Raw genomic sequence first — 144,179 nt, forward strand, 5'->3', positions numbered from 1 at the left:
ACGTTTATTTGACCAAGCTTACAATAGTTTACATGGGTTAAATGAATAGACATGTCATACAAAAGAAGGTGTCAAATATGATTAAATTATATGAAGTGTCTCATATAAAGTAACAAGAGTAATACATAAACATATCATTTGGTGACTTAAATACAGAATTTGGTGACTTTGTAGAAAGTAGAAAGCTAAAACAGTAATACTAACACAGTAACACTGGAGTTAATACACCCTCCAAATTGAGTATGTATTCATTTGTTATTTTAATTGAGATATTGTTTTGACTGAATCAGACAGAAAGTAAGACATATTTCTGTTATGTGAGGACACTTCCTGGTTTAAACACATAGATGACAGGAGACAATTTGTGAGGTGGGTGTGACTAAATTGAGAAATTGATTTTTTTTCTGACTGCAGATAACTGCTAGAGTCAGACTGGGGCACAATGAATGGATAGGCTAGGAAAGAGAGATACAGCAGGGTAAAGGGATCAAGCTGAGTAAAATTTAGATATTTTAATTACAAAGAGTAGAGATGCATTCAATAGAAATAATCCCTTAATACTGATGTGGTAATGCACTTGATTCTTGCATCCTTCAGTGGCCAAGGCTTTCCATTCTATAGCCTATTTTGCAGGTATTGTCCATTTTCCTCAGCAAAGTCAGTCATAACTCTTCAGAGCGTTCCAAACAAGGGTCACAATTCATCCACCCTGTTGCTTTCTAAATGTCATATGCTTAGTTGTTCATCATCTAGGCTATCTCTGAGGCAATTCAAATAAAGACGCAAGAAGAGACACCTTAAAGAGGGCATCTCTCCTCACTCTATGAAAGCTGTCTATAGATAGTTTGATGAATCGAACATTGGAGATGTTGCCTTTGCAGCACTGGCTTCTTAAAGACTAGATTAATCCAGACATCTCAGTTTTAGCCTGTGAATGTATGTCAAACAAGCAACCCTAAATGTCTGGTTTACAGTACGGAGCCTATAAAGCTTCCAAATCAATTCAGTATGTTCATTGATTTCAATGAATGTATATTCACTCTCCACACAAGAAAACTGATGTATAAGTACCCAATGATTAATAAAATTCAATCATTATTCATGCATAATAAATTAAGAATCATAGAGTCATAGCACGTCCCAAGTTGGAAGGGACCTCAAAAGATCATGGGGTCCAACCTTTTGTGGGAAAGGGAGCATAGATGAGATTATCTAGCAACCTATCCAATCACATCTTGAAAACCTCCAGCAATGGGGCCTCTACCATGTCCCTGGGGAGGTTGTTTCAGTGAATGATTGCTCTCACTGTGAAAAATCTCTTTCTTATATTGAGATTAAACCTATTCTGCTTTAACTTTTATCCACTGACCTTTATCTTCTCCATGTCACTCCTTGTGAAGAAAGAGCCTCCATCCTCTTTGTAGCTGCCCTTTAAGTACTAGAATACTGTGAGGAGGCCTTCTCTTCTCCACGGAGAAAAGATTTAACTCCTTCAGTCATTTCTCAAAGGGCAGGTTTTCCAGCCCTTTGTTCATCTTCACCATCCTCCTTTGGACTCTCTCCAGTCTGTCTGCATCTTTTTTAATTGTGGGGATCAGAACTGGACACAGTACTCCAGCTGAGGTCTGATAAGCACAGAGCAGCGTGGGATGATCATGTCTCTATCTCTTTTAGCAATGACCCTGTGGATGCAGCCCACAACTTGATTTGCCTTTATTACTGCAGTGGTTTGCCACTGACTCATGTTCTGCCTGTTTTCCACCAAGCCCCCCAGATTGCATTCAGAAAGGCTGTTCTCAGCCACAGAGATCCAAGCCTGTTCTGGGCTCTTTGCTTATTTCACCCCAGGTGCAGGACTTTACACTTGTTAAACTTCATACTGTTCTTGCTAGTCCACTCTTCCAACCTGTCCAGGTCTCCCTGGGAGATGACTCACCCATCTGACATGTCCACCTCATTACCTGTTTTGCTGTCATCAGCAAATGTGATGAGGCTGTTTTGAATCTCATCATCCAGATCAGTTATGAAGATGTTGAATAGTATGGGGCCTGGTATTGATCCCTGGGAGATATCACTTGTGACAGAGTGCCAGTCTGAATAAAAAACATTGATCATCACCCTGTGAGTGCAACCTTTAGCCAATTTCCCAGACATCTCACAGACCACACATCCAATCTGCATCTTGGCAGTCTTAAACCAAACTTATTAAAATGTCTACCTGCATACACATAGAATATGGTCTCTTTAACCTCTTGCAACTTTCAGAGTTTCCAAAAATATTTTTTTAATGAAACTGTTTATGTCTAGATTTCTTTGGTTGTATTTTAACTGACTATTTCTCAGTAAAAAAAAATCCCATGCTAATATTTTTCTTTGAATATTAAATTCAGTTGGCACTCATTAGGTGAGATAAAGTATTCTCAGGGAATGTGTACTATTTTCCATCAACAATAGAAAGTTCCTCAGTGACTCATTGTTGGAAGTGTGAGAAAAGCAAAACAGTGAAAAAACTGCAAAGCACACATTTCCTTAACTCATGGTGCCCAGAACAAACACAGGACAGGATGGAGATCCAGTGATTTGTGTTGCCATGGCACCAAGGAAGAATGCAAAGCGAGGTGGAGGACACGTGGTACCGTTCTTCCATTTTTCTGAAGAAATATTTGACACGACTATTCAGATTTATCTCCTGCTCTTCCTCTTCTCTCAAGGACTGTTTTGCACAACTCTGTATACCTTTCTCTTTTCTCACACAAACAGCACACACCTTGCACCAAGGAATGTGCTGTGTCGTTACTCAAGAAACAATGACTTAACCACAGTCTCACCCACTCACACATACACAGTTAGATAAATACTACCCCAAGTTTGTATCTAACTCAGAGGGATGATAACCTTGATCCCAGATTGGAGGGACAGATTGATGGTCTTGTGCTCCTCACAGCCCCCCTGCAGAAGAGACACCTTCTTGTAAGATTTAGGCCCTTGGCTATGATGAGTGATTACCCAGGAATTAAGTGTGTGTGATTGCAATCATTTCTTGTGTATAGTGCTATATAGACAACCTGCAGTTTCTGCATTTATCGTAGGCAATCTCAAAGAATCTGTAGATGTTGCATAAGAATAAACTGTAGTATTCGTGAACCTGACTGCTCTTGAATGCAACAGGACCTACAGCACATGGGCTGTTCATGCATCTGGTGTCAGGCCTATAGTTATGGCCATAATTGGCCTACCTTTTAAGAGATAAATCTAGCTGCCCCTAGCCCCTCTAATCTCTGAGGACAGGCTAGAATGCAAGGGGATTTATCTCTTACCAAATTAATTAATTACCTTAAGTGCAACACTAATGTATAAGGAGTGTCAATGTTTGTTAGTTAAAGGTGGGTTCTATGAATGCTTCCAAAAGCTTCACAAGTACATTTCCGAAAATGCCTCCCTGTTCCTACCATAATTCATACATCCACAGCTAGTTCTCTAGCTAGAAGCATCACAGTGATGGCTCACGGGCATATTGCTCGCTCTCTCTCCTTTAAAAGAATAGAATAGAATAGAATAGAATAGAATAGAATAGAATAGAATAGAATAGAATAGAATAGAATAGAATAGAATAGAATAGAATAGAATAGAATAGAATAGAATAGAATAGAATAGAAATGTTTCAGTTGGAAGAGACTTAAAATAATCATCTAGCCCAACTGCCTGACCAATTCAGGGCTGATCAACAGTTAAAGCATGTTCTTAAGGGCATTGTTCAAATGCCTCTTAAACACTGACAGGCTTGAGGCATCAACCACCTCTTGGTAAAGAAATGCCTCCTAAGGTCCAGTCTAAACCTCTCCTGTGCAGCTTTGAACCGTTCCTGTATATGCTATCAATGCATACCAGGGAGAAGAGATCACCACCTTTCTCTCCCCTTCTCCTCCTCAGGAAGCTGTAGAGAGCAATGAGGTCACCCCTCAGCCTCCTTTTCTTCAAACTAGACAAGACCAAAGTCCTTAGCTGCTCCTCATAGGACATTCCTTCCAGCCCTTCCACCAGCTATGTTGCCCTCATCTGGATGCATTCATGTACCTTCAGATCCTTCTTAAATTGTGGGGCCCAGAACTGAACACAAGATTCAAGGTGAGGCCACACCACTGCTGAATACAGTGGGATAATCACCTCTTTTGACCAGCTGGTTATGCTATGTCTGATGAACCCCAGGATGCAGTTTGCCCTCTTGGCTGCCAGGACACACTGCTGACTCATGTTGAGCCTGCTGTCGACCAGCACTCCCAGATCCCTTTCTGTAGGGCTGCTCTCCAGACACTCCTCTCCCAGTTTATATTTGTGCCTGGTGTTACTGTGTCTCAGGTGCAGAATCTAACATTTTGACTTGTTAAATTTCACAGAACCACAGAATCGTCTAGGTTGGAAAAGACCTTGAAGATCATCCAGTCCAACCATTAAGCTAACTCTGACAGTTCCCAACTACACCATATCCCTAAGCGCTATGCCAAACCAACTCTTAAACACCTCCAGGGATTGAGACTTCACCACCTCCCTGAGCAGCCTATTCCAAAGCCTAACAACTCATTATGTAAAGAAATACTTCCTAATATCTAGTCTAAACCTTCCCTGGCACAACTTGAGGCCATTCCCTCTTGTCCTATCGCTTGTTACTTGGTTAAAGATACTCACCCCCACCTTTCTGCAACCTCCTTTCAGGTAGTTGTAGAGGACGATGAGGTCTCCCCTCAGCCTCCTCTTCTCCAGACTAAACAACCACAGTTCCCTCAGCCGCTCCTCATAAGACCCTTCACCAGCTTTGTTGCCCTTCTTTGGACACACTCGAGTAATTCAATGTCCCTTTTATAGTGAAGGGCCCAAAAATGAACACAGTAATCGAGGTGCGGCCTCACCACTGCCAAGTACAGGGGTAAGATCACTTCCCTGTCCCTGCTGGCCACGCTATTTCTGATGCAAGCCAGGATACCATTGGCCTTCTTAGCCACCTGGGCACATGCTGGCTCATGTTCAGCTGGCTATCAGCAACACCCCCAGGTCCCTCTCTGACTGGCAGCTCTCCAGCCACTCCTCCCCAAGCCTGTAGCGCTGCTGGGGGTTGTTGTGGCTGAAGAGCAGCACCCGGCATTTGGCCTTATTGAAGCTCATACAGCTGGCCTTAGCCCATCGCTCCAGCCTGTCCAGATCTCTCTGTAGAGCCACCTTACCCTTGAGCAGATCAACACTCCCACCCAACTTGGTGTCGTCTGCAAACTTACTGAGGGTGCACTCGATCCCCTTGTCTAGATCATTAATGAAGATGTTAAACAGGAGTGGCCCCAAAACCGAGCCCTGGGGGACACCACTCGTGACGGGCCACCAACTAGATTTAACTCCAGTCACTACAACTATTTGGGCCCGGCCATCCAGCTAGTTTTTTACCCAGTGAAGCATGCGATCATCCAACCCTCGAGCAGCCAGTTTCGCCAGGAGAATGCTGTGGGAAATGGTGTCAAAGGCCTTTTTAAAGTCAAAGTAAACAACATCCACAGCCTTTCCCTCAAAATCCCATTTAACTGGAAACTGGTTGTTCAGCCAGTTCTTCACCCAGCACAACATGAACCCACTCATCCCACAGTTGGACAACTTGTCCAGAAGGATGGTGTGAGGAACAGTATCGAAAACCTTACTAAAATCCAGAAAACCTACATCCACTGCATTCCCTTCATTCACTATTTTCAGTTGATGAATCACCTTATTTGTAACAAACCAAGAATACCTCACTGAGTCCCTGACTGAATCACTTTGCAACTTCAACTATTAAATTTCATGGCTTTTCTATTATTTTTGCCCTGAAGATCATCCAGTCCTCTGTTTATGATACTCCAATATTTCTCTGTGCTGATGATGCGTTTACATGTGTGATTACCTGAAAATCTTACCATCTCTTGCCTACTTTTCCTTCCAAGCTTGTTAATGAAAATATTAAATATAATCAGTCCCAAGAACAGACCTCAGAGATCTATATTAGTAATCTCACTACAAAATAATAGATGCGCCTTAAGAAGTACTTCTTGGTTTTAGTTTAGTTGGTTCTTTATCTGTTCTACAATTCTTTTTATTAAATTCCATTCCCTGCAGTTGAACTGTGTCATCTGAGTGAACCATATCAACCATTTCACTGAATCTTAGATAAAGTGAATCTGCTGCACTTCTTTTGTCTATAAAGTCAGTTATTTTATCAAAGAGCAATACCATGGCTTTATTACTAATCTGGAAGTAGGAATAAATACTAGGTTTATGAAAACTAGTTAAAATATAAAATTAAACATATGAGTAGAATAAGGAAAATGATAAATGTCTGGAAAAGTGATTTGTAAATTCTGTGTTCAGAAGAAGGGAGAAATAAAGGAGCTAATATCGTTAAGTCAAGCCTGAGATTAAGGTGATGGAAAATTAAAGACAGGATTCCAATGGGGCTTCAAGGTGAGACATGATGATGAATTGGTAATGATAAGAACATTTTCTGTATGCAGACATACCTGAACGTCTAGAAAGATATTGACAAACTGAAGAGAGTTAAAATAGGAAAATTAATAAGATGCAGGAACTAGAGGCATGGACTGAGAAATAAATAAATAAATTTTAAAAAGTCTAGGTAATTAAAATAATAAATATTAATAACTAAAATGTACTCACACAAAAGCATCAGAAGAATTACCAAAAAAAAAAAAAAAAAAGTAGTATGATGGAAGCAAGCCAAATAAATCTTATTGACATCACAGCATATTTTCCAGGAACAAAGTCTATTTGACTGAGAAATCTCACAGTAAAATATATCAGAAGCCACATATATGTGATTTCTAAAATGAGATTCTACAAAACTGAAGAAAATCAGTTCTGTATTAATGGTGAAAAAGAAAATCTAATGTCTTAAATGAATTCTGACTCTTTTCCATTGTTCTGATATCTTGTTAAGTAGCATGTAAGGGGGAAGGTATACAAGGTTTCACTATATGTAGTGAGAGGAAATTGTACTGAAAAGCCCAGATTAGTTCCTCTAGGTTCCTAGATCTTTCAAAAGTGAATTTGTGATTCTGTATTTGTGATTCAGTGAACAGATTTCCCTCTGTCTGAGGCTCCATGTGTTTCTTGTGTTCTGATCAAACCTGGTTTGCTCAGGTTGCAAAGGATAAAGTCACCTATATTCTATGTAATTGTCTACCCGCTGTGTAGAACATTTCCTCAAGAACTGGGAGCTTCAGGTTTTAATCCTTTTCTGCCTAAATGTGTTTTGGGAGTCAAGATCTGCATGCTGGAAGACTTACCTGGAAGTTAGACTAAGGAAGGTTTGGGAAAGACATTTGTCAACCAGTTGTTGGTAACCCAAATCCCAAACTGACTCCATGTTAGTTTCAGTTAATTACCAGGCTCTACACATATCTCCTTTTTATGGACGTGCCTGGGCTCATGCAAGAGGAAGAATTTGAGACAAACTTCTGTACAGGCATTTTATTTGCTGTCTCAAGAATCTAGACAAGTAAGTATTAACACTGATATGACTCTACATATGAACATATGCTCCATCATTGTGCATAGAGTTAATTGTTTCATGCTACTTTTTTAAGCATTTCAAGTTGGAGTGTCTCAACCTTAATGTCTCTGATAAATGTCTGTGCTCTTGCACATTGAACATAATAGACAATCACAAAAAAATGTGTATCTGCATCATTCAGTTTATACTTAAGATATTCAGAATAACACAAAATTCACTTTATGTGTCTCTAAAGTAAAATATCCTTATATTTTAATTAAATACTGTTTCTAGTGTGTTATTAGGGCTCTGAGCATCTGGAATAATCTATAAGCAGTCTTAATGCAGTGAAATAATTAGCATTGTCTTGTCAGTCAACAAACAGGCAGTTATGCCTTTTGGCTACTGTTAGGATCGATACTTGATTTGTACTTCATTTTAATTACTAATAAATTAATACAAGCCTACCAGAGCATATGTAATTAGAATTTTTTTGATTGATTTGGCACCAAGAAATGACCCTGATTATGTTGTTAATAATCAGTTTACTCTTAATTGGCTTTTTTTTATTAAAGCATAAGGAGCTGGTGTGGTGGGTTATTCTTGGCTGGCTGCCAGATGCTCACCAAAGCTGCTCTCTCACTTCCCTCCTCAACAGGACAGGGGGAGAAAACAAGATTAAAATGCTTGTGGGTTGAGATAAAGTCAGGGAGATTGTTTACCAATTACCATCACAGGCAAAACAGGCTTAACTTGAGGAAATTAATTTAATTTATTGCCCATTAAAAATAGAGTAGGATGGTGAGAAACAAAGACAAAACTAAAAACACCTTCCCTCCACCCCTCCATTCTTCCTGGGCTCAGCTTCAGTCCTGACTGCTCTACCTCCTCCCCACAAGCAGTGCAGGGGAATGGGGAAGGGGAATTGTAGTCAATTCATAGCACTTCATCTCTGCCATTCAGTCCTCACACTTTTCTCCTGCTCCCTCCCACAAGATATAGCTCTTCATAAACTTCTCCAGTGTGAGTCATTCCCACCAGCTGCAGTTCTTCATGAACTACTCCAGCATGGCTACTTTCCATGGGGTACAGACCTTCAAGAATGGACTGTTCCAGCGTGGCTCCCCACACTCTGCAGTTCCTACTAGGAAACCTGTTCCTGTGGGGGCTCCTCTCCACAGCACACAGTTCCTGCCAGAAAACTTGCTCCTTAGTGGCCTGTCCATGGGCTGCAGCTTCCTTCAGGGCATATTCACCTGCTCCAGCATGAAGTCCTCCACAGGCTGCAGTGTGGATACCTGCTCCACTGTAGTCCTCCATGGGCTGTATTGAGAGCAAGCTGCTCACCATGGTCTTCTCCATGGGCTGTAGGGAAAGCTCTGCTCTGGTGTCTGGAGCACCTTCTTCCCCTCCTTCTTCTCTGGCTTTGGTGTCTGCAGGGCTGTTTCTCTCACATTTTCTCACTTCTCTCTCACAGTTGTGCAGCGTTTTTTATTCTTTCTTAAACACGTTTTCATAGAGCCACCAGCAACTTGGCCAGTGGTCTCAGATTTGACCAGTGATGGGTCCATTTTGGAGCTGGCTGGAACTGGCTGTCTGTCACGGAGACAGCCCCTGGCCTCTTCTTACAGAGGTCACACCTGTAGCCCATCCCACCAAAAACTTGCCAGGTATAAAGTATAATGCAGTTATACATACTTATAAAAGTACCTATAACTGCATTATAGTAACAATCTTTTTTTCTGTTCATGGTCATCTTTTGATTTTTTCAAAATCCGATTAATCAGTAAAATTGAGAGGTTTGACCTTAAGGCTAATTACTAAGTTCTTATGCCAGTGAATAGTAATCAAAGCACAAGAGGCATTATGGCAAGGATATTACACTTAATATGAATATTAAATTCATGAATATTAAATGCATTAAGTTATTAATTTTAATACAGTGAATATGAAATACATATGACAGTACTTGGTTTTGATATTAAAAAAAGAGATGGGCATTGTTTAACAAAGGCATTTTATTTATCTAGTGTAGCAGCATGGCTGTAATGAGACATAGGTATTCAATGGACCCATGACAATGAAAAAATAGTACACTTCACACAGAAGGAAAACTAAAACAGAGAATATTTTAACAAAAAGCCAAAGCCTTGACATGACTATAGATAATCTGCAAAGGATTCAAAAATGATGAAGCGAAAATGTTTTCTGTAGCTGTATTTCTGGCTACTGAGAAGAGCTTTGAAAACAAAATAAAATATTCCCTGGCCTCAAATGTTCATTATTAGTTTTCTTATCTTTCTAGAGAAATAATCATCTTGATTTGAATGTCAGATTGCAGATTATTAAAACAGAAAGATACAAGAAACAAATATTAATAAACCTATTTATTTTTACAATTAATTAATAAAATTAATATTTTGTCAAATATATTAACATTTGCAGAGTACAGCCTTCCAGTGAATGATGATAGCCTCAATAACTGGTTTTTTGCTGTGTAAGGCTCACTGAGCCACATGCTGAGTGTACTTAACCCTGAGTGAAGTTCTTAGGGGGTTTTAGGTACTTAACCCTTCACTAAGTACTTAATCAGTGCAGAACCACTGCAGTGCCAAGATGGCATGCTTTTTCCTTCTTCTCTCTTCAAAATCGAATGCTGGTCTGTCAGCACTCTCAGTGGAATTCTAATCTATCTGCACTAATTATGTCTCTGTTCAGCCCTGCCACATTGTTCTTAACCTCTTTTCCATTTCCTTTTACAATATGGTATGATGGGACTTCAATTTATTCAGGACCTTACAGTAAAAATGCTGCTCTCTTTTCCTGCCTTTTTAAAAACAATTAAACAATAGACCCAAAATGATTTAGTCTCTGCACTTATGCTGCAATATCCCTCCTTGCTGCCTCTCTTCCAGGTTGCTTCTGAAGTTTCTTCAAAGATGACCATTCACAGTTGTTTTCTGGGAAAGAAGTGACCTGCTCCCATCAGAGTGGAGTAATGCCCTAAAGTAAACTGTAGACAAAAAATCAAACTGTTCTACCATCTGTCACAGAGGATGACTGACTCTCCTGGCTTTTTTTCTTCCGTACCCTTAGTTCTTTGTCCTATTCTCTTACTTCAGAGTTCATCCACATGGTCACATCATTAATACTGTTTTCTCTATCCCTTGGGGGGATATGTACTAGAATATGCATGACCAATTTCATTTCCTCCACTGAATTCTTATGTTTTTAATCCTAGCTTTTATTTCAATCCTTTCTCTCCTTCAAGTCATCCTCATTCCCCTCATCCAGTATCCTTCCCTTGCTATGCAAGAACTACCTAATTTCCTCTGAGAAAAAAAAAAGAGTAATATTATGTGACCTCACCTTTCCTTCTCTCCTTCCCTCTGCTTTCCACTGTCTTTATTTCCCTGTCACTTAAGTAGTTTCTCAACTTCTTTTTTCTCTAACATGCACAATGGCCCTATAGGGACTGTTTTCTAACATCAAGCAATAAAATATATTTGTAAAACCACAGCACTGTGGATTTTAACCCCATTATGTATGTATGAATTCTTTCCACAGCTGATTTGACTTTGGGGTTAGTGTCTCAATAAATCTTTGCTGAACACTGAATCATTTTTCATTTTTTAATAGCAAGGGGAAAGCAGATTGTTTGAAGTTAAAGGGTTTTACTCCTGCATGTTCAGCATTGTAACAAAACCAAGAATGGGACAAGTTACTCTACCTCATCAGCTTTTCACTATTCCATGCTGATATTAGTGATTTCAGCAGTCTTCAACAAAATGATTGATTAGCAACAAAATATTCATCACCTTTATAAATCACAAAACCCCCCTGTGATTTTCACCACTGTTTTGTCTCTTCAGGATTTTCTAGGCATGTAAATCAGATAAGAAGGAATTAACTTGTCTGAACACAGATATGCCATTTCAAAATGGTCTATGTTATCACGTGACATCTGTTGACATATGTAAAACAGTCTTCATGGGAGACCTGTGCCCTTCTGAAGCTGCAGCCTTGGCAAGATATTCAACAGAGCCTAAAGAAACACTAGATGTCTATATTTAGACAGCTAAAAGCTGTTTAGCTTTATTTTAAGTTACTTTTTTAGTTAAGATCTTTGATGATTTTGTTGCTGTATTAAAGCCAAAGTACACTAACTTAAGTATATGCTTATGCTTAAAATATGATTACAGCAATATATGTATGCTAAGAACAGGAAAAACTCACAACAAATTAGAGTTAACTACAAGAAATCTGTGCTTACACTTAAGATTTCTTTTCCAAGCCAGAACAGGCTGATTGAATTTCTTGAAGTTACAGCATAGAAAGGAGAAAAAATATGAACCTGATTAAATGTCAGTTCAAGGTGCTCCAAGTCCTTCATCAGCATTGCTCTTTATCTGACAGAATCTCCCTCTGCCTCAATTTCTTTCCCAATAGCTTGTTGGAATTCAGTTCTCATCTAGCCCGTGATCCTTCTATATTTCTGATGACAGTTTCCATTACCATAATGGACATCCATTTTGGGATTATATGCTGGACATATGCATTTGCCCACAACACACATGCTAAAGTGTTCTGCTACTGACATATATTTAGTTCTGATCACTCTAACTCTTTTTCCAGTTTTATACTGCCAATTTAATTTTTTTATGAAATGTAGTTTGATTGTAGATAATAAGATGAGCTTGACTATATTTGTCACTTACTGTGTGCTGAAATTAACGTTATATTCCTGTAATTTATTGCCTAGGGATCTTTCCTGGTCAACCTTCTTTTGAAACATCAATAAGGATCTCAACAATTTGGTTTTAATTATTATGCAAGGTAATAATTTTCTTCTCCTTGTGTGTATCTCTTCCTTTTCCCCATTCCACTGTCCCAGTTTCCAATTTTAAAGATTTCAGGACACTTTTCATACCCAGTATATATCAAAACTGTTCTGTATATCCTGCTAAATCCTTGGGTTTGGGAACTACTTGACCTTAATTAGCTAAATCATATTTTGAGTGAGAACTAACGTTTGTTGATTTATAAATTTTGCACCTTTTAAATACATCTATGATCTCACGAATGCCAATGAAATTAAAAGGTATGAAATGCAATACTATTTACATAAAGATTTTGAATTTGAAATAAAAAAATTGGAAAAGAACAATCACAGTTCTTCAGAACTTTTATCTATTTCTCTTTCTGTGTCCACACTCTAGCAGCATATCCCTACCTCATAACTATTATTTCATTTACTTATACAATATAAAATCCTTCTGCCCATGATTATGTATGTTCTAAGCTCTTGTATTCCTATATGATTGAGTAAATTGGCTTATTCTTTCTTATGGGATCTGGATTTTTATGTTTCTTTCCTGTTTTGGTTTTCTAGGGTTGCAGTTTGCCTACTGCCCAATGTTAAGATTGCCTACTCAAATAATTTATTTCTTCCATCAGACTCATCCAACTATCTTTATCACAGACTCAGAAAAAATGAACTTTATCGCTTATGTTTTTTATTCACATCTCCAAAATCCAAGCCATTGCTCTCTCTATATATGTTTAAACTGTATCTTTAATTTTCCTACTGCTTGTTTTAGTCTTTGAGGAATTGTTTTGCACCAGGAAGTCCTGGTCCATTATGATTCTTGTAAGAAAGACACTTGGATTCCATAAAGTATTGTTTAAAATGCCACTATTGACTTTGTTAACACAATAATTAATATAGTTATTATATATTATAACCATAGAAATCAGCTATAGTTGATAGTATAAAGAAACAGAAGATGATATAGTCTTATGTCCCTTCAGATGCTGAGAAGCCCAAGTTGTGAGGTGTTGAATGGGCCTCTGATAAAGTGTTGCATGCTGTGCAGATCTCATCCATAGAAAAGTTACCTAGTCTTGGTCTTTTGAACTCTTAAAAGATTTTCTTAAAATAAAACATAATTTCTACTGTGAAACAAAAAAGATGTTCATGTGAGAATTTGTTGCCACACTTTTAGATAAAGGTAAAGTCATACAGGTGGTGTCATTTCCAGAAATGAGTGGGAGCTGCTTACTGGCTCCTGTGTTAGCATGGGTGGGCTAAGCTTATTCTGCAGGCAAGGGGTACGCACAGCCCAGCACAGGCCTGATGGAAGCTGGATGTGTAACACAGCACAGGCATGAACGTACTGAGGTTAACGGTTCTCTGGATCATTAGCTCCTTGCTCAATGTACATTGATCAGGTTCAGCACAGGCAGCTAACATGTATTTTAACCAGCTATTTACTTCATTTACTGTACATAGTCAAATGCCAGTCATTATCGGTAACATATGTTCAGTCCGTGCTATATATCTTTTGATACCATACTTGCATCTAATCTACATATTCTTATCATAAACTACTAGGTGTGTCTTGAAGGACTACAGGCATTCTACTTATTGTCTTAATAGCAAAGTACTAATCACTTGTACTCCTAAGAACATCACTTCAAGCTACATACATACAATAACTAAGATTCCCGCGTTCTCAATCTCAACCTTGTAACTATTTGCCTGAGAGTTGTATAGATATTGTGAATCATAGAACAGCAAAGCTTGATCTCTGTACAATGAATGTTCTTGTTACTCTAAAGTGTACATTCAGTAGTGCCAGGAATTTTATCTTTTTCTTCCTCGTAAATAGCTTCATTGTTATTTGCTAGTGTATTCCTGATGCATGTACTGGTAGACCAGATTTGTCTGTAGGTGAATTCATAGTGTATTCACCTTTTTACCTATTTTGGCAGTATTGAACAGAGACTCTAAAGATCTGTCCCAGGAGTTGTAGCTTTCAGTTTCTGTACTTTGTGTGAAATTATTAGGGAGTAAGAGGGAAAGGCAGACATACATATGTGAAGACTCTGACGGTCTCTATAATCACAGTGAGCACATCCACACATGCATGAAAGAGTATTGCCAAAGGTATTGCTAAAGGAAATGGTGTTTAACAAGAGTTTACTAGATTATAATAATAAAGCCTATGAAAAGTCAGGTTTAGATTCGTGTTACTCTTCATGCTGTCTGAAATCTGTTTTACAGTGAAGTAAGTACCTTTGTATTGTGCTACAACACCTAAGAGAGAAGGTACCATTCACATACTTTGCAAAACAGTTGACTTGCAATATCACCAGTCCAGCACAATGACAAAAGAATATTAAATGATTTTATTGTTCATCCTCCTACTCAAGGGAATCATAAAAAAACATTATTACAATTATACTATATTTCAGTATGTATACTATTGCAGATATTGGTCATTCCATTTAGAAACTGTTTCCCTGCTTTTCAAAGATGCAATTCATACAGTCACAAAACTCAAATAACATTGGATTTATCTCCTAGGACCTTTTCATAAAATACAGTAATAATAATTAATCAGTTGTACAGTGGATTGGAATGTTCCAACCAGGTTCCAAAGATTAAACCTATCACATTTAGCAAGAACCTGGCTATGAACACACACTCACATAGTGGCTCAGCTGTATCTGGGACTATTTCACAAGTGATACTTCACATTTATAATAACTATTCACAACCTCCCATACTTTTTTTTTTTTTTGTAATTAATAGTATTTAGGAGAATAGCTATCAATTTTCTAGAAAATCCAAGTGTACTCACAAGGCAGAAGAGACTTTATCAGGTGTTAAGTTGAAGAAAGATAGGGACAAACAGTGGAAACAGCTTGGCAAGACATTCTATTTCTACCCTAAATGCACAGCCAGCCGACAGCACTAATTCTCTGTCCTTGGTCACCATTTTTGTGGTATCTTTACTTGCATTCCTCATCTGACTAAGAGTTTTTGGCCCTTCTTCACAAAGATTCTGTTAAAGTCTGGCTGTTTTTACCGAATACTCACTGTGCTTTACTGTCATGGTGTAAGAAGCCATGAAACTCATTTTACATGTAATCTTTACCTCTCAAGGTACACTGTAGATGATAGAGTTCAAGGTAGTGAAAAGGAGATTTGATACATATGGAATTCTGTCGCTAAATCTCTATAGTCCTCTCTGGCCTTAACTAAGTGGAAAATACATAAAAGGAAAATAATCTGTTCTAGTGGTCAGGTGGTGCATCTTCTCGTATTACAGATTACATATCATTATTTTTCAAAATAGACAGAGTAGCAGTCTAAATTGCTTTTCTAGGTACATTATAACTTCTATCAGTACTTTTTGATAAATAACTACATTTCTCTATAAATAAGGCTTTTAATAATTATTGCTGAATGACAGCTGTGAATATGTGTCAACATGTACCATTACTACTACATGTATAAAAAGTGATTTTTTTTGAAGAGTAGGTTGCTGTTATTGATCTGTGTGAACTGCTTCATTTTTAGATACCAATATTAAAGATTGTGAATACATTCTATGTATTTATCAATAAAATATAGGATGTTCTTTTTAAGATAAGGTTTGGTTTGGGAAAACTGATGTATACCACAGGAAAATATTGTTCTTTAACTCAGGATAATGTGCAGTCTCAGAAGATCTCTAAGTTCTGCTTTTTGTACACAAGTGTTCATACTGAAGCAGGTATGGCAGTAAACTTATTTTCCTTTTTAACTTTAAAAAAAGGGAGAAAATTTGCCTTCCTTGAATGAATCAAAAAAAGTATTAATCTGTGAGTAATGTGGATGCATATGAGAACTTCTCATACTAGGAACAAAACCAAATAAACCCTTTTTTAAGATTATTCAATGGTAACCATTTTGCCTCCATTTTTTCCTGTTCTAGTTTTTAAATGAAAATGGCATTAAAAGATTACTTCAAAAAATAAAGAAAAAAATAAAGAAAAAATCTTTACAAGTCTTCTCTCAATAAAAACTATATGTATTATAATTTCTGTGACTATGTTATATCTTATAACTAATTAGTTGAAACTTGGCAAAAAAAATCAATAGATGTTTTCTGGTTTTGAAATTTTCAGTCATTCTTGTAGAAATATCTATTTAACAGAAAATCAGTACTATTTGCTATTTGTTCATTATTGGTTCTGTGTTATTCTGTAATTTAGAATATTTCATTCACCCAGCCATGCAGAGGAAATAATACCCTGTGACAAGGATTGCCAGTGTCTCAACATAAGCAGTAAACAGTCCAAGCAAACTGCTTATCATGAATTCTGTAGCAGAAAAATAGCAGATCTGCTAAAAAGAAATTGGGATTGACTGACAAATAATTTGCTAACCAAGAAAAGAGCTATATATCAGCTTGTTTTCTCTTACAAATAAGTCTTTTTAGACCTCATTCAGTGAAATTTATTAATATATGGAGATTTAGCACAAGGCCTATTCACTACTTGCTGATATATTTTGGGCTGAACTGTATCCCACTGTTGCTTAAACTGAATGGGTGATATTTCCAGCTGGATCATGAACAGAATTTTGGGAAAACTTACAAGAAAATCTGTTCTAAAGATGTCTTGCTAGTAAGGTTTTGGTACATCTCACATATCTCTATTAAAATGGCCTGTGCATCATGCTAAAATTATAACAACCTAGGGACAGTTGGAGAAGGTTCAGTGAGTTGTTGACTCCACCTGAAGCCACACATGTAGCCTTGCAGTATTGAAAATTTACCCTGAAGTCTGCCTCAGGGTTGCCTTGAGCAAAACACTATAGGCATATCCACTAGAGTGTTTAAACAAATGAAACCTGAATTACTATGTTCTGAGAGTCATTTGTCATCCTATAATCATTAATCAATACAGAACTTATGGTGGCAAATAATAGCCTCCATGGTCCAAAACACAAATGAGTTTGAAATCTGTAACTTGAGATTTTTTTTTCTCTTCAGCACACTAGGATGTCTCCCTGAAAAATGGCACACTTTCAAGAATTCCTGCTGTGACTTAAAAATATGGCAGACAACCTTTGAAGATTTAGTAAACTGAAAGCAAAGGTAGAAAGTGTGCATATATGAGAATTTACAGCACCGAAAGCTGTTATAACAGACAATTTATATTCTGATACTATGCAGAGAGAATAGTTTGGGTACTAAACATTCTGTACTAACCCAGTTACTGTTCAGCCTCTTTTTTTTTTTTTTTTGTCATATCAGAAATATACGATTCCATCTTTGAATGAATATAGCAAAAATGGAGATTGACTTTTGAAATATTTATGTTTTAACTTTGTAGCCAAAGTCCTTTCTGATGAAATCTTTTAGTTATTACCATTTGTCAAAGAATCTGAAGCCGAAACACTTCCCTTCCATAGGGAGGTGATGATACTAATTTCTATATTAGGGGTGGCATTAGCCAAAAAGCACAGGTATTAGTTTCAGTTCATGTTCTGCTGACCGAGGATACCAATTAAATTCAAACACCAGGGTGAAAAGAGTAGGTTTATTTTACTGTTAATAATTAAAGGATACAACCAAGTGATACAGAAAATAAGCAATAAGAAAAACACAGAATAGTACACTTGATTATTACTACATAGAGTTAATTATAAAAAATAAGAACAAGCAAGGTAATGCACCTAATCATTACTACACCATGGGGAGAATAGTGATTAAGATACATCACGACTTGCATATGTTACCATCATCCAGATCCACAGACACTGGGGAGTCCCGGTTGTAGCGAGGATTTGGAGAACCTTTCCCTGCAAGTGGGAAGTCCTACGCGATACATCCATCTGTAGGTGAGGCATACCAAGTTGTGGCAAGAGTGTCTAGTCTTATATACCAAAAAATAGCAATCAAAATGACTTGCACTTTTCTTTGAGCGTAAACATCTGGTTTCATCCTCGTGTTGGATTCCATCCAAAGCCTGGCCAGGGCTTGGGGGGGAGAACCAAGGGAGTTTCTAACAAGGCCAAACACTTGGGTTCTCAGCCTTGAACAAGGCTAAACAAGGGAAGCTGGATACACATTCTCACAACATTTCATCCTCACTACTAATTACATTTTGTCTAAATTACATCTTTCATTAGTGAGCATATATATTTCATTAATGATCAGATAGTAATTAATAAATGCTAATGATAATACAGATTTTACTAATTAACAGATACCAATAATGGATAATGTTTGGTTGTGAGGTTCATCTAAAGGTCAACTTTGTTTCAGGGCCTGTTATTCAGGCCCTAGCACTACGGTTCACTAACATTCTTTCCATCTCAATGTAGTTTACTAACTCCAGTCTCCCTGCAAGGGAGACGGTGATAGTTTTGGGTACAGTTGAGTATAATGTAGTATCTGTAATACTTTCTGCTTAACATAAGTTTTTTTTGGAATTCCCTTCTGCTTCCTTTCCCATCCCTCCATCTCTTTCCAATTCCTATTCCTTCTTTTCTTCAGATCAATTGATTCATTTGATGCCCTGCTTCTTGTTTTGTACCGAGAACTCAAATATTCTTCCTTAGAGTTTCTTCTTTGTTTTGATTCTTCACTTTACAGTTTCCCTGACTTGGCTATAGTATATTGCACAAAAATGTTTTTTCTCATCTGAGTCTGGAATGTGACCTCTTGCTTGCTTCTCTTTTGTCTTTGCTATGATGAAGCAAATGTCAGCTCAAAATCTAATTCCAGAAAAAGTAACAGGTTCAAAGCATCTAAAAACAGTTCAATATACAAGCTAACAACACTAAGTATATCCTATCAAAAGGGATTCACTTTCAAAATCAGTCTTGGATGGACAACAATAGTACAGTCAGGTTTTATTTCACAACCATTTTTCTTATTAGTTTTGAGATAGACTATGGGTTATCTCTTTGACTATCTGGTTCTAACAGCCTGCATATCAGTTACCAGCTGACTTTTAATATATGATTTAAAAATCCTTCAAGGGATGCCCAAGAATTCTGGTGAAGCATACCGAAACCAATCTCTATGACCTTATTTGTGTCCTTTGTTTTAGAAGTCGTGTATGGATAGACTCACTTTCAACATACTCTGTTAACTAAAGATATAACAGAAATAACAGAAATACACTACCTATTTTATCTAAAGCTATTCTTTCTTGAAATCAGTGAAAATATGTGATTGTGAGAACAAATAATTTCTATTATTTGATGATGCCTTTAATGAAAAGTTAATCAAATATGCATCTGGAAGGAAAATTCTTCTACCATTTACATCACCTTTTTATCAAAAGCTAAACGATTTGCATTTGACTGTTGGCTTACATGCACCACATTCTAAAATTTAAAGTGTCCTAACTGTTTTGAAAACAGGATACATTTCATGATTTAGTTCAGCAACAGAATTTTAAGCACATCAGGCACGGATGTTGACACTTAGAACTACTCTAGCAGTGTATTAGTTTTTTAGATATTTCTTCTTTCTCTATCAGGAAATATTGTCACAGCTGACTTAGAATTTTTTACACTTGTTATTAATTTCTAGAACTATTTTAAATTATCTGGAGCAACTGGTAAGGAAGCATTAATCACACACCTATAGGAGGGATCTGATAATCCATACAGTGTACAGACTATCCATATTGCCTCTGTAAAGAAGTTCTAATGCTTCTGAGAAGATTAAAAATTGATACAGTACAACTAACCACAATTTTTCCTTCAGTAATGAGAAACAAGACAATGTCTTGCCATTATGATGCTTGAGTGACTTGGTATACTGTTTGAAGAAAGTGACCTTTGGAAAGCTAATAATATATTTTTTTACCCTAAATAAATAAATAGGTAGATAGATAAATAAATAAAATTTTAAAGTGAAATTGATGCATTGAATTGATCAATAGGCATTAGGATGGCAGGTGACAGAAACTGAAAAACACTGTTGTGCTCTATCTCTTTAGAAACACACACATACACTATGTGCTTCTTAAGTACACTGTGTACTTTAAGGAAGACTGGTGAATAAAATGGGTTGCTCAAAAAAGTAAGAATTCTGAAAGATTAGAAAACAATTCCATTCAATACAAAAATAGATTCTATCTGGGGTTTGCCAACACTGGAAAGAAATACAAATATGTACCACTGCCAATTTGCCTTGACCATGTTAATAATTTGGAGAAAGATCCAATCAGAACTCTAATATATGTGAGATTATACAGGTCTTGGTTATTAAAAAGAACCCAACCAAAACTAGAAAAGGGGATTCATGAACATAAAAATGTGGGCTTCAGTGGGTGACTAGAAAAGCAGATCATTTGTTATTGCTCATGTCATATGTTTCTCGTCTCTGCTGCTGACATTCTGTTACTCAGGTTACCTAGTTTCTCTGACCTAAAAATCATCATTATGTGTAGAAAATACTACTAATCAGCTTATACTTTGCATTTAATAATGAATGACTGCTTGGGAAGTGCTTTAGGATAATCAGAAAAGAAAAGATTATGTACAGTAAACGTGATTCTTATATTAAAGATTTTCTCTAGGATGACAGTGCTTTAGTTCCTTCTTTATCTTTGATGAAATCAAAGTAATATGAGCCAAGAGAAAAGTAAATTGTGCTCTATTAGAAAAAAAAGATAAAAAAAGATATAAAAAGCCCCTCCCAATAAATGAGAAGTCACTGACAAAAAAATAAAGGTTTTAATTGAAAATGATAAAAGAAAGACATTAACTAAAATGAAAAAGAAAATATCTAAAAGTGAAATGCACAGTTAAAGAGAAAAAAATTTCATTTAACCTAAACAAAGACCAATTTTTCAAAACATAGTGTCAGCATAAGCTAAGCAGAATGTGTAATTTTCTGAATACTATTATTTATTTATCTATTTTTTCGTGTAACCAATGATGCATGCAGTGGTAGTGTGTACAAAGGCAAAACATTATTTGTGCCTAGGCATGCCAATTTAAATTACATTATTTACATACACACCAAAACAGTGTTTGACAATGCAGTCCCTCCCCATTAGTGAATGATTTCGAAGTCTGATTAGAAAATTACTTTGACAAAAAAGATTTAAAGGATCTATGTGGACATGAATATAGTCAGACACCTTTTTCTGATACTGATCTTTATTTTTAAATGGGTCTTATGGGTTACTTGGAAAGCTGGAACATTGGTCTGTGTTTATCCTACTGTTGATTTTCATCAATATGCAAATTCAATAACCACTTTGTTACAATTAGTAAGCCTGAGATTTAATTTATAAATACACATATTAAGCTAGCAATTGTTTCAAGAATCCTCCAGAAATGCAATGTTTCTGTCTCAGTAAGTCTATCAAGTAACTATACAGAGAAAAGAGAGAAAACCTCTTTTATATGTGCATGGTAATTAGTGATTCCTGGGCAGTAAATTCAGGGTGAAGCAATATGTATTTCTCAATTTCCTTCATCAAACCTCTACCAAGACTTAACAGATGTGTTTGCAATTAGTTGGTGTGCTGGTTTTGGCTGGGTATCACGGGGACTTGCACAATTAAATTAGACAGGTGTTGAACTCAACGAAATTTATTCTTCAATCAAAATAATTTAGAAATCTGACAACATGACGACAACATGATGTCATCTACCTGGACTTGTGCAAAGCATTTGGCACTGTTCCACATGACATCCTTGTCTCTAAATTGGAGAGACATAGATTTGACAGATGGACCACTTGGTGGATAAGGAATTGGATGGATGGATGGATGTTCACACTCAAAGAATTGTGGTCAATGGCTCAATGTCCAAGCAGAGAGTAGTGATGAGTGGTGCTCCTCAGGGGTCAGTAATGGGACAAGTGCTGTGTTGGTGACACAGCAGTGGGATTGAGTGCACCCTCAGCAAGTTTGCTGATGACACCAAGCTCTGTGGTGCTGTCAACACACTGGAGGGAAGGGATGTGCCATCCAAAGGGACCTTGACAGGCTTGAGAGCTGGGCCCGTGTAAAACTCATGAAGTTCAAGGCCAAGTGGAAGGACCTGCTCCTGGGTTGGGGCAATTCCAATCAAAAATACAGGCTGAGCAAAGAGTAGATTGAGAGCAGCCCTGTGGAGAAGGACTTGAGGATACTGGTGGATGAAATACTGACTGTGAGCGAGCAATGTGCACTTGCAGCCCAGAAAGCCAGCCATATCCTGGACTGCATCAAGAGAAGTGTGGTCAGCAGGTCAAGGGGGTGATTCTGCCCGTCTACTCTGCTCTCATGAGACCCCACCTGGAGTACTGAATTCAGCTCTGAGGCCCCTAGTATAAGAAGGACATGGGCCTGTTGGATACAGTCCAGAGGAGGACAACAAAGATGATCAGGGGGCTGGAACACCTCCCTTATGAGGACAGAGTGAAAGAGTTGGGATTGTTCAGTCTAGAGAAAAGGCTCCAGGGAGACCTTATAAAGTCCTTCTAGTACTTAAAGGGGGCCTACAGGAAAGATGGGGAGGGACTGTTTATCAGGGAGTGTAGCGATAAGAAAAGGGGTAAAAGTTTTAAACTGACAGCAAGTAGATTCAGATTAGATGTAAGGAATAAATTCTTTACTGTTAGGGTTGTGAGGCACTGGAGCAGGTTGCCCAGAGAAGTTGTGGATGCCTCCTCCCTGGAAGTGTTCAAGGCCAGGTTGGATGGGACTTTGAGAAACCTGATCTAGTGGAAAGTGTCCCTGCCCATGGCAGGTGAGTTGGAACTAGGTGATCTTTAAGGTCCCTTCCAACACAAACCATTCTATAGTCCTATGATTCTATGATTACATTAGCAAATCAGAGGTTCAGGATGTAACAGGAGATTAATATGCACAACTGACTTAAGAATTCTTAGGCTTCAGAAATGATGTCCCAAAATGCAAAAATCACCTATAAAAAGAGAGGTTTTCAACCTTGAGGAGTTTCCTTAGGCAGCGTTCCAACCCAAGGGGAGAGTCTCCAACTGCAGATCTGCTGCTCTGAGGACTGGTTCAAAATGTCCCTCCGGCAGGGCTGCATTTATATCCTGGTCAAATCTGATCTGTGGTCATATATGGTTAAGAGTCTAGAAGTTTCTTTTGACTGAAATATTTCAATTTTTGACCCTAGCACTATACAACTTCGTCCTACTGATTGGGTGGCCTGAGCTCCAAGTCCCAACTACTAGTTTTCCAACAGTCGAGAAGTTTCTAGTGATGTCAGGGGAGGTGCACCTGACAGAAAATTCACTGAGTGAACACAGTCACTATACAACTGGTCTCTTTGAAGTGGTGGTACAGTCACCTCTTGCCTCCAAAGTTAAAAGGCAGCGCAGTCTTGGTGAGCCTCAATGTTCACTGTGGGTCATCATTCCTTAATTATTTTCAGGCTATTAAAAACTACTCTCAACAATCAATAATACTGTATCAACCAACAGCATGACATCAATCAATGGCAGAAACAATCAGTCGTGTACGACAATCAACATCAAAATAACAATCAGCAACAGCAACAAATAAATAGATAAACACTATCCTATGGCTGTTTTGGGATGTCTAATACACAAACAAGTTTTAAGGGAGTACACTACATGGTTAACACCGATTTTGTCATCACACACTTACTACAGCTTATGATAATACAAATCACAATAATCATAATCATTAAAGATTGAAGGAGACTGGTTACTGATACTGACATAGAAAACACAAACATATCAAAAACTTTCCCCAACCAGCTAGTCCATAACGCAGCAACAATTGCCTTCTGAGTCTTTTGCTACTTTCTTCATTTTGTTGATTTGGTTCTGAAGCGACATCAATATATTTGGGATGTAGATACAGCACTCATCTGACAATAGATTCAGGACTTCGCATCCACCTTTCTCCTTTGGTAGCATCAAATTCAATATACCTTGGTTTTGGATAGTCATTTTACTCGTATGTTGCAACTGATTGCTTAAGAGCCTCAGACTATCAGACGTAGCATTGGCTAAGGCGGATAGTTGTAGAGGTAGTTCTAGAATGCCTTGTTGGTTTTGTACTGGAGCAATTCCTGACCTAGATACTAATTCCATCCACCATCCAACTTGTGTCGAGGATCTCTGCCATCCCTTCCATAAGTGCCTTGGTCTACGATCCTACCACTAGTGTGGTATGGGTCCTTCCCAATAAATAGGACAGAGAGAAAGCACAGCTAGTGTACACACTAGTCCTGGAATAGTTGGATATAATTGTGAATACAGGTGGCCACATTAAGTTAGAGTGTGCAGAGACAGTGGGTGTTTGAGATGAACCTGGCAGGGTAGTAAGGGGGCAACAATTCTTGTTGTCATAAGTAGAGCGCCATAAGTGACTGGTATTACTACATCTGTGTCTTTGCACCTGATCTCCACCTGGCAGTTCCAGAGGGGAGATTTCCCTACAGGGAATACCTTATCCTTTTTTCTGTCCCAGCTGGGTTCATAGGTATATCTAGCCCATGTGCAGTTAAGAGGGCAGTCGAATGGGTTTCGGTTACATGCACTACAACATTCATTGTTCTCCTTTTCAGGGTGTTTGATGCACCATAAAGCATTTAATGGTTTTGTATATATTGTCAAGAATGATCGTCAATACTCCATAGAGCACTGTATTTTGTAGTTCTCCATGGAATTTTCGACATGGTGTAGTGCCATTCCAGCTCCACCCCATGACCTCATGGGTGGGTTGGACAATATAGTTACATCTGGCTTCCCATACAGAACTAGCATTTACCATGACTGGTGACCAACTATAGACAATATAAGTATAGCTAAATCCCTCAATCTCCCTAAATTTCCAGCTATAGTTATTATATTACTCCCATGTGAGCTCAAGGGCTAGAGATATATTAATGTCCTACACAAAAATTGGTAAAGGATCTTCTGTTGATTTGGGGGTAGGTAGGCAAATCTTTACCGAGGTTAGATTCATCATTCAAGTGAATCATTTGATAATACCACTATCATTCTTGCCACCACATTGTCATCCAAGTCTGCGTTGCCTGAATTGGCCACTATCACCACTGCCAGTAGGAGCAACAGGGTGGTCCATTTCTCCATTGTCCTCCAAGATAACAAAGCAAGGCCTCAGTCCTTTGAGGCCATGTCTCAGGGTTAGAAGTCAGGAACTATCCACCAGACACTAATATGGTGGGTCTTTCTGCTCCTATCTAGGACTTGCTTCCCAGGCACATAAGTCTCTGCGTTCTGCCAGGGTCATGAGTAAAATGCCAGTGGAGACCAGTTTCACCATTACAGGCTGGCCCATGTACACCCTTACTGGGAACTGGACCCTTTTATCATCTGATATACAGTTGTTGCCCATTAAAGGTCCCGTAGGACAAAATGCTCGAATTTTAGGATTTCGATAATTTCCCTATTAGTTAGTAACAGCAAAAACCACCTGTGGTAACCATATGTCCCAGTCATAGCATGAGATGTCAGCATGTTCTTTAATCAAACCATTGATTTGTTCAGCTATGCTATTTGACTGAGGACAATATGGTGTATGAAATACCCATTTGATGCCATCCTCTCATGCCCAGTCTTTCACTGCTGTGGCGATCCATTGAATACATTCAGGAATGGGAAAAACACTAAACCATTTTTTGCAGAGCTTGAACCGTCTGATCTCCAGTGGCTGTACTAATAGCTGTCGCCATAGTCAGTCCTGACACCACCTCTACTCCTCCAAAATGTATGTCTTCCCATGGGATGTCTTCAAAGGACCAATATAATCAATTCGACACATGCTCCAAAAAGCCTTGCCTTTCCTGATATTCTGGGCCGGGGCTTGATTTGGGTGGTTGGCCTTAGGCCTCATCTGACACTGTAGACAAGCTGTAAGAACTTCTTCACATATTTTCATGGACATTGGCCATCCTTGGGACCAACACTCATAATAGAGGTCTGTTTTCCCTGAGTGACCTCTTTTAATGTGCAACCACTCAGGCAGCTGCCCCCAATCTTACTTTTCACTATCATCTACCTTAATTTGGTCTAGGTGATCTGCCTGTTGATTCAATTTCATTTCAGGGGTCCCATTTCTTGCATGTGCCTTTACCCATACCAACTTTAATGGTCATGATTAGCCTATTTCTAATAATCGTTGCCAGTCCTCAATTCTTCAGACTTTTCTACGGCCCATTGGCATATCCACTCTGAGGCACCCTTGTAGGTTGCATAGGAATCAGTGTAAATAACCAAGGATTATCCAGCAATCAAGGATAACAAGAAATTTTTCTACAAGTATGTCAACAGCAAAAGAATGACCAGGGAGAGTATCCATCCCCTGCTAGATGCAGGAGGAAACATGGTAACAAGTAGTGAGGAAAAGGCTGAGGTACTTAATGCCTTCTTTGCCTCAGTCTTTAATAGCAAGACTAGTTGTACTGAGGGAATCCAGCCTCCTCAGCCAGAAGACAGAGACTGGGAGAACGACTTCCCCGCAGTCCAGGAGGAGATAGTCAGTGACTTACTGCATCACATAAACACATACGAGTCTATGGGACCGGATGGAATACACCCGAGGGTGCTGAAGGAGCTGGCTGGGGTGCTCACCAATCCACTTTCCATCATTTACCAGAAGTCCTGCATGACCGGGGAGATCCCGACAGATTGGAAATTGGCCAATGTGATGCCCATGTATAAGAAGGGTCAGAAGGATGATCTGGGAAATTACAAGTCTGTCAGCTTGACTTTGGTGCCCGGGAAACTGATGGAGCAGATCATCCTGAGTACCATCACACAACACATGCGGGACAACCAGATGATCAGGCCCAGTCAGCATGGCTTTATGAAAGGCAGGTCCTGCTTGACAAACCTGACCTCCTTCTACAACAGGGCAACCTGCTTACTGGATGAGGGAAAGGCTGTGGATGTTGTTTACTTTGACTTTAAAAAGGCCTTTGACACTGTTTCCCACAGCATTGCCCTGATGAAACTGGCTGCCCATGGCTTGGATGATCGCATGCTTCGCTGGGTAAAAAATTGGCTGGATGGCTGGGCCCAAAAAGTTGTGGTGAATGGAGTTAAATCCAGTTGGTGGCTGGCCACAAGTGGTGTCCCCCAGGGCTCAGTTTTGGGGCCACTCCTGTTTAACATCTTTATTGATGATCTAGACGAGGGGATCGAGTGCACCCTCAGTAAGTTTGCAGATGACACCAAGTTGGGTGGGAGTGTTGATCTGCTCGAGGGTAGGGAGGCTCTGCAGAGAGACCTGGACAGGCTGGAGCAATGGTCCAAGGCCAACTGTATGAGCATCAATAAGGCCAAATGCCGGGTGCTGCTCTTCAGCCACAACAACCCCCAGCAGCCCTACAGGCTTGGGGAGGAGTGGCTGGAGAGCTGCCAGTCAGAGAGGGACCTGGGGGTGTTGATTGACAGCCGGCTGAACATGAGCCAGCAGTGTGCCCAGGTGGCCAGGAAGGCCAATGGTATCCTGGCTTGCATCAGAAATAGCGTGGCCAGCAGGGACAGGGAAGTGATCTTACCCCTGTACTCGGCACTGGTGAGGCTGCACCTTGATTACTGTGTTCAGTTTTGGGCCCCTCACTACAAAAAGGACATTGAATTACTCAAGCGTGTCCAAAGAAGGGCAATGAAGCTGGTGAAGGGTCTGGAGCACAGGTCTTATGAGGAGCGGCTGAGGGAACTGGGGTTGTTTAGTCTGGAGAAGAGGAGGCTGAGGGGAGACCTCATCGTCCTCTACAACTACCTGAAAGGAGGTTGCAGAGAGCTGGGGATGAGTCTCTTTAACCACGTAACAAGTGATAGGACAAGAGGAAATAGCCTCGAGTTGTGCCAGGGAAGGTTTAGACTAGATATTAGGAAGTATTTCTTTACAGAATGGGTTGTTAGGTGTTGGAATGGACTGCCCAGGGCAGTGGTGGAGTCCCCATCCCTGGAGGTGTTTAAAAGTTGCGTTGATATAGCACTTAGGGATATGGTGTATCTGGGAACTGTCAGTGTTAGGTTAATGATTGGGTTGGTGATGATCTTCAAGGTCTTTTCCAACCTAGATGATTCTGTGATTCTGTAATGGTGGCACCATTCTCTGCTGCTAGCGGGAGGGCACTCAATTCCGCCACTTGTGTGCTACCTTCTCCCTCCTCTGTAGTTGTTTTTCTGTCACTGATTTCCAATGCTGCTGATTTATATTGCCACCTTGATCCCACTCAGCAGGCAGATACAACAATGAACCACAGCCATGTATCCGAACCTGTGGTCAGTTCGGGCACCTCTGTGATCAGGGAAGGTTTATAGGGTTGGCCTAACAAAAGTGGATCTGAATTCACAGGTGGTTTGAGCTTATAGATTTTGATTGGGCTCTCTCTTATTTGCAGTAAGTGACTGACTCCCCCTAAGTAGGTATATCACTTCTATACCATGGCTTTCTGGGCTAATCCCTCAGAGGAGGTGACCCCTTAAGGATCAAGTTTAGAAGAGTGAAAGGGTCTTGCACTATATCTTGCTAAGTAGATAACCTCTCTGCTTCCTTAACTGCCATGGTAAGTGAGAGGCATCTCTTCTCCAACTCTGAGTACTGTTCAGCAGCGGTTGGCAGTGCATATTAAGAGACATGGGTTACTCTAGGTTACAGTAACGCAGGAGAAACCTGCAAAGTACTCACAGGGGTAGCTTTTGTCCCTCTCCCTCTGAAACTCCACACCTTGCCATCAGGTTGCCACCTGCCAGCACATCAAAACTCAATATATTTCCCTTATAAGGGTGCAAAGCCACTTCCACGGCCATCATCCTTTTTCCCCCAGGTAACCAATGTTGAGTTCAAGCTACAGGACATTTTTCTGCTGCACTAGTCATACCAGTTATGTTTATAGTCTTTCTCCAAGGTTTAATTCCTAACTTGTTGTCTTTTAGAAAGCTGATTTGGGTCTCTTTATCAATTAAGAACTCTAAATTTATTCATCTCAGATCCACAGATTTAAGTATATAAGGTTCCTTGACCATTCGCAGGAATGTACCATGCAGAGTGCGTGGCCTGAACCCCAAACCACGACTTCTAGTTTTTTAACCCTTTCAGTTCCTCTTACAGTGTCACAAAAGGGTTAAGCTTCCCTTCCTGAGGGGTTATGGTTGCCAGCTTTTCTTTTGGTCCTTAGTTTTCCCCTCTACCCTTCCAGCTGTAGTCGGTGGATTGCCTGTGCAACATCGTTCAGGGTGTCCCTAGTGTTAATGCATTTTGTCAGGGGTCGTTCCTTCCTGGGACATAGGTCCAACCTGATCTACCTCAAGGAGGTTCAGACTCCCAGCAAGGAGGCCATGTGGGGGGCCTTCAGCTGGCTTGCCAGACCTTTCTATTACCATACATGCCGCTGTCCAGATCAGTTCATCCTATCTCATACCTGTAATCAACTATATGATGTAACACTTCCTCCCAGGTTAATACATGTGAGAGGGCATTCTGAGGGTCATGCTGATTGCATTTGATGGTCCTCTGAACCCTTTCTCTGAAGGACTGAACATGTATCTTTAAAGTATCTAGTAGTCCTCTAATAAGAGGTCTGAGGTGATAGGGGTCTGCTGGTGCAGCTATCAGTATCCCTTGCTGCCCCCTTTCATACCTCACCTGAACACACACAGATTTTTTCACTCCCTCTGTTACCTCCAACAACCCCTTTACCCAAATAGTAAAAGGTTATCCTCTCTCCTTTGGGTCCACGCTCCTGGACCAATAAGCTACTCAAGACATTATCAGCTGATATCCTGTCAGACCATCACTGAGAAACACTCCTGGTCCCCAGAAACCCCTTGCTTCATCATCACTTAATAGTATCTGATGCCATCGTTGTTAAAGAAACTCTCCACAAATGCTCAGTCTCTATTTTGCCCGGCTTGTGTGAAAACTTATCTTGTAGTTCACTGAGTTTAGGTCTTATCCAAGAGGTTGTGTGGATAGTGGATCAGGGGTTCCCACCTTGCGGATCTGTATGCCTTTCCATTATAATAAGAGGTCGCACGTCCCTTTCCTTTAATTCCTCTACTTCTTCAGAGCCATTCTCATCAGGGTCTCCCCAGATGTCCCCATCTCACTCCTTGGGATCTGTGCCTGTGATTAACTTTCAGATTTGGACAGTACTGGGGGGATTTTTTGCTTGTGCTAGCATAATTTCAATTTTTGTTTCTAGTAGACAGGTCCACTTTTTACCTTTACAGTTCTGCTTTTAAACAGTCTATTTCCAATTATTTCTTTAAATTATCTTTTGCCAATCTGTCAGAATCATTATTTTGTTTTTGTACTTGAATCAAGCAGGTGCCTAGAATAGCACACATAGTTCCTTTGTCTTTGCCATCTCAACTATTTCTGTGGCATCATTCTATTCTCTCCACAAAAACTGCTGGGTCAGACCACTTCTCCTTCTCCCATTTTATACCCAGGGGAGAAGGGCTACAGCCATGCCTCCGTAATAATTCCTGTACTGACATCATTCTGCCAACTACAATTTAATGTCATGGAGGCTCACACAATCAAATTAGACAGGTGTTAAATACAACAAAATGTATACTTCAATCAAAATTGTTTAGAACTCCAACAATATTAGCAAACCAGAGGTTCACAATGTAAGGGGAAGTTAATGCTAGACAACTGACTTAAGAATTCTTAAGCTTCAGAAATGATGACTCAAAATGTGCAAATCACTCACCTAAAAGATGAGGGCTCTCAACCTCCAGGAGTTTCTATAGTCAGTGTCCCAACCCAGGGGGAGAGTCCCCAACTACAGACCTGCTGCTCCAAGGAGAATTGGCTCAAAACGTTCCTCCAGCAGGACTACATTTATATCCTAGTCAAATCTTATCTGTGGTCGCATATGGTTAAGAGTCTAGAAGTTTCTTTTGACTGAAGTATTTCATTTTTGGGGGGCCTATCTTCTGACCATAGTCATTATACAACTTCACCCTGCTGATGAGGTGGCCTGACCCCTAGAAACTAAGGTTCTAGTGTTGTCAGGTGGGATGCATCTGCCATGCTGGGATGGAGTTAAATTCCTCCACAGTAGTTAGTATGGGGCTATGTTTTGTATTTGTGCTGGAAACACTGTTGATAATTCAGGGATGTTTTCCTTATTGCTGAGCACTACTTACACAGTCAAGGCCTTTTCTGTTTCTCACACCATCCCACCAGCAAGCAGGATGCGAGTGCACAGGAAGTTGTGAGGGGACACAGCTGGGACAGCTGACCTCAACTGACTAAAGTGATATCCCACACCATATGATGTCATGCTCAGCATATAAAGCTGGGGGAAGAAGGAAGAGGGGAACATTCGGAGTTATGGCATTTGTCTTCCCAAGTAGCTGTTGCGTGTGATGGAGCCCTGCTTTCCTGGAGATGGCTGAACACCTGCCTGCCAATGGGAAGTGGTGAATGAATTCCTTGTTTTGCTTTGCTTGTGTGTGGCTTTTGCTTTACCTATTAAACTGTCTTTATTTCAACTCACAAGCTTTCTCAGTTTTACCTTTCTGAATCAAAGAGTGAGTGAAATAACAGTAATGGAGGATGTAAACTATACTCTCTAGAAGTTCCTTTTAGTGCACTTATATTGTTCAAGTCTAAGTAGATGCTTTGGTCTATAGTGGCAGTCTTAATGAAAATTAAGAAAATGTTCACCTTGAACATGTGCTAACACATCTTTTGTATACTTGCAAGGTGTGTTGACATAAACTAAAGTATGCTTCATATAGCAATAGAAGTGATAAACAACTTGTGGGATCGGGAGAAAGAATAGATGTACTTTAACATTTTTAAGAGTGCTACTAGTAATCAGAAAAAAGTGTCAGCTCTTCTAATTTCTGAAAAGATATGAAAACTGCTGGCTGGAAGTAACTGGGAACAGAAATGTTTAAAAATCTTTTACATACTATATCATAGTTTCTGTTTCCAGGGAAACCACTTTCTTTATATCTGCTCACAACAGCTCCACCATTAGGAGATGAGCTGTCAGGGAGGTCAGATATTAAGAATGGGATCAGGGGTGACCCGAGGGAGAAATAAGAAATTAATTAAGACTGAAAATGTATATGGTATTGGAAATAGTACACTGCGTATATTTATGGAAAGAGGTGATTTTGGACTACTTTTATCCTAGCTTTCATCTTTAGGAGACTTTCTGTATCCTGTCTATCTTTGAAGTATGACACACTGTGTACTCTTGTAGGAAAGTAAATAATATAAATATTAAAGCAAAATATGACTCAGATGGCTGAAGCAAATACTGAAGAGTTCCCTTAGGGTGTTATAAAACCTGGTACAGACATATTCAGGAGAACTGGATGAATTTAAGAGGGGTTTTCTTTGGAGTCAGTAGCTCATATCCCTTTTTATTTGTGGCCGTTATTCTTCATGCATCAATAATGAATGAACAAAAAAAGAAATAATAAAGTTGACTGAAATCCTTGACAGCTCCTGGTAGTATTTCATATCTTCAGAATTCCTCCATACTGACAACTGTACCAGATCACTGAGATTGATTTTACAAGATGACCTTCCACAAAGTGTTATTTTGGAGATGTTATGGAGCCCAACATTTAATATTTGTCATTTATAAGTTATTCTTGGAGGTGATGTGTTTCCAGGCATTAGAAACAAAGTTTTTGAAAAAAAAGAAGGACTTCTTTTCATGTGAAAAATATAGAAATAGATATACACAAAGCATAGATGATAAATAATACAGGGTGGGATGAGCTAGGAGATGTGGAAGGAGATAAAAATGGAGATAGAGAAACTATTCCCCTATCTCTTTCTGTTAAATGTAGAGGAAAGCTCAGCTTCTCTCATACACTAGTTACTGTAACAGGAGTTCCCCCTTCCTGTTTCGATTTTTTTGTTGTTTGTTTGTTTCTGTGTCTGCTTTGGGGTTTTTTTGTGTGTTTGTGGGTGGATTGTTTTTTTTTTTTTTTTAATAAGTGGGTGACTACAACTGGGATGATTCCAGTGTTTAATAATATGGATGCTTTTCACTGTGATTTCCATATGGATGACTGAACTAGCTCCAGTTTGATTGTATATATTCAAAATAGTTTGGCTTCATCCTTCTGTGAAAGGAATTAATTCAAATTCACAGTATGTTTTGAAATAATTTTGGATATACTGATATTATCCTGAATTATATCAGTTAACTAAAGAAAAGTTGAGATATTTAAATTAATTTAGACTGTATTACCATATGAGTCTCTTGTTTGGCATTTATCCATCCTTGAAATTTAAGGAATTCTTAACACATGAAACATGCAATAAACAGCCATAATTTCTATGTATTTTTAAATTTTGTTTCTCTTGAACTAAACCCTTCAATGGACTCTCAGTTCTTCTGAACAACTCTGAATGCATTTTAACCACACAGTGCAGCAACTTTATATCAGGTCTCAAGACAGAACAAAACTTTGAGGGCAGAGGACATATAAAGGAACTATTTCTTCTTCACACAATTTATGAAAAAATAATAATTATTTGTCAAAAGACAAATGTTTAAAGTTTGTAGAAGTTCAGAAACAGCTGAACATATTGATAGAAAAAAATCCATCAAAGACTTCTAGAAAGCAAAGTCATCAACTCTAGCTGAGGTATGTACACCACGTCATAAACTGCTGGAGTCTTGGAAAATATTCTGGGAAAGTATCACTGTATGCTTTACTCATTCATAACTCCATATCCACTAATAGCTGCACTGAAGGCAACATGCTGGACAATACAGATACTCTTTTTGTCATTGCAAACTTTTATACATTCTTCTGTGTTAATGTATGCTTTCTTATGATAAATTTACATATGTGCTTTGGACCATGTAAAGAAGGAGCTTCTTCTGGAGACTGCTCATAGTGAAAGAACATGGGATTACATAGCAGTTATGTTTGATGTCTGTCCCTTCTGTTCTAGGACCTCATACCCTATATAGAGCTAATTAGTACACAGGCAGACTGTTTCTGGAATATGTGGTTCTGGAACAAAGGACTGGAGCATCTTGTTGATAGCATGGGATTTGCAGATGTTATGGTGAGGGAACACTGGAAATAAATCTGTATGCCTCTGAGGAGAAAGAAAAAAAAAAAAAAAAAGAATACTTTTCTTCCAAACATGAACATTTTGACTTACTAGCCTATTCAAGATTGGAAGGTATTATAAATCACACTCTCCCTCAATGGCAGGGAGAAGACAGGAGAAAATGACTGTGCTTTTCTACATTATGTACAACACGGTTTCAGGGATTCGTTCAGAAAATTGTATGTACTTCCTTGATGATAGTTTAGACAAATATCTCAAATTGACCAATAGGACATTAGGAAACTAATAGGAAATATTTTGGACCTGTAATACAATACTGAAAATGCAAAACAGGACAAAGAAAGTACTTTTTATAAGAAAAAACCCAACTTTTTTATATAAAGTAATGACAGATTTTTCTTCTTTTTCTGATAAATATCAATATCATAGTTTCACTTAAGGAAGATAAAAATGCTTGCATTTTCAAATTTATTGGAAGTCTCATATTTCTGTTTACAGAATAGCCTCAAAAAATACAAGCCATCAAGGCCAAACACCTAAGGTGTAATAAAGCCCTGTCTAGAATCAATTCAGTAAATGACACAAAACTGAAAGCAAGTTCTGTTTTTTCACAAAACCCAGAGCATAACAGACTTTAAAGAATAAAATAAGATTATGAACCTCACTCTACCCCTAAATATGTTGCAGCCTATAAGAATTACACAGCTCTCACAATGGAACATAAACCCCACAACTCTCTTGGAGTCTATACCTCATCACACTGAGTATTGAGACAGTACCTGTAAACCAGGTGTACTGCTGCTCACACTGCTGTGGGTTACTCATGCTCAGACTGGTCACTGAGGTAGTATTTTTCCAGACAGAAAAGTTTCTTGAAATTAAGAAACTGAATGTTTGACTCTTTGTACATGAATCTTGAACACAGAAAACCACAAACTATTTCTCAGCAATACCAAAATCAGCTGGAGAGACAGGAGTAGGGGTCCAAAGAAATATTTAAGAGAAAAACACTCTGTCATGTACATATCCTAACCTGAGTTATCAGGTTCCTGTATCAAGTCAATGGCATTGTGCTGTTTTGTGTATAGCACAGAATCTTAAAAGTAACTTGTTCACGTAGAAACATGAATTTCTTAACTGTTGCTGTGACTAAGTCAGGTCATTTTGTTTCTGCGCTGTTAAATTCAGCACCATTAAATTCAGGTTTCAGAAAAAGACTAGGTTTTTACACAGATGCTCTTTATGGAAGGTTGGAGTAGTTTTGTGGTGAATATATATGACTCATCTCCATTTGAACCTGGATTTAGGACAGGATAAGAAGTTATGGAATTTAAATGGGAAAGTACATAGAGAAAGAAAAATAAATCACGAATTTGATTGTTGGGTCACAGAAAATACAACAGAAGTCAGTGCTTAATTTATACAAATTTACACTGAAGCAATGGAAGGAGTAGAATTAAATATATTTAACATATATATATCTCCACTGTGTCCAATCAAAAATAATAGATGATAATACCTGTCACATATCAGCTGGCTTCACACACTAGTTGAAAAAGTCTTTCTACTGGTGCATCCAGGATAACTATCACCATAAGCACAGAAATGTTTCAATGTTTATCCCAGAGAGCATGTGTATAGCATCTGTTTATGTCTTATTAGTCACATTGCCTCAACTGTGAAAGTTTATAGAGATACAGCTTTGCTCATAGAGTAAGATAAACACATTTTGCCTTCACTGTTTTCTTTAAGTCTTAGGTGCTTTGTAAATGTATTATGTAAAAATCTTAATACTGTTGACAAAAAGGTCAGTTTAACAGTCATAGTCTGTACTGGTGTGATAACTCTCACTAAAAATCTCATACTCCAACAGCTGCTGCTCAGATCAGTGAAGTGGGATTTGCAGAGGAACACTGAACTTTGCTCTTAAGGAAGAGGGGAAACCAAGTGTTGTTATCTTGTAACCTCAGAGTAAAAAAATAAGAGGAAATAAGAAGCTCCAAAGAGCTTTGCAAACCCTTGTAAAATTATTTAAAAAGTCATAGTAATACTAGGCTTGTTTTAAAACAAACAAAAGCATATAGATACAATAAATGACTCAAAAAGTGCCTTCATAAATCACATACCCTGAATTTTCTCTCAGCACTGTTTCTCAAAACTATGGATACTGGGGTAAAACCACCAGTCTTCTCTGTGAATACTGTATGTTACAGGGAGATTTATAAAGAGCTTAATTCAGGGTAACAAATTCTTGATGTTTTGAATAAGACAATTTTCAGAATGTCCCAGTATTTTAAAACAGAAGGAATGACAGAAAGGTTCCTTTTTGTAACTGAGCTTATTCAGCCTGCTTTGATCTTTTTCTCAGATATCTGAAGCCATATTTCCAGCACCTGTTCATTTGTAGCATCTGATTATGTTGATTCAATCACTTTTGAGCACATGAAGAAAATTATTGATAATTCACCAGCTGCTTTTTGAGAACAAATTTGATCTTTTAAAAGAGGAGAGGAAGAGAGACATTACACTTCAAGGTCCTTAACAAACTAGAACTGTATCAAGCTGTGGATATTTTGAATGGATGGTAAAGCAATTAGAAATCCCAAACTGAAAAATAGTATGGCTTTGTTTTACTTGTGACAATATTACCAAGAAATCTTTCAAAAGTAACACAAAAGATTGAAATTTCTAGTAAGTTATATTCTTTGTTTGAGAAGTACTGACTCTTCATTTTTTACATTACATGTTTCAAAAGCTACCTGACTTTTTTGTCATTGTTTTAATTTGGTATATATACTATGAAAAAGAAATTAACATGGTCAGGATAGCTGTTTAGAATACGTAATATCTCACCCACCTAGGCCTCAACTCTCACCTAGGTAAAATGGTTTAGAAACACAAGAGTAATGAGTAGCCACCATCTTCTGGCTTCAGATTTACATTAGTGTCATGATAAACTGCAAAATATTGTGTCCCAGCCATCCCTTGTGAGTCACCTTGAAATATGCAATTGCTTTTATCACATACCTCTGAAAATTCACAAATAATTTCTGGCAATAAATAAACAATTACACATACACATATGAAGCTCATACTTGGGTCTATGTTTTGCAATACTCTGTAGTTAGATCATAGTGTAAAAATGTAGCTGAAGTGGCAGAAGAAACTTATTTTCTAAATTATGAGTTTTTAACCAAACATATTCTTTTTTTTTTTTTTTTTTCAGATATGAAGAAAGGAAGAGCTGTTTCTTTCAAGTTTCTGTATATAATGAGCTTTGAATAATGTCTTCTAACTATCAGCCATGCAGTGTAGCAGGTACTAATTAACTTCTCTTAATAGAACCTTGAGTGAGATTCTAAGATTAAAGAAAGATCAACAAATAATTTTGAAAAACAAAATAAAAATACCGGAAGTCTGTTTGCAATGTCCATATCCTGTGAGGTGGCAATCCCTACATATTACTACACAGTATAATCTGCTATTTATATGAGCTTTTCCTACATTGGGATTTGATTGTCAATGTACAAAATACAGTATGATTATTCATCTTCTTTAAATCATCCTATTTTAGAGAGAGATTAGTTGGTAGCCAAACAGCTCGAATAACTTTTCTGCCTTGCAGTCCTTATACCTGTCTGTATTCAGAGGATGTTAGCAGCAGCAGAGATTACTCATCTCTGAAGGCAGTAATCCTCCATTTAATAACTACATGCTTGTATAACTAAAGTGATATGTGAATTTCCAAACTAACACACCCATGTTAAAAATCATCTTCTGTACACCATGAGAATACAAAATATACAATTAAAAGAATACAGTATATATATTTTTATTCACATAGTTTTATGAAGTGTTACACAGTCTTAGTGTGTGTAGTGAAAATGTTAAATTAATTCTATCAAACAGACATACCTAGAACAAAATAAAAGATGTTTTCCACTTGAGTTTGGTATATTAGTTCGTTTCTCTGTGGACTAACCATTCAATAGTGCATGCATAAAACATAGTAAAACAATGACTTTTTGTAAAGAAACCAAACAAACCATAAGCATTTATGATCCTCAAAGCACTTGCCAGGTTGGACAGAAGTTGATCAGGATTTTGAAAGATTTTAAATTTTACTAGAATCAGAGGTCTTTAATACTACCTAGGTGACTTCAAACTGCTTAACAGGACAGTCAGCAACCTTTCAATCAACCTCTGGAAATGTGTCATATCATAGTTTCTCAAAGGTACAGGCTACACCCACCAAATGTTATGTATTTTAAATCAGCAGTATTCCTGGTGAATAACTAAATCCATTAAATGAACAAGAATTAAATAAGAAAGTATTTTTATAGATTTTTTTAAATTAAACAGAATCTTGTCTCATATGGGGATGAACTCTTGGAGTCTATAGTCTATGCTATTTATCCAATTACTCAAATATGTGGTTGCTATGACTATTTAATATATACAACATGCATATACACATTTAGTATATATAATTAATAGAACAGCCCTGAGGATAATTTTGTCTATAATTGCACACACACAAAAATGGTCCTACAGTTTAGACTGATCCTGGAAACATTCCATATATTAAGTTGGTATTAATTTTCTTTCAAAGTAAGAGCTTTGTACTCAGTCCATCAAGGACTGTGGCTAAACAGTCAGGCTTTTAGCAGATCTCAGTGTCTTCATTTTAATGAAAGCAAAAGAATTAGCAAGTATCTCTCATTGCATTTTCAAAAGTGATGTTTCTTACTATGAGCTCTGACAGGCATCTTCCCTTTAGCAAAACTAGCTTCTTAGCTTAATTGAATTGAAAGAAAACTAACAACAGTTCTGTCAAAAAAAGTGTCCCCATTTTGAGGGACAAAATATCTCAGAATGAGATATTGAGATACAAGCAAAACTGACTGAACAGTCAGTCTATATATATAATTAGGAATTAGATTTTGAAGTCCGTTGCAGTCATACTGGTTTTGTGGCACACATTATTGATTTTGATATTTTCAGTTATATTTCTGAAAGTGCAATTTTCTTTGTTTAATTAAATAATGGAGACTACATGAGCTTTGTATGTTTAGTGCTTCCAGAATAAGTCCTAACTTTACAGCCAAAAGAATTAATTTTTTTAGTGTTAGCCAGAAGTATCTACTCTGAGACAAATGCAGATCCAGAATTTTCTCTAGTGGCCTTTATGGCAGAATCTGCTCCCAGGAAAAGGAGTTCTAAATTCTAGTCTGGTTATCACAGGAAAATTTCACCAGTCCTTAGTGCCCAGTGAAATAACCCTCAGTACAGGTTATCTTAGTCTTGTTTACAAGTCAGTGACTTGTTTCCTGTTGACATGAACAAGAAGGTGCTTCACTGTAAGATGCTACATACTGTGAAACTTTTTTTTTTAAATCACAGTTTGAACATTTACATTCTTTGTCCCAAATTCCTTCTAAAGTTAATTACAAATGTTTTATACCAGTATTTTTCTTTTTCAAAGACTTACCACTTCAGAAAATATATTTCTTTCCCAACACACCTTTAGTGAAAGATCTCTGCAAATTCTTCTGAGGACTTTCTTCCCCTCTGCCAATCCCTGTGGTCTGTGATTATATCAAAGTATTACCTAAAAGTAAGAAGAGCTTTGGGGTTTTTTTTAAGAGGTTTTGCATGTTTTTCATGGGGCTTTTCCCCCCTCCTGTCTCTGCATAGAAATATTTCCCTTGGTGAACTTTGTTTTTTAGGATTACTAAATATTAGGAGTCATGCACATGTAAATCCTAACATATGACTATAACTCACATCCTCCCTCTGAAGAAAAGAAATAATACTTTTTCAGGAGTTGTTTTGTCCATAAGTTTTGTTTTATAGTTAAAAGTTACATTTACAAAATTATCACTTTGCCTAATCAAAAAGTTGATGAACTGCAAAATGAGGCACACAGAATCTGGGGGGAGAAAAACCTTACTGGAAGAGGAAAATAAAAAGAATTTATATCCTGTGTGTTTTGTGTGCCTTGTATGGAGATTTTTGAATCTGTTTTTTCTCTCACTGACATCCATAAACTTTGCTCATGCACTACTGACATTCTGTATCAATACCAACTCACAACAATGTAATCCATCAAAGGCTGCCAGATTAAATCAATCATCTAATTGCCACAGTCAGTTAAAAGTGAAATTAAATGGAATCTGGACATTAATAACAAACTGTAATAAGACGAGCTATCTCTTAATGATTCATAGAACTCTGATGAAAATAAATTTTCCTTTTTTTTCCCTATTGGTGATCACATAAAAGAAATTTTATCTCATGAATTTAGAATTAATATTGACCAAATGTCTGATAGATTGTTATAACACTTTTTATTAGAGAGTTAATTTGGTGAATATTTGAACAATAATATACATAAGAGACTCAGAGATAAAATATACTTACTGTAAATATTTTCAGTGCTTATTTAGAGATCATGACTGTTGAAATCTTGGAATAAAAAATAAAAAGATTATTTAGTCTGTTGCAAAAGTTACTTTCCTTTTAAATACAAACCCTAAAGATGCTGTTCCACAATATAGTTGAGAAGATCTGAAAGTTCACTACTCCCAAAAATAGCAATCTTACTTCCCAGTCCTGCGTGTTTGTCCCTTTCTTTACGATGACTATGGCACTCATTGAGACAGGTCAGCTCATTAACCAGAAAAAGCCTTCCTAGCCAGAAATGTACCTACTTTTTGCCAGCTCCCTGGTCTGATCCATGCAGATGGAGATTCAGAGATCCTCCAGAGCCAGTGATTCTGAGAAGTTCCTTTTGATAGTGCCAATTAATGCATTCATATTATCCAACTTCACCCTAACTAAAATCTTCATGGAGAGTTTCCATCATAGCACCACAGAAGAGAACTGGTCCAAATCAGCAGTCTATACATAAGATTTTTTTGACATGTCACTTTGCTTACTCTACTTTCCAGCCTCATTAATCTCTAAGATTGGTTCTTAACAGGAACAAGACAATTCCAGAGGTTCTGTCAAGCACTGTGAAAATATGAGAGTTATTCTAATTTAGTAGGAATCCAGGCCTTGTGGTAACAGAAGCAGCACTTTAAATGACTCTGCTTAGAGGGGAAAAAACTTGAAGTCAGTTAAATAAAAGCTAACATTCCAAAAAATATGTTCTCTAGGAAAGGATTTTTTTATTATTAATTGAAACTTTTTTTTTTTTAAGAAATCTGTATTGATGTTCCGATAGAATTCAGGGGAAAGAATTATTTAAATTTTAAATGAAAAATTGGTCTTTGTCCAGTAAGTTTAGTCTCCTTTTTGTCTTTCAGAGTCAGAACACTCCTCACATTATCATGTTTGTATCTTTACAACTCAAGAAAACACTTTTGTCTGTTAATGACTGAGGGAAAACCATTTTAACATTTTCTTTTCCCATTAAGGGTATGTTCTAAAAAGATGTGTGTCTTTCTTTAGACAATATATTTTAAGTCATGAAAAATAAAATCATTTGAAACCTAACAAAAATATAGATTCAGTAAAGACACATACTTTGTTTTATAGTGGTTATTTAGCATCGATTTACCTATAATATATTTGCTATTAAAATCTGTAATTAGATTGTTTTCCTTACATTAATAAGAATGGATATTGTTTAACATTGGCATTGTTTCTACTACTTAAAAAAAACCCCAACATAACAGTATTCCACCTGATAACTTCAGTATTTTTAAACATCCATGTGTATGAAACCCTGTGATGGCCTTAATCTCTCTAACTCTGTTAGTAATCTCCATCTAACTAGAGCAAGATATACCTGCTAAAATCTAAATTATTCTGATTATTTACGAATCTTTACCCAGCTGCCTGGGTCTACTTTTAACAGAGAATCAAGGAACAACTTTCTGAAAAAAATGCCTAGACTAACGTAAGGAATATATGTGAGGCTGATAAGAGGTGATGGGATTTGTCTTCATCATAAGCATTATTGGGAGAAAAAAATATAAGACTGGAAAATAGAATACAATACACCCTTCATATTGAAGATTACATCCTTTATTTATAAAATGTAAATCAAAAGATAGCTAAGTAGGCCACCTTGCTGTGTATGACTTGCATATAATTTAACACTAGAAAAATTAACAGAATAACAATTAAAAAAATAAAAAAATAAGAGGAATTGTGAAATATAAATAACATTTCTTTAAAACCTTCAACTGCATCAGCACTCCTTGAGAATGACAATACTTTCAGTATGACCCAAGTTCTTCCATTTGCAACTCTGTATAATGCTGCTAGCTCTGCTGACACTCACCTTTGTTGATTCTTCTGTAGTCTCTGCCACTGATACAATCATATAAAATATTCCTCAAGAACATCAGGTTTTCAATGAATGCTGCAGAAAACCTCCTGCTGATAAAGTAATCTCACTTCCTGCAGAGTGAAAAAACACTACAGCAGCTGAACAGCGATGGATATGTTGGTCTTTTGGGTATGATTATGTCTGACTCAAATACTGAAGAAGAGACTAATATTTTAGAAGAGGCAGAAGATACTCAGACTATAGTGAGAAAAGGGCTGAAAGAACAAGATACTTGTATCATTTATTTATTTTTTTTTAGTTAAAATCAACCTACTGAGACAGATTTTGGTGTAGAATAGTGAAAAAATCAAGGTGACTACTCTAGGTGTATCCTAATCTACTATTAGAAACTGTCTCACTACTCTCAGCTTTACCTATTATGTTTTGATTGCAGTCACAAACTGAGATAGTTCTTCACCCATTCTTCCAAGCTATTAAAACAGCTTTAAAACACACAGAATAAGCCTAGGAAAGCTGGTTTCTGTGTTACATATAGTACAAGGAGCTGCAAAAAATAGGTTTGTTTTGGTGAATTCCATTAGTTGTTTTACTCTTAGCTGTTAGGACCATGTAAGTTAAACTGGGATGCAGCTGATACAGTCTAAATGTATTATTTTTTTCTCTAGAGAAGTGAGTGGGAGTGCACTCACTATTCAACTGTCTCTACACTGTACTTCATTGTCCTTTGTAAGACCTCAGAATCATGTGAGGGCTTGATGGGTCTGAAATTAATTAGTGTCATTGCTTTTCAAAATGACAATAAAATGTTTCCCACATTATTTTTTACATATGAGACAATTAAATAGATGATAATTATTTTACAGTTTTTTTAACTGAAGATCCTTCAATTAGATTTAGAATAAAATAGAATAGAATAGTTCAGTTGGAAGGGATCTACAATGACCATCTAGTCCAACTGCCTGACCACTTTAGGGCTGACCAAAAGTTAAAACGTGTTATTAAGTGTGTTGTCCAAATGCCTCCTCAACACTGACAGGCATCAACCTCCTCTCTAACAAGCCAGTGTTTAACTACCCTCTCAATAAAGAAATGTTTCCTGTTGTCACATCTAAACCTCCCCTGGTGTAGCTTTAAACCATTCCCACACTTTCTGTCACTGGATACCAGGGAGAAGAGATCAGCACCTCCCTCTCTACTTCCCCTCCTCTGGAAGAATCATGAAGAATTTATGCACTTCACTGATCTAATTGCAAGAATGGGATATTGACCAAATCAAGGTATGTCTGACACTGGTCAAGAAATTAATTAACAGAATATGATGCTGATGGTATTAAATCAGACCAAAAGTACACACTCAGTATCTTTTCCCTAGTAGTGGGAAAAAGTGGACACTACAGAAAGAAGAATGGAGCAAGCATATACTCTCTATGACATTCATAATTTTGTGGATGTTTATCATAACCTACCACTTAATTTCTTCCATTAAGGGTCCCTGTTCAGTTCCACCTTGTTAAATCATTACTTGTATGGAAACATTTACACACTTTTGATCAGATGTTTTACTCTTTCCTGAACTTTTTTGAATTCTACTATATCTTTTTGAGGTGCAGGGACTAGAGTTGCATAGAGTATTCAAAATGTAAGAGAAACATGAACATACACAGTGGCATAATGAAATTTCCTGTTTCATTTTCAATTGCTTTATTTCTTTCTGACACTTGATTTCTTTTTTCCACAGTTACTGAGCATTAGAACTGTCTGTCATAAAACCAGGATCATCCCCTAGGTAATATGGTCAGCTCAGTGCCCTTCATTTATTTCCCCATGTAGATTATTTTACATTTATCAACATTACATTTCATCTGCCATTTCATTACATAATCATTCGCATTCTTACAGACTTCCTCAAATTTTTCATAGTCAAACCCTGTCCTCACTGCACTGAATAACTTCATACTGTTGAAGACTTTGTCACTTGACTGTTGATCTCTTTTCTCAGGTTATTTGCAAATGAATGTAAAAAAACCTTCTGCCAACACAAATCTATGCTAAACTCACTCCTCTGCAAGAGAAAGCTGCTTATTTCTACCCCCTCTTTCCAATTATTTATTGAGTTGTAAATTCAGGTGTAATGAGTGTCCATACCAAGGTGCTGGAAATGGGAGGTTGTGAGAAGACACCAGAAGCTGCCCCCATGACAGAGCCAGTTTCAGCAAGTTCCAAGATGGACCCACCACTGGCCAAATCTGAGCCCATCAGTTATGTTGGTAGCCCATCTGTGATAAGCTGTTTAAGAAGCAGTAAAAATGCTGAGAGAGAGAGGAGTGAGGATATGTGTGAGAAAAAAACCCTTCAGACACCAACACCAGTGAAGAAGGAGGGGGAGTGTCATATCCCACTCAGATGAGGAAAACAATTGACTTAGATTTGTAAATCCCCAACGGAGTGGACAACAGGGAGACAAGTCTCAATGTTCAAACTATTAACTTCCCACAATGTACTAATTGGATACACAATAATTGGCTAAGTATGTAACGAGTTGTGGCAAGCAATACAGTATGTCTTGCATTTCTTAATGGTAGTGAAGGAAAAAGGGAAAAAAGAAAGGAGGGAGATAGAGAGAATAGAGAAATAGAGATCACCAGTCTGGGTTCCTGCGTCCATCCTGCCAGTGAGGGTTCTTCGTTTCATTTCACTCTCCGGGCCCCCCCCCACCTTCGCACCCCTTGATTTATACACACTTTCCTTGGCTCTGTCCCTTAGGTTGATCCACACCTACATATCCCATGTATGGGGAGGGGTAAGGTGCTTCATGGGATGATGTAATTAGCATGATCTTGTTAGTTTTCGTTACCATATTCAGGGGTGCTATCTTTAATATGCATTTCGTGGATAATGAAGCAAAGGTCATTCACTGGACAGATGCCCCTTGAAATTTGACCAGGTACACCAGAGCAGAACCGTCCTGTCTCCACAGGGCTCCCCCCTCCAGCTGCATCCTGTGTTATTCGGGCAGCCTCATCAGCTTCGACCTCCACGCTATCCAGCCCGTGACTACAGTTACTAGACTAGAGTATAGTTACTTGCGAGTGTTTGAGACATTCCTCAGCTCGAAGGGCCTCCACTTCCCCCGCTAACCTTTATCTCTTTCTCAGGCTGTTTTTCTCAGTCCTTGTTTCTTGCAGGCCTGTTTCTTTCAGGACCTGTTTTTACAAGTCATCTCTCACATCCCACCCCATGGCTCAAACACTCCAAGTTCTTCTTTGACCATTGCGATCCATATGTAGCAAATAGTTACAGGGAAAAAGAAGACAGAAGGTGAGAGAGCATACATGTAACTGCTGCAAGGCATACCACTAAAAGCAAGAATCTGCATAATATTGTAAGACTGAAATTTACAAGCCATCTTCCCCACCCCATGAGTCCCGAGGATCCCAGTGATGTGACTCAGGGTTCCATCCATCAAAACAATCCGTTGGTCACATTGCTTGAAAAAATTCTCCGGTCCTGTTGGTGATCTCCTTCATCTTGGCACAGGTCTCCTCTACAGAGGTGGTGTCATTGTGGATGGTGATGCAGCATTCTCCCTCAGTTAGACTCGGCATACCACACACTCTGTGTTCCTTCAGCAATGCTAGCCAATTCTGCAATGCCATCTTAGATGCTTGTTGGGTCTGCACCTTTAATTCCCTAAAGGCATATCTTGTTCAGTTACTTAGTACATATAATTGTTAAGTTAAATTTTCCAAAACTATTTGAGTTTATGCAATCACATTAGCAGGTAACATGGCAGCTTCTAAGCCCAGGGTCAACTGTTGTTCCCAGGTATAGTAATCTGGATGTAGTACCCCACTGATTATGTGCCTGGCATCACTAGGTCCATTAAGCCCTCTTTGTTTTCAGTGTGAGGTAATGGTGTAAGTAAATAAACTCTTGAAGGGAACCTTGTTGGAAAACCGATAGAACATCTTAATCCAGCCATACTATAAGGATTCAAGTGGGAATACAATTTAATATTCAGGTACAATTCATTAACACTTGATTTGTGGAATCAGACCCCTCCAGACAGTCTTTGATTACTTCATCTTGCTGTTGGTGGGTGTGATGTTGTAAGGACCACATCCAGTTATATGAGCTAGCACTGTAACTGGTTAGATCCCTGAACCTGTTTAGTATTTGCAAGTACCAGTGTGCAGTCCATGCAATATTATATAGCTGACTCACAGGCTTTTTTAATTTTGGAAGCAATTCCCAATAAGGTAACTTAAGGCACAGCTCCGGGTTAGCCTTCCAATAAGTGGACTCATTAAAAGTACCTGTAAAATTTCCTGGATATGGATACCATTGTTGATTGTAATTGATTGGCAATGATTTATTCCACACCCAGCAGGTATGATTCCACAATTTCTCCCATAAGACATTTGATGGACCCTGATTTGGGCCTTGCCATATTCCTTTGACAGTGTTAATTTCTGTAGCATCATCAATTCCTGAGACACTTTGGAACACCTGGGTTAAATTTGCAGAACCAGTGCAGTGAGATTGACTGGGCTCATGGTGAATTTAAAGCCATCTCTGGCAGAGGTCAGTAATGTTATACATATGCCCTGATAAGTTTGGTTCCAAATGTGCATAAATCCTCATATTATGTCCCAGGCTAGATTGGTGGAGTCCCCCCATGGTCCTGCCACTGCAAGGACAAAGATTGAACACCAGGTCTCCCAAAACATCTTTCCCATATAATATTGTAAACAAATTACAGATAATAACTAGCTGATAATGCATATAACCATTGAAAGCGCTAAGAGTAACAAAAGTCCCCTGTCGTCTAGTCCTGTAAAACAATGTATGCATAACAAAACAATGATGATTAGAAAGATGGGACAATCAACCTGGTGTTGATACGGTATTCTTTCCCATCGGCATCAGTAGCCACCCACAAACAAATACTGATGGGAGTTTCTAGGGTTAGGGGTACTTGTCCCACACTGGGCAAGTCTACTAGAAAAGGTTGTCCAGGATAATGGAGAAGGTTTGCAGGGTCTTTAGTCTCTTTTTTCCCGGCAAGTATGGACAGAGGCCTAGGATAGAATGTGGTAAGTCGTGGGCATCCATTAATACCCCACTGGCTGTTTACCCTCATTACTGTGTCTGGCACCCGTTGTGACCATCCAAGTTTGTGGGGTTTTAGGGCCTGCTTTAGAAGCCCATTGGTGCATTCCACAATTCATTTGCTTGGGGATAGTATGGAATATGGAAAATCCATTGGATTCCTTCATCTTGAGCCCATTCCTGAACCACCCCGGCAGTAAAGTGACCATTGTCTGATTGGATCGATTTGGGCTTAGGCAAGCAGCTAAACCAATGTTTTAACCCCTTCACCATATTTTCCCAAGTTGCTCGAGATACAGGTTCTGCTTGGGTTAGGCCCGACACTATTTCCACCCCCACCAATACATAACGTTTTCCTTTGGAGAGTCGGAAAAGACCAATATAATCCACTTACCAGGTGTCCCATACTCCCTTGTTGTCCCTTAAGTGTAAGGGTTGGTCCTTAAGAGGGTTGTGTTCTCCCAGCCGAGTACGACATAGACTACACACTGAAATAATGGTATTGCACAATTCCCTGGTTACAGATCATCCCCTGCTTATTGCCTCTTTAAACAAACCTTTTCTTCCTGAATGACCCCACTTTACATGCAACCATTCCAGTAAGTGTTCCCATTTTTCCTCCTCACCTTCTGTAGCCATCCTCATCAAATAGGTCATCTGGTTGTTTAGTAGGTGGGTGGGGTGATTTCCCAACTGGTGTGCAGCAACCCGTCCTACTAAAAAGGACTTCCGTTTTCCAATGTTTAAGATTTCCTCCCACTTCTCACACTGCCACACCGGTACCCGATTTACTTCCCAGTGGTTTTGTTCCCAAAATGTGAGCCATTCAGTACACCCCTTGAATACGGCATAGGAGTCTGTGTAAATAAATACTGGTTCTGTAGTCTCAGCTTCTTTAACAATCACGCTCCATACCGCTATTAACTCTCCCACCTGAGCACTTCCCTCATCCTCTGTTATGATTCAGTCCTCTGAGTCAACATGCAGTGCTACTGCTTGGTATTTCCATATCTTTCTCTCTCTTCTAGAGGACGCGTCGGTGAACCATACATTCTTTAGGTGGATTTAAAATGGAAGAGCAGGTTTTATGTATGAGGGAGGGGGTTCAGGGTGATCAGAGTGTGGATCTTGTATTTTGATAACTTTGGGTGTCCCCTCCTCTATTTGATGCGTATGGCAGCAATGATCTAATTGTGCATACCACTTCCGCACTGTCTCTCGCTGTACAACCCCCACAAGAAGTGGGGTTCTAGCCAGCACCGGTTTCAAGACCTTAAAGGGTCATCGTAGAATGATTGGTTTCTGCCATATGATTTTTTCAGCTTCCTTCAAAGCTAGGGTAACCACGGAAAGATCCTTCTCCCAGATCAATTAATGCTTTTCTATATCTTTGAAACTGCATGAATGAAACCCTATAGGGTGGGTTGTACCCTGCGGCCCACATTGGCACATATGTATGGATAGTCCATGAATTGCAAAACCCCACTCAATTTGGAGTGGACCTGTTGGGTGTATCAGTCCTAAGGCCTGATACACTCCAGCCTCAAAGATTAAAAGTTTTAAAGCTTCTTCATGGACAGGAGTCCAGTTCTATATCGTCCTTCGGTGTGTCAAATCATACAAAGGATGAGCTATGATGGAAAAATTTGGGATATGTTTCCTCCAAAATACCAGCAAGCCTAGGGCATGTTGCGGCTGCTTTTTATTTCCAGGCCCCTTTACCTCTTCCAGGGTAGTTAAAGTTTCAGGGCGAATACACACTGTTCCTCCCCACCACCAAATACCCAGAAGCTTTACCTCAGAGGATGGGAGTTGTACCTTTTCGGCTGGAATTTGGAGCCCTAATTTTTCTAGGTGTGTGATTATCTCTGTCTGGGTCTGTCCCACCGTGGCAGCATCAGAGCCACCAATCAGTACATTGTCAATATTCTGATATACCCTGACCCTTTCCCTAGGAGGCTTTTGAGCAAGCTCCTGTGCTAGTGCATAATGAGCGATGGTCAGCAAGTGACAATATCCCTGGGGGAGACATGTAAATTGCACACCTTCCCATATAAAGGCAAAGTGATCTCTGTATAGGGACCATAAAGAACATATCTTTTACATCAATAGTTGCCAAGATCTGGTGGGCTTGTTCCTGTATGGTTGCAATCAGTTCAGCTATGTTAGGTACTGCAGCTGTTAGAGGACCTGTACTGGCATTTAATTGCTGATAACGAATCGTCTGTCGCCACTTCCCGTTAGGTTTACGGACTGGACACACTGGGGAATTATAGGGTGAGTGAGTTGGAATAATTATCCCTTGTTCCCGCAGCTCTGCTATTACCGGAGTGATCCCCTCCCTGGCACCTAATGGTAAGGCGTAAGGTTTTACATTAACAATTTTAGAAGGAGGAAGTGCAGGCGCTTGCTGTAAAAGTCTTATAGAGGCAGTTGGGAACCCAAATTTCCATTCTCTTCTTTTTGAATCCACCCAGGCTTGTCCCTTCAATAGGTCAAGTCCCAGGATATTTGTGAGGAAATTTCTCAGGATCATAATAGCCTCTGTTGCAGTTTCATTTCCAGGTAACCAGCATTTCACCCAAGCAGTCAGCTGTGGCTTAGAATCCCTGAAAACATCTGTAACCCAGATCTGCTTTTTTCTGGCAGTTATGCCATTGCGCTTGGCAACATCAGCTTGGAGTGCTGAGATCTGAGCACCTGCATCTACTATAAATGTAACTGGAGTTTTAAGGGGGCCAAGGGGCGCCTCCTTAAGTGGACCCACCCACCATTCCCCAGGCTCACTTACTGGGGATGGTGCGTCCAGTTTCCCGACCCTAAATCAATCAAGTCCTCTTCAGGGGCCGTTGGTGTTTGAGAAGCAATTACCACCATCTCATTAGGTTTCAGTTCTGTCCCTCCCCTCTCTGGAAAGGTCTGCTCAGTTGGGGGGGGCACCTTCCTTTTGTCTTTCCAGGCTCAAATGAGCTTTTCTAAAACTAGAGTAGGCATACCATCCATTAACTCTCAGGGAATCCCCTGTCCAATTCCCTCAGCCCACAATAGGTTTCTATTTGCCCTTAAGACTCACGGACAGGGAGGAGATGGATTTTCCTGCTGTTCCACTTTGCTTACTGAGAGCTTAGGTTTACCCGTTCCCCCAGTAAGGCCCATTCTCCAGCCGTAATTTATTAAGTCTTGAGCTATCTCTCCCCAAGTCATAGGTCCTCCCCCTGCCCATCTCCCCCCTTGTGGGGCTAATGCATCCCAAAAATGATCCTGTAGTTGTACTGCATATAATTTCAAAGAGTCAGTCAAGTCCCGAATCAGGGGAGTCATTCCATCAGCATTAGCAACTAATGGCATCGGGGAAGGCTGCTGCGGAACTAAATACCTGTCATGCATTAATTGGAGACAAGCAGCATTCTGCAGACTTTCGGTCTAATGATTTATGGTTGAGGTCTCACTACATACTGGATCCCCCCTTTCAAGGGGCCCAGACCCCCAGTCCAATAAGCAGCTCACTGAGTTAATGACCATGGCTCGCTCTGGTCGTCAGTAATTAAGAAAACCCCTGGACCCCAGTACCCCTGGGCCTCATCTTCTGATAACAAGATTCGGTCACCACCCATCAAGGATACCCTCCACAAGTATTCAGTCTCAGTTTCCTGAGGTCGTCTGGTATATTTCTCCTAAATTTTCGTAAGCTCAGTCACTGGATATGGTGTCATTTGAATGGTGATCTGTGGAGCTCCTCCAGCCTGACTATCGGTGGTCTCTGTTTTAATTAATGGTCTTAAATTTGCCCCCTCATTTTTGGGGTAAAAAATTTCTCGGCTTATCTCTATCTCCTTTGTTGCATACAAGGGTCTGGCTGCTGATTTTGCCAGACTTGTAACTCCCTGTTCACTATCCAGAACAGAGCCAAGATCTGTCTGGTTGCAGGTTTCTTGTTCATTCCCCTCTTTTTCGGACCGTGAGATTTTTTCTCAGTCCAGGGCATCCAACAGAGCCATGTGGAGTCGCTGAGTGGTGTTACACTCAGCAGCTAATTGGCTTTGCAATATTTCAATTTGCTCCTGCAAGAGTTTAGCTTTTTGTCCAGTAACATTATGTTCCTCAGCCTATTGATCCTTGAGAGTTTTTACCACATCTTGCAAGGATTTGATCATCTCCCCTTCTACTTCTCTGTTAAGGTCTTTATCTTTTTGGGCTGCAGTCAGTGCTGCCCCTAATACAGCGCACACTATAGCTTTTCCTTTGCCTGGCTGTGACCCTTACACCTTCGCAAGGACAGTGATACGGCTTGCCACTGCTTCTGGATTATGCCAATTATCGTGGGCCCAGACCATTACTGGAGGAGTAAGACAAGCCTTATACTCCTTCAGTTTCTCAAAAATAGGGGAGCAGTCAAGCACCGACACTTCCTGGACAGTCATGACTTGTCACTGCTCAAACCTCTCCTGGCTTATAGCTGAGTCATTTCTGGGTTCTCCCTGTCCGAGTTTATTAGATAGAGAATCAGTATCCCTCCAACCCTCTCCCAGCATATAGCTGATGGGCCACTTCATGGTTCTCCCTGTCCAAGTTTATCGGATAGAGAATCGGTATCTCTTAAGACTTTCCATCACCGAAGGGAATCCTGCCAGCTATGCCAATTTTAATGTCACCTCCGGCTCAGACGTGGGAGACAAGTGACTCAGATTCGTAAGTCCCCAGCGGAGTGGACAACAGGGAGACAAGTCTTAAAGTCCAAACATTTATTAACTTCCCACAATGTACTAATTGGATACATGATAATTGGCTAAGTATGTAACGAGTTGTGGCAAGCAATACAGTATGCCTTATATTTTTTAATGGTAGTGAAGGAAAAGGGCAAAAAGGAAAGGAGGGAGATGGAGGGAATAGATGAATAGAGATCACCAGTCTGGTCTCCTGCGTCGATCCTGCCAGTGAGGGTTCCAGGAGTCATCCGTCTTCTTTGCTTCATTTCACTCTCTGGGCCCTCCCTTGATTTATACACACTTTCCTTGGGTCCGTCCCCTAGGTCAACCCACATATCCACATACCCACATACCGCTCCATGTATGGGGAGGTATAAGGTGTTTCATGGGATGATGTAATTAGCATGATCTTGTTAGTCTTCATTAGCATATTCAGGACTGTTAACTTTAATATGCATTTCGTGGATAATGAAGCAAAAGTCATTCACTGGACATATGACCCTTGAAATTTGACCAGGTACACCAGAGCAGAACCGTCCTGTCTCCACAAGGCTCTCCGCTCCAGCTGCATCTTGTGTTATTCGGGCAGCCTTATCAGCTTCGACCTCCACACTATCCAGCCCATGACTACAGTTTCGTTACTTGTGAGTGTTTGAGACATTCCTCAGCTCGAAGGGCCTCCACTTCCCCCGCTAACCTTTATCTCTTTCTCAGGCTGTTTTTCTCAGTCCTTGTTTCTTGCAGGCCTGTTTCTTTCAGGACCTGTTTTTACAAGTCATCTCTCACATCCCACCCCATGGCTCAAACACTCCAAGTTCTTCTTTACCATTGCGATCCATATGTAGCGAATAGTTACAGGGGAAAAGAAGACAGAAGGTGAGAGAACATACATCAGTTTCTCAAAAATAGGGGAGCAGTCAAGCACCGACACTTCCTTGGGGTGTATTGTTATGTTTTTTATCTTTAATCTGCTGGACTTTGGAAAACCTTTCTATTTCTTCATTTTAACACACCACTAGTTTTTCAAAGGATAGCTTCTCTCTAATAGTCTCTCTTACCTTATGGTTTCCATGCTGTCTTCCTTTTATCACTTTGAAACAATAATACTTAATATTTAATAAGCAATATACATTGGCTCTATGCTTCTAGTATAGTGTCGTTCAATAAGCTCCATATTATATGTAAGGGTTTAAACCTCTTTGCTATTGCTTTATCTATTTTTAACAAGTTCTCTCACTTTCATGTGTCATAACAGGTGGGTACAACTGTGATGGATTTCTTTGTTGCTCTAACAGAGACACTATATCTAAATGAACTGTTGTTGCTCTTATAGAGTGTTTCTTAGCTTGTTGTCCCTGTTAGATGGTCTTCCAATTTATGGTCAGTGACAGCTGTTTGGCTAGTCCTGGATAAAAAATTCTTTCTTCTGAAGAAGAGACCTTTTTCTAAGAAAATTCTTAATTTTGTATGTAATCTGAAAAGTTGTTCTGGTTCAGGTGTTCTTGTGGGTCAGAAAAATGGTAGACAAATGTTGGTGTTACTGTGCTTAGTAAAAGAACATAGATTTTACATTTTTTAAATAATAATAAAAAAAAAATCAAACCACAGAAAAATCATACCTTGCTTTAGTTTTCATAGCTACAGTTTCTATTCCCCCAGCAGAAACACTTGAAATACTCTAAAGCACAATCTAGGAAAAACTCACTTCAGATTGTAATGAGATATGAGGTTTGTATTTCATCAGAGAAATATTTTCCTTTAATATCACCAGTTTTAAAGCCTAACTTTAATTGCATCTCTTCATGTTCAGTAACAGATTATTTTCTTATTAAATGCAGTTAACCTGAAGTGTCACACAGAGAACTGCTTGCTGCTGATGAGACCTTGTTATTTTGCAGGGGCAGTGGCTAGGGAAAAGCCAAAATGGTTCCATAGCTAAGCACATAATAAACTTCCTTGAGAAGTATGATCGCTGTGGTTCTTACTCTTGCTCTGAAATACTGATCTCTAGTACCCTTGACCAGCATTTATTTTATGTTCTACAAAAGATAGTGTCAAAACTTTCTGCAACACACTTTCCAACACACACACTTTCCAAAACAAATTAAGCAAACCACTACCAAAACATTGTAGGGATCTTTTTTCTTTTTTTTTTTTTTTTTTTTTTTTTTCCAAATACATACAACTTCTTTTCACTGTGTTTATAATCCAAAACTCTGGAATATCTAATTTCATTTATTATGAACACTGAAGGGAAAGATAAAAAGTTGGGAGGTATTTATGCTATCACATTAAAATTTGGCTGTGCTATATTGCCCCAATTAAAAATGATACAAGAGATAGAATCTAGAACGGTTTGTTTTGGAAGGGACCTTAAAGATCATCTAGTTCCAATCCCCCTGCCATGGGCAGGGACACCTTCCAGTAGATCACGTTGCTCAGAGCCCCATCCAGCCTGGCCTTGGACACTTCCAGGGAGGGGTCAGCCATACCTTCTCTGGGCAGCCTGTTCCAGTGCCTTGCCACCCTCACAGTAAAGAACTTCCTTATATCTAATCTGAATCTGCCCTCAGTCAGTTTAAAACTGTTACCCCTCGTCCTATCACTACACTCCCTGATAAAGAGTCCCTCCCCATCTTTCCTGTAGCCCCCTTCAAGTACTGGAATGATGGTATAAGGTCTCCCCAGAGCCTTCTCTCCTCTAGGCTGAATAATCCCAACTCTTTCAGCCTGTCCTTATAAGGTAGGTGCTCCATCCTCCTGATCATCTTCATGGCCCTCCTCTGGACTTGCTCCAACAGGTCCATGTCCTTCTTATGTTGGGGGACTCAGAGCTGAACTCAGTACTCCAGGTGGGGTCTCATGAGAGAGGAGTAGAGGGACAGAATCACCCCCCTCGACTTGCTGCCTACACTTCTCTGGATGCAGCCCAAGATACGGTTGGCTTTCTGGGCTGTGAATACACATTACTGGCTCATATTCAGTTTTCCATCCACTAATATCCCCAAGTCCTTGTCCGCAGGGCTACTCTCAATCCACTCATCACCCAGCCTGTATTTGTGCATGGGATTGCCCCAACCCAGGAGCAGGTCCTTCCACTTGGCCTTGAACTTCATAAGTTTTACACGGGCCCAGCTCTCAAGCCTGCCAAGGTCCCTCTGGATGGCACATTCCTTCCCCCAGTGTGTCGACTGCACCACAGAGCTTGGTGTTATCAGCAAACTTGGTGAGGGTGAGCTCAATCCCACTGTCCACGTTGATGACAAAGATGTTAAACAGTGCTGGTCCCATTACTGACCCCTGAGGAACACCACTCATCACTGGTCTCCACTTGGACATTGAGCCGTTGACCACAATTATTTGAGTGTGACCATCCAGCTAATTCCTTATCCACCAAGTGGTCCATTCGTCAAATCCACGTCTCTCCAATTCAGAGACACGGATGTCATGCAAAACAGTGTCAAATGCTTTTCACAAGTCCAGGTAGACTATGTCAGTTCCTCTTCCCTTTTCCACCAATGCTGTAACCCCGTCTTAGAAGGCAAACAAATTTGTCAGGCATGATTTGCCCTTAGTGAAGCCACGTTGGCTGTCACCAGTCACATCCTTATTTTCCATGTACCCTAGCAGAGTTTCCAGGCACATGCCAGGCACAGAGGTGAGACTGACTGTCTTGTAATTCTCCGGGTCTTCCTTTTTCCTTTTTTAAAAATAGAGGTTATGTTTCTCCTTTTCCAGTCAGCAGGAACTTCACTGGACTGCCACGACTTCTCCAATATGATGAATAGTGGCTTAGTCACTTCATTCACCAGTTCCCTCAGGACATGCGGATGCATCTCATCAGGTCCCTGTGCACCTTCAGGTTCTTTGGATGGTCTCAAACCAGATCTTCGCCTACAGTGGTTCTTCATTCTCCCAGTCCCTGCCTTTGCCTTCTGTGTCTTGGGCAGTGTGGCTGGAGAACTTGCCAGTGAAGACTGAGGCAAAATGTCATTGAGTACCTCAACCTTCTCCATATCCCAGGTCTCCTGTTTTCTTCTGGAGAGGGCTCACATTTCCCTAGTGTTCCTTTTATCACTGCCATACCTATATAAATTTTCTTGTTGCCCTTGACTATAAAGTTTTCTAACCTAATGTTCAAATAAGGATATATGAGTCCAGTTTTTATTTACAATATTCAGGTTGGTCTCCCACTACCTCTCAGTAGTGGAGTGTAATTCCTTAGTCATTTTTGCAGAAGATAGCCACTGAAGAATTCAAATTTAGTTTTTTATACTTGTAAAAGGGGTCTGTGTATTTTTTGCAGCTCCCAAGACAAATTGAAGATTTCTTTGTTTTGAGTGTGTTCAGTATTTTTTTCTTTAAATGTTCCTTATCAATTGATTCCTGTTCCTAAGATTAATTCCTAATTCCTGTTCCTAACATGAAGAATAAGATTAGTGTGTACTCATTTGACATCAGGAAGTCTGGAATGTTAAAAAGCATATTGCTACCTGATGTAATCACCCAGGACATCTTTGACATTATCAAAGTCTGTATTTCAAATGATCATCCAGTGTAGTAAGACTGTGACACAGCAGAATTAAAGAGTTAGTACAATTTAAAGTTTCACAGCTGAGCTGCTCAGGATACAGCCTGTCAGGAACTTTGATATAGTTCTCTAGAGGTATAACATCAATAGTTTTTCAGTCATATCAGAATTTAATGAATACATTTTCTGTCATTTTATTTATTTTTTAATTTATTACTTTCTTTCTTACAGTATCTGTTCTGATATCTCATCACAATTTGTACTAATAGTGGGATTAAAGCTTTTTTCATTCTGATTGCCATACTTTAGAAGAAAAAGAAAGAGAAAAACAAATCTCATATATTTTAACTATTTTCTTAACAAATACTTGTAAGTGGAATGACGTGTTCAGGAAAGAGAAAAGAAATGAAAGACTTTTTTGTCTCAGATTTCTGAATATAACATTAGGTTTGTACAAAACTAGTAAAACTAGTTCTGTTTATGGTGTTACTGATGGTAAGAAACCTAAAAGAAAGATATTAAAAATGGACTGGTTAGTCTTTGAACATAGCTTTTTTTGCCTCAGTCTCTAACAATACTGATAGACACTGAGCTTCCCAGTCCCCCGAGTCAAAGGACCACAAGTGTGGGAACAGTGACATTCCTTTTGTGAACACTGAAATTGTAAGGGACCAGCTGTATCAGCTGAATGCTCACAAGCTTGTGGGGCCTGATGGGATTCATCCCAGACTTCTGAAGGAGCCAATGGATCTTATGGCAGGACACGTCTTGATTATCTACCAAAGATCTTGGGAGTCTGGGGAGGTCCCTGCTGATGGGAAGCTAGCCAATGTTATTCCAATCTACAAAAAGGGTGTGAGGGAAGACTCAGGGAAGTATAGACCTGTTAGTCTAACCTCAGTTCTTAGAAAAATTATAGAAAAGATTATACCGGGCACTACTGAAATGCATTTAAAGAATAATGGAATCATCAGGCGCAGTCAACATGGGTTCACAAAGGGAAAATCCTGCTTAACTAATTTGATATCCTTCTACGATGAGGTCACCCACCTAGTGAATGAAGCGAAGGAGGTGGTAAACATAGTTTTCTGGATTTTAGTAAGTCTTTTGATACTGTCTTGATGCGACCTGGACTGGGAGCCCAGAGTCATAAAGGTGTGAGAGATGACTTGTAACTTCCCTAAACAGGGCCTGCGCGAAAAAACAGACTGAGAAAGATAAGGGATGAGGGAGGAGTGGAGGTCTTCCAAGCCAAGGAATGTCTCAAACACTTGCAAGTAGTGTAACTATAGTCACAGGGTGGATAGTGTAGAGTTTGGAGCTGATAAGGCTGCCTGGATAGCACAGGATGCAACCGGATTGGGGGAGCCCTGTGAAGGCAGGACGGTTCTGCTCTGGTGCATCTTGTAAAGTTTCAAGGGCCATCTTCCAGTGAATGACCTTTGCTTCATTATCCATGAAATGCATATTAAAGCTGACACCCCTGAGTATGTTAATAAAGATTAGCAAGATGATACTAATCACATCATCCCATGAAGCACATTGTAGGTATGTGGGTCAACCTAGGGGATGGACCCAAGGAAAATGTGTTTAAATTGAGTGGGGGCAAAGGTGTGAAAGAGAAAAAGAAAAAAGAAGACATGAAGAAGTAAAGAAGACGGATGCATTCCTGATGAACATAAATGGGACAAATGCAGGAACCCCGACCAGTGATCTCTATCTCTCTATTCTCTCTATCTTCCTCCTTTTCTTTTCCCCCCCTTTCCCTCACTACCATTAAGTAACACAAGGCATACTATATTGCTCATCATAACTCATTATATATTTACCCAATTATGGTGTATCTAATTAGTACATAGTGGGAAGTTAATAAATGTCTGGACTTTAAGACTTGTCTCACCATTGTCCACTACGTGGGGATTTATGAATCTAAGTCACTTGTCTCCCTCATCTGAGCAGGATGTGACAAAAGGTTCTGTGATCCCCTCAGGTTAAATTAAGGTGAAACTACACCTGACAACCAGTTTAAAATGCTTTACTTGTGGTAGAAATATCTTAAACTTGGAAAAGGATAGTAAGCAATGTGGTCTTTTATAAATCTATAAGAAAGAAAAGAAAGGAAAAATAAGAAAAAGAAAGGCAAGAAAGAGAGTCAGAGAAATATGGATCACCACCCAAGGCTCCAGCATTGTCTCAGCTCTGGTAATCTTGGGTGGTGGGTGCACACACAGCAAAGTTTTCTGTCACCTTTTAAATTCATCTTATCAGCTGATTAGCATACTAGTCCAAGAGAGGCAGGTATTCCATGAACTCATTTCCATGAGTATGCATTGAGGTGGAGTGTGGTGTACCAACGCCCTTGTCTAATTGAGTCAGTGGTCACGATCTCCCCCTGCTGCCTTTACATCTCCCCCAGTTCCCACAGATTTTTGATGACTTCCTGCTTCTTGATAAATCATCCGGCTTCTGGAGCAGAAATGCTCACCTCTTATCAGTCCTTATCACCTCATCAATGGCAAAATCATTAGCAAGGCCTGCATGGTGTCAGGCTTACACAATAGAGCTACAAAGTATTGGGCTTACACAATGGAGTCAGTGATTAGTGGTCCCTGTGCTTGATGAGAAACGTTTGGTTTCACTGAGTCCATGTTTCCCCCCCTTTGAGGCTTATCTAAGGATTTTGTTGATACAACCTTAAGGGAGTGGAAACAGGCATCCTTCAATACATTCTGCTCTTTCTTGGGTGGCATTCCTTACACTAATCACAAAGGCCACAGCACAGCTTGTCCTTGAGATTTTCTGTGCTGATGAATGTTTGAGGCATTAATTCCTTCAGTTCCTTACATGTCCCTTGTGGCATCCTTCTGGACAAGTTGTCTAACTGTGGGATGAACAGTGCGTTGGGTGGAAAACTGGCTGAACAGAAGGACTCAAAACGTTATAGGGAATAACCTGAATCTGGCTTGTGACCAGTCACCAGTGTTGTCCTTCAATGTTCAATTCCAGGGCCAGTTCTGTTCTATATATTTATCAACAAAGTGGATGCAGGAGTTGAAAGCACCATTAGCAAGTTTGCTGATGATACCAAACTGGGAGTTGCTGTTGACTCTCTTGAGGGACAATATGTCCTGCAAAAGCATCTAGATAGATTGCAGCATTAGACAATGATTAACGGGATTAAATTAAACAAATCCAAATCCTGGATTCTGCACCTGAGACAGATGAACACCAGGCACAAGTATAAACTGGGAGAGGAGTGTCTGGAGAGCCGCCCTGCAGAAAGGGCTCTGGGAGTGCTGGTCGACAGCAGGCTCAACATGAGTCAGCAGCGTGTCCTGGCAGCCAAGAGGGCAAACTGCATCCTGGGGTTCATTAGACATAGTATAACCAGCTGGTCAAAAGAGGTGATTATCCCACTGTATTCAGCAGTGGTGTGGCCTCACCTTGAATCTTGTGTTCAGTTCTGGGCCCCACAATTTAAGAAGGATCTGAAGGTCCTTGAAGAGTCCAGATGAGGGCAACATAGCTGGTGGAAGGGCTGGAAGGAATGTCCTATGAGGAGCAGCTAAGGACTTTGGTCTTGTCTAGTTTGAAGAAAAGGAGGCTGAGGGGCAACTTCATTGTTCTCTACAGCTTCCTGAGGAGGAGAAGGGGAGAGAAAGGTGATGAGCTTTTTTCCCTGGTATCCATTGATAGGATATACAGAGGTTTAGACTGGACCTTAGGAAGCATTTCTTCACTGAGAGGGTGGTCAAACACTGGAACAGCCTTCCTAGAGAGGTGGTTGATGCCTCAAGCCTGTCAGTGTTTAAGAGGCATTTGGACAATGCCCTTAAGAACATACTTTAACTTTTAATCAGCCCTAAATTGGTCAGGCAGTTGGGTTAGATGAAGTCCCTTCCAACTGGAATATACTCGTCTCGTCTTGTCTCGTCTCCTCCCCTACGCCCTCCCCTCCCCCTCTCCTCTTCACTAGCTCATACTTTCTGGTATGAAGGTGAAGATCTCCAAATATGTCAGAAGCTAGGAACATAGATCTGTTTTACAAAATGTAAGGAAGTGACATGCTTTCTATCAATAAGTATTCTATGTTATTCATTCCATTTCAACTCTTCTGGCACAAGCTAACAAGGGAAAAGGAAAGAGAAATAGAAAAACTGAGATAATGTTAAAAGATGACACATCTTTAAAGGAGTCTTCTTGATAAAATAATTTAATAATAAGGTGAATAACAATGATGAGTCCTTATGTGGTTCTTTTCATATCTAAACCACTTTAAAAGTATGAATTTACTATTTTGGTTTCTATAATAAGGATGCCTCTTGAAATTATACAGCACGAGGGAGTCTTTTTTTGTGAGCATTCTCATTAATTTCAGAGTGGTATGATTGGCTTTGATTGTATAAAAATATAATTAATTTGGTAGTGTGTTCTGGTTTTAGCTGGGATAGAGTTAATTTTCCTTCTTAGTAGCTAGAATAGTCTGTGTTTTGGATTCAGTATGGAATTTGGTATGAGAAGAATGTTGATAATACACTGATGTTTTCAGTTGCTAAGTGATCAAGGACTTTCCAACTCCCCATGTTCTGCCCATTCTCAGGTGTATAAGAAGCTGGGAGGGAGTAGAGACAGAGCAACAGACCCAAACTGGGCAATGAAATATTCCTTATCATGTAACATCATGCTCAGTATATAAAGCAGGAACAACTAGGAAGGAGGATGTTCTCTCTCGCTTCCAGGATTGTGGTTTCAGGATCTTGTTTTTTCAGGATCACTAGTTGGCAACAGGCTGGGTATCAGTCACTGGGTGGTGAGCAATCACATTGTGCATTACCTCTTTGTACTTTCTATTATCGTTATTGTTTTATTTTATCTCAATTATCAAACTGTTTTTATCTCAACCTATGAGTCTCCCTTTACCTTTATAATTTCTTTTCTCATTCCCCAGGGGTGGGGGAGGGTATGCAAGCGGCTGTGTGGTGTTTGGCTGCCGGCTGTGTTTAAACCATGTCATAGTGAAACTGAACAGATAGCTGGGTCATTTAGATAAAACCTAGATTCAATTTTTTGACCACAGAGGATAAAATCACAGACTCATCAACTGTATGAGCTTTTTCCCAGGCTAAGTAGAGTCAAGGTTCTGAAACTCTGCAGTGGTTTAAATGGGGGCATAAGTATGTTGACTGTTTGCTCTTTTTCTCTGCTCTTCACTGCCTGGAAGAAGTCAGTCAGTGACAGTTCTCTTATTAGCAGCTTCAAACACTGACAGCTGTAGTTATTCCTGTCTTCTCTGGTGCCAAAAGAACAGCACCTCCAGAAGATTAAGACATTCATATGACACTGGACATTACAGTTCTCCCTAGTATTAGCTCAAATTTTATCTAGTAACAGTTTAGGGTAGATTTTGTTCACATCCAAGAGGAAGAGACTAAACTTCAGGATTCCCGTATCTTAGAAAAGCTTTGGTATCACTGAGCTGCAAACCTAAGTCTAGTCTTCTTTGCTCTGCTTTCAAACTGTGTAGTCTTTATATCCAACTTCAATAGCAGAAATGGAATATGTTCCAGTACTTTACTCCTTTCTCCAGAAAAGTTTGAAACTCTGCATCTTGGGCATGCTTGGTCTTTCTTTCATGAAGAATAAATGGAGTCTAACTTGCTTTCAGTTTCCATTCTGTATAGGGAATATGCAGGCACCAAGATTTAGTGCAGTGCTGTAGTTTGTACACTTGTATTGGAGACTTAACTCAGTTTGTCACCTGTTTCATAAATAGAAAATGTCATCAAGAGTTTTGAAAAACAGTCTTTCAAGAAGCTTGCAAAGCCAGTAGATTGTTTCATCTTTGAATACTCACTGGTGGAAATGCAATAGCTGTTCAGAACAGTGTGTATTCTCCTGTCTCCATGTTAGAGGTCAATATGCCATAGCTGTCTGTTGTCTTGTATAGTTTCTAACCTCTGGATATCTAAAACATGCCAAGCTGGAAAACACTTTCGTGTTTGCTTTGCCACATATAATTATCAAGCACTGGAGGATCAGGCCCATTTTTGTTTACATTTACAATTTGTTACTCACAATTTTTTTGCATTCTTGAGTATAAAATTTTTCTGCCTATCTAGTTATATTATTCCCCTAGCCACATGTCATGCCATTATTAAAATTATTCCCCAAAGCAATTCCTGTAGTAAATAATACATCTGGGAATGCCACTTTGCAGAAAATGAATCAGTACTTCTGGTGATGAAATTGCTGAGTCTTCTGCCAGTTTTACTGAATATTGGTGACGAAGCAAGATATCATCCCATGTGGTAGACAGCAAAAATTAGTCCCGTGATAAAAATGTATTTGCAGCTGTAAATTTCTTCCCATTTTCCCAAATTAATTTAATTCACCAAGCCAAAGGACATTGGCCATTTTTAATTACTTAGCCCCTGATATCTAGTCTAGAAGACCATTTTATTAGTCATAGCAGCTGAGGGCCAGTGTATCCTGCAGTGTCTATCAGAGCACCCACATGGCTGCTGTGAATTATGATGGTCAGTAATGGAGCACAATGAAATGTTTTACCAGACAGAGATGACTTGAATGAAGCAGTGCTTTGGCAATATGTCCTCCTCAATAGGAAAGACTCTGAATGGCCAAGTGATTTCTCCATGAAGCTATAACTTCTCGTGGACTGACAGTACTTGCTTTAGAAAAAGTTAACCAGGGTTTGGGGATTTTTTTAGTCACTGAAGGAGCTATTACGTCAGAAGGCCTATTGTCCTATTTGTTAACTGCCAAAATTATATACCTTGTTTTATCATCGGAATGGGCTTCTTTTACCCAATAGACACTGAAAATTGTTATGTCTTCTAGGGGCAAATAAAACAGTCCTCTACTATCAGAAATCTTTCCTTCTGTGTGTCTTGACTGTGATCAAGCCTCAGCCTTCACTTGGATAAAATAAATATTCAGTCCTTTTAGTTTCTGTATAAAGTAGACTTTACAACGCTTTAGATCTTAACAGCTATATGCACATATAACCTAAAATTCTGATTTTGACACACAAAGTGATGTCGTGGTTTAACCCCAGCCTGCAACAAAGCTCCATCCAGGTGCTCTCTCACTCCCCCTGCAGTGGGTTGGGGGAAAGAATTGGAAGAGTAAAAGAGAGAAAACTCATGGGTTGAGATAAAGACGGTTTAATAGGTAAAGAAAAGCCCCTCATGCAAGCAAAGCAAAACAAGGAATTCATTCACCACTTCCCGTTGTCAGGCAGGTGTTCAGCCATCTCCAGGAAAGCAGGGCTCCATCGTGCGTAACAGCTACTTGGAAAGACAAATTCCATAACTCTGAACAACCACCCCTTCCTTCTTCTTCCTCCAGCTTTATATTCTGAGCATGACATCATATGGTATGGAATATCCCTTTAGTCAGTTGAGGTCAGCTGTCCCAGCTGTGTCCCCTCCCAACTTCTTGTGCACCCCCAGCCTACTTGTTGGTGGGGTGGTGTGAGAAGCAGAAAAGGCCTTGACTCTGTGTAAGTACTGCTCAGCAGTTACGAAAACTTCCCTGAATTATCAACAGTGTTTCCAGCACAAATCCAAAACATAGCTTCATACTAGCTACTATGAAGAAAATTAACTCTATCCCAGACAAAGCCAACACAGAATGTATTGAAGACATCAAGGTACAAATGTGGTCTTTAAGTACAATAGTGAAGTTTCATTCTAGTGCAGTTTTTGCTGACATCAAAGAAATATGATTAAACACAAGTCTGTGTGTTGGATTTACATGTCAAGGTTTTGGTAGTCGGGGGCTAAAGGGGTGGCTTCTGTGAGAAGATTCTAGAAGCTTCCTCTGTGTCTGGCTCCAAGACAGACCCACTGCTGGCCAAGGCTGAGCCCATCAGTGATGGTGGTAATGCCTCTGTGATAACATATTTAAGAAGAGGAAAAAAATTGCTGCATAGCAGCAGCCAGAGAGAGGAGTGAGACTGTGTGAGAGAAACAGCTCTACAGACACCAAGGTCATTGAAAAAGGAGGGGGAGAAGGTGGTCCAGGCACTACGACAGAGATTCCCCTGCAGCTCGTGGTGCTGTTCTCCTTCAGCCCATGGAGGTCCATGGTGAAGCAGATCTCCACCTGCAGCCCCTGAAGTGTCCCACACCAGAGCAGGTGGATTCCCGAATCTTCGGGATAGATGTCTCTGCATTCACGGTTCAAGTACTAACTTGTGGATCAGAATCCTTTAATACAGGGAAACAAGAAACGTATTGACTAGCTCTGACATTTGGGTGAAGGTTAAGGGATAGAGCTACTGATTTCTCTTGATATGAAGCACAGGGAGAGACTATTGGAATACGGATTAAATTCTTTTATTACCTTTGGCACATTCTGTGGAATGTTGGGGAAACTGGATGGGAAAAAGTTCTGTCTTCCCCTTCTGAGGGTCATATACTCTAAATGCAAACTCTCATGAGTCCAGCAAGTGGAATTTGCAATGTGTCTTATGAAAAGTTTACATAGTATTAGGCAAAATGTACAACAGATATTCCTGATTTATGCATATTAAGAAAACATGGTCTCTAAGTGTTTGTCAGTTTTGAATTATATTCAGAGATATAATATGAGAAGAAGAAAAACTCTTCCAGGAATTCTAAACCTATATGGTGTGGAGCCAAAATTAACATTGACATTATGAGCAAAACTCCTCACAGTCTTTTCATTTTCCAGGAACTGAAGATTATTACTTCTTTTTCTTTGCTTTTTTTTTTTTTTACCTTTCTTTTTGTTTTATTTTTCAGTTGATGCTTCTTAACCTTGATCAGTTTGAAAAAGTACTTTATAGTTAGGTGTATTTATTCAGTGGATTCCCTTATATATCATTTTGTTTTTTAACAGAGTCAGCAATTGTTAGACCTTACCAAGAAGAAAAAAGCAAAGAAATATAAAGGCTTATAATTAGTAACATATAAAAGAAATTATAATGAGTGTACATAAGGTGAAAATGCAAATCTTTCCTTCGTCTTTGTAGATGAAGGTGTTGGGAATCAATGGTTAATCCATGGAGATTTCATTAATGAGTCAACAGGACTATAACAATTCAGCAGATATTTAATAAATACCTAAAATATATTTATACATCTGTTGCTTTCTCTTTTGTGAGTTGTAATTAAAACAGCAATTGTATCCCTCACGGGCAGAATTGTTTTGAAGGCAACACACACACTGAGAAAGACAGAAGAGAATGAATTGCTAGGTTTAGAATATTTGGTCTCTAGGTATATCTCATGAAGGGAGGGCTTGTTTTGCTGTAGTTTGGAGAGTTTTATTCTTTCTTATTTCAGTCACTTTTGCTCCATTATGTTAAGCAACCTGCTGTCACCAATTTTTAAGCTATTTTTCACAGATTTTTTTTCAGCTGTTTTTTTTTTTTTTTCCTGAATAAAAAAAACAGTCTAGAAACATCCAAACAGAATGTTCCACCCAGTGTTAAACAAGTACAGAAAAATAAAATATGTTAGTATCACAGAATGAAAAACAGGTACTCATTTAATACCTAAAGAACAGGAAACAGAAAAAATCAATCATGAACTTTCTCCAAGACTCATTTAATGCAGTGTTTATATTTGTAGTTCTCCTAGCACTTCTAAGGCAAGTGCTTCAGCAAAAACCAGGCATTTTACTAGAGGACTTTCTCATTAAAGATTATTTCTTACCATGTTGCAGTTCTTTATACAGCTTCCATATTCCTTTTATATGATTTACATTCCCTCTAAATTAAATGTTCTGTTTGAGGAATCCCCTGTAACAAGAATTGTCAATGTAGAAATTGGTATCTGGAATTGCATGAAGATTATCTCCTCAGTTACTGTCTGTGAAGTCCCTCAGTTTGATTCAGAACAAACAATTTGAAATTATCATCCAAAAAATGTATTTCAAAAATAACATCACCTGAAAATTAGATTTAAAACAGAAGATCCATTAGACTGGGAATCTTGCTTTTACCCATTTGCCAAGATATTAGTCAGAAAAGTGGTTCCTTCTGCACATCTCCAACCAAGAACTTAATGGGTTATTTCTATCAAGAATATTCCAATTTAAAGTTAGTAACCTTAGTGGTAATAAACTTTACCTAGAAAAATATTCTTAAGAAAATACTTTGCATATATTTGAGAAAAAGCATTTTTTTCTGTGTTTAGTATCTAGCCTGTCATTGTGCATGGCTACCATTCTGTTGCAAGTAGATGTGGGTTTGCTCTGCTACTGAGGAGAAACATCTTTCAGCAGTGGTTCTGTCACAATATAATGTATTTTAATCTGACCTCATTGCAACTTCCACTTTAATCCTTTACCTTATAAAAGTATCTCTGCATCATAATATTTACCTCAAGGTCTGAGCTGGAGGAAAAATAATATTTTAGGACACATGTACTGAGGAAAGATCCCCCCTTTACCTTTTTCTCAGGTTTGTGGGGGTTTTTTATTATTTTATTTTCACCCTTGGAGCATTTGCATATCCAAGTTGGAAGTTGCAAAATTCAGCTGGTTTTCAATGATCTGTTCCCCCAAGAAACTGGTAGTCAGAATTTATCATTTATATAGGAATATATATATTTCATAATCTTATAAATATGAAATGGCTGAAGGGATTTTCCTCTAATGTTCCAGAAATATTTGCTTTAGGAAGGAAGCCAAGCATGAACAGAAATAAACTTTAAGAAAAGTTTGTTTTATTAAGTCAAAAAAAAATTTAATAAGGAAGGAGGTCTATTATATAGAAGGTTAAATTTAGTTTTTGTTGCTGTTGAAAGCTGTCACTTTACAAAGAAATGTAAATTTCTCTGCCAGGAAGGAACTAACTTCCTCATTTAACCTTTATTTTTAATGTGAACCCATTTCCCATAAATAGCAACAATTATCTCTCCAAAACTGTCTTCCACCTTGATTCCAAAAGTGACAGCAGGTTTTATGTGCATACAATACCTATGTATATTATTTAGGCATACTTCGTACTAAAATGTTTCAGTTCCAATAAATGTGAAATATGGGTTAAAATACAGTTCTAATCTGAATGATGACTGATCAGATTGATGGTTAAATTGACTAATAGAAGAACAAAATGACAGAGAATTTATCACAACAAATGTACACAAGGGGACCAAACTAAGGATAATGCAGCATGAAAAGAGACAGAGAACAAAGGATTAATATGAAGAAGGAAATAATAAGTAATATAATTTGTCTCAATTTCTCTCCTGTCCTCAGCACTGATGAGGCCACACTTTGTCCAGTTTTGGGCTCCCCACTACAAGACAGCCATGGACATACTGGAGAGAGCCCAACAAAGGGCCACTAAGATGATGAAGGGACTGAAGAATCTCTCCTATGAGGAAAGGCTGAAAGAGCTGGGAATGTCCAGCTTGGAGAAAGGAAGGGTCAGGGAGGATCACATCAATGTATATAAATACATGAAAGGAGGGTGCAAAGAGGATGGAGTCAGACTCTTTTCAGTGGTGCCCAGTGACAGTAGCAGAGGCAATGGGCACAAACTGAAACACAGGAGGGTCCATCTGAACATAAGGAAACACTTTTTTTACTGTGAGGGTGACTGAGAACTGGCAAAGATTGCTCGGAGAGGTTGTGGAATTTCCCTCCAAGATGAAACAAGGTGAGTTTCCTTCCAACCTCAACCATTCTGTGACTGATTCTGTGAGTACCATGGTACTAGCTGCTTTGGGACATAATTCTAAACTTTGACTCTGTTTAAGTATCACACCTCTAACATCTAATTTGTTTGTTCTGGTTTGAATTAGTCTTCCTTAGGTAATATTTTCAATAAAGAAAACTAGCATAGGGGATATGTCTCTCATGGTTTCTTGCCTGAGCCTGTCACTGGTGCTAATCTTATTTGTTTGTTGGGTTTGGTTCTGGTTTTTTATTAACTCTGCCTTTGGCTGGTTCAGAAGTCAATTTTTGTTCATTTCTATTTTCTCTGAGGTTTCAAGTGGCAGGTTATGTGACTGGTATTCTCCTTCACCATCCTGAACATCTTTCCCTTCAGTTGAAGGTGAGACTGTTAAGCTCTGTGACTCCCATTCAAGGAAAAATGAACTCACACTGTATGCCATACATCATACACACTTTTTTTTTATTGTTTGTTTGTTTTGTTTTAAGCATCTGAAGCATTTCTGCATATAGATGCAAGGAATATGCATAAACTCACCCATCAACACATATCCTATAATGTAATAAGAAATATTCTTCATGTCTTTTCAAAACTTTTCAATTTGCCAAGACAGTGAAATAGTTGATATGTACCTTCCTGTTTGCCATTCATACGAGGTGATAATGTGTTTTCCTCTGTAACGAAGTGTTCATTGGGGAGAAAGGAGCACTGAGAGCTTTCATGAGATTCCCATTACAACCACTTCTCTCTCCACATGTTTTGAACAGCTGCCTAATTTGGAGTCTGGCTCTCAAAAGTTCATGTACAGTAATAAGGCAAAGAAAGAAATAGTAACTTTTGTTATGCTGTGTGATGTTGCTCATGAATAATTCATTATTTTTTTAACAGCACTTGATTTTTTGTGCAATATTCTTCACTGCTTGTCTGCACTTTGCCCACCTCTTGTGTCAAATTCTGATCTCTTACAGTATTTTCACATGGGTCAAAGTCCTTATTTACATTGAAAGATATGAGATGAGAAAAAAAAGTTGTCATGGTTAATTTGCTTTCTCTTTGCTCCCTTAACTTCATGTTTATTGATCCTACAGAGGAGAAACTACTGTTTTCCTCTATAGATTTTTTGTAGATCACTTTTCATGACTCATATGATCATTAGTCTTTCCTTTTTTCTCCTATGTCTAGCAAAGTGCTGTCATGCTTTTGTGTGCATGATCTACACAAAAATGATGGTGTAGCTTTTCTGGATTTTTCTTTTGTGTCATTTGTTGCTTTGTATTTTGTTTTAATTGCTTAATCAGAATTAACTTCCTTCTTTCCCATTTAATTTTAGCATCCAGGTTTTACTGAATAATCTCATTTCATAAAGTCATTAACCTGGTTTTCTGATGTAAAAGTTTTTGGATCATTCAGTCCTCTAATATGTGTGAATGTATCTGTTTGTTTCCTTCATTATATTTTGACCTGATTGACTGGGTTTTGTTTTGTTTTGTTTTGTTTGGTTTGGTTTGGTTTGGGGAAGTGGGGGGGGTGGGCGGCAGAGGGACGGTGTTGTGGGTTTTTTTCCCAGCTGTATTCAACAGAGGGTCTAAAATATAAACTAAGATCCTGTGTTATGTCAGTTGAGGAAAAAGGCATAGTGGGAGGTGGGAGTTCATATCTTGTCTGACATCAGTTTGAGATTAGGATGTCTAAATGCAGATGCTTACATATGGAAGCCTTCATATATTCTAGATGCATAAATTATTGTCATAGTCTATGGAAACATACTCCATAAATTAAATTATACCTAAACAACAATTTACTTTTCCCAAACTAGATACTTAAAGTACAGGTAGGATCCTCAGTTGCTGTCTTTGTCTTGAATACTATTTCTGAGTATCCAGGTATAAGTGTTGAAGCCAAAGGAAATTTGATTGTTACTCAAAATCAACCACAAGACAAAATCCCTTTGGAGATCAGGTTTTATTAATTTTGTCCTCCAGGAGTGCTGGTAGTAACTTCCTGATATGAGTGGTCAAGGAGCTGAAGAGACAAGATGCTCTCCTGGACCTGATACTTACAAACAAGGAAAAACTGGTCTGAGATGTGAAGTCTGGGAGCAGCCTTGACTGCAGAGACCATGAGATGGTGAAGTTCAGGGGAGAAAATAGAAAATAGAAGGATCATAACCTTGGAATTGAGGAGAGCATAATGTGGCCTGTCCAAGACTCTGCTTGCAATAATCCCATGGTAGATGATCCTGGAAAGCTACTTGATTTTCAAGGATCACCTCCTCCAAACTATAGTATGGTCCATCCTGATGAGCAGGAAATCAAGCAAAGGTAGCAGGAGGCCTGCATGGATGAACAAGGATCTCCTGAAAAAAACTTCAGTATGAAAAAGAACTTATAAGAGGTGCAGTAAGGACAAGTGTCCCAAGAGGAATATACAGGCTCTGTCCAAGCATGCAAAGGTTGAGGTCAGGAGAAGTAAAGCCCACCTGGAATTGAATCTGTCAGTGGATGTGAAGGGCAACAAACAGAGCTTCTACAGGTGAACCAGCAGCCAAAGGAAGACTAGGAAAGATGTTGGCCTGCTTGGTGAATGCTGCAGGGAACCTGGTGAAAAAGGACATGCATGGATTCAGGAAGGTGAACTTATGCCTGACCAAACTGATAGCTTTCTGAAATGATAAAGGTAGCTCAGTTGGCTTCAGCAATCAAGGACAACAAGAAATGTTTCTATAAGTATGTCAGTAGCAAAAGAAAAACCAGGGAGAGTATCCATCCACTGCTAGACACATGAGGAAACATGGTAACAAGTGATGAGTAGAAGGCTGAGGTCCTTAATACCTTCTTTGCTTCAGTCTTTAATAACAAGACTAGTTGTACTGAGGGAATCCAGCCTCCTCAACCAGAGAACAGAGACTAGGAGAACGACTTCCCCGCAATCCATGAGGAGATAGTCAGTGACCTACTGCATCACATAGACATACACAAGTCTATGGGACCAGAAGGGATACACCCAAGGGTGCTGAAGGAGCTGGCTGGGGTGCTCGCCACAACACTTTCCATCATCTTCCAGCAGTCCTGGCTGACCGGGAAGGTCCCAACTGATTGGAAATTGGCCAATGTGATACCCATATATAAGAAGGGTCGAAGGGATGATCTGGGAAATTACAGGCCTGTCAGCTTGACGTCAGTGCCCAGGAAGCTGATGGAGCAGCTCATCCAGAGTACCATCACACAACACATGTGCGACAACCAGATGATCAGGCCCAGGCAGCATGGGTTTATGAAAGGCAGGTCCTGCTTGACAAACCTGATCTCCTTCTACAACAGGCCAACCTGCTTATTGGATGAGGGAAAGGCTGTGGATGTAGTTTACCTTGACTTCAGTAAGGCCTTTGACAGTTTCCCACAGAATTCTCCTGGCAAAACTGACTGCTCGTGGCTTGGATGGGCACACACTTCGCTGGGTAAAAAACTGTCTGGATGGCCGGGCCCAAAGAGTTGTGGTGAACGGAGTTAAATCCGGTCTGTGGCCGGTCACGAGTGGTGTCCCCCAGGGCTCGGTTTTGGGACCACTCCTGTTTAACATCTTATTGATGATCTGGACGAGAGGATTGAGTGCACACCTTCAATAAGTTTGCAGCTGACACCAAGTTGGGTGGGAGTGTTGATCTGCTCGAGGGTAGGGAGGCTCTGCAGATAGATCAGGACAGGCTGGAGCGATGGGCTAAGGCCAACTGTAGGAGTTTCAATAAGGCCAAATGCCTGGTGCTGCACTTTGGCCCCAGCAGCACTACAGGCTTGGGGAGGAGTGGCTGGAGAGCTGCCAGTCAGAGAGGGACCTGGGGGTGTTGATTGACAGCCGGCTAAACATGAGCCAGCTGTGTGCCCAGGTGGCCAAGAAGGCCAATGGTATCCTGGCTTGTATCAGAAATAGCGTGGCCAGCAGGGACAGGGAAGTGATCTTACCCCTGTACTCGGCACTGGTGAGGCTGCACCTCAATTACTGTGTTCAGTTTTGGGCCCCTCACTACAAAAAGGACATTGAATTACTCGACTGTGTCCAGAGAAGGGCAACGAAGCTGGTGAAGGGTCTGGAGCACATGTCGTACGAGGAGCGGCTGAGGGAACTGGGGTTGTTTAGTCTGGAGAAGAGGAGGCTGAGGGGAGACCTCGTCGCCCTCTACAACTACCTGAAAGGAGGTTGCAGAGAACTGGGGATGAGACTCTTCAACCAAGTAATAAGTGATAGGACAAGAGGTAATGGCCTCGAGTTGTGCCAGGGAAGGTTTAGACTAGATATTAGGAAGTATTTCTTTACAGAACAGGTAGTCAGGTGTTGGAATAGGTTGCCCAGGGAGGTGGTGGAGTCCCCATCCCTGGAGGTATTTAAGAGTCGGGTTGACATAGCGCTTAGGGATATGGTGTAGTTGAGGACTGTCAATGTTAGGCTAATGATTGGACTGGATGATCTTCAAGGTCTTTTCCAACCTAGACGATTCTGTGATTCTGTGAATGGAAATCAAATACTCTGAGAACAGAGCTGCACAGCACAGAGGTGTGTAGAAAAACAGATGGAGAGATGACTAATAGACCGAAAATATTCAAGAATTAATTCTTAATGGTCAAAAGGCTGGAGAGTTGAACAATGGTATCAGCTTTTAAAGTTTTATCTATCTTTAGTGGTAATTAAATTCTTGATTCCTAGAGATTTTAATGAGAAGTCATATATTTCATATATTCAGCTACATTTAAATGCAGTAAGATTCTGGTAATATAAATTGAATATTTTTCCATTCTGAATGTTTCTAACTCCTACAAGTTCAATGGGACTAATCATTCACATGTCTATAAACACAAACTTGAATTCTTTGCTACACCAATGTGCTCACTGACATGCTGAAATGAACCCATACTTAGTACAAGCATGTACTCCAGAACCAAAACTGAAACACAGAAACCTATTAAAATAATATACTAATTATATTACATATTATATGCCAATATCAAATTAAGGAAAACAAAACAGGATAATTTTTTTTCTCATAATGCATGTTCTGGTCCATTCTGTTTAAATATAGTTTAATTTTGTATAAATACCTGTTTAAGAGTTCTCTTAATAGCAGCAGTGAAGTTTGAGTTAAAATCAGTGGGAAATATAATTTATAGGGAGATTCTATGATAAAACCCTTTTTTCTGTATTTGAGATCTTCAAGTAAAATATCGGGAATTTCCCACAGTGTTTCTAGATAACTAGTTTAACTATTTTTTTTTAAGAGGAATTTAAAGACAATATATTTGTGTGGTTTTGTCCGTAAAAGACACTAAAAATTCAATACTCTTCATGTTCAACCACTTTCAGATAGAAGTGAGGAAAAAAATATTTTTGTCAATGTTTGAAAAATCCTGATTCTGATTTGAATATCTTTGCCTGTGTGTAATTTATAAATGTTGAGTTATTTTCACACAATCAATATGAATAAATAATGAATCTTAACCATATAACCAGTCTGTGAAGAATATAACTATAAGATGTAAGAAAAAATAAAGCTCTCTGTGATGATGTTGTTGGCAAAGTGAGTTGCCCATTTATCAGAAGTATCAAATATTTCTCTCTGCAAACAAATGATTCTCTGAAGGCATCATAGACTTATTTCTAGTCCATCATATTCTCTTTTGTTTCATTTATTTATTAAATAGAACTTGTAAACACTTTGGTGCAAGAATAAGATTTTACTTTGTGTATATACAACACTAAGAAGGTCATAAAGTCTAGGCATGCCAAACAGTATTTTAATAGTGGCATATATAGACACATACATACATACACACACTCAATTAATGCTATTCTTCATTGGGACAGAGTTTAATAACTGCATGAAGGTAATTGGAGAAAGAATATCCACTATTAAAGTGGTACCAAAAGTTTTGCAAGGTAGGACTTAATATTTTCTCAATTAGAATTGTTTTGCTTATAGAAAAAAAAAAAAAAAAAAAGTAGGAGAGAAAGCAGGCAGGAGTGAAATCATACTTATCATACTTTCCTTCTTGGTTTCAGAATTGGTTAGAGATTGGATAACCCTGATATTTCATGGTTCTGCTCCTGCAAACAAACTAAGAAGTGCTGGAAATCAAACACAAAGGCTCATGGGATTTTCCATGTCTAAACTGAAAAGTTCTACATTATTTATCTCCTGATTTCATTACTATAGGCAGTCTAAATTAGTCCATTAGTACACATACTAGCCATTTCACCTGAACTGTAAAACAAAAGTTCCTAGCCTAATTGTTCTTTTATTTATTTATTTTTTTTAATCAGAAGTACTCTTTGAACTTGTAAACATCAAAAAAGCTTCCTGTATATTAGCACAGAGCATGGCATCATTAGTTATAGAACTTAATGGCTAAGTCTTCATCCTTTGTAATTTTTTTCTTATTCATAAAAATGTTGCAGCCCTTTGTCAAGCCACAAACTAGTTCAAAACTGGTTTGCCAATCCTGGACTCTATAGCATAGTTGCTGCAGTCTTCACTTATAGCTTATTGTATAGTTACTACTATCTTGGTCTTATAAGAGTTACGCATAAAGCAGTGATATGATTGTTGAAACTGACTGCTATATACCAGTTATTACATCTCACTACAGGCTTCCAAATAGTGACATTTTGGAAACAGTAATAGTAAATGATGAAAAGAGAGATTGCATGCAGATACACATAGAGGACTTCATTTAATTTATCTGATTTTCTCTAAAGTTCATGTGTGTCTGAGGTATGAAAAAAACTGAAACATTATTAACTGACTAGAAAAGAATGTGTATCAAAGCCTGATATATTTTTAATTATTTACTAACCTGAAACTTACAGACACACACTCATACAAATTCCCTAGGAATAAACATTTTTTTTTTTTGCTTTCAACTTCAAACTTTTCTGTAGTTTGCTTTTTCATGAGACAGATATTTATATTTATTTCCCTAGACAGAATGAGGACTTTGAAGGAAAACTTAAAAAATTTTTTTTATTTTGAAACATTGAAAATTAACATAATTAAAAAATATAAGGCCAGTTTCTATTTGTAATATTTACAAGTGATTTAAAATTTGAAACTGAGCATTTAAAGCCTAAAGACTGAGGAAAGGAAGGGCCTGAATGAATTTAGAAGGGAAAAAGTTCATTTTCAGAGGATATAATTAATTGGTTGCCTTGGGACTGAAACTAATTAGGAAAGTATTAAGAGCAGCAAGACTTTTTTTTTTTTTTTTTTAAATATCTGTATGTAACATTTGGTCTAATAGGCATGTAGTTTTTATGTGCATTTCTAGGACTGAGTGCTCAAAAATATAGAACATTCTGTGTGCTTTTCCTCTACTTTGGCCCAAATACTGTTGTATACCATCAGCTTTTTTACTGCACCTCTTGGGCAAAGCATCATAGCATAATAAAACTAATCAAACCAAAGAAATACACCTGGAAGTAACATCTCCGACATCAATCTAATGAACAGGTACAGCTACATCAAGAAACTAAACTTTCATCCTGGATTTAAAAGCTAAATCGAGCTGAAATATCTTCACAACAAAGGTGTTCCGAGGAGATGACATATAACCAATGAAATGTCTCACTCCTACAGCTCACAAAACAATATTGGGAAAAACAAAAACAAAAACAAAACCATTAGTCACATTTCCTTGCAATGAGCCTAGGATCAATATATATGCTTAACACAAAATGAAAGATAAAAGTATCTTTCTTTAATTTATTTTGGTATACAGATAGTATGCAGAGTAGTATGCATACAGGTGGTATGCAGAGCACACCTCAAAATTATGTTTTAATGACTGATAAAGTCATACAGAGAATAAAGACACAGAGTTAAAAAAAAAAAAATGTTTCTCTAAGATACTGTAGGGGGTTAGTTTCCTCTGGCTTAACATTTGCTACCATTTAGATGATGCCCTGCATACATTAATTTTTTGTTTCTGCACAGTAACAAAATTCAACATAATCATTGTTTGTGTTTTGAAATTAGCATTAGTTCTGCATTAACAGGAGTTATTATATATAGATTTTTGGTAGGCATTTTTTTCATGTTTTTATTTTCTTGTTTCGTTGTTTTTTCTTTTTTTTTTTTTTTTTTTTTTTTTAATGCAGAGCACCTCTAATTCATCTGGGCTATTCGGTATTACTGACAATATAAACTTAACCATCAGCAAGTTGAAAGCAATTAACATATCTCTCACTTGGTATTTTTTCTAGTGTCAGAGAATTTTTTAATGAGACTGGTTAAAATAATTTGTTGTTCAAACTGGTATGTAAAATTAGAGGTCTTTTTCACCACAACTGTTCTTTTTGTAAATATCACTTCTTTACACTGTTGAATTACCCTTCCATTAGTATATATTGTGGTGGGGAAAGGTAAGGAACTTAAAACATTTTGTTCATATCTCTTTCATACCAGTTTCCGAGTTGCCATATTTTTTACACTACAATCTGTATTTTTGTGATGAGAAAAATCTTGTTATTTGGAACAGAAATAAATTTATGCTAAATTTTCTATAAGTTTCAGCTGAAAAAGTATTCTATTTTATAAAAAAAACCATCAGAAATCTAACAAATTCAGTTGTAAATATGGGTGTAACTCATTCAATTTCCTGGAGTCTATTTTTTTAAAAGAAGTATTAGGGTGATTTATTTCATGCAAAATAGTTCAGGATCTTAATTCAATATTGGAATTGTTTGAGGGATCACAAATTCAAGCTCTAAAGTCCTGTCTTAACTTAGATACATAAATTAGAGAGAAATTGCTTATTTTCTTTATCCATAACAGAAAAGTGATAAATGCATATTTTTTTACAATGACCAACAAATGTCCCTAAAAACCTGACAACAGTGTGTTGACTGTGTAAGTTTTATCATGAAGGTGAAAACGTAGAAGGTAAAATATGTTAAGGGGCAAAATCCAGCAAACTAGTGAACAAGCATATGCAAAACTGTAAATGATAAATCAGACAAATGACTGCCTTTAGAAATCTAGTTTGGAGAAACAGCAGAACAGCTGTTCACAGCTGAAACTATTAAACATCTTGAAAAGGTAACACGGAAGAGGGCTTTGTGTGGCATAGTCTACAGAGAATACAGAATAACTGTCCAGCTACAAAGAGACAATATGAAACAGATCCTTAATTTCTGTTTTCTTTGCTTCAAAAACCTCAAATGTCAAACATACTTTTAAAAATAAATTATCAGCATCCAGGATACATATCACATATTGATTTGGATCTCTCCAAAATAAAAACTAAAATCTTTTTTTCTGGTGGTGGTGGTGGTCATATTTTGTGCACAGCTGATATGGAATTAACAATCAACCCAGTTTGTACCGTTCAGGTTCTGGTAATAAGAGCTGATTCTTATATATCTTGGTGCCAGGTGCCTTTCACTGGTCTCATATAATTTCTTTTGATTTCCTTAAGTTATCCTGTTAAGGAGTTGAGTTAAACTGATTTCAGCCATGCCTACAAATCCAAACTGAAGTCAGTACTGTCTGTGAGATTTTACTGTTTCTTCAATTTTGATTTGGTTGAGGGAGGAAGAAGAGGATTATTATAATGAACCTCAGCTTTCTTACTACTACTTCTTTAATCTTAAAAATTAAATCTTCATAAAATCTTAAATCTTCTCAAGTTGATTGTATGTATTTCCTTGTTTGTAGAAATTTCATTATTCAATGTCTTGTAGAATAATAGAATGGTTGGGGTTGGAAGGAACCTTAAAGATCACCTAGTTCCAACCCCCCTGCCATGGGCAGGGACACCTTCCACTAGATCAGGTTGCTCAAAGCCCCATCCAACCTGGCCTTGAACACTGCCAGGGAGGGAACATCCACAACTTCTCTGGGCAGCCTGTTTCAGTGTCTCACCACCCTCATAGTAAAGAATTTCTTCTTTATGTCTAATCTAAATCTACCCTCTTTCAGTTTAAAACTGTTACCCCTCATCCTGCCACTACACTCTCTGATAAAAAAATCCCTCCCCATCTTTCCTGTAGCCCCTTTTAAGTTCTAGAAGGCCGCTATAAGGTGTCCCCACAGCCTTCTGTTCTCTGCACTAAACAACCCCAACTCTGTCAGCCTGTCCTTATAGGAGAGGTACTTGAATAAATTGTGAGACTGGTTTGTCAAACTCGGAAAAAGAGTTTTTCACCTTTTATGATTAAAAGATGAAAAGTCCTGAAGCTGACAAAATTGCAGTGCTTTAACAGTTAAGACTGAAGTATATATCAGATATGCATGCAGACATGAGGGGTGTGATGGGAAGGAGTGCAAACATAGAATGAAAGAGCCTGCAGTCAGTTTGGTAAGTTAATGCTGAGTTTTGAAGCAGATCTGGTTTTTGTTGGATACAGCAAAGACACAGATTTTATTCTTGTGTCACAGGATCATAGAATGGTTGAGGTTGGAAAGGGACCTCTGGAGGTCATCTGGTCCAACCCCATTGATCAAGAAGGGCCACCTACAGCCTACTCAGGACCATGTCCAGATGGCGTCTGAATATCTCCGAGGAGGGAGATTCCACAGCCTCTCTGGGGAATCTGTACAGTTATCAGTCACCCTCACAGTAAAACACTGTCTCCTGATGTTCAGGCAGCACCTCCTGTCTTTCAGTTTGTGTCCATTGCTTCTGGTCCTGTCACTGGGCACCACTGAAAAGAGTCTGACTCCATCCTCTTTGCACTCTCCTTTCATGTATTTATATACATTGATGTGATCCTCCCTGATCCTTCTTTTCTCCAAGCTGGACAGTCCCAGCTCTCTCAGCCTTTCCTCATAGGAGAGATGCTTCAGTTCTTTCATCATTTTAGTGGCCCTTTGTTGGGCTCTCTCCAGTATGTCCATGGCTGTCTTGTAGTGGGGAGCCCAGAACTTAATACAGTGCTCCATGTTTGACCTTCCCACAGCTGAGTAGAGTGGAAAGATCACCTCCCTTGACCTGCTGACAACATTCCTCCTCATGCAGCCTTGGATTCTAATTAAAGTTTGAAACAATCATTTCAGAGGAGTGAAGAACCAGGTATTCCAAGGTACTTATCTTTGAATATAAGACACCATTTGAGCTCTGAGCTTTAGTTTGACATTATTGTACCTAAATAAGGAAACACAGTCACTGGATTTGACTTTCAGTTTCTTCCCACATGAGTTCAATAAAATGTATAAGATTTTTCCTGCAATGTGTTCCAATGCAAAGTCAGGTAGGCCAGCTTAAACCACAGATAATGTATGTGCTTTACTCTGGGTGAAAACTTGCAACACATTCTGACATCTGCAACAGGCACTTGGCATCTGTAAATCTGCCAATAAGGTTGCCTCCCCTCTTTTCTACTCTATCCCACTCCTTCAGTGGTACCTGAAGTGGACCTGGAGCAGTGGATCAGAAGAACAGCTTTCACTAAAACAGGCACTGCCACTGCCAAGAGTACTGGCAACAGCTGTACCTATCTCAGGTAGCATATGGCAGCTCCAGTGCCTCACATGTCTCCTTATTCTATATAAAGACATAATTTCCACCATACTTTTCTGAGCTATCTCTACCCTGCCCAAAGAGTTTGCAAGCTGTAATGAGTTTCTGCTCAAATATAGTTCCTAGTATGAAGAAATTAGGTGATTATCAGAGATTCTATCCAGCCTGCAATGTTCTGTGATTCTGAGCAGTAAATTAGGGCACAAATATGGGTTTAAACATATAATAACATATCTACAGTTAAAGGCAGCTATAGGATCACAGAAAGAAGTAAGCTGGAAAGCCTAGGCTAGAGTACACTGTCTGTAATGCTGAAGACTTGCCACACGCAGGGAGCTCATACCCTGATGGGTGACCTGCAGGCTTGTCCCAGGCTGTGTGTTTCAGGGGTGGGAATTGCAGGGAAGTGAAAAGAAAGTGAGTTGGAGAAGAAGCATTGACCATTGAGCTATGGCCATCCCAAAGACTAAGCTTTCAGGAGAGACAGTCATCATCAATAAGGTTTACTATAATGATTTTGACTGAGGTAAATTTTCTTCATGGTAGCTAGTACGAAGCAATGTTTTGGATTTGTGCTGGAAACAGTGTTGATAACACAGGGATGTTTTAGTTACTGCTGAGCAGTGGTTACACGGAGTCAAAGCCTCTTCTGCTTCTCACACCATCCCACCAGCAAGCAGAATGGGGGTGCACAAGAAATTGGGAGGGTTCACAGCCAGGACAGCTGACCCTATCTGATCAAAGGGGTATTCCGTACCCTATGATGTCATGCTCAGCATATAAAGCTGGGGGAAGAAGAAGGGGGGGGCGGGGAGGGGGGCGGAAGTTCGGAATGATGGCTTTTGTCTTCCTAAGTAACTGTTACACATGATGGAGCCCTGCTATTCTGGAGATGGCTGAACACCTGCCTGCCAATGGGAGGTGGTGAATGAATTCCTTGGTTTGCTTTGCTTGTGTGAGTGGTTTTTGATTTTTTTACCTATTATACTGTCTTTATCTCAATCCACGAGTTTTCTCACTCTTCCAATTCTTTTCCCCCATCTCGACACAGGGGGAGTGTGTGAGTGGCTGCGTGGTACTTAGTTTCTGGCTGGGGTTAAAACATGACATTTACCCACTGAAGTAAAAAATGAAAATCTTAATTTGGATTTTGGATCCTATGGAGCAATATTTGAATGGAAGTCTCAGCCAAATAATAGAGTGCTTTCATTTCTGGGTTGGGTTATGATAAAGGAAAATATTGAAGCATGTATTCAAATACTTTTGTGGCCTGGGACCTCGGCTGAGGGAACAGAAGTGAGAACGATAATAGGAATGATTACAGTTTTTTTTTTCTTTTGACATTCACTTTCAAAAACTTTGTATTTAAATGCTTAGGATAGTTATTTTTTTCAGGGAAGTAGATAAATTACATAAATGAAATGAAAAAAGCAAGGACTTGTTAGCCAGTATCCATTTCAAAGACCAGAAATACTAATTGTGATAGTCTACAAAATCAAAAGAAAATACTTATGTAAGTAAAAGGATGTCTGACTGAAGAGTGAATTGTATTTGGTGCTTCTGAGTGAATGAGCAAAAAGAGGTATTAAATCCCTGTTTGGGAGAACAGTCTGACCTCATGTGTGCCATGACAATTCTCTACAGTCCTTTCGTTTTGTTTCTTCTTATTGAGTGCATTACAAAGGTGGTCCTTTATACCCTTTACATAAAGCACTTTCTCAATTCAAGCTGTTGCTAATGTGATTACTGGGAGTATGGCTGGTTTCTTATCTCCACATTTAAATTCTGTATAGTCTTTCCTCTGTTTCATTTACATGCTTGTAAGTATCTATGTAATTCTTCAATTTTTTATCAAGCATATGAACAAGCTATAGCAAAATCATATGCAACACACACAAATCTTTAGCAAATCGAATCTGAAGTCAAAAACACAAATTATGAACTGGAAACAGAAAAACTTTTTTTCTCAAAAAGTACCAACAACAACAACAACAAAAAAGTATTTTTCCTAGTTAAAACATGTAGCAGAATCTTGTTTCTTCACATTAACAAACAAAGAGGAATTGGAAAGGATATATTCCTAGTCACTTAAAAGACAAATTGGTTGATTATTGTTTGTTTTCTGGTACCAATATATCTTTGTGAAACTATGGAATGTTTGAGGGAGATTTTCTGTTTTCTTCTTTCTCTTCCCCTGTCTCTTTCCCTTCCCCCATATTACATGAAGCTTGTTTTGCTCTCTACTCAGACACATTTCTATGAATTAATTTTTGTTCAGTTTTCACTCCTTGATATGGAGTCCAAATCTTTAACTGTACTTTTATTTGATCAGTTTGATTAATCATAGCAAAATTATTCAATAATTTTAACAGTCTAGAAAACTTTAAGAGTATTACATACTGATACAATAGCAATTTGCAAGAGATGCCATCTGCAAGGATTGTTTTCAAACAGTGTTACAAGCTGTCAGCCTTTTGCTTTATGCAACATAAGTGTAACCTTAAAACCAGTAATAACCAGATGTCTCACTGTTGAAAACTGTTCTGGTTTGTGACAGAAATTCTGGATCCAGACAGAAGTTGATAAGTGGGTCAAGCACAAGGTTACCTTGCAGACATCAATCATTTTGGAGGGGGGGGGAGGGGGCGGGGTGGAGATTATCGTTTCTTTCTAACCAACTAATACTCACTGCTTTCTTGCTGCACATTTTGAAAACAATGCATTTTTTTTTTCTGTCTTTTTGCAATGTTTGAAGACTGATCTGAAATATCTAAAAGACAGCCTAACCAAGTAACAAACAGCAAGCATGTGTGAAATTCTCATACACCTGTTTAGGACTCCAGCTAAGTCATACTGTATTTTGTTGCCGTATCTGAATATTATAGGAGGTATGGCAGGTAAGCAAATGCCACTATAATCTAAAATGTTTTCAAGGCTTTGAATATTTTCAGTGATTTTTTTTTTGACACAGAAGTCCCATGAGGTGAAAAATCTCTCCTGCCTAGCAGCCTGGGATGCACTGTGGGGGAGGAAGAGAAGGGTATGGGTGAGAAAAACATCAGAGACTCATCTTCAGAGAGCACCCATCTTAGGGTCCCTCTGTTGCCACAGCAGTCAAGCAGTACAAATCACTCTTATAGGATGGAGTGAGGATGTGGAAAAAAAAAAAAGCTGCAGTAGGATACAGAGATAACAATAACTCAAGCGAGATCAAAGTCAACATTCAACACTTAATAACACATTGACATTGGATCCAGACATTAACTAGTTGATTTTGAAATACTTTAGGGTTAAGTTTTGCTAGCACAAATAAATATAGCAATGGATTTAATGAAGAATGTATTGATTTACAACTACTGATCTGTTACAAAAGGCAAATTTTAAATTTTGTTCTGAGAGACAGAATTTGGTACACCTAAATTTCTATGTCCTTAAATATGGTCTGCAGGCCACTGGTGACCAATAGATTCTGGTAGTTAAGACTCAGGTTTTTTCTAATTCCTTCAATCACATATTAAATATTGGATTTTTCCGCTAAAAATAAAAATGTTTTATTATGGAAATCAGCTGCATATTGTAACAACTTAAATACCTCAAAGATATTACCCTTTATCATCATAAACTCACCACCTTAGCAAGAGAGAAACATGATATCTCATATCATGCATCTTAACTTGTGGAAGCGATGACATCTCTACATGTGCCTATCCCCAGAGAACATCTACTTCACCTAAATGTTTGTAAGTATTACTCACAGGATACATTCTCCCTTATATGTTTGGTATGCTTTATTATATTACTTGATAGAGTAATCTTATTTTGATTTTACATGATTATTTCAATAATGTAATAAAAAATAATTTAAACATTTTACACATTTTTATGCTGACATCCTTAATTTTTGATCCTACATACCCTTCAATCAATTAGCATAAATATATCTTTATTAACATTACAACTAACACATTATGCTATGTCTTATACTGTTGCTATCCTTATTCTTTTTATACAGAATACAATTTTTTAAATTCCTTAATTACCTTTTACACGTGATGTATAACTATTATTTCTAAGAGCCTTGATTCAAATGACACTAACACCAGAAAAAAGGGTATTCTTTAATTTTAAAAAATGTTTTAATATATGGAAGATACTGGCCTACATTTCAACAAGATGTAACTTCATTAGCACATTTGATGTTGAGAAAAATTGATTTATGAATGTGTCACATTTTAACAATTATGGATTTATTTAATACTTAAAATTTTTAAATTCAAACCTCTTTAAAATCTGAACAAGTGTTTTACAAGTGTTTAGGTATATAGCTATGCAATAGCTGTTTGATAGAATTTCCAAAACAATTAAAGTACCTAATTCTCCATGACAACAGTAAGAACTTTAATAAGATGTTGGATTATTTGAAGCCTACCAAAGGGTTCCTTCCTACATTCACATTGAAAAATATTTTAAAAAGTACCTGGCAGCATTCCACAGAAAATGTTCTTTTTATTGGGAATTTATTTACTAAGAGAACAAGAAGAGTTTCAAACCAACCTATCGAGAGCAGTAAAAGGTAGGGGTTTTTGTTATTTTAGGCCTCTGCTCTTCTAAAACTCTGATCCTGATTGTCAAGAAATCACAGAATCAATCACAGAAGCTGAAAAGAACTTTGAAGAAATCTTTGTGTAAGACTAGATCTTTCACAAATCTATGTTTTACTTACAAAATATATTGCTATATGTGAACATAAGGAAATAACTTATAAATGGTTTTAATATTTAAATGACAGATTCTCGAATACAAAACTGAGATCTACATATTTATCACAAGTAAGGATACAGTTTTTAATCAGGGCTGCAAAGCTTTTTCAAGCAACTTTTCAACGATTAATCTTCAAAAATAGGTTGATGCTGGATATAAAGGCAAACTATTATGTAACCAGTTACACAGATCATCTGGTTAGACATAACATCAAGCATGTTGTATGGAATTTTAATTGCATAGATTAACTGATAGGAAATAAGACCATCATGGGTTAAACTTGAGTGCAATAATCTGAAAAATGTCTGTGTAACTTTAAGTAGAAACTAAGAATATTCACGAAGTACTGTATCCATGTAAAGGCTGAAATATTTCCAGGCCAGCAAAGGAATAATTTGTGTTGCAATTCTTATTTATTATAATAAATGCTTGGTAGGGGTAATGTCAATAGTTAATAAGTACTGCATATTGCCATAAAAAGATTGGCTTAGTGATCTCATAAGTGATTTGCGTTGGAGCTTAATCGCATAAAAATTGTGGGCATTATTCAGAAACAAATTGAATCACTATAAAACAGTGTTGCAAGGACAAGGGTAGCTACATGACAGGCCTAGAGGCTACTCCAAAGCTGCCAATACAATTGTCTGAGGAATTTGCCAAGAAGACAGATGCTGCTGACAGAAAATAATGTTCCACTCCCTGGCATTTGGTTATAGCAGTGGTCAAATCTAAGACAAATATAAGTGAAACAGTGTTCTTCATTCCCACACAATGTTATTTCATGTCTACTAAAGGTGAGAACATTTGTGTTTTCCTAGTTCTGCCTTAGACTAATTCCTATAGGAGTTCTTCAGCCCTCAGAAGCTGATTTGTGTACTAAAAATAAACTTTTCAAACTCTGCTATGAATCTAGAATGTCACCTGTACTGCACCACACAGATACTTTTACAGAATGGCGGCTTGAGAGAGAACAGTTTTAGAAGAATCATAGTGGTCTTCCTAACTCTGAAGTCAGCAAGTCAGAACTGGTAATTTAATCTTTGTATTTTTGATATTTTATTCCTTGCAGAAGTCCAGAAGGAACTCTCTTCGGTTATACTGTGTAAACCCTGCTTCAATCAAGAAAGTAACTTGGAACAGAAAGTTCTACTTGCTCTACCATGTAACACTTACATGATACATCAGGTCACAGGAGGCCCGAGTTGAAAGCATGAATATAAACCGCAGGCCTGCCACCCAAAATCCTATTTCAGAATTGACCACACAGGCAGTGAGCAGTGCCTAAAATGTAAGCTGTTGATCAGCTAGTGCACAGCTGATCTGAATCTTCTGACTTTTTGAACATAGGAAGGGCAAAGGCTCAGTGTATGCACTGAGAGACTGCTCTGTGTTGAACACACAGACAACACATTCATTAGTGAGAGGAAATTGACTACAGCTGAGAGCAGGAGACCTACCACAGGTGTAGGGCATTGATTAGAAAAAAACCCCGAAGGAGCACCAGTGGAAAGATACAGGAGGTTGCTTTTAGGTTGGCCTTCTACTGAAGAGTGAAAACCAATGAAGAATTTAAGATGAACATAAAAGCACAAGTCCTGTGTAAAAAGAAGTTGTTTATTTATGTTTTCATTTGAACTATGAGTTTGGTATGGGATCCAGAGGACAGGTCAAGGGCAGTAAAATGTCAAATAAAATGCAAAGTCTGTTATTCACATAGGGAAAATAATCCTAGCTATCCAAAGACTGTGATGAACCTAAAGACCTTGGAGTCATTGCAGACTGTTTTCTGAAAATATTAGCTAAGTGAACATCAGTGCTCAAAATTGTCAGGAATTATTAAGAAAGAAATAAGGAACAAAACAGAAAATTCCATTATGCCACTGTGGAACTCCTTTTTTTTCCCCACTGGTTTTAGCACTGTATGCAGGTCTCGTCCTCCCATCTCAGAAATCATGTAATAAAACTAAAAAAGAAAGAAAGGAAAACAAAGAAAATCATCAGATATAAAAAGGTATGAGGAGAGATTAAAAGATTATCACTTTTCTTCCTGGGAAGGAGACAACTGAAAGACAATAAGATATAGGTTTCTAAAATCACAGATGGCATTAAAAAGATAAACTACACATGTTTCTCTCCTAGTTCTACTAGAGAACTGAGGCAGATAAATAAAGGATTAAGCAGCAGCCTTAGTTGGTATATTTTCATACATGATATAAAAATCTGTGGAACTCACCAAAAATGTAAAGAGGTTCAAAATTTTTAAAAAAATGATGGAAGAAAAGGCTTTTTGGAAGCTGAGAGGTTGTACTTCTCTTCTAGCTATCTGTTTTTCCTAAGTATGTGCCAGAGTCTCAGATTAGGTAGAAGGCTAGACAGGCCTTTGACCTTTTCAGGTAGTCTTAACTTCATATTCCTTATGCCCTTCTCCTCACAATAGACAATAAAAAAGGATCCCAGGAGTAGTAGGATAATATGTAGGATATTTGGCATTAGTTTTTCATTATTCTTTTCTTAGACATTATTTATAGATCTTGATATCTTGGAAATCACAACTACAGTATGGCAGTAAGATACAAGAAGGCACACCCTGCAAAACTCCTTGTAGAATGAAACCATGACACCCACATATTCTAACACAAATCTCAAATTAATGCTGCTATTGTAAATTTACCTCTGGAGAAATGATGCTATGGATGCCTTACCCTCTATCCTCTTCTTTTTCAGACAGTAACATGTGCTCTTTCCTTGCCTTGCCTCACTTTGCTTTTCTCTGGTCATGGCTTTGCCAAATTGAAGCAAGTTTTCTGTTTCACTGTCTCAGTATGGGGTTACAGCTTCATGTGTAGACCTATCTGCCATCACAGTGCCATAGGATGTTCAGAATTTAACTAGGCTTCAATTCTTTTGACCATCATGGCCCATGAAGTGATTCCTAAGTCTGGAGGTGAGACAAGAGTTACCCTGGGAGTAGTCTGTCCTAAGCAGGTTGCTCTGTAAATCCATTAGGGCTCTGAACAGTTATTTGACTCTGGATCTAAGCATTAAAATGGGGAGACAGCTGGAAATAGCTCAAGGCAGCTGTTCAGTTCTCTCTCTCCCTGATGTCAGGACAGGTGGTCTCTCAAAATTATCTTGTTTGTTAATAAATATATAATAAAATTACATCCGCTTGGTTACATTTGGCAAAAATCTAATACTTCTGTCAGTCTTCATCAAGCACCTGCCATTCATAATGTTGCAATAACTAGGGACTTTACTGGCGTGTGCCTTGTTCAGTACTTCTGCAAAACAGATCAGGTATATTGGACCAAATCCTGCTAATGGTTAAGTCTAACTGAGTCTCTGCACTCTTCAAGGCACTGTACAGAGTTTGGGTTTAGCTTACCCTTTTCTGCTTTTTGAATTGTCATATAGGTGTTAATTTCCAAGTCACTTTGTCCAAGCCAACTTGGAATTAGGAAAGTACACCCATTACAGGACAGTAAACATTTCTCAGTCTCCTAGATTTTGTCTATTAAAAATAAAATAAGAAATCTCTACTCACTCTTCACAAACATTTGGTCAACTTTTCTTTAGAAATAAAATAAGGCAAAACAAGAGTTCTGTTATTTTTTAAAATAAAAAAACACTGGAATATGAACTTTATTTCTTCAGCTTTCAAGTGACTGTTAAATTGTTTAGCACATTTCTTATAACCTCTCTCTGTTGACTCTTTTTTATATGCCTTTGAAAGTTAAATCTAATTAGAATAGCTGTAGAACTGTTTGGCATATGTCTCAAAATTCTTTACCCCCTGCCCTCCTCCATACTTAATACTTCCTAATTAACTCTGAAAAGAAAACGAGAAGGAATTGACACACATATTGGTTTTCACCCAGACAAACACTAGTAGAGGTCTCCACAGAATACCGTTGAAAAATCACACTCACAGAGAATGAATCAATTAGTTTATAAAAGAGAGAAAATGCTTTTTAAAAAATATGACTTGCACACAGGTCCTTAGGTTCTAAAATGTCTTTCTGTTTATAAATATCCTGGGTAGGTCAGTTTAGGTCCAACCTTCTGCACCTTTCAATAAAGATGAAGTTTGTACTACTAAATTATCATATATATATATGTATTTGTAACAGATTTCAATTAGCTTCAACAGAACACGTTTCTCATGGGTTGTAGGAAGGAAAAAGAAGCAGTGTACAAAGGAGCTAAATGGGATACTGACTACATGAGTAACTATTACCATCCAAGCTTTACAAAAGCTGAAATTTTTAAGCTTATATTTTTAAGATGATACGGAATTAGACTGTTGCTCATGATCAAGAAATTGAGAACATACTTCCTGAAGTTCTAGTATCATTGTTTAAACTAATTTTCCTCTTGCAGATTGCAAGCTGTTAGGGGCAATGAATATATTTTATATGTGCATAATGGCTTACAGTTTCAGTTAACAATTGAAATAGTCTTGGTGGGCTCGGCTTGGCTAACATCCAGACTCCCACCCAGCCACTCACTCCCTTCCCTTAGAAGAAAGGGAGAGAAAACAGGAAAAAAAACAGTAATGAAAAATATCATAGGTTGAGATAAAGACAGGGAGATTGCTTATCAGTTAGAAGTGTGAGCAAAATGGACTGGACTTGGCAAAAATTAGTTTAATTTATTGCCCATTTAAATAGATTCATCTGGTGAGAAACAAAACCACAAACAATAAAACAGGAACTTTCCTCACCTCTTTCCCAGGTTCAGCTTCACTCCATCACTATCATTCCCCACTCCAAGCAGTGCAGGAGGGATGGGGGGAGTGTGGTCAATACACAGCAGTTTCTCTCTGCAGTTTCTTCCTCCTCACACATTTCTCTGCTCTGACAAGAGTTTGGTATGGCCTCCTGTGAATACCAGCATCAATACCATGAAGGATCTCCTCTTCCTCCTCCTCCTCCTCTAACTTTGTTGTTCCTACTGTTGTTTCTCACTATTTTTGTTCCCTTTTCCTCTGCCTGTGTAGTGTTTTCTGCCCTTTCTTAAATATGTTTTCCCAGACATGCCACCAGAGTGGCTGATGGGCTCAGCTGTGTCCTATGGTGGGTCCATTGAAGCTGGATGGAACCCGCTGGAACCGGCTGTGTCTGATACAGGGCAGCCCCTGCTTCTTCCACATAGGCCACCCCTGCAGCCCCCCATTGCCAGCACCTTGCCACAGACACCAAATACAGTGGCTAAAGTGGCTCTAGTCCTTGGGCATCCATCTTGTTCTTGCTTGATGTACATATAGCTCAGTTGTCCATGTTGCACCATGAGGCAATTCTTTCTCTACATTTGTTTTTTAATTTTAAAGAACTTGAATGACCAGATTCATTTCCTATTTATACATTTATATACATTTCTACCCAACTTTTAAGATAATCTGCAGGCATTCACTGAGGTATAATATTGCAGAATTGTGTTTTCTAGCAATATTTCAGTTTTAGAATACCTAGGGAAGATCAGATCCCACCGTATAAATACCCTGTAAGCGTTCATCTCTTCAGGTTTTTTTTGTTCTATTATGCTACAGAATTCTTTGTAATACATGAATTCCTGAAAAAGGAGGGGAGGTGGTAGGGCAGGAGGGTAGGAGGGCAGGACAGAGGGAAGGAAGGAAAGGAAAGAGAGAAAAGGAGAATGTGCAAGAAGAAAGGAAGGAAAGAAAAGATACTGGCATACATACACTGAGAAAATTTCATTCCTCAGCACCTCAGATTCATAGCATAAAGAACTTTACATATATAATGGAAACAAATGTAGGGCAGTGTTTCTTGAAATTTCAAGAAAATAAAAATACTAGAGATCAACCTTTAGTCTGGTATGGATTCTGAGACATTTCCCACCTTTCTATGAATTTTGTACTTCTGTAGATACCTATACCCAAATATTTTAAACAAAATTCATTACAACAAACTCCACGAAGGTAGAATTCCATCAATATTTTCCATGTGATTCCACATACTCAAAGAGAACTACCCCCATGATATTTTTTGGCAGAAGTTAAGTTTTTCATGTTTCTTTTTAAATTGTTTAAAATAATGATTTCTGTGCATTACTTAGTATAAAACTATTAGCTAAAGTAGTCACTATGTCATGTTTGGAAATGTTTCTGGCCAGAATGTTTTGCAGTCTGCTTGGTACAGCGTTCTTCCTTGAAATTCTTTGAAACATTGCATTAAAACAAATGAAACAAAAAACCTAGTTCTGTAAGGTAACCCTTTTTCTTGTAAAAAATGAAAAATATATTTTCTGTCATTTTAAATCCTTTCAAAAATCAGTTCATTATGACTAGGATATATGCCCTCCTACTGCTACTTTTGAGTGTTTCCAGCAACACAAAAAACCATGTCTATCTAACTGCTTACGCAGAGATGAATTGTTAATATGCAGGTAAATGTGAGAAGCAGAGAAAAAAATATAATTGAAGGCATGTACACCGTTTTACTCTAGTTGATAATTCACAGGTTGGATTTTTTTAATTGAATGGCTCCTTTGAAATGTTGCTGTTTAGCTCTCTGTCTCACCCTTGTGACTATCATGTTGGCTACAGTTACCAATCATCATTTGCATAAAACCTGTGTTCCTGTCAACTTTATCAATTTATTTTTTTAATGGCAACACTATGATATATTCTTTAGATGGATTTAAATCAGCGGTAAAACTAGATCAAAAACTGAGTAAATAATCTGAAAATTAAATATTAAAAATTAACTGCCAGTATAAGAGGATGAGGCTAAAATAGATTATTTTTCCAAATCAAATATATTTGTCTCCCATATTCAACATCTAACCTCTCTGTTTATATTTTCAAGCTTTTCTTTCTTTTAATTTATCTACCTCTCAGTTCTGATTATTTATAATATTAAATAATAAATACAGTGTTAAAAATGTCACTTGGTAACACACTTCTTAAAAATATGAAAACAAAGGTCAGTTTTGAAGAAGGTTCAAACTGATGCAAATAACTATGTGTTGTAACAAGAGAAATGGAAGGGATATTGTGTCTGTCTACATAGTCATCGATAGTTTTTACAATTCAATGCTTTTCTAACCATCTTAAAATTGTTAAATGGGTCCTACTTTTACTACTATCCTGGGGTAATACTCATGTGGGAAGGAAGTGGTGTTGGTGAGGGTAGAATGAGCAGGAACAAGGTGATACCTGGGTCTTTGAATGAATAAGCTGCCACTCCATTATTCTTTATGCTCCCTGTAGACCTGACACAAGTATTCCTTTGACATACCTTGCTTTCCTGGTTTAGTACCCCTATAGCAACTCAACAGTTGTAAGAGTGATCTTGTAAGAAAAGGGTTTTTTTAAAAAAAACCCACATTATTCAACTAGTCCTCCTATACATGCACTCTGACACTATTTTACCTCTATAAAGAGAAATGAAAAGGCCTCATATATACCTTTCTGTGTCAACCAACTGTAGAGGATTTCACAGGGTTTTAGGGGGATAGGAGTCAATATCTCAGTGTCTCATCATACCTCAAGGGAAAATTTTACTTTTACAAGGAGGGTACAAAGTGTTCCTTGTTTTTAATAGCTTAAGAAGTTGCAAAAAAGAGGAATCAGCACACCTTGGCTGTGCCTGATAAAATACAAGATAGCCAGAAGAAAAGATAGTCAACTACTTTATCACATACATATGAAGTTTGGTCATGTATATTTAAGAAATCAGAGAACTACTTTCTTATCCTACAAAAAGATGGCATTTGCAAACAAACTTGAACAATTATTAGCACTTACTCATCCGTTTCTAAAGCTGAAGAAGTAGCCTCTGCTGCCTGTACAAATTTCAAGAGGAGAACTGTACACTAATCATATTTCAAACAGCTTGGATTTACTTCATTGTAAGGGCCTGAGAACTGGATCACTAGTATTACATAAAGGACTCCAAATACTCATCTACCCTATCTATTCTATAATGAGGAAAAAAGCACAAAAATTATCATCGTTAAATTTTGAGATAATGCAACCTACTCACACGCATGAACACATGCATTTGTAGACTGTGATAACTTTGTTTTGATCTATATGATAATAAATGCTTTTCTGTGTTTCAGAAGGATGGTTTACTGAGGTATCACTAATAAATTAATCGCTCACTAATAGCACACCAGTAAGCCATATGGCTTTACTGATGTATGGCACAAATCCATCATCAATGTAATGTCTTTCCAAAATATATTTATACTGATCAAGTTCTACAGTGTACTTGACCTTTCTTAAAGAAGAAGTCCTTCCAAACTTTACATAGTTTCTATATGCAAGATTCTTCATCTTTGCCCAGATAATACACACAGCATAAAAACCAGGTCCTTGTCTTAAATTAAATGATAAGTAACATAAATATAATTATGAACTGAGAAACATAAATCACACGTGCCACTTTTTATCTTTATTAGCATTTGGCTAACTGGATAATTTAACTCCAGTGTTACAGCTGGGTCTGCAAAGCTGCTACCTTTGAACCTCCTTATTCTCCATTTGCCTCACTTGTTCTTGCCTTCACATCCCTGTTTCTTACACTGTCATGGAAGCCTTACATTCTTCTTGTTTCTAGTCCAACTCCACCAATTCATTTATCTTCCTATCAAAGTCCCAAATTCGTATCTCTCTATACCTGGTGAGTTCTTTCACCTTTCATAGTGAAAACTCCTCCCGTGAATATACACAATTCATTCAAAATGTCAATAGCTAGAATAAAGATATTTTCCTCTCTAGTACAACAAACTCCCTAGAAAAAGGTAAGGTAGTTGTACAGCTTCTGTTATCACTCTGGATGAACAAAATGGTTTAAAATTTTGTGTATGCTTTCTTGCTTAAAAGGTAAGAAGGAAGATACTGAAAAGCAGAAACTGGAAAATCCAAAGGCAAGCAACAAAACCAGAGAGTAATGAAAAACTAAGAAAGTAAAATTAGTATTGTGACAAAAATATTAACGTTATAAATGTATAATCAGTAATGTTATATAAAAAGTCTCATTCTCTATGGATGTTTATTTTAGTTTTATTAAAGCAACCCATACTGTGATAGACAGTAAACTGTTTGTTCATCAAATTCCATTGAAGATACTGGGAGCTCGTGACATGTTATTCCATAAACTATGTTGGCCTAAGCTTAATCTTAACTATTACACTGTGTAACGACTAACTGACTGTAAGTGCTTATCTAAGTTGAAATGCTGAAGCAAGGACTCCTACTAGGCAAAAGACTGAAAAGAGGGAGAAAGGGAAGAAGGACAAAGGGGAGAAAGACAAAGGGGAGAAGAAAAAAAAAAAAAAAAAAAAAAAAAAGGGGGTAGTGTCTATATTCTGTAAGATATAAACAAAGACTTTGTGAGCCACTCTCAGGAAAGTAGGAAATATGAGAAGCTGGTGACGTGAGGAAGACCCGGATGGAGCGACCCCCTAGCTGCAAAGTGTGCAGACGCAGGATACACCTCTCAGAGAGACCCGATAACGGAAGGCGGAGGATATAAAAAAGACGGACCCTCGGGAAGTGAGTGCGCGCCGTTGGTGGAGCAGGGACTCCCCGGCTGCCCAGAGCTGTTTTGCTTATTGCCGCTTGCTAAAATAAATAATTGAAATTTAATTTGTCCTAACTTGCATCATTTTGGCAAGATAGTCTATAACACATACTAATGCGGTGGATATTAAAAGCTAACCCAAGCCACAACATCTGTTAAAGTAAAGCCTATTGGTAGCTCTTATAATCATGCAATAAAAATACATAATAACAAAGTAAATTCTTCATGGCATCTCTTCCATCTAGAGAAATGTTGCATTTGGTTGTTAGACCTATCTATAATGATGCTCTTTAGACCTTGGGTACCATGAGATGTAATTAGAACATAGTAACCTAGTAAGTCCCACAGGGAACTGCCCTCAGCTGGGTTCTTGTGATGTGAGATTTCCAGGTTTCAAAACTCATCTTCTGCTGAGGAGTCCTTGCCTGCAACAACATCCTTATGGGATGCACATATTGTTTTCTGGAAAAAATGCTAGTGTATGAGTATCAAAATATTATTTTCTATTCTGATTTTGAGTGACAATTTTTCTTTAGTTCATTTCTATACATTCAATTCAAAATCAGCTTTAAGGTAAGATAAATTTCAGCAACTCTGAAGCAGGCTCCAGTTTATGTGTTCTGCTAATTCAATAAATCTAACTTGGTTCTTCTTTTTGATTCAAGTTTGCTTGAATTTAATGCTTATGTTTAGTAAGCAGACAGATAAAGAGATAAATGGGTCACTGTATTTATGACTGCTCATTATTTCCTTTAATAACCATGTTGAATAGTGTAAGTTCTGATTACAATTAAAATGCTTTTATACCATCTTAGCAGTAATTGACTGAAACACCAATTTGTGCTTTGATTCTTCTGTTAAGTAATTGATGATCACAAACCATTTGTTGATAATATTTTTAATCAGTTCTTTTCCAAGTGTTTACAAATAGTATAATAATAGACTTTTTCTCTGGTGTGAAAGTTTCTGCAAGTTTTTCTACATTTAAATAAAATCATATGTTTTCACACTGGATTTTCAGGGTAACTAAGTACAGCCATTATAGATATGCTTAAAAGCCCTGTGCTGTTGAAGTTGATGGGATGAGGAAGTCAGTTGTAGTTCATTTCAGTGAGGTGACAGTGGAAATTAAATGCTTGATAAATAGTCTTTGATGCATACTGTCAATAAAGATTACTCAGTTTTTAAGTCTTTTAATTGACTTTACAACCTGTTCTTTTGGGTTTGGGATTGGTTTTGGGTTTTTTTTTTTTTTTACATCTTGAGTGGAAAGATAGTAGTTAACAGGGCATGTGTTATTTTACAGGTAGTTGAAGAGAAAAGGCAACAAGAAAGGCTGTATTTTAACTATTCAAGAGAAATAAGTACCGATGAAGTACGGACTATGTCAGTACCCAGTGAGATAGACTGAAAACTGGCTGAAATGTGGGCCCAAAGGATCGTAATCGAGACACAAAGTCCATCTGGAGGCCAGATGCTCATGGAGTGTTGCAGGGGCTGATACTGAGGCCAATTCTGTTTAAACATTTATTAATGACCTGGACACTGGGACAGGGTGCGCCCTCAGCTAGTTTGCAGATGATACAAGACTGGGAGGAGTGGCTGATAGACAAGATGGGTGTGCTGCAACTCAGCAATAGGTTTTTTCAGTGCTTAGATATTTTTCCTGATTATAAGATATTTCTAAAGCAATATTTAGATACATTAGACATAGAAATGACTATTTAGGAATTTATTCCTGTAAAGATGCTCAGGAGGTTTGTCTTCAGTGAACAGGTTGATACTAATTCCCTGATACTGATTATATCTACAACAAAGATTTTACGATGAAAAAATAATCTTTTCACAGTATTCTGCTATATTATTTATTATAGGTTTATTTCATATTAAGGAGGAAAAAGTGTCATTTATATACATGAACAGACACTTTCACTCATACAAGTGTGTGTGCATGTGTGTGCACTGAAGACCTGGAGAGCTCTTGCCAGACTAGGGCTTCTGATAGGTAGAAGAATATTAGATAAGTCATTCCCTATAGATGTTGTCTGCAACTGAAAACTAGTTATCAGAGTTTAACTAACTGTAAAATAACAAAATCCTCAATTAAATATTATTTTTCAAAACTTTTTTTGTTTTTGTGGGATTTAAAAATTTTGTTTACTTGCTTTGTAACTGTGTACAGTAATGTAACTAATATACCAATATAGCCATTTTAATTAATTTTAGGAGTAAAAAAAAAATTAAGAGTTATAAATACTTTCATGACATTTCCCAGTGTTGTGGAAAAGGTAGTTTAAATAATTGCTGCCTGGAGCTAGAAAAATTATAGTTTGCTTTGCCTCCATTAGTAATAGTATAACCTATCCAAAACTCAGAAGTCAGTCAGAACTCACAGGAAAATAAGTTTAATATATCTTCTGTATTTTATGTTGAAGATTAGAAAAGAACTCAAAATGTTTAAAGAAATTGGAATTATACCCATGGTTTTGAAGTAAAGCAAAGATAGGCCATAAAGATTCCATTAATCTAAATGGTAGGAATATTTGCTTAAGCCAAGGTGAGCAGATTGTTAACAGAGTTCAGCAGCAGGGGAGAAGGAATTCAATCAGCTCTGTCTTCACCAGTAAATACATCCAAATTAAAAAGAATAAATTAGATTTTAATCACTGGGTCACATAGATAATGCTGTGCAGTAAAACACAAACTACTAGAAGAGGCTCCTCAGAATTTATCTTCTGATAAAATTTTCTTTGTAAATTTTTGTATGACATGCTCATGCACGTGCAAAGAACTTTGTTGTGTCTTAGATAGTTTGGACAGGTAAAGTAACCATAAAATAAGTCACTATAAAATATGGAAGAACAGAAGTATTTCAAAATTCTTTGTAGAAATAAGGAAATATTTGTAGGATTTTTCTATCACTTTAAAAATACTATTGTGACTGTAGGCAATATTTTCTAAACAATAAATATTGTTTAAAAGCAATGCATTGACACAGTTTTTAATAAACACATAAAAATACTGCTTAAAATCACTTAGGTGGCCGTACACCAAATCAAGTGCACAAAATCAAGCTTTATAGGGCTGAACCTGACAATAATAGTAATAAAACTATAAATATCCTGATACATTTTGACTAATTATTAGTGAAATAGAAAATATTCTAATTCTCATCAGAATTTTTTCAAATCCATATTACAAGCAGAAACAAATTCAACAAGGAGAGATGAAGAAGACAACAAATCAAATGCAAACCCCTTGAAAAATAAATGCTATTTCCAATTTTATATTTAACTCTTAAGATACCTACATAGGAATCAGTTTTCTTGCTTTTCCTCTCCTCCATGAGCTTAGTAGAATACATTATTAATTCTCAATAGTTTATTTCTTTTTCTCATTATGAGATTAGACTGTTGACACTAAGTTGCAATGACTTTGTTTTTTAAAATTTTTAAGCAGATACTATCCTGCCTTACATTTTCATATGCAAATCTACCACAGGCCATAAGCTTGTGCGCTGGACATGCACCAAGAACATCAGACCCACCAGCAGGCCTATACCTACTGCAGATGGGTGATCTGCATTGTGTAATGTCATCTTTCAGGTATGTATTCTGGTCTGACCTCAAATAAATACTAGGACGTGACCTGGATCCATATTGTTCTTCCAGATGTTCATGCAGAACTTAGAATATGACATTTGTCTTATAGAAATATGTAGATTTTTAGCCCTTATCCATACTGTGCAAATACTTATTGGTATTTTGATAATACTAGAAAATATTGGGATTGAGCTATTCCTCAATATTTTTTTTTGTCCTATTTGGGTCCTATTTCTAATCTCACAAACATTCTTCATGGGAAAGCAAGAAATGGATGACTTAAGTATACAGCTGTAGGAGCTATCTCACCAAACACAGACTCAGAAACAAAGTAATCTATGTCACCTTCAAAACAAAACATTTCACACTCACACCTCATCTGGGAGCAGACAGAAAATAGCAGTCAGAGGTGAGGAAGCATTCAAAGATACATCAAAGCAGATCACTAGACTAATGAGGAAGAAACCCCCACCATTAACATAGTTCCCCAGAACAGACCTCAGGATGTCATATGACTTGTCAAAAGCCTTCCCAACTCCAATATTTTTGAGAAGGGTTGTTGACTTAAGACCCAGAGGGACACAGATGGGCGAGCACAGCACCAGGAAACAGCAGCAGGAACTAGGAAGGTTGTTTATGTATAACAATTTTAAGAATTTTGTTGATATTTTCCTGTATTAATTAAATAATTTGGACTACTAGATTGTTAGAACATTGTTTACATCAACAATAAAGTCTTGCCTCCACATCTGATATGCTCGCTTCACCCATAACAACATTTTGAGTGTAACAGTGGTTTACATGTAGTTTTTGAGGGCAATATATATAATAAAAATATGTGATAAAAATATATATATTAAAAAGATGCATATATACATATATACATACATGTATATGTATATTAAGAAACCTCTTTCCAAAAGGCATTCAAATTCATCAGAGCTCTCCTGTTTGTCCTACAAACAAAATTTAGCTAATTATATTTTTTATTCTTAGTGGGGAGTGGCAAGCTCTCATGTGGATAGGGAAATAGTTTTAGTCATAAGAGACCAAATTCTGCCCTCACTCATACCTGTAGAGCCCCATTAAAGTCAGGCGATTGCATCAGTGAAACAGATAGTAGAACCTGGCCTCCATAACTATGCAAGTAATAACAGCAACATTTTAGTTAAAGTGCATTTTAGTTCTCATGAAAGATGTTAACTGTCTTAAAGACTCCAAAGCTGCTTCTTGCTGCAGATCAGATACCTCAGGAGCAACACCAGGGAAATCTGCCCAAATTGATTATATTATTGTGCCTGAATACTGCTGTGGTGGGACTACTTCTAAATGTAAGGGTGTAGTTCAGTCTTTAAACTGGGGCAGGTTGAATTATTTATTGCAGTTACTGAATTATTTATTTCTGTTCACAAATAGGCTTTGATTTTTATAAATGTATTTGGCATGCATCATTGCTTGATCAGTTTAGCCAGAAAAAATCTAACTTTTGGGTGCCTCACTAAAGACTCAATCTTGTAAGGCACTGAGACTTGTCATGGCATTTTTAGTGACATTCAATTTTTTCTCTTTGAATAATTGACTGAAGGCTTCAGGAGAGAGGTGAATGACAAATAACAAACAAGACAGAGCAACTGGTTTGTTTTGCTAACAAATCTTCCCACATTAACACAGATCATCCTTGAGGACCACTCTCTCTGATATTTATTATCACAGAAATAGCACTCTCACTCCTTTTTGTCAATATCAAATAAAAAGGGTCAAAAATACAGGTCAAACTAAATGGTTATTAGAAATCTGAACAACCATTCATGCATACTGGACTTTATCAGTCACATATAAATTTTCAATCAAGAAAAAAAGAGGAAGACGGAAAAGGAAAAATAAACTGCATCTCAGTCTCTTCTACCTTGGAAGTCAAAACCTAGGCAGAATGTTGCATAAGCCTGCAATTTCACAGCAGGACATGCTGAAACAATTCCTCACTAATTTGCTACCCCTTTCCCCATACACATTTTTCTTCACCTATTTGTATTGCCTCTGGAACTCATAAGAACCTGTTGTGAGCTGATTTGTCACACAAAATTGGTAATATATATATGTGTATACATATATATGTCTGTGTTGTTGGCTATTTCATATGTTAAAACCACTTAGGGAAAGGCATGATAAAGACTAGAGGTGGCATAAGGCAGAGGGCAGAGGTAATGAGGGAGATATCATAGTAGCCAGAAATTACTGGTTGATATAAATGGATCTGAAGTCTAAGTTCCATGCTGTCATGTTCTGATCATGTCTCTGTTTTGCTAACAAAAGGGCAGCACTGAGTTCTCTCAAAACAGTGAAACAGCTAACTTTCATATGACTGCACAGAGATCTAAACACTAATCCAGGAAATGCAAGATGTACTCCAGTAATAAATTTGAATCTCTCATGTTTTTAATTACTTCTTTTTAAAATATCTTTTCCCCTTACAACTTCAAAGTTAAAGAAAAAGGGATGATAGATATCTGACATTGCAGAGCATGACATGTAACCATAACGCTGGTGGAGAGACTGTGTGGAAGTGATAATACATGCCTACCATGTGAGCAAAGAACCTGTTGGAAGGACAGTCAACAGTCTTCATTACCATTATGTTATACCCTCCTTTGTATGGCAAATATTATAAATCACAGTTGAGGATTATTTTGCCTTCAGTAAACTATAAGAGGCGAAGTCATTGTAAAACATAACATATCAAGCATATAATTTTTTTAAACATGAAACTTAGAAGCTAAATATATATGCATCATGCATATGTAATTGTAAAAAGGTTCATGTTAAGCAAAGATGGGGCCTGTTTCCAATACAACAGGACATTTCATTTATCTATTATCCAAGAAAAGGACATACCTATGTCATACAAAAAGAGATGGCTACAGGCTTAGAACTGTCCTGTGTGGAAAGATTGGCTTTAAACATGCAAGTAATATAAAATTAATTACCTTGAGTATAGTGCCACATAAATACAAGGGAATTATTTCTCTGTGTATATAACCCAGTTAATATGATCTTTGACATTTTTAGTAAAAGGCCACAGGGTCTGCACCAACCTGACAGAACAAGGTCTTAGTGCTGGTCTGGGCTCACTTTGCCCACAGGTGGGCTGAGGTTGTTGTCATTATTAATGATGGTTTCCTGTATTAATTAGATAATTTGGACTATTTAACTGTTAAAACATTAATTATACTAACAATAAAGTCTCAGCTCCAGATATATGAGTTTACTTTTGGTTAATGAAAGATTTTGAAAGAGTTTGGTTGCAACAGGGGACATCTCTTTGTATTGAATCCAAAGGTGTCTAATTGACAGATCTCTTTAATGTGTTAGATCAAAAATGTAAATTACTTTTGAAAATCTCAGGTCAAAAAGATGCTTGAGCAAACTTGAAAGATGTCATAAAGAAATGCACAACACATAGTTAACAGAACAACTTATATGAGAGACAAATTGTCTTCACTAGATATTTTTAGATAATTTGTATTCTATGGGAAAGGGGCACTACAGAATTCAGATTTACTTAGGATATCTGGTCACTTTAAGTGTGGGTCTTTACAAGACCCTGATATAACAACAGGATTTTTTTTCCCTTAATATCCTCCTTTATTAAAGTTCTGTATCATTACTCCAAATATAGTGATAATAGTTTAAGTTGAGATAAACCACAACTGTTATTGTAACTCAGACTATTAGATGTCCCAGGAAGGGCTCAGCAGTCTACTCTGTGTCATTACAAGCTGACTTATTGGCTTTGCATCAAACCAACACATATGGATGAAAAGGATTTTGCAGTTACTTTTTGACAATCCAGATTAGTAATAGACCAAACAATCAAAGTATTATGTTTTACAACAAGATATTTCAGTAAATGAACGTAAGTGCTTTGCAAAATGCGTTTTAAAATACATTCCGATTTCTGTGTGGTAATGGAAAACACTTCTTTTGAAGGAAAATAGAAGTGGAAAGTGTCATTAACTCCACAAAAAGATGACAGTACCAGCCTTTTATCTCAGAAAAACAGCATTGCCATTTGGTCTGGAGGTCTAAGGGAACTGAGATGCCACTCAGACAAGCTAGTACAAGGCAAAACCAGTCCCGAATTCTAAATTAACCATAGTCAAAGTAAACATGTCCATTTACACAGAACATGCACCCTTTTTTTTTCCTTCTTTTTTTTTTTTTCTTTTTTTTTTCTGGTGGCCTGAATGGTAATGGACCTCATTTTACATTCACCTGTAAACTCATGTAACTTTCCTGACCTAGACAGAGTGCCTCTGGCCTTATGCCAGATGTCCTGTGAGCAGAGTGGCCAGGAAGACAACTGCATCCTGCAACAGCTTTCTCTTCAGACCAGAGTTGTTTCTAATGTAGGGATCTTGCCAGAAACTAGTAGAGTTCAGAACTGTATTAAATCCCTTTGAGTCTTTTCTTTGACTACCACTCCACAGACACCAGAATCTCCAGCCAGTAACAGCAAGACCTCACAATAAGAAACAGAGATCCTTCTTATCAGTCCTTCTTCACAGCTGTAAAGATATGCACCACTGAAACCCAGTATCTGATTGCTTTTTAACAAACTACAGGACCCACCTTTTATGATAAAGCTTTTCCTTTGTAGGACGTATTTAATATTTAAAAATAATTATGACATACTGGTGAAGGAGTGAAAGGGCTCAAACAAATGAATTTCTGACAATCATTGATTAAGACTAAACTGTGATACATGAAAGTTTTGCTTGTGCTTTACTTTGTTTGTTTCAAAGCTTTGCTTGTGTTTTTTTGTTTCCCAAGGACTCCTTAACTGTTTCCCTAGACCTTTTTTTCTGTTTAGATCTCCCTACGTAAATCACTGATAGCAGACTCAAAACTTTCAATGGACATTTGGGCAACTCCTAGAATGGGCACACTAAACTAAGAAGGACTCGAACAAAAGGACACAGAGATCCTATCTAGGGAGGATGATTTTGCTAATTTAGGAAAAAGGCACCTTGTACTTTACTTCACAGCATGCTCTGGAAAAAAAGGTCAATGAGGGAACACCATGAAGAAGTCTACTTACTTCTTCCCTCGACCATCAACCACCAAAGACCCTCACTATTTTTACTATGCATGCTTGGACTATGTAAATGAATTCCAGGAAATCATCATGATAAGACACCCCTTTCCAGGAAATCTAATAAATATGTATGATTTATGTGTATGTAAACTGATGTCCCTTGCTAGTTTTGGGGAGCCCTTATGGTGGAGAATCCCCAGAGTGAACCCAGCGCTGCTAATAAAGAATACCTGCTTAACAGTTATACTGGATTCTGACTGTTGAGTCAATTTCTTTGTTTCAGCAGAAACTGGGGAAATATGAAAAGCTTAGTAAGTGATAATCTGCCACCCCCCCCCCCCAAAAAAAAAGGACCAAAACAAAACAAAACAAAAAAACCTACAGAAAAAACCTCACCAAACTCTAATAATATTTATCTTTAATAGATAGATTTATTTTATTAGAGGTCACTAGAGTATTATGTTTATAGGTATGGGTGAGAAGGTAAACAATTCGATTTTTTCAGAACAATTATTATATATGGCAGGTGTTTCTTCAAGTGCTCTAACACCACTTGCAAGACAACTGTTCAAGCATAGATAACCAAATGAAATGGTGATTAAATCATGGGATACTAGAGAAAACTCAATATAGATACTGACACTTCACTGGTGGACCTATGATAAAAATGTCTGTAAATAGATCCTTTCCACATGAAATTCACAGTGCAGCTGTCTATCTTGTAAAACACAATGTCCACAAACTATTAACGTTTTTAGTTCCCTTTTACTTTGCTGGAATATATTTTGTTGCTTCACTCTCTTTTTAGGTTTTACAGGTTGTGTGCTGTTTGAACACTGCTGGTAGCAAATTCTGAAGCAGAGGAACAAGAGTCAGTTGACCTCACTAGAGTGATTCTTTCTGAACTGGGAAATTTGCTCTTCCAGTGATCCAAATAGCTTGAAATAGATAGATGTTCCAAAGTTCTAACTCTCGATTTAACTCTTCCTTGTTTTTTTTTTTAGAAACTGAATGTAAAGAAGATGCAGGTATTGACATATGATTGTAGGAATGACTTTATTTAGCTTATAGAAAAGAACACTGAAGAAACATATGACCAGAGCCACTGGAGGGATAAGAAAAAATGACTAAAAGATTAAACCATTTAAGTTTAGATAATCAAATGAAGGTGTCTGTGTGGCAGAGAGGTCCTCCAGGCTCACATTATCAATATCGTCAAGGGACAGTTACTCATTACAGTCACTGGAGTCTAGAGAGGCATGCAGCTGATCATACACTAGAAAAATATTTAAATTCCTGAGTTCAGGTGTCTAGTGTCATCTGAAATTCCATAGGATACCCCAGCTAACCTCTAGATGCTTCACCAGGGCACTCCGTGATTTAAAAAAACCCTAAACATCTCTCCAAGTCAATTTGACACTTCTGTTGATGTATACATTTTATTCTATTTACCCATGTACTCTATTTCAGAGTAGCCAAAATAATTTTCAGTGTACATGTTGGCTTGGCTCTAAGTAAGCTTAGAGACCTAGTTCACGTGTGGACACCTATATATAGGCACTAACATTTAGAAGTCTGAACTGGCAGCTGCCTCTTACCTTTAACACTTATAATTAGCTACAGGAAGAGGGGAGTAAGCTGTCCTCCAGGCTCAGTTCGGTTACCCACACATGAGCCCCTAGTGCAGTTTGTGAATTCCTTGGGAATCCTGGTTAGTCTCCAGCTGCCACACTGAAAGAGTATTGGTGGTATGAGTGTTCCCTGTGTCCTTTAACATGTCCCAGGACTAGCTGAATGACACAAGACATCTCCAAGGGCACAAGACATCTATATATAAGCAAATGAATCAGACCTTGTATCTACTTGGGATATGAAAAGAACTATTGGACTTTCTGCAATAATTGGTCCCAAAAAGGAAAATTTAACTTTCACATTATGAAAATCTTTCCAACTGTAGGAATATCTGAAGATATGATGAAATGGATGGGTTAGGATGACCTAATGATCTAGACAGGCATGTGCCAAGATTTGTCAAAAGTGCTGAAAATCTGCTTATAAAATTAGCAATATGACTCATGTCTAGAGTCTATTATGTTAAAAAAATAAAATTAAACTTCTGTTTATTAAGGTCAACACATTGAATTTTTTTAAGAAATTACATCTGGTTTTGTTTTTCTTTGTTTCAATGTGCTCAGACTTACATTTATTGCCAATCTTAAGACAAAATGAGTGAGACTGCTGTGATGATGAATTATTCGTTATTGATATACATCATAAGCTTAAAACTTTTCCACATAAATATGAATTCTCTATTAAAATTGTGCTAAGAAGAAATAAGGTAATATGTAATCTAGTATACTTTCTTTCTTTTAAATGTTTACTGAAAACAATATTAGACTTCCAATATACCATTCTTTCTTCAGTAGTTGTTCTGTAGACATTGAGTATTATTCAACTACAGTACAGAAGTACACAAAAAAAAAGCAGTTAATTAACCTTGGTTTTTAGATATCCAGATGCCGTGGAAACATGAAACACAGCTTGTACTAAACACCTTAAAATTATAAAATGTGCTGTACAGAATATAATTTGGGGGCAACATTACCTGTACCACCCATGCAATACCTTATTATAGAAAGGATTTAATGAGAGCAACTTGGCATCTGGCTGTAAGTAATACCATGATAAATGAATGACTTACCTTTGAGGAAGGATCCCTACTGTGACAAAGTCAATTAGAAACTATGAAGACAATTTATGTAGTTCACTTTATTCAACCTGAAGTTTTCTTGGAGACTCTCATTCCTATGTCCACCACTGAGAATACTACATCACACTCATATCGTTGGCAACTTTAATTTGAGTAGAGAGATTTTAAGGAAGAGAAAAGATTTCTGTCTTCACAGGTGCATCATGAGTGCATTATTTAATATTTTTCAACAGATACTTCACTTACCTTGTAATTATTCCATTGCATAGTGAATCAGTGAGGTCTCAGTTTATTCTGAGGACTTGTATTCATTGACCTGTTAGAATTCCACCTGGAAGTAGCAGGTTGGATGAGCAGCATTAAACCAATGTATTTTCATGGGATCAGTTTTCTCATGTAGCTAGTGACTAGGATTCGAAGGGAGATTTTATTTTTATTTATTTAGTTATGAGAGACTGTTGTGGTTTAACACAATGATGAGAAAACTCATTATGTTTGCTAGGTGTTGGAATGGGCTGCCCAGGGTGGTGGTGGAGTCCCCATCCCTGGAGGTGTTTAAGAGTAGGGTTGACATAGTGCTTAAGGATATGGTGTAGTTGGGAACTGTCAGTGTTAGGTTAATGGTTGGACTAGGTGATCTTCAAGGTCTTTTCCAACCTAGATGATTCTGTGATTCTGTAACCCCAGCCAGCAACTAAGAACTATGCAGCTGCTCACCCACTCCTCCCACCCCCCAGGAGTTGGGGAGGAGAATTGGAAAAAAGCATAAGACTTGTGGGTTGAGATAAGAACCGATTAATGATTGAAATAAATTATAATAGTATAATAATAATAAACAACAATAATAATAATTGTAATGAAAAGGGACATAACATAAAGAGAGAGAAATAGAACCCAAGAAAAGAGAAGTGATGCAATATACAATTGCTCACCACCTGCTGATTGATGGCCAGACAGTCCCTGAGCAGCGATCAGCCTCTCCTGGCCAACTCCCCCTGGTTTATATACTGAGCATGACGTCCTATGGTATGGAATATCCCTTCGGCTAGTTTGGGTCAGCTTCCTGGCCATGCTCCCTCTCAGTTTCTTGTGCACCTGCTTGCAGACAGAGCAAGGGAAATTGAAAAGTCCTTGACTGAGGATAAGTGCTACTTAGCAACAACTAAAACATCAGTGTATTATCAACATTTTTCTCATACTAATTCCAAAACACAGCACTATACCAGCTACTAGAAGAAATTTAACTCTATCCCATCCAAAACCAGGACAGAGACACTAGATATTTATTTTCAATAACATGACAACTAAGTTTTTTTACTAACAACAAAAATTGAGACTTACTAAAAATTGGGAATTGGAAGATATGGGTACTCCTATCCTTAGTGACATTAAATTTCTGTGTTCAAGAGAACACAGAAAGAGGTCAATTCTATTATTTAAAATAATAAACACAAGTTTCAGTGATTTGAGCACTTCAAGTTTTAATGAAGAACACGGGCAACAGAAGATGAGGATTTACTAATATATATTATTCCTTCCCCTACTCTTTGTTTAAGTTAGTATATTTATATATACATTTTCTAGACAATTGTGAAATTTCAAGTTGTTTTGCAAGAGAAAACCCACTGTCATTATAAACAGTAAAGTGAGACCAAGGAGTGGAGGCTTAGCTTCTACCTCTTTACACAAATTGCTGCATAAAATTTAATAAAGATCATTGTCTGAATAAGTGATAGAGTAACTTGGAAGTCCATTGTCTGGCACTTCATATCGCCTATGTTTTAAAGGCATAATGAAATTTCAGTTCTATATCTAAAGCAGCTTTCTCAACATTATCGTCAGCCAACCTGATGGGAAAAATCTGGAATGGTGCTGAAAAAACATTAATCTACTTTCAATTTCTTGCTTTTCCTTTATTCCCTCCCTGATCTTGTTATGTCTCCATCTGTAAGGAAGCCAGAGCAGGAATAATTAATCATGTTCGGTAAGAATTAATGGTTGAAAGTAGTGCTATGATTTTATATTATGCAGCTTATTAGACTGGGGAAAAAGGTGCAAGGAAGTAAAGTTCTTTGTTATTAAAAAAAGCTGTCTATCATTATCTTAGAGCTTTTCAATGAAGGTGTCAGGAATACTGTACTGTCTCTTGTAAATAAACTTGAAAAAAACCTTGCCATTAAAAATGTTCAAAAAACTGGAAAAGCAAATTTCTGTCACCTCTAATTCCATTTGAAAACAGGTAAGTATGAACAAACGTGACGTGTGACAAAAGGAAGAAAACCTTCAGTTTCTTTCACCTCAGCACAGGAAATAGCTTTTTGACACATTTGAAATGTTCTCCTGCTCTTACCTGTATTTAGATCTCTGAAATTATCCCTGAAATTATATTTACATTGAAAAATGAGGTATGGTAAAGACTTCCCTAGGAAAAGACTGATCTAAGATAGTAAAGCTGTAGTGCAGGTCAAAGCAACTCCACATGAAGACAACACCATACGATTAAAGAGGTGCAATTGTGTTGATAGAACTACATTCATATAAATATATACTGATATGGTATTAGTTTGCTCAGAGAAAGGGTATGAAACTTCAATCCATTAAGATGACAGTTCAGAGATTAATTTCCTTTCTTTGTCTCACAGTATTTCTGTCACACAGTACAGGTATGAATGAGTCCTGAGAAGCCCAGTGTTTATACATGGCTTAACAAAATAGTGCCTGTTCTTGACTCTTATTCACTACTTAGTGTACATATACAAGAATAGTCCCACAGTGGGCTATAAACTAATTCAGTCCAGTAAAAAGAGAGAGTTGCACTCCAAAGGGCATTCAAAAGGAAAATATTTGGTTCAGTCTTTCAGAATTCTCGCAAAATACCTTTCTTTGTAATCCATTCTACAGGAATGTAAGGTTCCAAAATATAGTTCCCCATTCTTAGAACATCTCTGCTACTTTCTTTAATAAGATATATTGATGTTTCATGAAATGCTTTACAATCTTTTTGACCTATGTATTTTTGAAACTTTTCACTTGGTGTAGTTTTACTTTGTTTCTAAGAACAATTACGAGAATATAGGATCTTTGTTTCTTTGGAGCTGATCTGTTCCTCCTATTTATTTCCCATTTGAAAATCATAATCCTGTATTTGTGACATCACAATTAACTACTGGGGACATTATTACAATTCTTCAAATAGTGGATTCTAACATCAGATGGAGAATAGGACATAGATAAATTCCTAAGGAACAAAGAGTGTTTGTTTTCTGTAAATGATCTAACTGCAGGGAGGGGAAGGGTAAAGTATTCATATCTTTTTTCATGAAAACAGAACTGATTCTAATTAGAATGTGTTTCTTTGTCCCAAGTTTTCTGTGAAAAGCCATGCAGCTCCTCAAGTTTTTGAAATTGCTTTTTGGCCAAGGACAGATTCTATTACTCTAATACTGTTTCTTCATTTTAGTGAGGCTAGTTAAGATGTATGAATCTATTGATTACAAGTAAATTAGTAAAATCTAACATTAGACAAATCAGCAGTGTGAAAACCCACTGTATTTCACATATTTAAACAAGTCTTTTTAACTTGTCCTAGTGACTAGAAATCATTGTCTATTTTCAAATGTTGGTAAGAGATAAGCAGTTGGAAAATATTCACAGGAGTACGTCTAGTCTCCAATGACTCTGAAGTCAATGCCATGTAGTAAGTAATCACTCTGTAGCCTATTTCTAATCAGATAGGTTCCTCTAGGTGATTCAGAACTGAAATCTAAGTTGTTCTGAATCACAACCTAGAATGACTGTCTGTACAAGGAGATCAAGAGATTAGACTAAAGATAGATAGCAATTATGAAGCTCTCCCTGTAAACCACAAGTTAGACTGGTGTTTTCAGCAACAAACAATTTCCTTTTTCTCAGTATTGTTTTGTCTTGTATTGTTACATAAGAATTGGATTAAATTACCAAAGAGTGTGAAACCAGATCCTCAAAAGTCCTGCTCCTAATTTCTATAAAAATCAAAGTATAGTTAACTCAAAGATTTCTATATATCTATTTGAATCAAAACTACCTACATGTATTTCAGGCTCTGGGTCATGGTGAAATGTTTTTAACTGACAAATGTAGGTACAGGTCAGAATAAAAAATAAGCTATCACTGAAAGAGTTATTAGAGTGTCATGGTTTAACCCCAGCTGGAAACTAAACACCACGCAGCCTCTTGCTCACTCCCCCCTGATCACATGGAGGAGAGAATCAGAAGAGTAAAAACGTAAAAAGTACAGGTCAGAATAGAAAATAAGCTATCATTAAAAGGGTTATATGCTATTTACTAGAAAAAAAAAATCTGTGGATGTTGTTATTCTGGATAATAATAATGGGCTGGCACAACTGATACAAAACAGAACCTCTTTGAAGCTGTGACAAGAGCTTCAAAGTCTTACATTTCCTTTTTTTTTTTTTTTTTAATAATAAAGAGCCCCTTATAGATACTGTTTGAAACAAAAGTTCTGAACCTATAAGTAGTCAGTAATAATGGTGCTTCCAGTATTTGAACGTTCCTAAATCTGAAACTATTGCTCTGAGCAATGTGAAATGTCATATATGCTTGTTAATTTGGAACCCAGCAAAGAAAATTTACATGTTAATCGACAGTTCATTGATTCTGGAACTAGGCATGAAGGTGCTGGAAGATCTCAGAACATCTGCAGTGACTGTCAACTCATTCTGACACATTCAGTAAAGCAGAGATTGGTAACAAAACCTTTTGCCACTCTGCAGATATGGCACAAGCTGAATTAATTATTTGCATAGAGAGTGAGCAATTCAGTAAAATGTGTTAGTATTAAGATCTCAATGGAAGAAAGGTTGCAAGTTTTCATAATTCTCTTTTCTAATGTAAGGGCTGGTTCTCTCAGTAACGGCTTAGACAAAATGCAGGCACTGGACATTTGTAAATTCATCAATGAAAGAATCTCTCATATACATGGTAACATATATCATGCTAACAGAAATTTTACCATAAAGTTCTGTAAGAGTATAATGAGTTCTCAACATGGAGAAGACAAACATGTGACTGCTAAATATCTATGCATTAATTTGACTAAATTAATGTAATATAATGTTATGCTATACCATATAACATAATATATATATGCATATATACAGAGTTACCATACCCACAAATGTATTCTAGATCTAAGCGTATGCACATACATACGAAGAGATTTCAAGTAGACATTTTAGATGCAATATAATTTATCTTTAATATTTTTGGTAGTAGGAGCAAAAACCAATTTAAAACCAACCTGTTTATCTATTAGTTTCTATCTCTTCTGATGCTTAGATTAATTTAATTAATATCAATATTTACTTATTTATGCAAGCTTTTTCTTTGTGATAAAAAATGTATGAAATTAGAAGATACACCACAACTCAGAAATACAGTCTTATGGATAGAAATACTGGATACTTAATAAACTACTAATCTATCAGATTATTCAGACCTGGAGGCACTTTTGTTTATTGCTGTCAACAAAACAAATTATTCTGATTCATGTATTTTTAGAAGAATTTAATTTACTGTGCCCATTTGGTCAGACATTATTTCAAAGATAAGCTGCAAGTCTATAGAAAATCCTAAAGTATAGAAAAGTTTTATATAAATGCTTAGAAAAATAGCTCTGAATACCATATATCCTCTTCGCATAATTCCTTTTTTATGAGGCATGTTGTGAAATAAGACACGGTTAGGTCTGTTGCAGAAAGGCATCTTATTTCTCTAGAATGTTTTCTTGAAGAGTAGAGATAGAATTATTCTTAATAATTACATTAACAGAACATTTCTAGCATATTGTATGAATACAAACAGATTTATATTTATATTTAGATTATTTATAAGTCTTCTGTTGATTAAGATATAGTCTAATGGAAGAGTAGCATAATGTGACTAATTATTTTTAGCTTTTAAGCTAAGAGGTTGTCTATATCTTCAATGCTTCCCCATTGGATACTACAGAGGGGAAACAAAGTTAATGACCTAAAGAAAAGTTTCTGACTCTCCAAGTGTATGGACAGAAAGAGAGGGGGAGACACTTTGAGTGCAACTGCTTTTTGAGTCCACCCTCCTACACACATACAGCAAGAAAGGAGTATATAGAAGACCTGACAAGCTGTGGGAGATTATTATGGGTGGATTATGTTCACTTAAATTGGGATATCTACATCTAACCTTCTTGCCTCAGGGCCCCACTACATTCAGTGAAGATTCAGTCAATAAAGTTTCAAGAATGACTCATCTTACCCTGAAGTAGACATTGAAAAAAGTTCAGATATATAGTGTGATGAATAATGCCTATTTTCTTCCATTGATAAGAAAATGAACTACAAAACACCTACTTTATATGTAGACATCAGAATTTTAGATGTCTAAAGCTAAGTGTCACAAATCCATTAAAAAAACATAAAGGAACAAGAAGTACAAATTTTAATCATGGACAGAAATAGGACCTCAGTATCTGAAATATTTTGGCCATTACAGGTTGCCACAGTTTATGCAAATCCCTTTCTACCTTAACTGCCTAAATGGCGCTAAAGGGTAACTTCACAGTGTACCTGAATCAGGATAAAGGCAGTCATGGTTTCAGATTATTTCAAACGTGACTTTTCAAGGTAGAAAGCTGCATAGATTTTTTTTCTCTGTGAAAACCAGAACATTTTAAATGTTGTCTGATTTACAGTTATTTAAAGTCTATGTTTTATGCTTTCCCCAGACAAAAAAAAAAAAAAAAAAAAAAAAAAGACACACACACCAAAAAAGAAACTTACATTTTCTTTTCTTGTTCATTTGTGTCTTTACTTTATATGAAAGCTGAAAGTCTAATGTAGCAATTGGGCTTCCTACTAAGTGGTAAAGTCAGCAGTGTATGATATTTAGCAACAGCCTGGGATCTGGCCCCATGCTTTGAGTTTGGCTTTGTATTTTAAATTAAGATAAAGTATTCATTTAAATGATAAAGAAGAGAAGATTTGCAGACTGAAGCAATCATTATCAACCACAACATATTTTGAAAGATGGGCAATGCCATCAGCCATCCCTTGTGCAAAGTATTTTATTAACTGTAATTATTATTATTCAGACAGGCACTTTCAGGTTGCTCTATCATGAGTATATTCTTTGACCTAGGACATGACTTCTAAATCTGAAAGTCAGTGTTAGGGAAGATGTTCTCTTACAGCATGGTTGAGATGTATGAGCATAGCTGCCTGTGTGTGACTCTGAAAGCTTAATAAGTTTCAGTAAATCTCTTGCATTCAATTATGGGTCAGTATGTGCTATTTCTATTGACCTCTTTATTGGAGAAAGCTATTAAAGTAGGTATGTTTGTACAGTTCATAGTACTGTACCATGGGCAGTTAGAGTGAAATTGGTGGGAAAATAAAAGAAATAGGCAAATTATTTGGATTAGTCAAGACCTAAACAAGAAAAATTTATACAGTAAATTGTGATTACATTGTAGTGAAGAAAAACACTATATGTGCTGTAATTGCTTAAATCATTTGCATGCTGTACTTAACTTCCCTGACTTTGAGAAGCAGATCAGTTTCCTATAACTAATGGAAAATATTTGCTATGGTGAGTTGAGGTTTTATTTCAGACAATCTTTCTGGACCTCCTACTGGGTCTGAAGATCAGCTGTCAACAGAAAAGGATGGATTCATAAAAGATACCCTCACACTGGTAGAGCAGTAGATATAAGCACAGAGAGGTGCACGCTCTGTTTCCAAAGCTCTGTGGAGAGCAAACCACCACTGTGCAAGTTAACGTGGTATTGGTAGGTGTAAGTTTCCAGTCAGCAATCTGTTGGTTAATGGAAACATCCACAAGGAGAAGCAAAGGGATTATGTGGCATCACTGAAAATATCTACATGGAACTGGGGCCAGGGGCTGCAGAATGGAAATGTTATGAGGAAAGAGTAAATAACTCATGACAAAGTAGAAATGGGTAAGAATGTAGAGCTGCAACTACTCTGTAACAGTGCAGAATTATAAAAGGAGTCACAGTGGACTGACCAAAATAAAATCTGCTTGTGGCTGTATTTGACACATGAAAAAATGTGTTAAGAAAGAGAAGTTGGAGTAAATCTGAGCTAATGTACTAGACCCATTTACTAAGTTCTTTGGAAGGGATTCAAAGAATGATGTAGCACAAAAAGAAGCATCGATGAGGACAATGATAAATAGGCAATGCAACACCGTTCTGAGGTCTGCTACAATGAGCAGCACATCTTCAGTCATGAAGGGCAGTGAGATTCTTGTTTGGCACATGGTTTGCACAGGGTAACTTTCATTCCAGCTTCTTAGTAAAATGTCAGGCATCTTCAGACATACCATTACCGTTACTGCTATTATTATTACTTTTTTTTAAAGCTTTATAAACATAGTAGATAAGCCTCTCCTCGGGCACTTTAAAGTCACAGATATTAGAAATCTTACAGGTCTTAGCCTTTTGGGTAAGACACATTATTTTTACATATTTTAAAACAAACAGAAAATTCAACAACATTTGATTTCAATAAAATAATTGAAAATAACAAAGTATTTCATAAAAATATAACAGGATGAACTATGGTTTCCTAATATGCCTTCAAAACCTTCAAAGATTTAGTCCACCACTCTTATCTCATTGGGTTAAGGGAGAAAATAATAATTTCCATAATTATTTCATATTCAATTACAATTTTTCATTCATTCATTCCACAGTATAGTACTTATAGATCATAACGTCTAATTATTCTGTTTCCCGATGATTTTACGTTATTATCATAAGACTTATTTTCCAAAATACCAGCATATGTTCCTGTTGTAAATGTGGTTCTAAATGTCATACAAATATTGGGATCTGAAGAATATGAAATCTACCCACTTTTTCCTGATAGGGTATGAAGGCCACAGTGGATTAACTTTTTTTTTCTTGACAACAAAAATGTTGCATACAACATATAGGGGCTACTTCTTCATGTTATTCAAATAGTGTGCAGTTACACATTTTAAGTATATACCTTATACATTAACTACAGCATCATTAATTTAATTGCTGTGGAAATTAACTGTGAGAAAAATCATTATTATTTCAAAGTAATTCTCTTATTGCATGCCAGGATTAGCATTTTAGACCCATTATATGACCACAGAGCTAAGGAAGTTTTCTTTTTTTTTTTTCTTTTTCTTTTTTTGTCCCCCAGAGTTACTATACCTGCGTACAAATCAGTTTGAATATTCTAATAAATATCCCCAGGATATTTCACTCATTAAAGCAGAGAATGAGCTGACTATATCAATGTGCTTGTAAGGAAGAGAGAATTGTGCATATACCAGAAGTTTGAAAAACAAGGAATTTTCAGCTTTTTAAAAAGAAAAGCAACCCTTGAAAAGATACCGATGACATCTGTTTACCTAAGAGTTTTTTTAAACTACTGTGAATGTTCAATAGATACAGTCAGGAAATTATATGTAATAAGGAAACAAATCATGTTCAGATCTTCAAAATGTGGGTGTCTAGTCACTATCTAGGTGTTTCATTCTCATTCAAATCTGTTCATGTCATGTACTGAAAATTCTGAGAACTTCAATTTTAGTAATTGAATATGAATTCCTACCTGAAAGAGGTGATGCTGGTTGCATGAACAGAGACTTCGCTGTTTCACAGTACGTTCATCTCAAAGGTGGAAGGGTGATGTTTACATCTCATTCTCTGATATTCTACTGAAAGCTACTGGCCTTGATTTGTAGCCAGGAATCTCTAGAAGACCTTTTGTTAGAAACTGCAATGAAACAGCAGATTCATGAAAAAGATTGATTTGATATTGAAATTTCTTTAAAGATTGATACTTTTTCAACTGGCTATAAACTAGCAGATGTAATAACCTGCTATATCAGGAGCTGAATCATCTGCTCAAAATACTTCTGTGGGAGTGGGCTTGCAAGCATAAGTATCACATTCCTTCTGGAAAGCATAGCAGCTTTGAAGAATGATTGGGATGCCTCTAGGAAGGTGTGTATGCACTCTGGACATCATCACACTTGGAATATGAGTTCTGATAAATGTCCTATTTTGAAAGCTAAGAACCTAGAATAGTCAAGCTCTAAATCTCCCTTTCAATTGCAGAATGTCTGTTGATTAGTCCTGGATGCTGTAAACTCTCTATGCTTCTGCTTGTATGAGACTGCAGGCTAAACTAGTATGACTATTTAAGATATTCAGCTAACTGTTGGTGATGTTTTAATTGAAGTAGTAGATTCTAGATAACATTGGTTCCTCCAGATTAAAAACAAATTTTTTAATCTATATACTGAGTTTATCTACTTTTTGTCTGGAAAAGCATTAAGGGGAATTGAAAAGGTGTGACAGAATCATTCTAAGTGTAAAGGCTCAGTGGGAAAAAAGGGGACATGAAAACAAAAAGGTTGGAGATGTTTCTGATGGATACATTTAAAAAATGGCCTTCAGTGCAATATTGTTATCTTCAAAATTATCTCGGATACACCTAATTTTGGAAGATCCCAAAATTCCTGAAAGAACCACAGTTTCCCAGGCAGCTGAATTTCTACTGCTGATACATGCAGGTTAAATATCTGAAAATATTGAGGTGTAAGAAACAGAAGCAGACTTATCAAAAATTTTCATCTACTTATGGAAATATGAACCCCAAAACCACATCAAGATTCTTTATATGACAATGGGAAAGTGTGCAATCATTTCAGTTCAACTTCTGATGCAGACATGTCACTCGAAATGACTTCACATTTGACTTCATCTGACAGTTTTTATTGGCAATTTGACACTTACCCTTAAGAGTGATCATTCCAGCTTCTGGTTCAGGCTTATCAGAAGGGAAATCTCTTCATAACTCTGAGTGAACTTGTCTCAGCTCTGACTGTTCCAGGGACATCAGAGGAATTAGACTTCAAGGTTATATATATAGACACATATATTCAAAGATCTATGAAGAGAATTAGAATGCATATAAGATATCCATTCAAATCTGATTACATCAACTAATACAAACAGTACACACCTTGAATAATCTCAGTTGTATTTTGCTGGTTAATAAAATTGTTCAAACATCATTATTTTTATGTTAGATAAATTGACTTCTTTATTCAGATGCACAGTACCATGACATATTAAACCTGGTTTTGACATTTCTAGAAAGAATAATGAAAATTCATGGATGGAAAATATTGCCTCTTTCATGCTTATTTAGAGTGATTTTCGCAACATGCGAAAATTGTTCTTCTACTACATTCACCTTTCACTTCACGTGTTACAAATATTACAGGAGACAGATATTTTCACACATTAATTAGCAATTAAAAACTTTATAAATAAAGCCAATTCATAAAGACTTGTCTCATTAAAATGCAAACTATTATTCCAGATGACTTTTAAATAAGAAATGAACAGAAATGCTGAAGACTGACTACTAACGATGCAAGAACATCTTCAAAAACAATTTGTTGAATATTAATGAACTGAAAATGTCATTTCTGGTCCAATTACTACAAGTAATTAGTTTTTTTTTAATTATGGAGGAAGTGAAATTTTAATAAGGTCAATTTTACAATTACAGTTTTGAAAAAAATCCTAATTGTATTGTCATCACCTTATATAAAATATGGAATCAGCTCAATAACATCTGCTGAATTTAATGTAAATAAAGCAAAAAGCACTGTGATAATTCAATAAGAAGTGATATTTTAATAAGATAACATTTGTTTTTAAAGATGGAAAATAAAAGATTTTAGTTATGTAAGTAGTAGTTATAGTAACAAAAAACCTGATGCCATTACATTCAAAAAATATTTTATATGAATGATTAAAAGTGTTTTTTTAAATTTTGAAATATTTACTATGTAACTGTTAAGTTTACTGAAATCAAAATACCTACTTCCTAACTTGAAGAGAGATACTGGTTTTTACTAATAGGTGTTCTAGCTTCAATTTTTATAGAAAAGGTCAGTCCTTTACTATAAAAACATAATTCAGTCAAGACTGTATTATATCTGGAGATATTAACTCAAGGGTCAATACCTTTGTTCACCTTGTTATTTATTGTTTATATTTAAGAAAATATCTCATTACTGAGTTCTTTGATGTAAGCCTAAAAGTTGATTGGAATTCAAATAATTTTCACCTTTAACACAGAGTGTGAATTTTATTGAACAGATTTAAACTTTAATCTTTCATTAAGCTAGTCCAGATGCAGCTAGCATATTGACATCACAAGCTAAATTTTCCTGTGTACAACGTCTGCTGTCATAAGCTAGCAAATTCAGACTAACTATTATACATACAAATAAAAATGCAGTTGCACTTTTTGTTGTTGTATGCAACTGCTCATTCTGTGAAAGGAAGAATACACAGTCAATATATCAGTAAAACATACTCTGGGATTTGCAAATTGTACTTGAAACTTTTCATTGTTATAGAAAATCCTCACACCATGGAATCTACGTAATTTAAGCGCAGTATTATTTTTTCTTTTAAAAAAGGAAAGAAAACCCTTCAAAAATGTATAACATTTGATTGAAAAGAATCTCCCGTTGTCTCTATTTTTGAAGTCAGAAAAGAAAAGTCCTGTTATCCACACCTAGATGTCTTTAAAATCTGTATTTCTTTTTTTTTTTGTGGAATACAGTTTCAGCTTGTTAGGAAGTAATAACTGGAAGATACCCAGAAGTATGTTCTAGTTATGGAAAATGAAATAATGATATACTCGTCAAGAAAATCCTTCTGGTAAAAAGTAGAATAAGAGGAAGATATTTTCAGCTGTTACATTTATAAATAGCATTTCTTCAAATCATTAAACCTTCATGGACAAAATTGTTAAAAAAAAATGTTAATATCATAGAACCATTTTACTGGACAAAAGTGCATTGTGTCTTATTTTATTCCCAGTAGATCTAGCAAACTCTTTTGTTTGGCTTATTTTTTCCTACTTTTTACATACACAAGGTCTTCTGTCACATATTCCTGTAGTCTTCTTTGGACTAAACCAATTTAGGTCCTTAATTTGTTCCCATACACCATGTGTTTTAGACTTGTAAATCATTATTACTTCTTTTATTTTGGACTTACTCTAACTGCTCAATTTCAAAATCCTTTTTAATGTCAAATTGTCCAGAACAATGGCCCAGCTGGGACCTTTATGCTGACAAATAAGTTGGGTTTTTTTTTTAAACCTAAATTGTTTTCCTCTGGGTATTTTGCAGTAGCAATTATTAATTTGCACTCTATTTATTTCAGACATTTCTTACATTTTTGGTATGATGATAATCTCCAGTCATGTCTTCTGAAGCTCTTATAACCTTTCTATGTTTTGTACTGTCATTTTTCTCCACATTACTAGTTTAAATACCTGGCCCAAAACTGATCCCTGTAGAAATCCATCTGACATATCCTATAACTGCTGCTTACACTTTGAATAGAGGTTTCTCACTTAATTGAACATCTATTATATCATCTAGACTGTATTTTAGTTATTTGCTTATGCAAATGTCAAACAAGAAAGTATCATGTCTTATTATCTACTAAAATATATTACATCTACCTCCTATCCTTCTTTCAGACAAAAAAATGTTTTTTTATTTTTCATGATTCTAGAGAAGCAAAAACATCTTACTGAAATAAATGACTACTAGGTCACAAAGTAATAGAACAATATTCTCTTCAATAAATAAAGGAAATGGATAAGAAACAAGTCTAAGAATCAGTAGCACATAATCCCAGGATTATGTTCAGCATTTGTCTTGCAAAGATAGCATTTTAATTAAAGATATGTAGCATTTTAATTAAAGATATGTAAACAGTAAATTAACCAAAATAATTTTCTAGTCTCAGTGTGTGTGCGTGCATCTGATATCTACACTCAGTTTATCCAATCTGATGACTTCCTCATTAAAATGAGGATGAGGTGTTTTCTCAATTATAACTTTGATGTCCTCTAACCATAAAAGTGAACGAAGTAGCAACAGCAGCATGCTACCACAGCTTGAAACTTCTTGTGCTTTAGTAGTTCATCTGCATCAAAGAGACATTTCAGTAGCATAAATTTCTAGCTTTTTAACTGAAGTCCATCTAGATTTGTAAGTTTTAAAACTTTATATCACATTTTTCATTTATCAGACGTTATGGGAAACTCTGCAGATAAACTGTCCAACAGAGCTGATAGTGCTTGCCTGTTGAAGTTCAGCTTTCTAAATAAATGTTTATATGTCTATATGGTGCACAGTCAGTTATATTTGACAATAAGACAGCAAAAAAGCAGATTTTGAAAAAAACATATATATATGACTTTTTTCCTTTAGAAGAAAAGGGAATCAGAAACCCAGACAGATTTCTCCCTAGTGAGTCCTCACAGAGACAACGGCCTACCAGAAATATGGCCTAAAAGTCTGTGATTATGAATCTGGGCATGTTCCAACTAGGGCAGGTGAAACCATATTCAATTAAGAGAATATAATAATTTTTAGGTGTCCAGAAATTGTAAAAAATCAATTTTTTCTTTATGAAAAATATAAACAGTGTAGGTAGGTTTTTGTGTGCTTGAAGCCCCAGGAAATAAAATGTTAGCATTGCTTGTAGCAGGCCTCAGGACCCCAGGTTTACTTTGGATTTGTGCTGCTTGGAGATTTTTCTAGCTTGTAACAGCAATCATCGAATGGCCAAGTGACTATTGCTTGCTTACAATTACACAGAACTATTGCAACTGATGCCATCTACCTGGACTTATGCAAAGATTTTGACAATGTCCTTCATGACATCCTTGTCTCTAAATTGGAGACATATGGATTTGATGGATGGACCACATGGTAGATAAGGAATTGGTTGGATGGTTGCACTCAAATGGTTGCGGTCAACAGCTCGATGTCCAAATGGACAGCAGTGATGAATGGTGTTCCTCAGGGGTTGGTACTAGGACCAGCGCTGTTTAACATGTCTGTTGTTGACACGGACAGTGGGATTGAGTGCACCTTCAGCAAGTTCGCCAAAAACATCAAGCTGTGTGGTGGGGTTGATATGCTGGAGGGAAGGGATGCTATCCAGAGGGACCTAGACAGGCTTGAGGGGTGGGCCTGCACAAACCTCATGAAATTCAACAAATCCAAGATGCTGCACATGGGTTGAGGCAATCCCATGCACAAATACAGGCTGGGTGGTGAGTGGGTTGAGAGCAGCCCTGCAGAGAAGGACTTGGGACTACTAGTGGATGGAAAACTATGAGTCAGCAATGTGCACTTGTAGCCCAGAAAGTCATCTTTCACTCTCTGAATGGGGCTATAGAGAAGGTGGAGCCTGACTCTTCATAGACAGACACACAGCAGATCAAGAGACCACAATCACAGGTTGCAGCAAGGGAAGTTCAGACCAGATATTACTAGATTGTGCTTCACATTTAGAGTGGTTAAACACTGGAAGAGGTTTCCCAGAGAGTCTGGGTACCCTCTATCCTTGGAGATATTTCAGATTTCATGAGACAAAGGCCCTGAGCAACCTGATCAAAATGTGAAGCTAATGTTGCTTCAAGCACAGGTTTGAACTGGATGACCTTCAGATGTACCTTACAACATAAATCTTTCTGTGATTCTGTGAGAAACTCCATTTCAGTCAAGTTTGCTATTCAAAAGAGTACAACCTATTTTAGAAAGTTTCATAAAAATTAAAATTGAGACAAATAGATAAAATTAGGGCTGGGAATCAGCATGAGTCTTTTCAGTCCAATGAGATGAAATGAGGAGAAAAAATAACTGAGATGAAGGGATTATAAAGACAGGTTAACTCAGATTTAATTGCAGCTTTGAAAATAGTAACACTATCATATCTCTGCAATCTGTTCTGTAATTATCTTGTTAAAAAATGATGTGAGACTTGAGAAAAGGATGTCAGCAATGCAACTTTCTGGTAAAAAAGGAGTTAAAACATTCCTAAATCATCAAGGATTTGGTTTTTGAAACCCAGTGCCCTTTCCTCAGTGTTTTTCCAGTCTATTTCATTTTCATCTGTATATATGTTTTTAAGAAATACATTAATAAATGTAAGTTATCTATGCACCAATATGTCTCTTCATATGCAAAGTTTCACATATATTACAAATAACATTCACACTTTCCAGGAAAGAGATATTTTTGAAAATAATAAAAGGAATACGTTATACTTTTTATGTTGATATGGTTGTCTATGACTGATACTAGATTTTATAGTTGTTATATAAATGAAAAAATATTAACAGATAGTTGTAGGCTATTCAGAGACTGGATTACTCTTCTCATGAAGAATAAATTACAGGTTTTTGTACAATACTAAATTAATATTGTGGAACAAGCAGAATTCTTTCTCCTTCAAAAGTGTAGGCCCTTCTTACTTAAACTCAGAGAAAGACACAAGTTCAAATCAAAACTATCGTACAAGTCATATATAGCCTTATTTTTGATAATGCAAACCCATAACCAAAGTATTAGAATCCAGACTTTTCCCTAACTTAATTTACCCCAGATTGATCCATTGTAAATCAAGAAAACAGTATTAAAGATTTTAATTTGCCAATAGGATATGGAGGTATGCTGCGTCACAGACTATTCTTTATTTTTCCTATCTCATGTTTAAATTCTAGAGAACAGGAATTATATTCCTCTGTCCAAAGCTTCCAGACACTTAGAATTATTTTCCATGCTATAAAATCCCACCATAGACAACTGACTTGAGATTTTTGAGTCTAGTTGATTTTCTAAACGTTTTATGAGATATTCCTGCCTTGTAAAATAATACTGTGATTGAAGAAAGCTGGGTGGACAAGGTGCAGAAGACCACATGGTCTTGCATACTAATGATGGAAAAAGTTTTGTGCAGCCAGTGTTTAAACTGCAACAAAAACGCTTGTGATGTTCTTTAATTTAATATAAAAAATGACATTATTTTAATACAGAGATGTTGATTTGACTGTGTCAGCTTGTCCAGGTCTGCAAGATACTACTTTGTAATCTGTGAAGTTACATTAAACATCATGAATTATTATGTAAAATACACAAAAAGAAATAAGGAAAACCAAAATCAATGATCAAGTGAGCAAGCAAACAACAAAAAACCCAACCATAAAACAAGCTAACAAAAAGGCAAAAAACAAACAAGCAACCAAAAGAACCCCACTCCTCCTTCTGGCCCCAAGAAAACATTTTCTTTTTAATGTGTTTTTATAATGAAGAAAAACTTGACTAGTGTTCTGGACACACTAATTAAATGCAGAGGCACTCACTCCTTTAAAATGAGATGAATATTTAGAAAAATAAAGCAAGTTATGAGAGTACTACAACATTTTTTTATTAAACACTTCTTAAGTAATTATTACTAATAGTCATTGGCACAATGATCTTTACTGCTTTATGATCAATGGCAATTTCCTACATGTTATCAGGTAATGGCATTGATAAACTACTCTGAGAACATTATTATCCAGCAGTTCTGTTTTTGAAGTATTATAATGTAGAGCAGATGACTGCCAAGACTAGTGGTTGCATCCTGCTGGGTTAGCCTTTTGAATGGACGTGTATATGTTTGTAAGCTTGCACTCCATTTATTATTTAGACCATCAGTTGAATATAATATCCAGGGAAAATAGATTCTTCACCCTCTGGTGTAAGTTATCAGATTTGTTACAGTAACTGAGTTTTAGAAAATTTTTCAGTATTACTATTATCATTCTAGGAAGTTTTTACTGAATGTCCCCACTTGCAGACTGCTTTTTTTGGTTTTATTTTTCCTATGCTGCTAACAATTTGTGGCATGCTCTGATATGGATTTTAGCAATGGTAAGTTGTTTTACAATGTTTTATAAAATGTTTTCAACATTAAGTGTTTTTCTTTGATTAAGACTAAGATTGGGGTTTTTTTTAAGATTTACTTAGGCATAGATGAGAGAATATTTAGGGGTAAAAACTATGCCCTTAGTAAATTTCATATATTATAATGAATTTCAGAGTTTGATAAAAGGTTTTCATCTGCTTGAGGATTACAATAAATAAAATCAACAAAAAAACCCATAATGTATTTTTATAGAAATATGAAAAATATATTACTTTCAGCAATGCATCGTTATTAATACACTAAAGATACTAAATATACAATTTGTACTGTTTTAGCAATGAAGTTAAGGGGACAAATACAAAAAAGTTATTGTTTTGCCACATCCAAAGAAGAGCAATGAAGCTGGTGAAGGGTCCAGAGCACAAGTCTTATGAGGAGTGGCTGAGGGAACTGGGTTTTTTTAGCCTGGAGAAAAGGAGCTTCAGGGGAGACCTTATTGCTCTCTACAACTACCTGAAAGAACGTTGTAGCGAGGTGGATATCGGTCCCTTCTCCCAAGTAACAAGTGGTAGAACAAGAGAAAACAGCCTTAAGTTGCACCAGGGGAGGTTTTAATCGGATATTAGAAAAACTTTCTTCACTGAAAGGGTTATCAAGCATTGGAACAGGCTGCCCAGGGAAGTGGTTGAGTCACCATCCCTGGAGGTATTTAAAACACATGTAGATGTGGCGCTTAGGGACATGGTTTAACTGTGGGCTTGGCAGTGTCAGGTTTATGGTTGGACCTGATGATCTTAAGGGTCTTTTCCAACCTAAATGATTCTATGAGATTATGATCCTATAAGAAGAAACACATGCATCTTCCAAGTCATTAAAAACAGAATTCACATTGCCATGCAATATTACATATAATATTGTCAAATAATTGGCATAATCAATCAACATGCTCCAAGTGTAGTAATGCTGTAGTAATCTTTAAAAAAAACTGAACACGCATACATACTGGTTCAAACAGTCCCATGAAGGCAAGGTGGTTAGTGTTACTTTACATAACTCATGATGGCCATGTGGCTGACATAAGACTAACGCCATGATGCTTTGGTGAAAAAAAAATCATATTTACACTGTGTTAGACCATGGTGTTAGACATGAAAAATTAAAAGTCTCTTCTGGAAAGAACATAGAAACCCTAGCAATATTATATACTGTGTCCAATCAATGGGAATTTTGTAGTGTTTGCAAATGTCAAACTGTCTTTGTTATAATGAACCAAATAATTTATAAATGCCAAAAGCAGTGAAGTTTATGGCTGAACCTTCCCAGACGACTTCTGTGATGTGGGATTACTTTATCTTGGGGGATTTGTTGTTTTTCCTTAAACTATGTAGTATAAACTAACTAATGGTGATTAATACTGTTAAATTTTGGTGATAACCCTCCATTATTTCTTAGGGTCAGGATATGTAAAGCACAGATAGTAATTGTGTTCATGAAATTTTTTCAGGTTGCACTTGTAATTAAACTTAAAACAATATCTGAAAATGTTTACAGTGATTAAAATATTTGACCTAGAGTTTCAGTCTATGAAGATTTTCAAATGAAACCTTATTTCCTTGAGATTAAATTATAATGTGTATACATATTCATATCTGTCTAAACATATTCATACAAAAAACATCCACTGAGATATACAGTATTATCTTCTTTATCAGGGCACCTTTTAACAGCATAAACAGCAGCTGCTAGTAGCATAAATGCAAAATAGAAATAATATTCATGGTTATAAGCTTATCTCTCTCCCTCACACACAAAAGCAATGTATACAGTAAAAGCAACCATCACAGTAGAATTAATTTTAAATTTTTACATCTACACTTACATTTTTACGCATGATGCTGGGGAAAAGGAACGTGAGAGCTAATATACGATCTTGAGAAAGATTTTTTGACTCACTGAACTAATATCATGTCCCTTGATAAAACCTTTAATGTGTTAAATTAATGGATACATTTTCATGTCTTATATTGCAGAATGGATACAGGTTCCTGGGGCACCAGGTGTCCTTACAGTGCCCAGGAAGGACAAACAAAGCTTATATTTTGAATGCAGAAAGAAAACTGGTATTTGATTTCAGAATAACTAAAATCTCATTCATCTCTGAATTTAGATATCTGAGGGAAGGATATAGGTTACAACTTTTACTAATTCAGGATCTGTTACACAGAATTCTCATCTAAGATTAAGATCTTCAGCTCCTTGTTAGAAGGGATGATCAGGGTTGACATTCAATTTTTTTTTTTTTTCCAAAATCTGGATAAAGACAGACTACTCCCCTTATAGCTACTACTCCCCTTATACCTAACTGTCTTGTGTCTTGGACTGTGACTAAGAAGAACAGCTGATGCAAATACACTTCTTACAGGAGAAGATTGTAGAGACTCTCCAGAAATTTTTCTCATGAAATTTGCAAAATGCTCAGCGCAATAAGGACAGAGGGGAAAATACAGGCTAGTTTAAGTACCCACCACATTTCCAAGTCTGCCTTCTCTGGCATTGTTTATAACCTTCGTGTAACACTTACATAGTCAGTAGTATTTTATGAATCTGGTACACAAACTTCACAAATAATAGGCTGTACAAAAAGAAAGAAATGAACAAACAAACAAAAAAACATAGCTTCCTTGCTTCCTTACTTCCTTTCTTCTTTTCTTAGAAGAAAGTGACAGCGATATTAAACAAATAGCAGTAGGAATTAGAAATGTTTTTTTCAGCTACAAGATAAAAATTCTTTTTAGCCTAGAAGAATGGAAAGAAATACTCATTCAGGCACAAAAGCAGCCAATATCTTTAAAGTTAAGTATAACCTTAGTAATGAATTTTGGTACTTTATGTCATCTCATTACTGCGAATTTATGTTTTTAAATAAACATATTTTTCCAAGAGCCTTATATAGTGGTAAAGCTGACTCTAAGTAACACAAAAAGGAGCTCATTCTGTCTCTTAAATAGTAAAAATAATTAGAGGAAGAATATTAGAACACCATTAACTGTTGAAAGAGCCTAGTTTATTCAAGGCTCCTAATTTAAATCACAAAATTAATCAAGATGAATCCTCCAAAGTGCTATCTAAATAAACTTTCACAAAGTGTTAAACATTTTCTTCTCTCTTAAGTGGTTTTTTTTTTCCTTATTTGTCTATAAGAAGATATCTCAAAGGAAAATACTTCACTTTTAAATTGCTTAATTGCTCTACTAATAAAGAAGATGCAAATCTAGAACTAAAGAAAAATGAAAAACTAAAAGGCTTAAAGCTTCTCCATTGAAAAACAAAGGAAGACTGACTATTGTATGGCCAATAAAAAGTTAGAAAAATATAAAAAATTAAGGGAGAACACTTAAGTGGTGTTAATGTAAGTTAGAGAATATTGTTTTTCTATCTCTATTGCTCTTTTTATCTCTGTAGTTTTGATCTCTTTTCATTAACTTTCACTTTTGGACCTCAGAACACAAACCTTTTAATTTTTACATTTCATTATTTTGTCTATCCTCTTTACATAAGATGGATGCATAGCCCGAATTTTCTAAAAGTAGTAGCTGCTGAAGCAAAGTTTTAAGTATTAAGTACCTAATAAATCTTATAGATAGATCATGGTTTAGTATCTAGTCCCCTCACTCTCCAGTACATTAATAGCCTAACTAACATGGCTAGTGTTTTCAGTTGACATCTAAAAATTATCATAGGGAGTCAGGTAAACTCTGGTCTACTTTTAAAAGGAAATCTAAAAACTTATGCTGTTCATTTGGTAAAGGATAGACAGTTATTTTGAAAATAATGCTGGGCGGATGTTCAGTAAACATGTATGAAATGTTATATTGTTGTGATTGTTGCTCATCATTTGTAATGAACTGGCACCTAAAAGCCATCTTCATGGAGCTAGATCCTTTTACAATGCAGAAACACAGAATAAAAAGATGGTGCCTGGTCCTGGCCTATTCCCTAAATAACTCCATATACACTTCTTCCTGAGGATTCATTATCCTTAAAGCATAACTGATAAGGAGTTCTCTGATTAGAAATTTTACAAAGCAGACAATATCATACTTCTTCGTTTTTCCACATTGGAGTACTTCATTAACAACGATGCTGAACTGGTAAGAATCAAAGGAATAATTCATCACTACACTATTACTGATAAAATTCCATTTTGCCTAAAAATATTTGTTGTTTGATAAATCTCATTGGGGTAAGCTGGTCAAAATACCAGCCAATTACAATTTCTAACTTATCTTCAGTACAGAACAAAAAGGTAATTGTTTTGAATGCTGACAGTTTCACAGATACAGTTAAGGTTAATGTAAAATCATAGACAGAAAATTAATTTCATAATGAAGCATGCCATAAGAGAGAAACCAATATAGAATGTAGTGTATAATAGATGGCAACATTAACCTAGTGAAGGGACATCCAAAGACTTGCTGAGTGCCTAGGAGTAACATTGTAGTTGTTCATTTTAACTAACTCATTCAATGCATGACCTTGTGTTACTTCAGTGATTAATTCTGAATTAACATTAACATATAAGTGTCGTTGAACTGGACACCAGTCAGAATGATCTCAGTAATAGATGTCTAAGCTGCACTACCTTTATATTGAGGTTTTACCATCTGAGCACAGTCAGTGGTAAGCTGATTTTAAAAACATTTAATTTAAAACCAGTTTACTTATTAACTGAATTACCCACAAATTCGACTAAACAGAAGGATTTTTTCAAACAGCAGGTCAGTGTAAAAAGATTGTCACATATATGACCATTTTTTTCCCAGTAAATTTTAAGGTGTCAAAGCCCTCCAAAACACAAGTGCTATAGTAACACCAGTGATCTCAGTAATAAAATTTTCAGCAGGTTTGCTGATGTCAGTTTCCGCGAAGGTTAGACAAACCCTTATGACTAATTATTTAGGTGGGAAAAAGGTTTTAAATCTTCAGTTCACTCACACTGGAGAGGGGGCTGAAGATTATTGTTTTGGTCAACAACTTGCAGTATTCAGACATACTTCCATATGTAATTAAACTCAATTTAAAAATTATATCAGTTGTCTATTCACAGTACTCCAGCATGTTATTGCTGCAAACTTTCCTTTAATAGGAAATTCACATTTTTTTCACGACCAAAATATACCTCTTTGTTCTTCTACCAACGCTGTTCTTCATCTTAAATAATGAATTTCCTTTTTTTCTTATACCATCTGAAAGTCATAGCAGTGTCTTTCCAAAGCTGTATTTTTCAGATTTTTCTTATATGAAAGAAGGTCTTCATTCTCTTGCTCATTCTTATGATGACCTTCTCTGTGGATGTTGTGGAGTGAATTACTTTTTATCATGGTCACCAAAAGTAAACAGTGTATGGTAATCAGCTTCAGAGTAAGACTATAAATATAAGTGTCTCTATGATGGTGAACTATTTATCTAACTCCTATTATAGTCAATGAAGATATAGTTAATGCAATCACTGGATCCTAACAATCGACTCAACCTAAAGTAAACCGTTAAAGCACAAATCATTCACCTAAACTTTAACAACTACTGTCATTTGCAATGTACCACTGCATGAGGCATTGCTTTCAGCTGCTTTGGAAAGAACTAGGTCTTTCAGGAGCCCTATTCATATCAAAGTAATCAATGGAAGTCTCAGATCCTCTAGAGCATCTCAAATATCAGTATATACAATTGAATCTTGCCCATTTCGAGCTGAATTACTCCTTGAACTCTATGGTATCTATTAGCTAGATGCTTGTTGTCTACAACATGAGCTTAATCATTTAACTATGGGGGAAGCTTCTGTGTGTCAATACCTAAAGGTAAACCCCCTAGTTTGTGAACTGAACACTTCTAGCATTTTGAGCAGCACCTGAGAAATACTTCACCCAACACATATTGAGCTTCAGCTTTTATTTGACTCTTTCATGGCCTTATCGTGTTGGTGATTCACAAACATGACAAATGAAAACATCAGTTTTTCTCATTCTTCTTTGTCCTTAATAAGAAAACAAGTTCCTTACTAGTATATTTAGTCTGTCCTTAATAAATACGTGACTTTATATTTAATACTGTACCAATTTATATGTTTGCTATGTATATATACAAGGTCACTCAGTTCTTCTTGAATAATATTCCAGTTCTTCTCTGTGATGATAATTCAAATTTCCCATCATTAGTTCACTTTCTTCTTTAATTTTTCTTTTCATTTACTTTTTCCTTTTCCCTGTTTTCTCTTTTTTGATTTTCTTTTTTTCTTTTTTCTTTTTGTTTTTTTTTAGATTTGCCAATTAAAAACATGAATGAGTTCAGTCCCAAGGACAAAGCCTGATAAGTACATCATTACCTACTTTCTCCCAATGAATGTATCTTGTTACAACAGCTGCAAAAGCTGTTGTCATGATTTTTACATAGTGTACATAAGTCATCCATCTCGGTTTCCTGTTTAATACCATAACAAATACCCCAGAAGACCAGATGGATTTGCCTAGTGATGTTCCTGTGCCTAAAATTCTTTTATTTTGCTCTTTACTTTCTGTTATTTTGTAACTATTAATAAATTATTAGAGTTGGTTGCAGATTTTTTTTTCTCCGTATAACCATTGATAACCTACAGAAGAAGAGGTATATCTTGACAATGAAGGTGAGATCTCTTTCAAAGTGATTTTGATAGCATGCTATTGATCTTCCCATAATTTGTAGATTTTGTCAACAAATGGTCACAACAACATTATTTCCATGTGTCTGTGTACTTATATGTATGTGTGTCTTTCAGTACCCAAATGAACAATTAAAAACCTTCCTAAATTCTGGTAACAAACCCTTAGTTTATCAGTAATGCAAAACACAGAAGCTGTTGAAGTAAAACAGGAGCTTATAACAGGGGTCCCAAAAAGTTCAGCCATAAGATTTTAATAGACCTTGAAAATATAAGCAGAAGATAATAAGGGAGTCCTCAGGACTATAAGGAACTCATCAGTGGTTAGTCTAAGACTAAAGGTATGCAACCTTGAATGCTCGATGTAAGATGTTGCAGAGACAACAAAAGGAAGAAAAGATCTTCAACATATGCAATATATAACATATGTAGGACATTCTAATATACTGTAAAATTGATTACAAACAAATAATTAAGAAGATGCTGTGAACAGTAGAAAATGTATTAGCCACAAATGGACCAGACCATAAAGTGAAGAGGAAGACATCCCACTAACACCACCATTCCCTCCCAGTGAAAAAAATTGAGGTCCTAGTGACTTGTAAAAACATGTTGGAAAGAGTGAGCATGAGACCAAATAAATGCATAGATATTAACAAGTTTGTGTATATTATTTTCAGTTGTTTCATGATTAGGAATAAACCATAGTGATTTAGTTAGGACTAACAATAAATGTCAGCCTTCATGTATAAGGTATGTCTCTTTAGTCCACCTAGATTGCATTACGCGTCCAGCCTGTTACCCCCTGATCAGGGACTGCGTGTCAAATCTGGATGCAACAGAGAGAATTAGACCTATGGAAGATTTTCTCTATTTCTGGTATTCAACACAGCAGACCATACTGTCAGTTTTTGTGAGCTCTTATATCAGTGCAAAACAGGTGAAAGTATTAATACATTACATTGCAGCAACACTCACCTTCATTTCTATGGTGAAAAAGGTTATGCACTATTCAAGAAAGCTGAAAATCCCATCTATTCTCCAGCTATAAACTCATGAACAATTGCGCTGGTAAAATGTTAAAGGATTTGTTGGGGTTTTTTTTGAAAACAAATGTTTTTCTCCACTTCTATGTATTCTATACCATCATCTCAGACTTTGTCAGGTAGACTTATTCATATTGAATTTCTCAGAATATACATCATGTTTACTGATCTTTAGAAGTACTTGCTTATCCACTTTTGCCTTGCAAAATGTTCTTGGATGAGATAAGATCCAGTAAAAATGTATGGATAGTTTATATGCTAAAGTATTTGATTTTCCTCATTTGTTTCTAATTGTTTTTTATTATATTACAAAGAATATTTTTTATTTACATAGATTTTCTGTAGTAGTAGTACTAGTAGTAAAAGTGATAGTTTAATTGATTTTGACTGCCTATGCTTTGTTGTTTGGGTCAAACACAGGTGACAGGTGATTTTTTTAAATTTTAAGAACTTTTTGCCCTATATGTAAATGTGTCCTTATAGTCATACACTGATACTTCTTACTAATGAACAAGAAAAGTCTAAATTATGAAAAGTCTACCATCTTTTTCTCATGTATACCATTTTCTGCATTTCTGTTGCATACCTTTCTGTGTTAGACTCAAGAAAAACGATCTGACATATGTATTTGTGATTCAGATAGATGTACACAAGTTCTGTTAGGTCTTGACTAGATATTATCTAGTGAGAATTTATAAAAGGACAAAAGTCTTCGTCACTGGAGAAATACTTTTTTCTTCATAATTTCTTCAGAAGCCGTTCCCTGAAAAATGGGAATTTTCATAAAAGAAAAAGAAGCAGCTATTTACTGAAAAACAAGTAAAGAAACAAACAAAAAACTTTTGACAAGAGACACAAAAAGGGTACAAGATTTGGTAGGTTACACGTGTTGGAGAACTAGCCAAGTGAAAAAACCCTGAGGTATGGTAGAGTAAAAGACTGTGACTTCATAATTTGGTGAAAAGGCTCTGTTCTGCAAGTGAAGGTATCTGTATACTGCAGGGTATTTCAGTTGTCAATCCAAAGAACATTCCAAAAATTGGAATTACTCCAGACTGCTCACAGTATTTTTGAAAACCAACAACTTTACCCTACTGAAAAACTGTGGTTTAGTTTAGTCCACCAAGTCCCTAAATTCCTAATATGTTAAATAGCTTTTACCCAGACTGCATTTTTTGACAGTTTATTCAAATCAAAGTGAGGACTTTTCAGTTGTATCTACTGAACTTTGTGAAGCTTCTGTGAGCTATTTGCTATATTATTTTGTCAGCTATTCCTTGCTATATTATTGACCTGTTGTATGTAAATCTTACTTTTTTATCTCTTTGTTTCCTTATTCTCTTCTTCTGCTTAGAAAGAATCCATCTTATGCTAGAGTTGTTGGTTTGTTTGGGGGGTTTTTTTTCCATTTTTTGTGGATTTTTTGGTTTAGTTTGGTTTGGGGGGGGGGGGTGTTGGTTTTTTGTTGTTTTGCTGTGGGTGTTGGTTTTTTTTTCTTGGCACAGTACTAAACAGAATGAGGTCTTTCCTGGTAAGTGATTCTTGTTCCTATAATTCAAGTAATGTAATGTAGTAAACATTTGTGGCAATGACTCCTTTAAAGAGTCTCCCACTTGAGAATTCTTGGCCCATAGTTAGCTGAAGAGTGGTGCAAGCTTTGGGAGAGCAGAAAGAAAATTTTAATTCCTCCTTAGAGTAAGTAAGTTTTACCACTAGGGTTGAGCTTCTTGAAGGTAAAAGGATTGTTTTTTTATGAAGATGTTCAACACCTGGAACTTCTTTTTCTGTTTGTTTAGGGGTTTTTGTGGGTTTTTTTACTTGACACCAAAGTGGGCAAACATCATTTGTATCCATGCATATTTCACATGTGCTCATGTGATTATTCTGGCATGTCAGCAAGACATCTGAATGTATATTGCAGGGAAAGTAGGGAAGTCACACTGAGGAGCACCTTTTTATAATACATGTATTGAAACAAGAGTGATTTTTAACATGTATTACATTGACAGAGGCCTCTATATATACTCAAACGAATAATGTCTGTCCATTACTTCTTTTTCAGCTCTAGGCACTGCAATTGTTCTCAGTCTTGTAGTTTGAAATAAAATGGAGTCCAAGACACATTTCAACGGTGAGTACAGTTTGGATTTGAATCACCTAAGTTAATGGACTGAAGGAGGCTTATATCTCAGTTCTGAAATCATGTTCACTTTTTTTGTGCTCATTTATACTCATAACAATCTTTGTAGAAGCAATGTCCCAGGCTCACTTTTCTGTTCATATTCAAAAGATAATTTAGCTAATGAATCATAACAGGTTCACATGAAATTCATACTATATATGTTCCATGAACAAATCTGTTTCCTCTCTGTTCTATTATGCATGAAAAATGATAGATGATGATTAAAACATCCCAAATCCCCCCTATTTTTTTTCCAGAAAGTAATTTTTATTGTATAAATAAAGCAGTATACACTGCTCTGGTGTGTTGCGATATTATCAATAACTATATTGTTCTTACTACCTACATACAGAAGACAACTGAATCTGTTGAAGAACTGTGCAAGTAGACCAAGGAAAGTGAGATGTTAAAAGAATATTATGTGTGTTCAATTAAAAAATGCATAAATAGATATAATTACCTATATTTATTTATGGCTATGTCATATATTTCCTTTTCCTTGTTACCAGAGTGAACTGCTTTGTTCTGCAACTTAAAAATTTATATGGACATCTCAATAATATAAATGTATTAATATTTTATTACTGGCTTAAATTACACTTTTTATTCATACAGAGAAGAGAGGCATAATTTACTCATTTATCACTAATAAAACCATTAATAAGTTTCATATCTAGCAATAGCCATATAATTATATTTTTAAAGCTATTAAAAATGATAAATGTAGATATAATGGGCTGCTATCAATGAAGATAATGAACTGGTATTTGCTCAGATTGTGTGCATATACCACTTGAGCTCATAGTCTGTAAGGAGTTACTAAAGAAGCAAAGAAAAACATAACTAAGCATATTGATTTTACTTTACAAAGTATTCATTGTTTATATTTTTTCTTTAACTTTTAGATAGAAGATAAATGCCTTCTAAAACTCACAAATAAAAACATTTCAGAGTCAATTTTGAAGCAAGTTGCTCATTTGGTTATTAACTTACATGAATTTAAAGATAACTTGGAAAGGAAAGCATGAGTTTGTACTATTTTTATAAATTAGAAATCATGACTAAGAGCTTTACCTGCTCAGAGACATAGAAAAAAGGATAAGTAAATACAAATGGAGTTCCTAGCAGCCAGGAAGGAGGACTATACCATAGGATAATGTTTTAAAAATTATGAAAAAGTGTTTGCTCAAATTATCTCCAGAGTTTGTATATCTTTTAGATCCCTAAATTAGACACAAGTGGAGGATTAGGATTCATAGTCTGAAACTTTATCCTGGAATTATTTTTGTAATTTTTTATGGAAAATTGGTTTATTCTTTTTTTTTTTTTTTTTACACAGACCCAAAGGAGCAATTACTGCCACACACCATTTAGTAGAAAAACCCTAACTGTCAAACACATGAACAATGTGTATCAACATTTGCCTTACCCTTATGATTTTAAATAACACCTCCCTATCTGTTAGGCCATAGAAACCTACTAAAGAGTAACATGACACCAGCAAGCTCTGAAGAAAAGCAGAATTTAGAACAAGAAAATGTATTTTTTTATGTTTTTTAATGGTTAATCTATGTAGCAGAAGAAATCTGTCCGTTGGGGATCTTAGAAACAAAATTCTCTATCCTCATGGTATATAGATTTTAAGTGGATGTCTTTGATTTGAGAATTTCACCCCAGAAAGGGCAATTTCACCCCAGGATCTACAAAAGAAGTGACCAACCTGCAGAGACACAAATAGATGTGGAAAAGTGTGAAAAAATAGTTAAGATCACTTATGTGGCATCTTATTCAGTGATATGTCTTGAAGGAAACTCTAAGAGGCAAAATACATTTGATCTTTTTTTTTTTTGATGTTGCATGTGATTTCTTATGCTTGAGTTCCATAATCCTTGGTGATTAAGAATATGTTGTACCAGCTTTTCTAACAAGCCAGCATTTGTAGCAATTAGTTCTACTAGAACAGAATTCTATTTACGGGTGCACTCAAACATGACAGGTATACTGCTTTGATTTTCTGTGACTTAAATGTAGCATAAACACTCTTAAAATCACATCTGAGAAACATTCTGTGAATTAGTTGTGAACTCCCCGTTTCAGATGTGTTAGTCTTTGCTAGAGATTGCAAGGAGAAATTATACTCTTGAATGAGAGGACACTTGCTAATACTTATTAAAATATAAGATCTTTAACTAATGGTATTTCTTCAAAAGAAGAAGAGTTGTGGGATATTTCGGCATGAATCATTCCAGGAGTGAACACACACACAGAAATAACATAGCCATTTTACTCTAACAAACTTTTCCACCTATGTCACGGATGAAAGTATTGACATGGTAATGATTTAACAGGAATTTTAGATTTATTAATAACTAACAGCAATTTATCATTACAAAATAATTCAGAAATGTTGAAAGAAAGAAAAGCAACTTATTTACAGATTCTAAAATGACAAGATTCACACTAACTTACTTAACGGTACCTTAATTCATACATATATACATGCGCATACACAAAACGTACAAAAACACACACAGAAACAAAAGTATTTGGATCCAGTAGAATGAAGTATGTACCCACACACCAATAAACAGAGAAAGAATAGGTGAAAGAGAAGCTAGCTCAAAGAAAATTTCCCTCTTCTCGAGTTTAGAGCAAATACTTACAATGTCTTGGCATTCCTCAACGGGCGATAATTGAGACTCGAGCGGGTTGACTTCTTCCTGGCCTTCCGTCAGCTCTGGCAGCAGATGACACCTTAAGGGTTTTGCTACCTGAGAGGCGTCCCAGCTCAGGGGAGATGCTCGTCACAGGCCCACTGCGATCCAGGAGAGCTCAAAGGGTCTCTCTTTTGGTCGCAATTTATAGGGTCCAAGATAATTGACTTTTGTCAGATACCTTCTGGTGCCTTCCAGCAGTTGCACAACAACTTGATGAATGTGCAACTCTGTTATTGTTCCCATTTGACCACATCCCAGGCACAGGTGATGATGGGCCATTATAACCGTTTACGAGCAATCGGGAGGGGCAGGAGCCAGGCTCGTTAAGGGGGCGCCTTAACTTTAGCAGTCCTTATCTCCACAGATTGGTGTATAGCTCGGGGGAGGTGGGTGGAATCACATCTAGCACCAAGCAGCCCAACAAGGAGGGGAGAGAAGGGGTGAGAATTGCACCACCACAACCTGTCTTGCATACAATTGCTCTAAAGGTCTAAGCTGTACAGTCATTTCAATATAATTTATTTAGTCAAATAAATGTAAATAATGATTTTTAAAAAAATATTCTGCTAATTTAATTGTCAACAAATATATCTTTATTCAGATACACATAAAGAATTAAACCATAGGATTGTATAATTTTTATACTAAATAAAGGATTTTAGTTGCCTTAACCAAACCTTCAGGCATGATGACTTCTAAAACAGAATCCAGAACTCAGACCCTGAGTCACAGGACTCCAGGTCAGAATCTCTTTTTTGCCTCCTTGCACCCTTTTCTGAACACTGGCAAAGTTTCCAGGAAGAGTCCTTCAATACATATCCTTATTCCAACTAGTTGCCTAGTGATTAAGAGAAAGAAAATTGTTTCAGGGAGATTTTAACTTTTTGGTTTATAATACTCCAGTCATTTAACAACAAGGTATCTTACTATATAGACTTTTGTTAATATCAACGATCTCAACTCTGTTTTTCAGTTATGATCTGATTGTCTTAAGTATTATGCATGGTGTCTGCTTCTGGCATCAGGTCCCTTAGATAACCGATCTTAGGAAAGACCTAATTTCAAGTGCAGAGACTGAATGAGTGAAGCATTTTCATTAAGAATTTTTGGACTTAAGTGCCTTAACTCCACAGGAGATTGTATTATAGAGACCAAGATTTTTTTCCATCTAGCACCTAATGTCGCTTTATTTATGGTTAATTACACAGTTTTCAGCTTTTAACTACTGCCAAAGAAACAACAATGTAATTATGAATACACTTACCAAATAATCAATTTTCTTTTATTTTGGGAGCTCTGGTTAAGGAGTAGAGGTATGATCTAAAATATCTATCTATCTATTTATCTATAATCTATTTATGTTTGAGTATCATCTCATTGATTCACTGGGAGGAAGAGAATTATAGAGACCTGTATTTAGGTCAGAAATACATAGGAAGGAATAAATTATGTTATCTTCTTCTGATTCATAATTTGGTACTGCTAGATCTTGTTTTAAAAAACAGAATAACCTAACAAATACTTGGTTAATCAGAAAAGATTTTCAAAGAGATATAGATACACATTTCAAAGAGATATACAGATAGATATAGATACAGATAGATACAGATAGATGTATCTTTCATATGTCCACACCTGGCAGCAATTCGTATCTTCATGTAGGTATTGAGATCCTTAAGTAGTCTTGGCATGACCAATTGTTTTGACTGCTTATTACAAAAATGGCTTACATTTTCTTCAGAAGTTTTACATATAGGTAATAATACCTATGAAATGCTTCAAACAGAAACATATTAAAAACTCATCATGGAATTCCAACAATTTGAGTGCCTCTCCACATTACCTTAGTTACATGACATTTTTTACCAACAGAAGGAATCCTTTTGTATGCAACCAGTAGCAAAACTTTATATTGAAAAATATGTGGGGAATGCAGAAGAAAAAAAAACCTGCTAACTTTCCTATAAAACAAAAGACTCAAATAAAAAATTCTTTTAAAAAAGTTTATAATACATACCATTTATGTAACAGTTATAAATAAGTAGCTTTGCTCTATACCCTGTTAAGACATGACAGCATGTATATTGGTAAATTGTGGTCATGGGAACAAATTGTACATTATTACACAGCTGGACAATAAACATGCTGCAGGGAAGAAAGTATTGTTTTTTCTCTAATTTAGGCTTTCACTTGCAAAACACTAGGGGTTTTGTTTGGGTTTTTTGCTTTGTTTTCAGGGGGTTTAAAGAATTATGTAAGTGAAAAATACACAAGTAAAATAGCTAGGTAGAGAAAAGTGGAGATTCATATAAAATAATTCAACAAAGTACTACATGTGGAATCTGAGTTTTGGTATTGTTAATACAACAAAGTGGCATTTAACACCTAAAGTAATGAAAATATTAAACTACTTGATGATAATAAAACAGCAGTAATGATACAAAGAACTGAAAATGAGACCAAATAAAATATCTTTACCAGACACAATAATTCAATGTACTATTCTACTACCGAAAACCAAACAAACCTCAGGGATATAACTATTTCCCTTCAGCCATGGAGTATTCAGTACTTATAAGTCCCAGTGTCTCTTCTAACATAACTGGCAAAAGAAATAAATTTTTTTTTGGGGGGGGAGCATAATGAGGCAGAATGCTGGACACACTAATCCAAACAAATAAAAAATCTATATAAATTTAATTAAGAGAGTTAGTGTTCACTTATACTCCAAGAAAGAAAATTTGGCTAAAGATTTATTTCAGTGAATCCTAAAGCATTGGACTTTTTAATTAAAGCTATAAATGATGTACAAAAGTAATGTATTCTTTTTATAAGTTATTTTGCCTATAATTTTTAGAGAATTATCAATAGTGTTATCATTCTACTTTCTGTAAGCAGCAAACCTGCTACTCCAGCTTTCTGATGTTAGTTTCAGCCTCATGGAAAAAGAAAAGAAAGATGAAAGAAGTAGAGACTTTATCTTGCCTAGAACCCCAAGGAAATTTGGAAGTAACCACATATTGAGATCTTTCCTAATCAAAACTACTTGCCTGAAGCAAACATAATGTTATGTAAATATAGTAACTCAATAAAGTACCAAGAAACAAGGACTGCATAGATTTTAAAGAAGAATGGAAACTTCACATAAGCAAAGCATTTACTGTTACATCCTAAATGTTTACTGTGCAGCTGAATTCTACTGTGAGCTCTTAATTCCAGGTTTCAGTATTAATTACTATTGTTGTTACCATTAATGTTACTCTTATTACATTTATTACTGTCCTGGTTTTGGCCAGGATAGAGTTAACTTTCCTTGGGCTGAGAAGGAGCACAGCTAGACAGCCAGGTCCAGATCGATCATTGGAGTATTCTATATCACTAGACATCATACTCAGTATATAGGCAGATGTAGGCTCTCTCACGCCCCATTTTTTCAGTTGCTGGGTTGGCATGGCAGGATTTTCTGTTGTGGTTGGATCACTGCTGGGGAAGCGGGCTGAGTACTGGTCGCCATGCTCAGTAAGCTACTGCTGCATTTTACCTGTTTTGGACTTGCTATTGTTACTGTTGTTTTTGTTATTATTACTAAATTTTTTGTATTCAACCTAAGAATTTCTTCTTTTGCCCCTCCCTTATTTCACAGGGAGGTGGGGGGGAGTAAACAACTGGCCATGTGACAATTGGCTACTGGCTGAGTTCAAACCACAACAATTACTATTATCATTAATTATTGGCATGTCTGTCAGTTGCGACAAAGTAACATTCTTTCACTGATCCTGGACTCACATGTGTACAGTCCTTGCTAAATATTTACTAGGCCATTTTCTAATAGAAAGATATACATTGTCAAAACTGGGGTCCAAAATTAGAGGCTTAGGTAAAAAGGAGATTCCTTTTTGTATTGGGTTTTCATTACAAGGTTTTGGTAAAGGGAGGGCTACAGGGGTGGCTTCTGTGAGAAGATGCCAGAAGCTTCCCCTATGTCTGATAGAGCCAGTGCCAGACAGCAGAGATAGACTCACTGCGGGCCAAGGCCAAGCCCATCAGCAAAAGTGGTAGTGCCTCTGTGATAACATATTTAAGAAGGAGGAAGAAAAATTGCTGCACAGCAGAGCCAGAGAGAGGAGTGACAATATGTGAGAGAAACAACTCTGCAGACACCCAGGTCAGTGAAGAAGGAGGGGCAGGAGGTGCTCCAGGTGCCAGAGCAGAGATTCCCCTGCAGCCCGTGGTGCAGCCCATGGTGAGGCAGGCTGTCCCACTGCAGCCCATGGAGGTTAATGGTGGAGCAGATCTCCACTTGCAGCCTGGGGAGGACCCAACGCCAGAGCAAGTGGATGTGCCTGAAGGAGGCTGTGACCCCATGGAGAGCCCACACAGGATCATGCACCTAGAAGGACTGGTGGAGGACCCATGCTGTTGTAGTCTGTTCCTGAAGAACCGCAGCCTGTGGAAAAGGACTCACGCTGTTCATGAAGAACTGCAGCCTGTCGGTAGGACTCATTTTGGAGAAGTTCATGGAAGACTGTCTCCCATAGGTGGGACCCCACATTGGAACAGGGAAAGAGTTGTGAGGAGGAAGGAGTAGCAGAGACAACAGGTGATGAACTGACCACAACCCCCATTCCCCACCCCCCTGCACGGCTGCAGGGGAGGAGGTAGAGAAATCAAGAGTGAAGTTGAGCCTGGGCAGAAGGAAGGGCTGGGAGGAAGGTGTTTTAAGATTTGGTTTTATTTCTTATTACCCTACTCTGATTTGATTGCTAATAAATTAATTTCCCCAAGTTGTCTGTTTTGCCCATGTTGGTAATTGGTGAGTGATTCCCTGTCCTTACCTCAACCTAAGAGCCTTTCATAGTATTTTTTCTGTCCCTGTTCGGCTGAGGAGAGGGAGTGATAGAGCAGCTGTGGTCGGCACCTGGCATCCAGCCAGGGTCATCCCACCACACCTTTATAGTTGATTGACAGAATTAAACACTTCTGAAGATGACAGAAAAGCCCTATATGATAGAATCAGCCAGTGTAAGGGTTGTCACACATCTGTCTGGGAACAGGTCCTTGCATGAAAATGAAAATTAGATGTCTCTGTGTATTGGGGGCAACACTGTAGTATAAATTCTGTGGATACCAAATACAGAAAGTAGAGGTGGGTGAGAGGATGTGGCATCATTAGAGTCTCATGAGTTGAGCTCCCAAAAAAGGAACAAAGGAGATATCATGGTACCCTGGTCATTTTTGACATTTAAATGTTTATCAAAAAAATATTTAACAGAAAATCCATAATATTTTCAGAGGTCAGAAATTAATAATTTTATATCACTGCTAAATATTAGGGCTGAGAGAGGATTTCTTTGATCTGTTTTTCATTTAGTAAAATGAAATGGAGAGCACACTTAGTTATGAGACCTCGTTTTCTACTAACATGTTTTTGGGATAGGGTAACAAGGGCTATTAGACCAAGAGAGGCTGGCCTAGAGTCAAAGATTTAATTGCATGTACAGGTACATGAACTACGATAGCATCATGAGCATGATCTAGTTGCTTACAAATAGATATCTAGCACCATTTGAGATGTGATAGATGAGCAGACATCTCATGTTGTTCACAGAATGTCACAACCTCCAGGACATCTGTATCCTCCTAGGATGGCAGGTAGAGGCCAGACAGGACAACCAAGGAGATCTCACATGCCACTAGTTACTATATTAATATAACTGAATTAAGACCAATGTGTCAGCTCTATTTCAGTGAAATCAATATTCTGATAATTTGTTATATTTTAAATAATAGCTTTCAGATAGGACTCCTGAAAATTTAGAAGGATGTCCCTGCCTGTATGAGTCAGAAAAAACTCTGGCAGGAAGCAGGTAGGGAACATACAAGCATATCACAATTCTAACCTAGGTAGCAGAGGGGTTGATCAGAGAGAGCTTATTGACTTCTGATATCTATGGCAGGAATTAATAATTTTTAATTCATGAATTAGATAGTATTTGCATCAGTGCTTTCTCTATAGAATAATTTGCCTTTCCGGAGCTGCTAGTCTTGTGCTAAGAAGAGTACTGTACTGAGGGCTTAGTTATTTTTGTTGCTGATCCATAGGACAATTTGAAGTTCTGACATAAAAAATCTACATCTGTACTGGAAAAGAAAAAAAGGAAGATTCATGCCATATTAAAAAACCAACCAACCAACCAACCAACCAACCAACCACTTATCAAATTATGTTTAAATTACTGGATATAATACATTGAGAAACACCTGTAAAAAGAAAAGTGCCCTAAACAGATAAAACTGTTTATCTTTCAGGCTGATATAATATTATTAAAGCCACAAACTAATTGTACTTCAACTTTCAATTGACTTACATCTAGAAATTCAAAATTACATTTTACATACTATGTTTATGTAGCTGTGTTTAGAACTTGTCTTCTGGTCTTTAGGGACATGTTTTCTTAAGAAATATACAAGCTGAAAATTGATCTGTCTGGTAACCAGCATTGCAAGAAATAATTTTCACCTTACATTAAAGAATGGTAAGAATCAAATCCTCTGCTGGCCTCTCTCCACTTGAAGTCAATGAAGTAATGTCAGGAGAGAATGTGGCAGTGGTTCCAAGTGTATTTTGTGATTATTTTAACAAAAGCCATTAGATATATTATTTTAAATATATCTGTTCTATATCGTCTTTTCCATACCAACTTAATATATTACAAAGAATGGCTTATTTTTCCTGGTTAATTTATGCACTCTTACAGGCCACCTTTAGTATGTTAGACTCACAGTGAGTATATTTATTTTTCCACCAATAATTACACCCTACCTAATTTCTGTCACTGCCTTTGCACATATAATGCCCAAATTTTTAAAATAAATTAAAACAAAGAACATTTATCCAGTTACGCTGAGGGTGATTCTTCTTCATTAGAGTAAACAGTGATGTTAGTAATCTAAATATGTCTCTCATAAGCTTTTTAGAACAGTTGTCCCCTGACGACTTTTCCAGCATCACTTGTGTGTGTGTGTTGATTGGTTTTCCCTAACTGTACAATGCATTATGAGATTTAGTTCATAGTATTGAGTGCTGGATCCAAACACTATCTAGAGATTATGATATATACTATATAAATAGCAATTGTTTAAGCTGATATTGCTCATCTATAAGAAGGAAATGGATAAGAAATCTGATCTTTATTTGAATAATAATTTCATTAGAATTTCCCAGACTAATCATCATCTTCTCACAGGAGATGGTCCTGGAGAGAAGAGGGGTCTAGGAGTGCTGTTTGAGTTGTTTTATTTGGGTTTTGGGGGGCGGTTTGGGGTTGTGTGTGTGTGTGTGTTTAGATTTACCTTCTTTGAGATCAAGAATGGTCCATCATGATGACTAGTTTATCAAGTAAAGGTGGCAGGAGGCCTGCGTGAATGAAAAAGACATCCTCACTAAATTTAAACATAAGAAAAAAATGAAGATGTGGAAGCAGGAGGAATATAGACACTGTCTAGGTATGTGGAGATGAGGTTTAGAAGGCTAAAGACCACCTGGTATTGAATCTGGCAAGGGTTGTGAAGGGTAGTGGGAAGACCTTCTACAGATACATCAGCAGTAGAAGGAACTCTGGAAAATGTGGGTCCCCTGCTGAATGGGGCAGAGGAGCTGGTGACAGAGGAATCCACATCATTGAATATCTTGGCCTGTTCCTTCACCTTGGTCTTTACTCGTACGATTTACCTTCAGAAGTATCAAGCCCCTGTGACTCATCGGG

The sequence above is a fragment of the Strix uralensis genome, chromosome 5, assembly GCF_047716275.1.
Source record: "Strix uralensis isolate ZFMK-TIS-50842 chromosome 5, bStrUra1, whole genome shotgun sequence".
NCBI lineage: Eukaryota > Metazoa > Chordata > Aves > Strigiformes > Strigidae > Strix > Strix uralensis.